The sequence below is a fragment of the Ovis canadensis genome, chromosome 5 (assembly GCF_042477335.2).
Source record: "Ovis canadensis isolate MfBH-ARS-UI-01 breed Bighorn chromosome 5, ARS-UI_OviCan_v2, whole genome shotgun sequence".
Lineage (NCBI taxonomy): Eukaryota > Metazoa > Chordata > Mammalia > Artiodactyla > Bovidae > Ovis > Ovis canadensis.
The window spans coordinates 50,743,169-50,882,923 of NC_091249.1; the positions used below are offsets into that span (position 1 = coordinate 50,743,169).

General features: G+C 51.6%; 5 protein-coding genes across 8 annotated transcripts; 3 read left to right on the plus strand and 2 right to left on the minus strand.

Annotated features, from left to right (window-relative positions):
• The first annotated feature begins 4,772 nt into the window (after positions 1-4,772).
• CDHR2 (cadherin related family member 2) lies at positions 4,773-50,656 on the plus strand. 2 transcript variants are annotated; one of them, XM_069591748.1, is made up of 33 exons: positions 4,812-4,898; positions 7,710-7,835; positions 19,885-19,951; positions 20,224-20,295; positions 24,764-24,903; positions 25,014-25,067; positions 26,318-26,407; positions 28,705-28,794; positions 29,194-29,319; positions 29,396-29,542; positions 29,625-29,700; positions 29,799-29,917; positions 30,075-30,308; positions 31,190-31,345; positions 31,428-31,589; positions 31,873-31,934; positions 32,198-32,441; positions 34,622-34,861; positions 36,631-36,700; positions 36,831-37,436; positions 38,847-38,918; positions 39,482-39,531; positions 41,081-41,232; positions 41,382-41,490; positions 41,581-41,669; positions 42,133-42,201; positions 42,303-42,380; positions 42,475-42,535; positions 42,626-42,750; positions 46,820-46,933; positions 47,014-47,094; positions 47,292-47,349; positions 50,382-50,656. In XM_069591748.1, the coding sequence occupies exons 3-33, from the start codon at positions 19,897-19,899 to the stop codon at positions 50,514-50,516; spliced, it is 3,936 nt and encodes a 1,311-aa protein (XP_069447849.1). In that variant the 5' UTR covers positions 4,812-4,898; positions 7,710-7,835; positions 19,885-19,896; the 3' UTR covers positions 50,517-50,656. The 2 variants fall into 2 exon arrangements, with proteins under 2 accessions (XP_069447847.1, XP_069447849.1); XM_069591746.1 differs by lacking the exon at positions 7,710-7,835 and having other exon boundaries at positions 4,773-4,898.
• A 30-nt stretch (positions 50,657-50,686) lies between these two features.
• On the minus strand, positions 50,687-62,084 carry GPRIN1 (G protein regulated inducer of neurite outgrowth 1). Its single transcript, XM_069591749.1, has 2 exons — positions 61,613-62,084; positions 50,687-54,517 (listed from the first exon to the last, which is right to left on the minus strand). Exon 2 carries the CDS (start codon positions 54,349-54,351, stop codon positions 51,580-51,582), a length of 2,772 nt encoding a protein of 923 aa, XP_069447850.1. The 5' UTR covers positions 54,352-54,517; positions 61,613-62,084; the 3' UTR covers positions 50,687-51,579.
• An 11,039-nt stretch (positions 62,085-73,123) lies between these two features.
• On the minus strand, positions 73,124-81,664 carry SNCB (synuclein beta). Of its 3 annotated transcripts, none has more exons than XM_069592832.1 (6): positions 81,371-81,664; positions 80,609-80,738; positions 77,815-77,856; positions 77,485-77,603; positions 73,637-73,726; positions 73,124-73,298 (listed from the first exon to the last, which is right to left on the minus strand). In XM_069592832.1, the coding sequence occupies exons 2-6, from the start codon at positions 80,727-80,729 to the stop codon at positions 73,266-73,268; spliced, it is 405 nt and encodes a 134-aa protein (XP_069448933.1). In that variant the 5' UTR covers positions 80,730-80,738; positions 81,371-81,664; the 3' UTR covers positions 73,124-73,265. The 3 variants fall into 3 exon arrangements, with proteins under 3 accessions (XP_069448933.1, XP_069448934.1, XP_069448935.1); XM_069592833.1 differs by having other exon boundaries at positions 81,329-81,648; XM_069592834.1 differs by lacking the exon at positions 81,371-81,664 and having other exon boundaries at positions 80,609-80,792.
• A 12,031-nt stretch (positions 81,665-93,695) lies between these two features.
• Positions 93,696-96,582, plus strand: EIF4E1B (eukaryotic translation initiation factor 4E family member 1B). The gene is made up of 7 exons (XM_069592694.1): positions 93,696-93,713; positions 93,790-93,938; positions 94,244-94,339; positions 94,946-95,009; positions 95,714-95,827; positions 95,973-96,112; positions 96,468-96,582. Exons 1-7 carry the CDS (start codon positions 93,696-93,698, stop codon positions 96,580-96,582), a joined length of 696 nt encoding a protein of 231 aa, XP_069448795.1.
• A 1,715-nt stretch (positions 96,583-98,297) lies between these two features.
• Positions 98,298-108,935, plus strand: TSPAN17 (tetraspanin 17). The gene is made up of 9 exons (XM_069589546.1): positions 98,298-98,662; positions 101,897-101,947; positions 102,038-102,184; positions 103,187-103,357; positions 105,469-105,594; positions 106,141-106,188; positions 106,676-106,792; positions 106,881-106,942; positions 107,391-108,935. Exons 1-9 carry the CDS (start codon positions 98,576-98,578, stop codon positions 107,425-107,427), a joined length of 846 nt encoding a protein of 281 aa, XP_069445647.1. The 5' UTR covers positions 98,298-98,575; the 3' UTR covers positions 107,428-108,935.
• The last annotated feature ends 30,820 nt before the right edge of the window (positions 108,936-139,755 follow it).

The window sequence follows — 139,755 nt, forward strand, 5'->3', positions numbered from 1 at the left end:
GCTCTCCAGGTCACCTCTGAAGCCATACACTGTTGAGGTGTGAGGGGGACACTCCATGTTTCAGATGAAGTTGTAGCTCAGGGAGGAGTGACTTGCCAGACACCACAGGACAAGTCAGGGCTTGATTTCAACTTAATTAATTTCTGAGCACAGAGTGAGTGCACAGAGTAGATCGCCAGAAAAGACAAGCAACGAGAAATTTTTCAGATCAGAACTTTTAAAGAGACTTCCCTGGTGGTCCAGTGGTTAAGAATCCACCGGGCAATGCGGGGGACACAGGTTTGATCCCCGGTCTGGGAAGATTCCGCATGCTGTAGAGCAACTAAGCCCGTGCACCACAACTACTGAGCCTCTGTGCCCTAGAGCCTGTGCACCACAGCAAACAGTAGCCTCTGCTGGCCCAAACAGAAGAGCCTGTGTGCCACAGCCAAGACCCAGGGCAGCCAAAAATAAATAATAATTTGAAAAAAAAAAAGCTTTTAAAAACCATGCACCTGAGACAGTAGCTGCGAAGAAACCCTGGTGTGGGTCCAAATTGCTACCGCCTCTCTATCACTTGCCCTGTGCTAGTGCTTCAGTGCACGTGTGTGTGCTAAGTTGCTTCAGTCGTGTCTGACTCTTTGTGACCCCGTGGACTGTAGTCTGCCAGGATCCTCAGTCCATGGGATTCTCCAGGCAAGAATACTGGAGTGGGTTGCCAGGCCCTCCTCCAGGGGATCTTCCCAACCCAGGGATCAAACCCATGCCTCTTGTGTCTCCTGCACAGCTTAGGCAGTTTCTTTACCACTAGCACCACCCTGGAAGCCCCAGTGCTTTAGCGCATTTCCTGCTTATTTTTTATAACAAACGTAAGGGTTGGCTTCTGCAGTTGTGCCCATTTTACAGATGAGGACATTGAAGTTTGGGAGATGAACTCTGTTGCCAAGGCCCCCAGCTGGTAAGCTGTGGAGAGATGATTAGGACCTAAGTCATCTGAGTTCATATTCTGACCTCTTAGGCCTATTTTGTGGCTGGCCACTTGCCACTCTCTGAAACTGACACATACCTGGATCAATTACAGCCCAGAGCCCAGTGAGCTGCTCAGATCACCTGATGGCAGGCAGACAGGTGCCCTTGAGATGGAAAAGGCACCATCTGGCCACACCTGGCTCATCCACACACTGGCCAAAGGTCTGGGAAGGACAGGACACACCCTGTAAGGGCCAGAGCAGTGACTCAGAGCTGTTGGCCCCAGGGATCACAGCGGGAGCAAGGGCAGGGGCTGGGGCTGGGGTTTGTCCTACGTGGTCCTAGGCAGAGAGACCAGGCTAGCTCCCTTGGCCTGGGGTGGGCCTGGAGCCTTGGGCAGAGGTGCCCCTCTCTCCTCCTACCAGCTAGGCCCCTAGTGATCTCACCACACCATTACGAAACTAACATTCTGTGAGCCTTCTCTCTGTGTTGGTCGTTGTGACCCTAAGTGCATGACTTCATTTTCATCCTTACCACCACCTTCTGAGGTAGATTTCATATATTACCCATAATTTACAGATGAGGAAACTGAGGATTCAGGAGGTTCTGTAATTTGCCTCATTACAACTGAACTCAGCCCCTGATCCTGAACCTGGTTTCTTAGCAACTACATTTTAATAGTCACGTCAAGTGCCATCCAACATCCTGTAGCATCCTTTTCTTGGAGACACGCAAGAGGTAAAACCTATTAGGTTAGGAATTACACCACAATTCCCAAATCCTCGTGAGGTTTCTCTCTCTCTCTCTCTCTGTATGTATGTATGTGCGTTGGATGGATGTTGGGCTTAATGGATCTCAGATCATGTTTCCCTCTTTGCCTTGCCTGCTTGGAGGCTCAGAACCCAATTCATGGCCCACCTCTGACAATTATCTGGAACGTCAAGGCAAATATTTAAGTGTTTTATGGACTCTATAGGGGCTAACTTCTCCTCATTTTTTTCATTGGTCTTTCCTTCATCCAGATTTCATCACTTTTTAAGCTTGTTGTAGCACATAGTTTTTCAATTTTAAAAAATTATGGTAAAATAAATAATATTAAATTTACTATCTTAACCATTTTCAAATATACAGTTGTATTAAGGACACTCATATTGTTGTGTGTCTCCAGAACTCATTCCACCTTACAAAACTGAAACTCTATACCCACTAAACAATTACTTCCCATTCCTCCCTCTCTGGCCCCTGGTAAGTACCATTCTCCTTTCTGTCTGTGATTTTGACTATTCTAAATAGCTCCAATAAGTAGAATCAGTTTGTGTCTTTAGGTGACTGGCTCGTTTCACTTAGCATAACAAGGTCCATTTATATCATAATGTGTTGAAATTCCCTCCCTTTTTAAGGCTAATAGTCCATTGTATGTATAGACCACATTTTGCTTATGCAACCTATACTTTGGCCACCTGAAGCAAAGAGATGACTTATTGGAAGAGACCCTGATACTGGGAAAGATTGAAGGCAGGAGGAGAAGGGGACAACAGAGGATGAGATGGTTGGATGGCATCATCGACTCAATAGACATGAGTTTGAGCGAGCTCCAGGAGATGGTGAAGGACAAGGAAGCCTGGTGTGCTGCAGTCTATGGAATCACAAAGAATCGGACACGACTGAGCAATTGAACAACAACAACAAACCCGTCTGTCAATGGACACTTGGATTGCTTCCATGTTTTAGTCATCGTGAATAGTGCTGCTTTGAACATGGGTGTGCACACAGCATATGTATTTTGATAATTTGTTTTACAATTGGGGGTTTGGGGAACAAACATTCTGTTAAAGTGTCTGTCATATCATAACTGCCTGATACATCTATCTACTGAGTCTAAGTCAAGTGTGATTCCTGCCCACGAGGAAAAGACCACCCAGGATGATGACGGGACAGTGGCGGGTGTGCTCAGCAAACTACGGATTCGGTGCCCTGGGAGTTCAGACGACTGGTGGGCGGGGTCCATGCTGTGTTCCAGGCCCCATGCCAGGAACAGTATTCCAGTGATTTGGTTTTGTCCTCACAAGAATCCTATGAAGAAAGTAATACTTTCTCTCCAAATTATGAATGCAGATGTCCAGTATCATGCTATGGGGAAAAGTGGGAACTCCAGGAGGCTTAACAGGGAGTTGGCCAAACCAAGTTCAAACTCTTCTCTTGCTTACCTTAACTCTGTCTGTGCTCCTTCCTTAGCATCTGGGTAGGGTGGTGTAGGGATGAGGAACTTCCTGCCTCAAGAGCATTATAATGAGGACAGATTAATTCAACCAGACATAACAGGAAAAGGAGTGTATTGATTCAGTACCTGAAGAGTCTTGAGGTGATGGCTTCAGGTGTGGCTATATCCAGGGGCTCGCATAAGTCATGAGGAATTCATGTGTCTCCATTTTTCAGTTCGGCTTTAACTCAGCCTTGGGTTATTTCTCAGTAGCCTTTCTCCTCATGGTAGTAAGACAGACAGCTGTTGGAAGTCACTTTCTCAGACTCGGACATCCCAGTGGGGAGGAATGAGGTTCTTATTCGTAACAGTTCCAACAAAAGTCTTTTATTTGAGTCTCATCAGTTCTATCTGACCCAATTTTGGTCACATGCCCAAACCCAAACCAGAAGCTCTGGCCAGGGTGGTGCTGTGCCTGGCCTCATCATACGCCCTCCATCGGGGTAAGGAGGGGTTAGGTGAGGAGGTTCCACAGAGGAAAACTAGGTCTTGTCACCAGCGAAGCCAGGAGAACTGCTGGGCAGCCAGAACAGGGGTTGTATAGGAAGTGTGGAGGATGCCTTGCTGGGCGAGGAGACATGGGGAGGGGTGAGGCAGGCCGGGAGAACTCTTCCCTCATCGAAGGCCTTGGTGCTGTCTTCAGAGCCAGTTCCTGGCTTCTGGTCACTTCCCCTTTCTGAGCCCCATGATCCTTTTCTGCAGCACGCCAGGCTCCCCATCCCCATCTCTCAGAGTCTGCTCAAATTCATGTCCACTGAGTTGGAGATAAAGCATACTATGGGTGCTCAATGAATTTGATTCTAGCTCCTCTCAGGAGGCACAACCTCCTCCCCCCAGGACTTTCCTGGAACTGAGAGCATATTTGCATCTCATGGTCTCTTTTGGTTGTCCCAGGCCTCACTGAATGCCCTTCCTGGCCCGAGTGTCTCCCTGGCTGCCCTCACCTGCCCCTAGGGTAGGAGGACTCAGCACCCCATGGTCCAGATGCAGGGAGTGTGGCTGTGTGGCTCAGGGAGGGGAAGTGATTTAAAATCAGCTCTGGAGCGGGGTTCATGTTTGGGAATGCATGTAAGAATTAAAGATTTTAAAATTTAAAAAATAAAAAACTTAAAAAAAAAATCAGCTCTGGTGGGGTTGGGGGGGGGATGGATGAACCCTGGGAGAGGGTGGGGGCCTCAAAGGAGGGCACCCATCATGGTTGCCTTCACTGCTCTCTGAAGACCTCATGTTGGATTATGACACTGTTTTACTACTTCCCTCCCAGAACCTATTGCCTTTCTCACCTCCCTCACAGGTCCTCTGCCACTGAGGGATCCTGTGGCAGGGAGGAGATGGAGGGCCCAGATGTCGCCTGCCTCCTCACACACGTGCCCCAGGGCTGGGGCCGGGTTCCTACCTCTTGTGGGCTCGGCTCTGCTGGGCTCTGGCTCCTGTGGCTTAGGCCTCTGGGCCTGGGAGCAGGGGGTCCCCGCCTCAGTCCTGCCCTTGTACCCCCTCTTCAGCTGTGGTCCGAGCCTCCTGAGTAGTCCTTCCCGTCCCCGGAGGTGTGGTGTCTCTCAGGGTTAATGATTTCTCAAGGGAGGCGGAGATGGTGCCAAAGTCTGCTGACTGTGCCACTGCAGGCCCCAGACGGTGCCCACCTGGCCCCAGCGCACAGCTTCTGCCTCCAGGGCCCCTCCTGGGGGCGCAGGTAAGGATGGCACAGCTTCTCTGCAGCAGGGGTGTGGGGTCTCCTGGCCAGGGGTATGGACCGAGTGGGGTCTCTGGGGCCACAGTGAGCTTTGGGGGGGGGTCTCCCCCTCAGCTGCGTGGGGGCACTGGGTGGAGGAAGCGAGCTCTGGGGCCCAGATAGGTGGACCTGGAGTGAATCCCAGCCTGGCCACAGGGCCTCGGTGTCTTCTGCACTGTAGAGCTGCTGCTGCTAAGTTGCTTCAGTCGTGTCCGACTCTGTGCAGCCCCACAGATGGAAGCCCACCAGGCTCCCCCGTCCCCCATCTCCAGGCAAGAACACTGGAGTGGGTTGCCATTTAACACCTATTCCCAAGGCCCTGATGCCCCCCTTTCCTTCCAAGGCCTTAGGTGATTTGGATCCAATAGGTTTCTTCTCAGTACAGAAGGGAGGCAGGTCCCCTAGAGAAGTGACTTCACCTGCCTCAGCCCCTTTCATGGGAAGCTTGAGGGGTTGAAGACAGGGTGGCTGAGCCAGGCAGCACCAGCACTCAAGGAAGAAGGACTGGGCTCCAACTCCAACGGCTTGGGTTCAGATTCCAGTTCCCTCCTGACTTTGAGTGGGCTCTGTGACTCTTCTGGGCCTCAGTTTCCTCATCTGTAGAATGGGGATGGTTATAGAGCAGGAAAGAACCTGGAGAGCCCCAAGGAGTTTGGCCTGTGATCAGTAACAAAGCTCGGTGCCTCCTCAGCCAGACTAGGAAATGTCCAGCTGTTACTCACTGCAGGCACCCTCCTCCCAAGCTCTGGCACATCCCGAGGCCCTGACACATCTCTTTGTCCTGGGGAACCAGGTAGAGACTCAGCTGAGAGCTGGGCTGGGCCTGTGCCTCTTCAGGAACTGCTGGGCTGGGGCACCAGACACAAAGCAGGGGCCTGGAAAACACTGAAATCCAAATGATAGAGACAGGCCGTGACTCCTGTGTGTACTCTGGTTCTTATCCAAACCCTGTTTCTCAGGAAGGAGACTGAGGCAGGAGGATGAGGGCAGGTCTGGGAACCGTGAACTGCGGCGATCAAAACTCAGGGCCATCTTATTCCATGTGTATTTGCCAGGGAAGCAGCCTGGAGCTGGGGCAGGAGGGCCCTGGTGGCATCAAGGGAACCCCAGACCAAGGCTTGCCAGGAAATCCTGGTTTGGGAACCAGTCTGGGCCTAACCTCTGGGGCATCCCTCTCTGAGCTTCTCTGGGCCATGGTTTCCTCACCTGGACCCTGGAAAGTTGATTGCTTATAGATGGGAAATACCTATGAGCAGTAAATAAGAAGGCAAGAAAGAGAAAGTGGGATTCTGTGGTCAGTTGGAGGTGGTGGTATGCCTGGTGGTGGAGCCAGCCCACAGGGACGGGCCTGTGGGCGAGGAGGGCCACCTCCCTCTCTGGCCCTCCTGGAGGCCCCAGGCAGTCCTGGGGGCCCCATTCCCAGTGCTTCCAAATTCTAAAATGTCTTGGAGCTGTGGGCTGTTGAGAGCTGTTTGCTGCCGGGGTGGGTACGCCTCTCCCAACTGGACAGGACTCCCCAAGGGCCTGCACGTCTCAAAGGGTGGAGGCCAGAGTCACTCCAATTCCACGTCCTCTGTGAACCCATCTCAAGCACCTTTTGAGGGTAGGGAAAGTGGGGGAGTAGAGGGATGTCGGGGAGAGGGGTTGGGGGAAGAGAAGCTGTAATTTCTAGAATGCACCTAGTCCCATTTTTCAGAAGGCAAACTGAGAGGCAGAGAGGAGCGAAGCAGAGCCCTGGGCTCAGCCGTAACAGGGACTGGGCCCTGAAGAAGGCTGAGCCTCCTTCACTCTCAGGCCTCCGCCTGGGGCTGCCAAGCACAGTTGAGGCCTGGGGAAGGGACTGACCTAGATTCTGTTGGGTCCCCTCCCCAGTCAGGCCCTTGGGTGACTCCATTCACATCTTCTTTTTTTTAATTGAAGTATAGTATTTGCAACGTTGTATTAGTTTCAGGTATACAGCAAAGTGATTCAGTTATATATACATATATATCTTAATATGGGGCTTCCCTGGTGGCTGAGTGGTAAAGAACCCGCCTGCCAATACAGGAGCTGCAGGAGATGCGGGTTCGATCCCTGGGTCTGGAGGACCCCCTGGAGAAGGAAATGGCAACCCATTGCAGTATTCTTGCCTGAAGAAGCCCCTGGACAGAGGAGCCTGGCAGGCTATAGTCCATGGGGTTGCAGAGTCGGACATGACTGAGCACGCACGCATACACACATATATAATCTTTTTCGTATTCTTTCCCTTAGAGCTTTTACAGAATATACAGTACACTACCCTGTGCTGTACAGCAGGTCCTCGTTGGTTACCTGTTCTGCTCCACTCACTTGTTCATCTGTGCCTGCTCTGTCTCTTACTCCTGCTGACATACCAGAAGCTTAGGGGCCAGTGCAGGGACTGACAACGGCTGTTCTGGGCACCACACCTAACTTGGCCTTGGAGGATAGACAGAGTTTGCACATATGCAGAAGACTGGGGAAGGTGTTCTGGGTGGAGGGGAGGGTATATGCAAATATCTGGAGGCAGGAAAACAGGTGTGGCCTGAGGATTGGATGCCCGAGAGCAAGGGTGAAGGAGCCAGCTGCTGTGAGGCCCTGCTTGCTCGCCTGGCGCCTGGGGGAGAGACAGGAAGTGGGTTCCGCAGCCAGTGGGAGCCATGGCGGAGGCTTGAGCGTGGGAGTGGCCGTGCCAGTGACGTGGGAAGGCTCCCTGTCGGGGCAGGTTCAGCCTCTGCCTTCCCAGCTCTCACGGGCTCTGTGCATTTTTCTCAGGTGACCAAATCCAGATTGTTAGAACTTCGGCCTCATGATGATCAGATGAGCGTGTGTCTATAATGAGCGTGTGTCTCCCATGACAAGGAGGAGGCAAGCCTCTGTGAAACCCAGGGCCCCAGCAAGGTGGGGAGAAGGAGCTGGACCGGGGAGGCAGAGGGCTGGAGTGGCGTGTTGAGCAGGAGCCGGAGCCTCCCTGGGACTCAGGCCTAAGGGGCTTGACAGCCCTCTCTTCCCTCCCCAGGAACGAGGCAGGCTCAACTCAGGGCAAAGACTGTGCCTTACCCAAAACGTAACAGATAGCATTACTCTGAGGATGGGTCACGGGCTTCTTGAGGGCCCATGAGAATGGGAGGGAGTGTCAGAAGAAACTTTGATGAAAGGTGAGTAGAGCTGGGTGTGGGAAGGGGACGTAGGGGTGGAGGTCCCAGGGACCCTGCAGAATGAAGCCCCTGATTAAGGCTGTTATACCTCTGCCTGGACCCCGGGGCTTTGCACAGGCCTGTGGGGAGGGCATGGCCGAAGGAAAAGAGAAAACCAGAAGCCTAGCAGAGGACAGCACGCGGGTCCTGTTCTGGGTTCTGATCCTGTTACTGAGTCGTGTCCCGTCCTGTCTAGGACTGCGGTGTGCCAAGAACTCAGTGGTCATGGGTGCAAAGTTCTAGCCACATTGGCCATCCCTGCCAGCTCCCTTCCCCTTGGGACCGGAGCCCAGGGCAGGAGTCTCTTATCTTCTAATTACACTTCAACTTGGGTGAGGTGCACACTTACTGGCAAACGGTCTTGTGGCTCTGGGCTCACCTCTAAAGGAGGGCAATGGAGAGAGAAGAAGAGGTGAGGGGGTTAAGCCCAAGATCACACATCCAAGGGGGTGCCGGGGCTAGCTTCGTCCAGGCAGGGTTAAGTGCCCTGAATTTTGCTCACGCAGTGGATGCCAGGAACCTGTCAGCATCACCAAAACCCTAATCTGTCTTCATCTCCTCTGTCAGCCCACCACCATCACCGCCACCAGCTCCAACTGCATCCCCCCCCACCCCCGCATCACCACAAGAGTCACTGTTGAATCCAGCCCCACCTCATCCCTGCCACCATCACCACTCTGTCCCCTCTGCCGTCCCTGTCCCCAGCCGGCCCCCAGGCCACCAGTTCCTCACCATGTGCACGCATGCACTGCTGCTGCTGCTGAGTCGCTTCAGTCGTGTCCGACTCTGTGCGACCCTGTGGACTGTAGCCCGCGAGGCTCCTCTGTCCATGGGATCCTCCAGGCAAGAATACTGGGATGGGTTGCCATGCCCTCCTCCAGGGGGTCTTCCTGACCCAGGGATGGGACGTCTCTTATGTCCACCCTCACTGGCAGGCAGCTTCTTTACCACTAGCACCACCTGGACCTCAGTCCCAACTCCATCATGCCAGCGCCTCACGTGGAATAATCTTTGTCTCACTGACTGTGGCTCAGCACACAAGATTCTGAGGACTGAGGGCTTATCAACTCCTCCCAAGAAACCAGGTCCATCTGCATTTCCCAACCTGGCTAAGTGTAACCCTGCTGTCCTACACGTGGGTTGTCCCCGCTATCATTTTTGGGGACCTTGGCAAGCCAGGGGTTTTCACAGCCGCTTCCCCAGGGGCACTGGCTAGAGTTCCATTGCAGATAATGACCCAGAAATATAGTCCTTGGCCTCATCCACAAGAACAGCCCTGCCCTGTTCTTGACGTCTACACTCAATCTCAGGGCATGGGCAGGGTGGGGGGGGACAGGGAGAGACGGGAGCAGTTTCTGTGGAGACTGCATGGGGAGTAGCAGTCAGAAGGTGAAGATGGCCCCACAAGATGCAAAAGAAAGGATTTGCATTTGCCAAACACCTACTGTATGCCAGGCACTGAGCTGGCATGTTCTACTACCATTTACCTGCCCCCACCCAAATTACCACTTATTGGAGGTATCATTCCCATTCTACAGATGAAGAAGCGAGCTTGGGGAAGCTCAGTGAACTGCTCAGCACAGCTGTGTAGCTTCTCAGTCCTGTAAGCACAACCAAGGCTCTTCACTCCTCTGAGCTTTGCTTTCCCCATCTGTAAAGTGGGTATAATGGTTTCTACCCTGAAATGTTCTTGTGAGAATTAAATAGCACCCAGCCCAGGGTCTGGCACATCGTGGGTGTTCCTTTCGTGGCAACGTTTGCTGTTCATCGCCGTGCTGTCTAAAGGCTGCCAAACATTCTGCCAAGCGCTTGGCTACATTTTTCTTAACATTTGCTTGTGTTTCATATTTAGGTTACTTCCATTTTCCAAGGTTAGAAATCATCGCTTGTGAGGAACAACTTTTCTGCAAAAAGTTTCTTTATTTTAGGTTAGTTAGATTACTGGGTGTAAGAGGGCAAATGTTTTAAAGATTTTGAGTCCATAGCTGAACAGGGGTTTTCCTCTCATGCTGGGATCTGAGGGGAAGGGGAGGGCTGCACCCTTTCCTCTGTGCACAGAAGAGACGGGAGCCTTGAGCTTGGAGAGCTCTGTTTGAATCCCACTCACTTTTAGCTGTGAGATCCTCAGTGGATCAGTCTGAGCCCCAGTTTCTCTGTCTGCCAAAGCAGATTAAATTATGTGACTTCCTAACATCCAGTCTCCAAAATATATCTCTACTTTCACCTTTCCTCTCCAGCCCTGGGACACATTTCAGTCCACTGGCACACAGAAGCTGAAAGATCTTTAAGAGAAGTAAATGAGTCCTGTCACTCTCCTTCTTCCCTGAAACAAGCTTCTGTTTATCTTAGAATAAAACAAAACATGTCTTACAGGGCCCAGCATGATCTGGTCCCTGTCTCCTTTTCCAACCCCATTTCCCACCCTCTCCATTCTGTCCCTGTGCCCCTCCCTCACAGTCCCTCTTTCAATTCCTGGGACATACCTCATTCTCACCTGATCCAGGGCCATCTCTTGTATTATTCATACAACCTGGAAGAACCCTGTAACAGTGATCTCCCTATCAAAGTAACATGAATATTTATTGTAAACATTCCAAATAATACTACAAGGTTTAGAACAAAAACCAGCCTCTGAGTTGCTTTCAGTTCAGTCATTCAGTCATGTCCGACTCTTTGCCATCCCATGGACTGCAGCATGCCAGGCTTCCCTGTCCATCACCAACTGCCAGAGCTTACTCAAACTCATGTCTGTCGAGTCAGTGATGCCATCTAACCATCTCATCCTCTGTCGTCCCCTTTTCCTCCTGCCTTCAATCTTTCCCAGCATCAGGGTCTTTTCTAATGAGTCAGTTCTTCACATCAGGTGGTCAAATTATTAGAGCTTCAACTTCAGCATCAGTCCTTCATGCCAATGAATATTCAGGAGTGATGTCCTTTAGGACTGACTGGTTTGATTTCCTTGCTGTCCAAGGGATTCTCAAGAGTCTTCTCCAACACCACAGTTCAAAAGCATCAATTCTTCGGTGCTCAGTTTTCTTTATTATCCAACTTTCACATCCATACATGACTACTGGAAAACCCATAGCTTTGACTAGATGGACTTTTGTTGGGAAAGTAAAGTCTCTGCTTTTTGATATGCTGTCTAGGTTGGTCATGGATTTTCATACAAGGAGCAAGTGTCTTTTAATTTCATGGCTGCAGTCACCATCTGCAGTGATTTAGGAGCCCGAGAAAATAAAGTCTGTCACTGTTTCCATTGTTTCCCCATCTATTTGCCATGAAGTGATGGGACTGGATGTCATGATCTTGTTTGAATGTTGAGTTTTAAGCCAACTTCTTCACTCTCCTCTTTCACTTTCATCAAGAGGCTCTTTAGTTCTTCTTTACTTTCTGCCATATGGGTGATGTCATCTGCATATCTGAGATCATTGATATTTCTCCTGGCAATCTTGATTCCAGCTTGTCCTTCATCCAGCCCAGCATTTCGCATGATGTACTCTGCATATAAGTTAAATAAGCAGGGTGACAATATACAGCCTTGACATAATCTTTTCCCAATTTGGAACCAGTCTGTTGTTCCATGTCTGGTTCTAACTGTTGCTTCTTGACCTGTATACAGATTTATCAGGAGGCAGATAAGGTGGTCTGGTATTCCCATCTCTTTAAGAATTTCCACAGTTTGTTGTGATCCCCACAGTCAAAGGCTTTGGCATAGTCAATAAAGCAGAAGTAGATGTTTTTCTGGAACTCTTGCTTTTTTGATGATCCAACGGATATTGGCAATTTGATCTCTGGTTCTTCTGCCTTTTCTGAATCCAACTTGTACATCTGAAAGTTCTTAGTTCATGTACTGTTGAAGCCTGGCTTAGAGAATTTTGAGCATTACTTTGATAGTGTGTGAGATGAGTGCAACTGTGCAGTAGCTTGAACATTCTTTGACATTGCCTTTCTTTGGGATTGGAATGAAAACTGACCTTTCCCAGGCCTGTGGCCACTACTGAGTTTTCCAGATTTGCTGGTGTTTTGAGTGCAACACTTTAACAGCATCATCTTTTAGAATTTGAAATAGCTCAACTGGAATTCCATCACCTCCACTAACTTTGTTCGTAGTAGTGCTTCCTAAGGCCCACTTGACTTCCCATTTCAGGATGCTTTATTTCCATATTTTTGTTTGATTTGGTTTGGGTTTTTCAGTGTCTGGGTTTTTCAGCAGGTTCCCATGATTTGATGTGCTTGCTTGTTTCCATGGTGTAAATACTTCCATCCCTGCTGATTTCAAGCTGCGACATAATCCCAACCAGTTTGCAAAATTCCTGAAAAGATGGCAGTTTTCAGTATAACACCCTGGCTCTAACTAAGAAGGAGACTCCAAAAAGTTGACTGGGGACCTGTGGGACTTGCTTCCTGGATGTGGAAGGATCCAACAGAGGCCCCGCATTTCAGAATCTGTGGGGGTTTTCTCTTAGGTGGGTCAGCTGTCTCTCCTTTTTTATTTCTGGTTGTTGGGGGAAAGGTCATATTGGTCAGTGCTCTTGGGACTGACTGGGGGAAAAGAGCTGAGGGAGTCACCATTTAGAGTGTGCTCTTTCACTTAACGCCCTGTCTTGCTATGGTGCCCCCATCTCCACCAGGCCAAAGGTCCCTGAATCTAGATCTGTCTGATTCAAACTCCCCAGGAAGCAGCCTCCTTGTGCTCTAGGGCGGGGATGAGGAAGTAATGTTTGGAATCTAACTGCTTCTTGTGCAGCTAGTCTCCTGCCTCCAAGCCACTCCACACCTCTGCTTCTGAGGGTCCTAAGCTTCCATCCTGCAGGCTTGCTGTGGTTTGGAGCTTGTTTCCTGGGCTTCCCTGGTGGTGCAGACAGTAAAGACTCCACCTGCAATGCAGGAGAGCTAGGTTTAGTCCCTGGGCTGGGAAGATCCCATGGAGAAGGAAATGGCAGTATTCTTGCCTGGAGAATTCCATGGACAGAGGAGCCTGGCGGGCTCCAGGCCATAGTGTTGAAAAGTATCAGACATGACTGAGCGATTTTCACTTCACTGCCTGTGCGTGCTTCTTAACCCCATCCTTACTCTGGTGTGAACCATCATTAGCTTGATAAGGTGATCATCTCTCGTCAGTTCATTCCAATTCTAAACTGTTTACCATCATTTTAGTGGGGTTTCAAGAGGAAGGACGGTGTTCAACTGTCCATGTTTAACAGGAACCTCCCTCCACCACGCCTCACACAACATTTCTTCTCACCCCTCAGATCTCTGCTGACTCTTCACCTCCTCAGAGACTCCACCCAATGTGTTCCCATTATCCACTCCTGCAAAACAAGCCACGCCAAGGCTCACTGGCAAACAGCAATAACAGTCCTTTATTATGCTGAGGAATCTGCCGTTTGGACAGGGCTCAGCAGGGATGGCTCACGGAGGAGGAAGGACCATTTCAGGGTGGCTCACCTGCATGGCTTGCTTACGTAGATGGGCTTTGCCTGTCAGCTGGAGCTTGTAGGGCCTGTGGGCCAGGCGCTTTGGTTCCTCTCCACATGAACCTTTCCACGGAGCTGCCTGGGGTCCCGTACAGCATGGCTGCTGAGTCCCAAGAGGCAGGAAGGGGAAACTCCCAGTATCTTGAGGCCTGGGTCTGGAAACTGGCACAATAGAATAAATATTTTATTGATCAGTCAGTGAACCTGCCCAGACGTCTTAAGCATAAAACATGTAGATTTTTATTTTTTTAATTGAGATATAGTTGATGTACAATATTGTATGTTTCAGGTATAAACCATAGTGATTCATAATCTTCAAAGGTTATATTCCATTTCTAGCTATTACAAAATATTGGCTATATTCCCTGTGTTGTACAATATATCCTTTTAGCTTATTTGTTTTCTACCTAGTAGTTTGTACTTAGTCCCCTACCCTTTTCTTGCCCCTCCCCTTACCTGTCCCCACTGAGAAACACTAGTTTGGTCCTGTATCCGTTTCTTTTTTGTTATGTTCACTAGTTTGTTTTATTTTTTAAATTCTATATAAATTCTATATTGTGTAGTGTTTGTCTTTCTCTGCCTGACATTTCATTTAGTACAATACCCTCCAAGTCCACCCATGTTATTGCAAATGGAAAATTTTCATTCTTTTTTATGGATGAATAATATTCCATATACATGCCACATCTTCTTTATTCATTCATCTGTTGTTTGTTGATAGACAGGTTGCTTCCATATTTTGGCAACTGTATGTGATACTGCTGTGAACACTGGGTTGCATTTATCTTTTTGAATTAGTGTTCATTTTTTCAGATATATCCTCAGGAGTAGAATTTCTGGATCATATGGTAGTATTTTTTAGTTTTGGGGTACTATTTAATGGTACTTTAATGGTTCTATTTTTAATTTTTTGAGAAACCTCCATGCTGTACTCCATAATGGCTGCACCAATTCACATTCCCACCAACAGTGCACAAGGGTTCCCTCTTCTCCACATTCTCATCAACATTTGTTGTTTGTGTTCTTTTTGGTGATAGCTGTTCTGACAGTTGTGAAGTGATATCTCACTGTGGCTTTAATTTGCATTAATCTGAAGATGCTCAGTACTGAACATCTTTCTGTGTGCCTGTTGGCCATCTGTATGTCTTCTTTGGAAAAATATCTATTCTCATCTTCTGCCCATTCTTTAATTTTTTTTATATTAAGTTGTGTGAACGGTTTATGTATTTTGGATACTAAGCCATCATCAGTCACATCATTTACAAATATTTTCTCCTATTCCATACGTTGTCTTTTCTTTTTGTCAATGGTTTCCTTTTCTGTACAAAAGCTTTTAAGTTTAATTAGGCCCTGTTTGTTTATTTTTACTTCTGTTTCCTTTACTTTAGGAGACAGATCCAAAAAATATTGCTACAATTTATGTCAAAGAGTGTTCTGCCTATGTTTTTTTTACAAGGAGATTTATGATTTCCAGTCTTGCATTTAGGTCTTTAATCCATTTTGAGTTTATTTTTTATATATGGTGTGAGAATTTTCTAATTTCATTCTTTCACATGTACCTATCCAATTTTCCCAGTGCTGGTTATTGAACAGACTGTCTTTTTTCCATTGTATATTCTTGTGGGACTTTTTTTTCTTGACTGTGCTGCATGGCTTGTGGCAATTTAGTTCGCTGGACAGGAATTGAACCCAGGGCTTTGGCAGTGAAAGCTTGGCGTCCTAACCATTGAGCTGCCAGGTAATTTCCTGAGATTTTTAATTTATGCAGATGATGGAGTGATGACCTGGAGAAGCTAAACCCATTGAAGGACGATTTTATTACTCACTGTTCCCTAGAGGAGAGGGGCTGCCACTCGATGCTGGGCCACATGGGGAAGCCCCAGGGTTAGCCAGGAGGCAGGAGGGGCCAGGGGAGAGCAGGGCTCAGAGCGCTTACTGCGCTTTCCATGGGAAGGAAGGTGGGAAGGAAGCTGTAGGTTAAGCAGCTGAATAGGCTCAAGATTGGACAGTTTGCCTAATTTTGGCAGCTCATAGGAGTCCCCCTTAGTCATCTAGTACCTGGCGCTGGGGAGATTTAAAGCACCAGGAATATTGACTTGGTGTGTGAGAGTTGATAAAGGTGGCAGTTGGGAGTACAGGCTTTGAATTGGTTGGTTTATAAGCAGGCAAATTATTTGTTATCTCTAGGAGTTAGCTAGCCCTGAGATGGGCAAGCAGCCTCTCCCAGATCAGCAAGGCCTCTGAGATGTTAAATCATAAAATACAGAAAAGAAAAACACGATGAATGCACCAGATTCAAGTGGAGCCGTTCTCACCTACTGCTAGGAGGAATGTTAGAAAGTCTACAGCCCAATTTATCTGCCAGACCGCCTAAGGTCGTGTCCCTTTACTGTACCCTCACAATGCCCAAATTCTCTTCCTTCATAGCACTTAGTGCAATAAACAATTAGACAACATTTTCCTTGCTTGTTTGAAACTGAAAGTGTTAGTCGTCTGACTCTTGGTAACCCAATAGACTGTAGCCCGCCAATCTCGTCTGTCCATGGAATTCTCCAGGCAAGAATACCAGAGTGGGTTGCCATTCCCTTCTCCAGGGGCTCTTCCCAACCCAGGGACTGAACCCAGATCTCCTGCATTGCAGGCAAGTTCCTTACCATCTGAGCCACGAGGGAAGCCTTGACCGTTACACTCACCATTGTATACCCAGTGCTGAGAACAAGGTCTGGCACATTGTGGATCTGGGACAGCCAATAAGTATTTGTTAGAGGAATGGATGGATAGGTCAGGGCACTCAGCACATAGCAGGTGCACCGGCATGTCAGCATATTTTTTTCCGCGTGGCTGTGTCAGGTCTCGGTTGTGGCACGTGGGGTCTTCGCTGAGATCCGTAAGCTCTTTCCTTGTGGTGAATGGGCTCTCTATTGCGGCATGTGGGCTCCAGACTGCATGGGCTCAGTTGCTCCATGCACGTGGTCTTAGTTCCCCAATCAGAGATTGAACCCATGTGCCCTGCTTTGGAAGGTAGATTCTCTCTCTGTTTCTTTCATTAACTAATTAATTAATTTTTGGCTGCATTGGGTCTTCGCTGCTGCGTGGGCTTTCTCCAGCTGTGGCGAGCAGGGGCTAAGCTTTGTTGCGGTGCACTGGCTTCTCATCGTGATAGCTTCTCTTGTTGCGGAACTTGGGCTCTGAAGCACAGGCTCTCGTTCTGACACATGGACTTAGTTGCTCTGCAACATGTGGGACCCTCCAAGACCAGGGATTGAACCAGTGTCCCCTGCATTGGCAGGTGGATTCTTTACCACTGGACCACTCAGGAAGTCCTGTTAGCAGATATTTAAAATTACCAACCCTGTCAATGCCTCAGCAGGTCTGGACAAAGTGGGGGCAAAGATAACTCTGAATTAAGGGGGAAGGCTCAGGCTGGAACTTGATGGCAGGTTGCGGCAAGTCAAACCCAGAAGAGAGTAGCCAGATTGGAGCCAGGGTCCCTCTGGCCGTCTCAGGGCGACTGACTGAGAGGGGCTTATGAAGTGACCAAGGCTGGCCAGGGCAGAATATGAGGTGTGCCTTTATTCCTCCATGATAATAAGAAAAAAAATTGCTGATGTTTTTGGCTCACTTACTTTGAGCCAGGCACAGTGGAAGCCTCCCACAGACCTTGTACTGTAGGTGCTATTATTATTTCCAGTTTACAGATGGGGGAGCTGAGACCCAGAAAGGTTAAGTTACTTGCCCAAGATTACACTGAATTTGCACCCAAGCTCTCTAGCCTATATGCTTACCTCTCACACCTGGCCCCCTCTCTCAGGTGTGTTCCACGTCAGGCCACTGGGGTTACAATGATTCACAGGCACACTCATTCATTCAATTCAGAAATGACCCCTGAGCTTGCTGTGGGCTCATTCCTGGGTTTGGTCCTGGGATCAGAGAGATGAATCAGACCTGGACCTTACCTTCACATCTCTCCTGGTCTGAAAGGGAGAGGCTGATCTGCAAAAAGATAATGGGCCCTGAGAGCCACAGAGTTCAGGCTGGGATCTGAGCAGCACCTCGTGAGGTCTCTGGGCTGGCACAGGAATTCAGCTCCTCCCTGGAACATTGAACGGAACATAACCCTGCAACTGCTCACCAGGGAGGACCAGGCAGCAAGGAGAGGGAGGGCATTCCAGAAAGAGGACACTTCATATACAGAGTAAGGGAAAGCAGGGTGGTCTCCTAGGGAGAGGTGTGAGGGAGGGAGGCAGGGCATGGTTAGAGAGGAAGCTGGGCAAGGGAGGGGGGCGGCAGGAGGGCAGTGGCGGCAGCTCTCAGGGTGTGGATGGTCCCTGTGAAGCCTTTTTGTGCAGTTTGGCAAAAGGAGCCATTGTAAGGTTTGCAGCAAGCGAGAGAGGTGATTAGAGGAAGTGAGGAGGGATAATTTTGGTTGAGAGGACTGGATTAAAGAGAAGGAAGGGAAGGAGCCCTTGAGGAGGGCTGAGCCGGAGAGAGAAGAAGCCTGCTGTAGGATGGAGAATAAATGTAAGATTTGCAGGAATTGGATTGAAAGCAGGGCATTCAGGAGAGGGGACATCAAGGGTGATGGGGAAGTGGGTGTCCCTGAGGTGGGAACTCAGAGGAGGGGTGGGCGGTGGGAGGGAGAGGCCTTCTGGTTTCTGGTCAAGGTTCAGCTCTGGAAGCCCTTCTGCTCTCCATGGAGGGCCCGTCATATGGAGCCCACTGTGGGTTGGGGTCCCTCCCTCTTGGTTCTCTCAGAGCTTTGGAGCCAGGCTCCTCTGGAAAATGGCAGGCCACTGGCCTCAGCCGCACTGGGGCAGGACAGGGAGCTGCCTGGGACCCAGTTAGGGTGCCTGACAATGACCGTGTGCTTTGGGGTACTTTTATTTTTATTTATTTATTAATTTTTAGGGCTTCCCAGGTGGCCCTAATGGTAAAGAACCCTCCTGACAAAGCAGGAGATGCAAGAGATGTGGGTTTGACCCCTGGGTCAGCAAGATCCCCTGGAGGAGGGCACGACAACCCACTCCAGTATTCTTGCCTGGAGAATCCCCACGGACAGAGGAGACTGGCAGGCCCCAGTCCACGGGGTCACAAAGAGTCAGACAGGACTGAAGTGATTTAGCACACACGCACGCATTTATCCTTAACTGAAGGATAATTGCTTTACAGTATTGCATTGATTTCTACCAAACATCAGCATGAATCAGCCACAGTTTTGCGCACTTTACAGCTTCAATTTATCTTTGGAAAAGTTCACGTATTCACTTAGCACACAATTCAAAAGGCACAAAAGGCTATACAGTACAACGTCCTGTTTTATGGAATAATTACACAGATGCAGGCGCACACTTTCTTGACAGAGAGCAAGGAGCGTCTGTGGAACTGTCTTGCTCTCCCTTGGCTTTGGTGCCCATCATCTTTGGGGATGAAAGAACCTTGGCACTTCAGGCATCTCTTGATGATAGTGAATCCAAGTCCCCCTCTTCCTTGATGAAGGACAGCTTGCAACGTAAGACAACCAAGAAGACTGGGCCAGGCAGGGTCTTCCAAAGGTCCCCGCCCAGCTCTCAGTCAGCAAGAGGAGCACAGAGTCCTTCCCATACTGACTTGACCAGGGACCTCTCTGCTACAGGCATCTTCCAGGCCTGGGGTTCCGTGGAGCACACTTTGAGAAAGGATGCCAAGGCTGCCATGTATTGTGTCAGCAAGTAGAGCAAAGGCCCCCGCCCACCCGTCAAGTCTCTGGATGGTCCTGGACAAGCCTCAGTCCCTCTCTAGGCCCCTGATTTTGAAGGACACTATTAGCTTGGACACTTCAAATAGGCAGGGCAGCGCAGTGGTTGAGGGAATGGATTCTGAAGTCCACCTGTGTTCAGAGCAGGGTCTTGACGCTGACTCTGTGCGGCCTCAGGCAAGCCCCCTCCTCTCTAGACTTGGTTCTTTAGCAGTCACTTTGTCGTTGCAGGAATAAGATTGTGCATCCAGTCTGCCTGGGGCCAGGCCTGCTACACAGTGGACCCTGAACTCTGGGGTCAAGTTCAGGCTCAGTCTCAGGCTGAAGCTCTAGACCAGACCCAGCTACCCTGCCCTCCCTCTCATGCCACCCCCCCTCCCCCTCCCGGGGCACATCTGGCAAACGGGCAGAATTTGATAGGGGCCTGGGGGAGAACCTTGAGTGATGGTGGTGGGTGGGCCAGGGCTGGACCCACAGACAAGGCTCCACCAGACGAGGGAGGCCTGGGTTCCCGAGCCCTTTCCTGGCGTCTCTTCCCACAGGTCCCTCCAGACATGATGGGGTGGCCGTGGCTGTCCTGCATCTTGCTTCCTGCCCTTGTGGTGTCTGGTAGGTACCTCCCCTCTCCCATCAGCACTAACCAGGGGCCCTCAGCAGAACCCTCTAGAAGGGCGGGCTGCTGCTCCATCAGCAAAAACCTAGTTCCTACGGCCCAGCTCTATGCTTGGCTGCCGTGGGGAGGCCTGGGGAGGAATCCAGCCCCAGACTGGTGAGCTGGGCTGAAGGCTGGCTGCTGGGACTGGGACAGGCTCCCACGGGGGTAGATGGGGTTCAGTCTTTCCAGAGGTGTCCCAATGTCCCCGCACCCCTTGTCCCTGCAGTGGCAGCCAATACGGCCCCAATGTTCGCAGCCAACATGTCGACAGTGAGCCTGCCCGAAGACCTGCCAGTCGGTGAGTACGAGTTCCTGTGCCCAGATCGTGCCAAACCCTTACCCATAAGAGGGCCCGGGGTCCCCTGTGGGCTTGCTCCCCATCCCTGCAGCTCCACAGCACCTCATGTGGCAAAGATGGCCTGAAGGGAGTTTGTTCCAGAAGTTTCTTCTTTTCAGCTCTTTGGTCAAAGGCCCTCACACAGCATCAAATAATTAAGACCCACCCCAGGAGAACACCCCTCCCGCTTCCCATCTCTTTCAGGCTTTCTGATTTCCCTAGGGAGAAAGTACCCATTTGGTACCATTCTTCTTCTTCTATCTCTCTCACTTGCTCATCTTCCTCCATCCCTTGCTATTTTTTTTTTTCCCTTAAACAGACAGAGAGCAGACTTGAGGCTCAGCGCCTTTCACAGACACATCTCATCAGAAGTCGACACTTTTGCTTTGCTTTTGTTGTCTTTGTAGAGTTATCTTCCATCTGTGGCGAGTGAGACAGGTTTTCCATGTACAGTAACAATCTAAAGTTCGCGTCTAAAATAAATGTATTTGCATAAAATAGTAAGTCAGTTAAAAGCAGGGTCATAAATAATGAGACACGGTTGGTAGTAAAGATCTTGGCAGTGCAGAGGAGTGAATGACGTTCACAAAGCATTGTTTTGGATGAAGCCACCAGGACTGGATGCCAAATTCCCAGCAGGCAGGATGGGGGTTGAAGAAGCTGAAAGGATAGATGGCTGCATTCAGTGGGATATAGGGTCAGCTGCGCAGAAAGTGTTAGTCACTCAGTCGTGTATGACTCTTTGTGATCCACGGACTGCAGACCCCCAGGCTCCTCTGTCCATGGAATTCATCAGGCGAGAATACTGGAGTGGGTAGCCATTCCCTTCTCCAGGGGACTCTCCCAATACAGGGATGGAACCCAGGTCTCCTGCACTGCAGGAAGATTCTTTACCGTCTGAGCCACCAGGGAAGCCCTAGCTGCTCATAACAGACCCCAAATAATAGAAGTGTAAACAAGGCCAAGGTTTACTGTTCTCTTACATAGTCTCCCAGAGCAGTGAGTTCAGGGCTGCTGGAGGGTCTGTTCAGTCAAGCTGGTTCTTGGTCTCTGCTTTGGGTGTCAGGGACCCTCCTTCCATTTCTAGGTTCTGCCTCCCCTGTGGCGTGGACTTCATCCACGGGGTCCCAGATGGCTAGTGCCACACCCTATTCCTGTGAGAAGTTGAGGGAGGAAAGGGCCAGGAAGGCTCACTTCTTTCTCCCAAGGACAGGCCTCCAGATTTCACCCATGTTGTTTCTGCCCACATCTCATTGGCCAGAACTTAGCTTCATGCCCTAGCTGAAAGGCGACTGGAGAAATGAGGGCTTTTGTTATTTCAGTTACCCATGTGCCCAGCTCAAACTCTGGGGTTCTATTTGTCTAACAGAAAAGGGGGTGTGAATACTGGGGAACAATTTAGTCTTTGTTGCAGTGTCAGATATCCAAATCTACCAGATTACACAAGAGACGGCGTCAAGAAAGCTGAAATCCAGAGTCTGCCTTGGGGTCCAGAAGCCCAGGTCTGGGTACACGAAGAAAGGGTGGGCGATGGGCTTCGCAGCCACAAGGGCTACATCCATTTGCATGTGGCTGTCAGGACAGCATAAGGGTTACATTAATAAAGATTTAGAGGCCAAGATGAGGGAGGTGATAGTCTCATTAAATCCTGAGATGGCACAATCCTCCCTGGAGGACTGGGCTGAGGTTAAACTATTCGATATCTATGAATGCAACAGAGAAGTAGTATATACGTGTTAATGATATTTTACACACGTTTTCATAGCTGTTTCAGTTCAGTTCAGCCGCTCAGTCGTGTCCGACTCTGCGACCTCATCAATCGCAGCACGCCAGGCCTCCCTGTTCATCACCAACTCCCAGAGTTCACTCAGATTCATGTCCATCGAGTCAGTGATGCCATCCAGCCATCTCATCCTCTGTCGTCCCCTTCTCCTCCTGCCCCCAATCCCTCCCAGCATCAAAGTCTTTTCCAATGAGTCAACTCTTTGCATGAGGTGGCCAAAGTACTGGAGTTTCAGCTTTAGCATCATTCCTTCCAAAGAAATCCCAGGGCTGATCTCCTTCAGAATGGACTGGTTGGATCTCCTTGCATGGATAAACACACACACACACACACCCTTCCAAACAAATGTCACAAATACATGTAATCCAAATGCCCTCATGATCTCCATTCTCTTGGGTAACCCTTTAAAATCAAGTAGGATCTCAGCCAGACCAAATGAGGGTCTTTTTAAAATATATAATTTGCTTATTTATATGTTTTGGTTGTGCTGGGTCTTTGTCGCTGCATGCAGGCTTTCTCTAGTTGTGGCAAGAGGGGGCTACTCCTCATTGTGGTGCTCGGGCTTCCCCCTGTGGGGCTTCTCTTGCTGCGGAGCGCAGGCTCCGGGCACACAGGCTGCAGTAGTTACAGCAGGCTGGCCCAATAGTTGTGGCTTACAAGCTCAGTTGCTCCGTGGAGTGTGGACTCTTCCTGGACCAAGGATCACACCAGTGTCCCCTGTTGGCAGGCAGATTCTTATCCATTGTACCACCAGGGAAGTCCAAGGGTCTTTTCTTCTGTAACCCCGGGGCCCCCTCTCTGGGCTTTCTTAAACCAAGGGGCAATTTTTTCCTTTCTGAGATGAATTCCATGGCTCTCTAGGGATGAGAAAGCATTTTCAGTCAGGTTTTAAAAAATGTTATTTAGACCTTTTATTTTGAAGTATAGTATGTGTAAATGTACAGGGAAGTACACTCCCTGGTGGCTCAGATGGTAAAGAATCTGCCTGCAATGCGGGAGACCCAGGTTCGACCCCTGTGTTGGGAAGATCCCCTGGAGGAGGGCATGGCAACCCACCCCAGTATTCTTGCCTGGAGAATCCCCATGGACAGAGGAACCTGACGGGCTACTGTCCATGGGGTCTCAAAGAGTTGGACACGACTGAGCCACTTTCACTTCAACCGCCAGGAACACCTACACCTCAACCCCTTCTCTCCCCTTCTCGTCACTCTCCATCCTGCATAAGACCTGTTTTCCTGACACTAACACTGGTTAATAGTTTAGTTCTGTCAAGCAGACTCTTTTTTTTCCAGACTTCAAAAAAATACATTGTATTTTAAATATCAAATTCGAGTTTAGTGACAGAGACCTAATATATGTCTTTTATTTCATAGCTCTTATTATTTGTTACATTTGACTTTTCTCAGGCAGACTTTTAGAAAAGCATTTTCTCCCTGATCCATCTTTCTGTGACCAGGGACACGTGTACAGAGAAAAATTTATACCCACCCACTCACCTCCCATATTTCCTTGAGTATAAGAGCCATATCAGTTTACACCTTGGCATTTCTGAGTCAGGATGTATCTTATATTTGAGACAGTCACTTAACACAGAATGACTCCCCACCCTCATCCCAGCATGCCAACTTGACAGGGTGTCTCACAGCAGAGGAAACGCAACGTAGACACCAACATTTTCCTAGCCCGATGGTCTTCCTGGAGGAGGGGGTGCTGGGTGGGGAGAGACCGAGGTTTCCAAGGAGTTTCCGGAAGAGGCAAGACTGATCAAAGAGCAGGCTCCAGGTGTGTTGCCCAGACTGTTCCTGAAGGGCCATTGTGGGCAAGAAGGAGCAAGCTGGTTCTCTGGGACACTCAGGCTTCAGGCTGACCCCACCATCACGTCACCATTCTAGCATTTTTGCCTTTGTGGGCCTCTTCCATAATTAAAAGGAACAAGATATAATTGATATACAATGTGATATTAGCTTCAGGTGTACAACATACTGGTATATTTGTATATATTTCAAAATAATTACCTCAATAAGTCTAGCTAATATCTGTTACCACACATAGTTACAGAATATTTTTCCCTTGCTGTGAGAACTTTTAAGACCTACTCTCTCGGCAACTTTCGAATACCAAATACAGTATTATTAATTATAGTCGCCATGCTGTACATCGTATCCCCAGGATTTATTTACTTTATAACTGAAAATTCGTACCTTTTGACCCTCTTCACCCATTGCTCAGTCTCCTCACCCCACGTCTGGGAACCACCAGTCTGCTCTCTGAATCAATGAACTTGGATTTCTGGTTTCAGATCCCACGTGTGTGTGAGAACATCATACAATATCTGTCTTTCTCTGACTTTTTTCCCTTAGTTGAATGCCCTCTTCAGGTCCATCCATGTTGCAAATGGCAAGACTTCATTCTTTTTTTCATGGCTGAAAATATTCCATTTTGTACAAAATGTACAGAATATTCACACACACACACGTATACCTCATCTTCTTTATCCACTCATCCGTTGGTAGACATCCGCTGATGTCTTGGCCCTCCTAATTTCAAAAGAAGTTGAATGTACCTGCGGGCCTCGTGGGCAGCTTGGACAGGCCAGCATCAAGCTAGGTGGCCGTGGACCCTGGGCATTCCCTGTCCCATCTGCAGGTGCCGAGGCCTTCTGGTTGGTAGCTCGGGACCAAGAAAATGACGAGCTGGAATATGGGATTAGTGGCTCCAATGCCTACTTCTTCAGTGTCACTTCAAATACTGGGGAAGTGAAGCTGGCCAGCCTTCTGGACTATGAGGTAAAGGAAAACAGCTTGGGAAGGCCTTCTGGGGGGCAGGGTGGTGAGCAGGGCCCTGGTGGATACCCAACCAGGGCTCACCTTCGTGCCTGTCTCTCTGCCCACTGCAGACACTCTACTGGTTCGCCATCACCATCTCCGTGAGCGACAGTTACAACAACCGAGTGAGTCACCGGGGGAGGGAAGGGTGATGGTCCCAGGATCAGAGGACAGGGGCCTGAGGGTCCGCGGCTAGTGGTGTCCCGACCTCAGACAAGCAGAGCGAGCCTCGGTTAACAAAAAACAGATTGAATGCTTATTTTTATCAAAATTATACTTGTCCCTTTTTCATCATATAGTATTACCAAGATTTTAGTATTTACTACTAATTTGTTTTAATTATATGCATATGTGTATGTATATTTATGGTGTATCTATTTTGCATATCTACTGCTTATAGATATACTGTTTGTATATTTGCATATCTACTGTTATCATGAATTGCATTATTAATTCATATTAATGCATGTATTAATAAGAAAACAGACGCCAAATAACTCCCTACCTTCTCTCCACTGAGATCATCATCTTCAACTCCTTTGACTAACGGGCTGGTCTCAGTGTTCATGTTTCTCAATAACACACTTATACAGCTACGTCTGTGTCTGTGAAAGTTGGGCGTTTTCTCTTTACGACCTATTCCTTAAAACCTATGCATTAAAAGATGACTTGGATATTCATAATTACTTTCTCTCTGTAAGACAGACACTTTCTCTCTGTAATACTTCCCAACCCACTCCCATCTAAAGTATCCACCATCACTGTGTTTTTCATCCCTTGCTAAGCACTGGCATACATATACGCATCCATAGCAGAAAGATTGTAGTTTTCAGTGTATTTTCTTAAACCCGAATGGAATCCTGCTGCCTTTATGGTCTTGCACTGACTTGTCCACTCAACAATCAGCTTTGGAGCCTTTCTGAATCTGCACACAAGTCTTCCATTTCCTGTGTGTCTATGGCCCAGTGTGGGTACCTACCATGGTGCTTAGTTGGTCTCCTCAACACTTACGTTGTTCACAGCTTTATTTTGTGGCTAACAAAGCTAAAAGGAAGATTCTTGTGATAAGACTGCTATGTCTTAGATTTCTTAAATGACCTAATGTACTCTCCAGTGGTTCAGCAAACATGTGGGAAGAGAGAGAGAGAAACTAAATAAGGGGTAAATCTGCATGAAGAGTATCAGGAGTTCTTTGTTCTGTACTTGCAACTTTTCTGGCATTTGAAATGGTATCAAATAAAGAATCAACCCAGACACTGCCTGATTGTTCTCCTGAGACGCTATGCCAACTTGCATTCCTGTCCAGGCACTCCTGAATTTGTTTTCTCAAACTCCCACGCTTTCTGGCTCACCTGGGCTTGCTTCTCACTTGCAGGTGCAGAGGGAAATGCAGGTGATCGTAGAGGACAGAAACGACAATGCACCTGTTTTCCAGAGCATAAGCTTCTCCACCAACGTCAGCGAGGTAACATCTGCCCTACCAGGGTGGGTGTATAAAAAGCAGACATCCCACAAATCTGCTCAGAGTGGAAAGGACCGGAGACAGTCAGCAGGTCATCCAGGACTGGGAAGAGTGCCTCCTAGAAAGGGCAGCTGCAGGAACCAAATTAAGGGGGTTGCATGTGACCCCATGTACAATAGTTACAAGCAACATTTTTCAATCCATCACACTGGATTGGAGTTCATTAAGTTATGATCATCCCAGGTGGAGAGGAAGAAATTGATTTTCTCATGTGTCTGGACATGTGAATGGTCTATCTGGCTTCAAACATGGCTGGATCTAGGCACTCAAGCCAGTCATCAAGAAGAGACTTCTTTCCACCTTGCACCTCTGTGACTCTTGTTGCCTTCATCCTGGGCCTGGGGGAGAAGTTCTCTCTTGTGATGATGAAAGTGCCCCCAGCAGCTCCAGGCTCACATCCCACTGGCTTTGAATTGCAACACAGACTGTCTCTTTCTCAGTGGTCCCAACCCACACCCCAGGGCTGACTCTCACTGACCCATTGTGGGTCGCGTGCACATGCCAGCATTGTTTGCTGGGCTTCCCAGGTGGCTCTAGTGGTAAAGAATCCACCTGCAATGCAGGAGATATAAGAGACCAGGGTTGATCCCTGGGTCGGGAAGATCCCCTGGAGAAGGAAATGGTAACCCACTCTAGTATTCTGGCTTGGAAAATCCTGTGGACAGAGGAGCCTGTTGGGCTACAGTCCATGGGGTCACAGAGTCGGACATGACTGAAGCGACCTAGCATGCATGCATGTCCATCAGCTGAGGGGTGCGGCATGCTCCAGTTGTCAAAGCTGGCATCGTGGGCCTTCCCCTTCAGCAAGGGTGACAGCTTGACTTGAACTGCTTGGGCAGGGAGGAGGTTCTCCAGTGGTCCACAAGCAGGAAACACACCACTCCTGAGTCTTCATTACTACACGGATTCAAAGACCTGAGGGGTGTGCCCTACCCCCCAGGCCAGACAAGAGGCTGGTGAGGCCCAGACAGACCTTCAACACGCTCTGATCGAATGCCTACTATGTGTCTGGCACTGTCGTTGGTGCTGAAGATACCTGGAGATGATAGCCTTGGTTGCCACCCTCAGTAGCTCACATTGTAGTGAAGATCACAGATACTAATGAACAAAACATTAAACAGATAGGATTATTTCAGAGGGTATTGTGCTCAGTGAAGAGCATAATGGGCTGCTTACAGGTTGAGCCAGTCAGGAAAGTCTTCTCTGGGTGGGTGACATCTGAGCAGAACTAAATGTCAAGGAGCCTGCCTGGGCTGCTTCAGGAAAAGGATTTTCCAGGCAGGGAATAGCAACTGCTCTGAGGTGTGAATCAGCCTGGAGAGTTGTAGGCATAGCAAGAAAGCAGCTGTGCAAGGAGGGTGGAGTGTGAGGAACAGGTGAGGTCAGAGAGGTGGGCCTGACCCCAGAGGTCCATGGAGGCAGTCTGGACTATATTCTGAGTGGAATGGGGGAACCACTGGTGGATTTTGAGCATGAGAGTGATGTGGTCTGGTTCAGGATTTTCAGAGATCTCTCTGGCCCCCTTGTGGAATTAGTGAGTGTGTGGACAGGTCCTGGGGCAAAGGCATCCAAAAGAAACTTTCAGCTCTGAAGAGTACTGTCTGCAACCTGGGCTGGAGGCTACAGAGAACCCACAGGGAAGTTTAAGCAGGGGAGTGGCAAAACCTGAGTTCTGGAATGATCATTTATACTGGCCCTGAGGGGCTCAGCAAATCAGAAGCTAGTTCATGTGGTGAGGGGGCTGCATCGGAGAGAGGAGACGGGGAAACTGCTTCCTGCCGATGTCCAGATGCCCCCAGAGGCCCAGCCCAGGGGAAGAAAAGGGGGCACCTGTGGAACAAACACAGGGATTCAGGTTCTGGAAGGTCTGTCACTCTCCCCGTGGTAGGGCTGTGGGCCCTGGAACTCCAGGTTGGAGCATGTGCTTGGGCATGAAGAAAATGGATTGGAAAAAAAAAAAAAGAAAGAAAGAAAATGGATTGGAACTCAGAGTTGATGAAACCTTTTGTTATAGAGGGGCTTCCCTGGTGGCTCAGAGGTTAAAGCATCTGCCTACAATGTGGGAGACCTAAGTTCAATCCCTGCGTCGGGAAGCTCCCTTGGAGAAGGAAATGTCAACCCACTCCAGTATTCTTGCCTGGAGAATCCCATGGACAGAGGAGCCTGGTGGCCTCAGTCCACAGGGTCTCAAAGAGTCGGACACGACTGAGAGACTTCACTTTCACTTTCTTTTGTTACAGACCCTGCCGGTGGGCTCCGTGGTGTTATCTGTGCTGGCCACTGACAAAGACACAGGCTCCTCCGGAGCGGTGGTATACTCCATAGAAAATGTGAGTGTGTATGGTCCACGTGGGAGTGTGGGCGCTGCCGCTCCTTGTGGCCACCAGGGGGCAGCATCTCCCACACAACCTGCAGGCACCTTGCAGACCAGGAGCTCTGCCATGGCCCAGCCCTGGTCCCCACACCGTCCTCTGGCCCCCTCTGGCCCCATTTGGTCAGTCGCCTAAGAAGGGTACCTGCTGAAGACCGAACCCTTCTCCCCACCCTCTCACCCAGAGTGCTGAGGCAGTATCTCGCCCACTTCTCAGAGGCAGACACTGAGTATCAGAGAGGTTATGTGACCTGGTGAGGTCAAGAGCAGAGCCAGGATTATACCCCAGGCCTCTGAGAGCAGGTCCTGGGGGCAGAGCCGTCCTGGGGCAGCCTGGCCTGACTGTGCTGTGCCTCAGGTCATTCCTGCCACGGAGGGCAGTGAGTACCTCTTCAGGATCCTTCCCAATGGTTCCATCATCCTCAATGGCAGCCTCAACTACAACAGCAAGAGCTCCTTCTACCAGCTGGAGCTGAAGGCCTGTGTGAGTGGGGGCACTGCAGGGGGGTGGGGGCATGGGGACCCGAGGCCCAGAGTCACGGAGACCCGTCTCCCTGCAGGACTCGGGCGGCCTGTACGACAATCGCACCGTCTTCCAGTGCTCCTCATCTGTCTTCGTGTCCATCTCTGTAATCGACAAGCCAGACCTGGACCCCCAGTTTGTTCGGGAGTTTTACTCAGCCTCCGTGGCTGAGGATGCACCCCAGGTATGCTGGGCACCTGGGGGAGGGCCTGGGGGGAGCTGAGAGGTAGGGACAGGGCCTGGCTCCCGACTGTGCCTCCCTGCAGGGAACCTCGGTGCTGAAGGTGGAGGCCATGGATGGTGACAGAGGCATCAATGACCCTGTGATCTACAGCATCTCCAGTGAGAACGGGGTGTCCCCAGGCTGGCGCTGGGCAAGGGGAGGGGTGGGGGCTCCGTCAGAGCCACTGGAAGGAGCTGCTCTTGCTGCCTCTTCCCAGATTCCACAAGGCCTGGATGGTTTGATATTGGCAAGCAAGATGGGGTGATCACAGTCAACAGTCCCCTCGACAGAGAGCAACTGCTGGAGGAGGATGAGGAAGTGCAAGTGCAGGTCACGGTGAGTGAGGGGGCCACTGCCCCCTTTGCACCCCCACTCTCTGCACCCCCACTCTCTGCACCCCCACTCTCTGCACCCCCACTTTGATCTTTGATCTCAGCTCTTTTGGGATGCTGGTTCTCTGACCTCTGCCTTCTGGCTTCAACTCTGCTCTCAGGCCACCGAGATGCACCCCAACATCCACGGGCAGGAGGCCAAGGCGAGCATATGGGTCACGCTGAGAGTGACAGACGTCAATGACCACGTACCTGAGTTTTACAACTGCAGCCTCCAAGACTGCGCCTTTACTCCCGATGAGACTCAAGCCAACTTCACTGGCTACGTGGATGAGCACGCCTCCACGCGCATTCCCATTGAGGACCTCGCCATGGTGGTCTATGATCCAGACAAGGCAGGTGCATCCAGACCATAGGCAGGGTGGGCGGAAGTGGTGATGGGGGGTCGCTGGGGAGGGGAGGTGGAGAGTAGCCAGCAGAGCGCCGACCGTGGTGCATACACAGTGCCGCAGGGAGCGACAGCGGTGCCGACCACGGGCGGTGGTGATGAGCAGAGTCTGAGCGACACTGGAACTGCTGAGTGATGCTGAGCTGGTGGGAGGTCTTGTGTTCAGGGTGGAGCTCAGTGGTGGGGAGTAGAAAGGCAGGACGCTGGGTAAGGTTGGGTGGAATGTCACTTTGTAGAGGTGTTGTGTAGAGGGTAGTGACGGGTAGATGGTGAAGTTGAGGGGAGCTGGTATTGGATATTGGGGGATGTGGGAGGTGTTGAACACAGATGCTTCTAAATGGGTGTCAAATTGGAAGGTATTCTTGAGAGAGGTTGGTACTAAGCGGTGGATGATTTGGGTAGTACTGAACGCTAAATAACAACAGTGGTAGTGACAATGAGTTGATACAAAATGTTGAGTGGAGGATGATTTTGGGTGGTGGTGGTGGTTGGGTGGTGTGTGGGGTTTATGGTCGGCATTAAGTGGAGAGGCTATAGAGTAGAAGGGGCGTGTGTGTAATGGGCCGATGTTGGGCACCGATGGTGTTTGGGGTTGGAGTGCATGGTGGAGGGTGGCTGGTATGGAAGACTCAAAGGGAGTGAGCGGTATTTGTCCAGGCTCTGCAGCCCAGGCTGGGGCCCACAGTGCCTCAGGGAAGTCTTCTGATGAGCCCACGTCTACAGGAATGACCAGTCCACCCTCCTGGGGCCTGTGGCCAGGGACTGGGAGAAAGACGCAGGTGGGTACACTGCAGGACTGGGGTCCCTACTTACAGCCCACCTCTACAGGGCAACAACGGCACCTTCCTGCTGACCTTGGGGGGCCCAGATGCTGAAGCCTTCAGCGTCTCCCCGCAGCGGGCAGTGGGCTCAGTGGATGTGCAGGTGCTGGTGAGGGAACCGTCGCTGGTGGACTACGAGAGGCAGTCAGTGATGCTGGTGCAGGTGAGCGGTGCTTGGCGGCCCAGGGGGGGCCAGCCATGGGGCGCTCCCATCCCCATGCCTCTGCCTCTGCCTCTGTGCTTAGGTCACAGCCACTGACTCTGTCAGCGGGAACGCCTCTGTCGCCTCAGTGACCATCCACCTTCGAGACACCAATGACCACAGGCCCACGTTCCCCCTCAGCATGTACAACCTCAGCGTCTTCGAGCACAGTGCTGTCGGCTCTGTGGTCACCGACAGCATCCACGTGAGTGACAGGGGACAGGGCTGGACTGGGGTGGGAGAGACGTGGAGATGGGCAGGCTTGGGGCTGTCCCTGCCAGAGTCTCTGCGTCATCTGGGGTCATCGGATCCCAGCAAGTGTGCATGTACATGTGAGTGTGCAAGGGTGAGCGTGTCAGTCTGAGTGCATCAGGGGCTTCTCCCTTCGGCTCAGGAAGCAAGCCTGCCCTGTCCTCATCAACTGCATGGTCGGCAGCGAGGGCATGGCTTCCACTCAGTGTCCCATTACCTGTCTCTCTGCCTCACAGGCCTCCGATCCCGACACAGGAGAGGGGGGCCGTGTCACCTACAGCCTGCTTCCAGGGAACGGGTAACGTCTCTGATGGGAGCGGGGCAGGTGGTAAGGGGGACCCAGGTTCGCCTCTCTGCCTCACAGTGGGGCTAGAGGAGCCAGATAAAATATAGGGTACCCAGTTACATTTCAATTTCAGATAAATAAATTATTCATTTTTTTTGGTTGTATAAGTAGGTTGCAAATATTCCACGGGACGTCCTAAAATACTTTTCATTGTTTATCTGAAATTCAAATTGAAGTGGGCATCCTGTATTTTTTTTCGCTCCATCTGGCCGCAGGGCGGACATCTTTGCAGTGGATCCAGACTCGGGGCAGGTGACAGTGAGAGACCGCGAGCTGCTGGACCGGGAGAAACAGGCCGTGTACTACCTCACGCTGCAGGCCACGGACGGCGGGAACCTGTCGTCCTCGACCACGCTACAGATCCACGTGCTAGACGTCAATGACAACAGTCCTGTGGTCAGTGGCTCCTACAACATCTTCGTCCAGGAGGAGGAGGGAAATGTCTCCGTGGCCATCCAGGTGCGAGCTGGCCTGAAACTAGTGGGGGGTGGAGGGAACAGGCCCAGGGCACCAAGCCTGGCTCTGTTGCCATGCTGGCCCTGTGCTGGAATCTGGGCTCTGCTGTGTGGCCCTGAGAAAGTCACTCCAGTCTCTCTGGGCCTCCATTTCTTCTTTGGAAAATAAGGTCAATCATAGAACTTATTCCCAGGGTCATAAAGGATATAAAGTGCCGGCTAGCACAGAGAGAGCCCTCAAAAACCACACTGCTCTTTAAAATGCAGGTCCCGGCCTCACTCCAAAAAGGATTTGGGAGGCTTAGATTTAAAAGTATCATAAAAGAAATGAAGAAAAAGAGAAAATAAACACAAATCCTGTCCAACTCTATGTGACCTCATAGACTGTAGCCTGTCAGGCTCCTCTATCCCTGGAATTCTCCAGGAAAGAATACTGGAATGGGTTGCCATTCCCTTCTCCATGGGATCTTCCTGACCCAGGGATTGAACCCAGGTCTCCTGCATCACAGGGAGATTCTTTACCATCTGAGCTACCAGGCGGTATAAGCACAAAGGTAGGGTTAAACCCAAAGCCATGCAATTGCTAGGAGAGGGCTGAAAACTCAGTTCTCAGCTTCATAGTGGCCAGAGCAAAAATGGAAATGAGACCAGTGGCCAGATTCTCAGAGACGAGGAGATAAGAACCAACTGTTGGCTCCAGAGGAAGGCTGGGGAGAAGCTCCTGCCCTGAATCATCTATAAGGAGGTCTTGTGAGAAGCAGGAAACAAAATCTTCAGAATGACAGTCACGTGGCCACGGGGCCCTCCCGTCTTGGGCTTGTGGTTTCCTGATCTCTTGACAACCTTGTGAAGTAGCTGTTCTGATGGTCCCCATTTCACAGAAGGAGGAAACAGGCTTAAAGAGGTTAAGTGACTTTTTTGTGGTTGTACAGCCAGCCAGTGGCAGTGCTGAAACCTGGGTCTTTCTCCATGCACCTCAATGCTTCTCACGCTGGTCTGAGAACTCTTTGGGGCCAGAGCATCTCAGGTATGCTGCTGGAACCACAGTGCCTGGTTTCAGCCCTGAGAAGTGCTTGGTGAATCAGCCGGCCTGAGTTCAGAGTGCTGAGGGATGAACAACCAGAGTTTTTCATTTCATAAACGAGATCCCAACAGATCTGAAACAAAAAGAGCTGAAGGTGGCGGTGTGCAGGGAGGAGATGAAAGAATTGGGTCCGAGTCAGACTAGCCCAGCTCTGGATTCAAAGCCACATTTGCTCAGCACCTACATGCAACAGGCCCTTTGCTGAGCCCTGGGTCCTCCGAGATGAATTCACCGTAAGTCTTGCTTCCAGGGAGGGTGGCAGCCCATCCTGCAAGGGTGTCTCTTGTGCTGTGTGCAAGGTGGCACAGGGCTGGGGGAAGCCCAGCGGAGGGACCAGCCTGGCCTGGAGCCAAGCAGACACGGCGTAGAAGGCATCCGTGTGTGTGCGCAAAGCCCTGATGGCAGGGGAGAGCCTCCTGGGCTCTCTGTGCCCAGTCACCCTAAAGGCACACCAAGCGTGTGCTCAGGAGCCTGGCAGGACAGGAATACACACACACACAGATTGGGTGAAGAATTTCAGCTACTTAAAAAAAATAAGAAAGCACCGAAGTAGTCATGATGAATCAGAATCTTGCTGGACTTCACACTTACTTTTTTTGGCTGCACCACGTGGCCTGTGGGATCTCAGTCCCTCCCCTCCCTACCCCCCCCCCCGCCCCCCCCCCCCCCCCCCCCCCCGGCCAGGGACTGAATCTGGGCTCCAGGAGGCAAAGTCCAGAATCGTAACCACCAGGCCACCACAGAATTCCCTTACACTTATTTCTGTTGGTTTATTTTTACTTTTGACTGTCTGTAGTATATTGCCCCATACCTCTCACCTCACTAGAATATCAGCTCCATACGGGAACTGTCTTGATCACAGCTCTAGTCCCAGTTCCTAGAACAGGGCTGGGCATGTGGTAGGTAAACATGTGTGGGATGAAGGAATGACCTCAGTGTTTAAGACCTCAGAAGCTCTTGCAAGCTCTTGTTGGTCCTGTCCTCTTGGCTGGGAGACAGGGGCTGGGAATTGGGGAGCATCCCTCTGATTTTAAGAGGTGGAGGCCCATGGGTGGGCAAGCACCTCATGGCGGGCATCCCAACCCTGCGTACCTGCCCAGGCTCACGACAATGACCAGCCAGACACCAAGAACAGCCTGCTGCACTTCAGCCTCCTGCCCAGCCTCTACAGCCACAACTTCTCAGCAGACCCTGACAAAGGCATCCTCAGAAACCTGGGGCCCTTGGACCGAGAGGCCATCGACCCCGCTCTGGGGGGCCGCATCGTGCTGAGCGTGAACGTGTCTGACTCTGGCGAACCTGCCCTCTGGACCACTGTCAGCGTCACCATCACCGTGGAGGTAAGGCCCGGCTCAGCCAGGGACGGGGTTTGGGATGAACCCCGTATTGGGAGGCTCCTGAGAAGGTGGCCTGTTCTCCCTCCTGCCCACCCAAATCACATTTCTGCCCTTGCAATATGGCGTGCTGTGATTCATGGGGTCGCAAAGAGTCGGACACAACTGAGCGACTGAACTGAACTGAACTGAACTGAATATGGTGGGTAAAAGAGTTCTGGAGCCAAGCTGATGGGTTAGAGTCCTGGCTCATTGGTTGTGTAACCTTAGGCAATCAGTGAGCCTCCCTGTGTCCTCAAGTTCCTCATCTGTAAAATGGGAATGAAAATAATATGAGTTAATAAATGGAAAGTGTTGCAAAGAATGCCCGGCCTGGAGAAAACACTCAGTGCACACCTGGCCTTGCGAGGCAGAGGGGGTTAGCTCCGTCATGTTGATCAAAAAACTAAGGCGCACAGAGGTTCAGTAGCTTGCCTGGGTCACAGAATGGGGCTTTGAATCCAGTCTGTCTGGCTCTAAGGCTGCTGTCCCCTCACAAGCACCTCATGTCCATGACGTAGTTGGCGCCCCCGTGGGTTTTGCAGCGCACAGCCCGTGCCCCTGCACACAGCAGCCCTGTCTCCCACTGGGTTGGGATGTGACACTTTCCTACAAGGATCAGAATGAGACATCAAGGAAAACAGGAACAGAAGCCAGGTGAGGACTCACCAGCTGTCTTTGGGGGTCGGGGAGAATAGGCCACAAAGAAGGAAAAAAAGCAAAACTGCCTTTCTTGAGCCATCAAGCTTCTGTCACACCCATGAGCCCTGTGAGTAGGGATGACGACCCCAATCTGCAGATGAAGACACTGAGGCCCAGGGAGGTCAGAGTCACACCACGAGGAAGAGGTGGAGCCGGGTTGAACTTGGAGCTGTGCTTGTAGCTCCTCCTGTGAGGATGACCTTGAGAAGGCAGCTGGCCATGGACATGGGGCAGTGATGCCATCTCTGGGAAATCTCCATCAGAAATTCCGTCTGGTTAAGAAGGAGAGGGCTCTGGTTTTCAAAGATGTTCCTACCGTTTAGTAAAAGCTGAAAGCAGACGTCCATGGGCTGCCCTGGGGAAGGACCCGGAGAGCCAAGAGCACTCAGCATACCAGCGTCAGGGGAGGAGGTGCAGGTGGAGTTGGCCTGACGCTGTCACATGGAGGCAGCACTCTGCATGGGAGAGGCCACTGGGAAGGGAAGGCGAGAACAGAACGCAGTGGGCATCCGAGGGCAGGACCAGGTCCAGCCCTGGCATATGCCCCCAGCGCCTCCCCACCTGAGCTCAGAGCAAGTGTGGTGGGGCCAACCAAGGGTAGGAGGGACAGGAAGAAGGAGGGGACCAGGAAAAACATGGGCATTTGTGGGATCACGGTGGTATTGGGACCAACACAGTAAATCCGAGAGATGGGGAGTGAAGCTGGGCCAGGCAGGGACACAGGTGGGGATGCAGAACCATCCTTCTGGAGAGCAGGGTCTGAGACAGCTGTGAGTGGTGGACAGGGAAACAAAGTGTGTACCTACTTCAGAGGGCCTGCCACGGACCTCGGAGCCCCGCGGGGGCGGGGTCTGGGCTAGCTCTGTTCTCCTGAAGTCTGTTTCATCATCTCTGAAGTGGGCAGCACTGTCTGAGGAGATGGACAGAGAGAATGGGCTGCAGGTCAGGGGAAATATTGGCTTCTCAGGCTGTGTCTGGGGATGCCCAACCTGGGGGCCTGAGTTCCCTGGGCTCAGAACTGCCTCTGTCTGCAGGACATCAATGATAATCTGCCCATCTTCAACCAGTCCAGATATTCCTTCTGGGTGAGGGAGAGAGACCCAGGTAAGTCCTCCCTGGGGCTCCCTGGGTAAGTCAAGGGCAGGCCTGAGGCCCCCAAGGCGGGTGAGGATGGAGGATGCCCCCGGTGGCTGCCGGGCTGTGCGTCTCTCTGCACTCTGCCCCTCATCCACAGAAGTGCAGGTGGGCGTGGTGGAGGCCTGGGATGCAGACCAGACGGAAGCCAACAACCGCATCAGCTTCAGCCTGTCAGGGAGCGGCGCCAACAACTTCATGGTCCGAGGCTCGGTGCTGGGGTCTGGGCAGGCAGCAGGCCGCCTCTCGTTGCCCTCGGATGTGAGCCTGGACTACGAGACACAGGCCTCCTTCAGTCTGATCGTGAGCGCGGAGAACGTGGACGCCCAGGGGCATGAGACTACAGCAGAAGTGCTTGTGGCTGTGGAGGACGTGAATGACGTGCCCCCCACCCTGGACTCAGCCTCGCTCCAGGGCATCCGGGTGGCTGAGAATGGCTCACAGCACGGCATCCTGGGCAACGTGGTGGCCCAGGACAGGGATACCATGTCCCAGGTGGAGGTACAGCTTGTGAATGTCATCTGCACCAAGGCTGGAGTTGACGTGGGCAGCCTGTGCCACGGCTGGTTCTCTGTGCTGGCCAACGGCTCGGTGTTCATCAACCAGAGCGAGGCCATCGACTATGAGGCCTGTGACTTGGTCACGCTGGTCGTGCGGGCCTATGACGTCACAACAGACCCCCGCTTCCAGGCCTACAGTGACAATGGTGAGGCAGCCTGGCCTGCAGGGCTCAGCAGGCTGCAACACAGGGGCTGTGGGGAAGAACTGGAATTTGTAAGGTCTGGGTTCAATCCTGGCTCCAGCCCCAACGAGCTGTGCCCCTGGGAAAGTCACGACACTGCCCTGAGCTTGAGTTGCCGCATCGGTCAAGTGGAGCTGGGTAGTAGGTTGCCTGTGAAGAGTACCTGAGAATATGTATGGAAGGCATTGAGTGCAGTGCTTGGCATGCTGTTGTTCAGTTGCCCAGTCGTGTCTGACTTTTTGCGACCCCATGGACTGCAGCATGCCAGGCCTCCCTCTCTCTAACCATCTCCCCAAATTTGCCCAAGTTCATGTCCATTGCGTTGGTGATGCCATCCAGCCATCTCATCCTCTGACTCCCTCTTCTCCTCCTGCCTTCAATCTTTCCCAGCATCAGGGTCTTTTCTAATGAGTTGGCTGTTCGCATCAGATGAACAAAATACTGGAGCTTCAGCTTCAGCATTAGTCCTTCCAACGAGTATTCAGGGTTGATTTCCTTTAAGATCAATTGGTTTGATCTCCTTGTTGTCCAAGGGACTTTAGCACTTGATGCTGTGATGCTGAGAGGCAGTGTAAAGAGACGCTTCAGAGCCAGGTGTGTGCTCAGATCCCACCTCTGACACAGAAGGCGATGGCGACCCACTCCAGTACTCTTGCGTGGAGAATCCCATGGATGGAGGAGCCTGGTGGGCTGCAGTCCATGGGGTTGCGGAGTGTTGATTGCAACTGAGCGACTTCACTTTCACTTTTATGCATTGGAGAAGGAAATGGCAACCCACTCCAGTGTTCTTGCCTGGGGAATCCCAGGGACGGGGGAGCCTGGTGGGCTGCCGTCTATGGGGTCGCACAGAGTCGGACACGACTGAAGCGACTTAGCAGCTGCAGCAGCAGCAGCAGCAGCAGCAATAACAGTCACATCAACAGCCAGCATATACTGAATCCTTACTACAGCCCAGCCTATGCTAGGCACCTTGCAAGCATTTCACCATTTTACTGCCACACAATCCATGTGGTAATTGAGCCCTAGACAATTTTATAGATGAGGAAACTGAGGTACAGAGTGTGCAGTTCAATAATCTAGCTTACGCAGCTAAGCAGGGTCAGAATAATGTTGCTTCCGGGTGGCACATACCTGGGCTGGGCTCAGTCCTGGCCCAGTGGCCTCACTGTGTGACTTTGGACAAGTTGCTTATCCTCTCTGAGGTCTGGGGAGGATGCTCCCTCCTACACAGGCCAGAGGAGGCTGAGTTAGTAGGGGAGCGGCCTGAGCATGGGAGATGCATGGTAGGGAGGCTGCTGGGAACAAGCCTGAGGACCAGGCTTTGTGGGTCAAGCCTTACTTAGAGACCAAAGCCAGCCAATCTTTTCCCTCTAGGAAGCCTCCCCATCACCATCGAGGATGTGAATGACAATGCACCTTACTTTCTCCCTGAGGATAAGACTTTTGGTAAGCTGCAAGACCCTTCCTCCCCTGTACTCTGCCAGAACTACCTTTGGGCAGCTCCCACAGATGCTGCTCAGACCCCCAGGTGTGCCCCTGAAAAGGGAAGAAGACCTCCAGCCCTGTCTCTCTCTCAGGGATTCAACAGGAGGAGAGACCTGAGTTTTCACTCTATCTCTGTCCCAACTCACATCTGACCCTGGGCCCGGCCCTCCTTCTCTGGGCCTCAGTTTCCCCATCTGCACAATGGGAGGTGGCTGCTGCTGCTGCTGCTGCGTCGCTTCAGTCATGTCCGACTCTGTGCGACCCCATAGATGGCAGCCCACCAGGCTCCCCCATCCCTGTTCTTCTCCAGGCAAGAACACTGGAGTGGGTTGCCATTTCCTTCTCCAATGAAGGAGAGGAAGGACCTGCTAACTAGTGGCTCAGGGGTAGCTGTAGTGGGGGTCTGGCAGAGCTTAAGGGCAGGTTTGGAGGGATGAGCCCCGAGCTGGGCTTATTATGGTCAGCAGTTGGCCAAGGGGGCACTGGCCCTGCCGCCACTGACCTCTTCCCGTCTACGCTTGCAGTGATTATCCCAGAACTCGTATTGCCCAACCAGCAGGTGGCGTCTGTCCGGGTAAGTCCTTGGCTTCAGCCTTTGTCAGTCACATTAGCGCCAGGAGACAGGGCCCAGGCCTTTAGGTCTTTCAGCCATTCTCCAAATGTTTTAACACTAGAAAGAAAATGTATTAACTCTCTGGAATGGAAACGAAGCACCTGCTTAATTGATATCATTAAACTCCATTAATTGTTAAATGTGGTATTTATAAAAAATTCATGACCTTAAAAACCACTTGCAGTGTTTTTCTTCAGAATTCTGGACTATTACAGAGAAATCACAATAACTGAAAATTAAACAAGTTCCTCATATTAAATAATTTCCAGAGCAAGCTGCAAAAATGCTTTCAATTTTTATGGCAGTGGCTATGTTTATATTAGAGGGTGGTGGCTGTGCCCGCAGTGGGTAAGGGCTGAGGTCTCCCCCACAGCCCTGGGGCCTGGGCCTGGCCAGGCCTTTTGACTGAGCTGGGGAGCTGCTGTGCCTTTTTGGAACTCACTTTCCCTTCCAGACAAGAAGCTGTCAGCCCTTGGCGGTAACTCCTTAGGGTTCAGGCGTTTTATATGTGGGTGGCCCTCCTTGAGTTATGGAAAGGGCATGGGTGTGGAGATGGATGGCTCTGGCCCTCCCCACTTACAGCCGAATGTGCCCTGGGGAGGATAGGTCTCTGTCAGAACCCCAGTGTCCTCCCATAAAAGGGGAATAGTAATTCTCCCTTTCTGGGGCTTCCCGGGTGGCGCCAGTGGTAAAGAACCCGCCTGCCAATGCAGGAGACATAAAGATGTGGGTTTGATCCCTGGGTTGGGAAGATCCCCTGGAGGAGGGCATGGCAACCCATTCCAGTATTCTTGCCTGGAGAATCCCATGGACAGAGGAGCCTGGCAGGCTACCATGGGGTCGCAGAGAGTTGGACACGACTGAAGCCACTTAGCACGCATGCAATTCTTCCTCTCTAGGTTCTTTCTAGGCTCAAATGGTCAGTTTTCCAATCTTCAGCCCTGGCTGAAGACGTTCATTCCAACGTCAGGAGTGTGGCCCTGGCTTTGAGCAATTTTCTTTAAACCAACTCCCTTTTGAAACATCAACACCAGCTTTAGCCTCATCCTGAACAGTGACATCAGTGGCCTCACAGCTCTATGTGTTGGTTGTATTCTTCTCCAAAAGGCACTAGAGTGAATAAAAATGCCTCATTTCATGGTCTGCTGGGGGAATTCATACTCCTGTTAGCAAGCACTGAAAGGAGGGGTCTGGGGGAAGGTGCTTGGTACACAGTAGGTGCTCAGGACAAGTGAGTGTCCCTAGGCTTGTGCGTGTATGGAAGTGAGAGGAGGGACCTTCCCAGGGTGACCTTCTACCCGGGAGAGACTTGGGCAGTGACCTGTTGAGTTGAAGCAGGGACATGTTCAAACACTGTTTAAAGCATTTGGTCAGTGGCCTGGGGAAGGCCAATAGAGGTCATGGAGGGGCCAGGCTCCCAGGCTACCCTAGCTTCAGATTCCTGCTGGGGATGGAGGGGTGCCTGGCCTGGCCCAGCTGCCAGAGTTTGTTCACTCCGTCTTGCTCCCAGGCCAGAGATGACGACTCAGGGAACAACGCGGCCATCCTGTTCTCCATCCTTCAAGTGGATTTCATCGCTAAGGACGGGGCCGTGACCGCTTTCCAGGGCTTCTTCCGGGTCTCCACTTCCTCGGAGGCCAGTGTGTTCACTGGCAACATTGAGTAACTGCGGGCAGCCCCTGGACAGGGGTGGGGGAGCCAAGCGGGGCCTCAGGGCAGTGAGTTCCCCATCCTAGGAGGGGTCCAGGGAGGTTCTGAGAGGACTCCAGCTTGGGTTTCAGAACTGAGTGGTGCCCTCCTACCTTCCGTAGCCTGTTGACCAGCCTTGATTCCACTCTCCAAGGCACCTACCAAGTGACGGTCAAGGCCCAAGACAATCCTTCTGAGGGTCTTGCCCAGGAAGCCAGCATCACCCTAAACGTGAGTGTTAGGTTCTGGCTCAGTTCCCAGCGCCCTCTGCCGGCCCCAGGGTCCCTTGCGTCTCATCTTCCCCACGTCCCCCTCCCATAGCTCTTCACCGTGGACCAGAGTTACCGTGTGAGGCTGCAGTTCTCACTGAGCAAGGAGGAGGTGGGCGCCAACTCGGAAGAGATTAAGGCGTAGGTCTCGGGAGCCAGGGGGGTGGGTAGCCTGTGGGGAAGAACAGGGCTTGGGAGCCTAGTCCCTGACAGAAATCTGAATGGAATATCTTTCAACCCTGTCTGTGACCCACGTTTGATCTGGTCCTTGTCTTTGACCCTATACCTGTACCTGCACTTCCATTCTGCATGCCCCCAGAAGCCTGTGGTTGGCTGGGCAGAGATAGGCCTAAATAGGGCTGCCACATACAGTTGCAAAGGCAGTACACTGCACAAGGGCACTCTGCTTGCTAAACTATAAACCCAGTCCTAAAGGAAGGGGCTTCCTTGTCTAATTTGTGCAAGAGTGCTACTTGCTTAGCCAGTGGAGCTGTCCAGAGGAGGTGACCCTCACACAATCCCTAATTTCACTGCCAGAGCCCTGGCCACAGGCCTGGGCTAAGGCCCCTACCCCAGCCCTCCGTGACATCTGCCCCCTTTGCAGGGCTCTTGCTCAGGCAACCAGGACTACTGTCTACATTGTGGACATTCAGGACATAGCCTCCCCGGTTCGGTGAGTGCCCACTCGGTGGATGGGGCAAGGAAGAGAGGAACAGCAGCAGGGCTGTGGCTGGGTGGTCCTGGGCTGTGGGCTTCACCTCTGCCCCATTCCAGGGCCCGAGGACGTTCCTACCTTGATGCCTATTTTGTCTTCTCAAATGGGTCGGCCTTGACCCTTGACCAGCTGAATATGTGAGTGGGGCTGCCCTTGGGGTGGGCAGGAGGGTAAGCAAGAAGCCTGGGGGATGCCAATGTCCCTCGGGCCTGAGTGGGGCTTTGTGGCCAGGATGATCCGGAATGACCAGGACTCCCTGACGCAGCTGCTGCAGCTGGGGCTGGTGGTACTGGTGAGTGTTGGCAGGACAGAGGTAATGGGGGAGCAGGAAGGCGGGAGACTGACCCCACAGCCTCCTCCCATCACATTCCTTCTTCTCCAGGGCTCCCAGGAGAGCCAAGAGTCGGAGTCACCGGACACACTCCGCAACGTCACCATAGGACTGGGAGTGGCTTTGCTGCTGGTCATTGTGATCTTTAGCACGATCATCATGTGTACCCAGAAGAGGTGCTGCTCCCATCACCCTCTGTGTCTCCAACCTCCCCTCTCTCACCACCCAAGATATCTAGGGGTAGAGAGACCTGGGGCTTAGGTGTCAGGTACATCTGTATTCAATCCCCAGTGACTCCTTATGACCCCTTGGGTAGGTCATCTCCCCTTCCCAAGCCTCAGTTTCCTCATTTGCAGAATAGGCTTGATGCTACATTCCCCAAATCATTTCAGGGATCCATGTGCGTCTCATACCAGCAGACATCTGGCATATGTTGCTGTTGTTCAGTCACTCAGTCTTGTCTGACTGTCTGCAACCCCATGAACTGCGGCACCCCAGGCTTCCTTGTCCTTCACTATCTCCCAGAGTTTGTTCAAACTCATGTCCGTTGAGTCGGTGATGCCATCCAACCATCTCATCCTCTGTTGCCTCCTCCTCCTGCCTTCAATTTTTCCCAGCATCAGGGTCTTTTCCAATGAGTCAGCTCTTTGCATCAGGTGGCCAAGGTATTGGAGCTCCAACATCAGTCCTTCCAATGAGTATTCAGGGTTGATTTTCTTTAGCATTGACTGATTTGATCTTCTTGCATTCTAAGACTCTCAAGAGTCTTCCCCAGAATCACAGTTCAAAAGCATCAATTCTTCAGTGCTCAGCCTTCTTTATGGTCCAACTCTCACATCCATACATGACTACAGGAAAAACCATAGCTTTGACTACACAGACTTTTGTCGGCAAAGTGATGTCTCTGCTTTTTAATATGCTGTCTAGATTGGTCATAGCTTTTCTTCCAAGGAGCAAGTGTCTTTTAATTTCGTGGCTGCAGTCACTGTCCACAGTGATTTGGGAACCCAAGAAAATAGTCTGTCACTGTTTCCACTTTTTCCCCATCTATTTGCCATGAAGTGATGAGATTGGATGCCATGATCTTCATTCTTTGAACATTGAGTTTTAAGCCAGCTTTCTTTCACTCTCCTCTTTTTACCTTCATCAAGAGGCTCTTTAATTCCTCTTTGCTTTCTGCCATTAGAGTGGTATCATCTGCATATCTGAAGTTGTTTAAATTTCTCCCAGCAATCTTGATTCCAGCTTGTGAGTCATCCAGCCTGGCATTTCATGTGATGTACTCTGCATATAAGTTAAATAAGCAGGGTGACAATATACAGCCTTTATGTACTCCTTTCCCAATTTTGAACCAGTCCGTTGTTCTAACTGTTGTTTCTTGACCTGCATATAGGTTTCTCAGGAGGCAGGTAAGGTGATCTGGTATTCCCATCTCTTTAAGAATTTTCTACAGTTTGTTGTGATCCATAGTCAAAGGCTTTAGCCTAGTTAATGGGGCAGAAGTAGGTGTTTTTCTGGAATTTCCTTGCTTTCTCTATGATCCAGTGGATGTTGGCAATTTCATATCTGGTTCCTCTGCCTTTTCTAAAACCAGCTTGTACATTTGGAAGTTCTTGGTTTATATGCTTTTGAAGCATAGTTTGAAGGATTTTGAGCATTACCTTGCTAGCGCATGAAATGAGCACAACTGTATGGTAGTCTGAACATTCTTTGCCATTGCCTTGCTTTGGGATTGGAATGAAAACTGGCCTTTTCCAGTACTGTGGCCACTTGTGGCTGAGTTTTCCAAATTTTCTAACATATTGAGTACGGTACTTGAACAGCATCATCTTTTAGGATTTGAAGTACCTCAGCTGGAATTCCATCACCTCCACTAGCTTTGTTCATAGTAATGCTTCCTAAGGCCCACTTGGCATCACACTCCAGGATGTCTGGCTCTAGATGAGTGATCTCATCATCAAGCTTATCCAGGTCACTGAGACCATTTTGTAGAGGTCTGTGTATTCTTGCCACCTCTTCTTAAACTCTTCTGTTTCTTTTAGGCCCTTGACATTTCTGTCCTTTATTTTGCCCATCTTTGCATGAGATGTTCCCTTGGTATCTCTAATTTTCTTAAAGAGATCTCTAATCTTTCCCATACTACTGTTTTCCTCTATTTCTTTGTGTTGTTCACTTAGGAAGACTTTCTCATCTCTCCTTGCTATTCTCTGGAACTCTGCATTCAGATGGGTATATCCTTCCTTTTCTCCTTTGCCTTTAGTTTCTCTTCTTTTCTCAGCTATTTGTTAGGCCTCCTCAGTCAACAACTTTGCCTTCTTGCATTTCTTTTCCTTGGGGACGGTTTTGGTCACTGCCTCCTGTACGGTGTTACAAACCTCCATCCATAGTTCTTCAGGCACTCTGTCTACCAGATCTAATCGCTTGAATCTACTCATCACCTCCACTGTATCATCGTAAGTGATTTGGCTTAGGTCATACCTGAATGGTCTAATGGTTTTCCCTACTTTCTTCAATTTAAGTCTGAATTTTGCAATAAGGAGCCTATGGTCTGAGCCACAGCTCCAGGTCTTGTTTCTGCTGACTGTAGAGAGCGTCTCCATCTTTGGCTGCAAAGAACATAATCAGTCTGATTTTGGTGTTAACCATCTGGTGATGTCCACGTGTAGAGTCATCTCTTGGATGACTCTTGGGTTTTTGGAAAAGGGTGTTTGCTATGACCAGCATGTTCTCTTGGCAAAACTCTGTTAGCCTTTGCCCTGCTTCATTTTGTATTCCTAGGCCGAACTTGCTTGTTTCTCCAGGTATCTCTTGACTTTATACCTTTGCATTCCAGTCCCCTATGATGAAAGGGACACCCTTTTTTGTTAGTTCTAGAAGGTCTTGTAGGTCTTTATAGAACTGATCAACTTCAGCTTCTGTGGCATTAGTGGTTGTGGTATAGACTTGGATTACTGTGATGTTGAATAGTTTGCTTTGGAAGCAAACTGAGATCATTCTGTTTTTTTTTTTTTTTTAGATTTCATGCAAGTACTGCATTTTGAACTCTTTTGTTGACTATGAGGGCTATTACATTTCTTCTAAGGGATTCTTACCCTTAAATATGCCCGTTCCTATCCATTTTAGTTCACTGATTCCTAAAATGTCGATGTTCACTCTTGCCATCTCCTGCTTGACCACATCCATGGTCATGGACCTAACATTCCAGGGTCCTATGCAATATTGTTCTTTACAGCATCGGAGTTTACTTTCACCACCAGACACATCCACAGCTGAGGGCCAGTTGTGCTTTGGCCCAGCCTCTTCATTCTTTCTGGAGCTATTTCTCCACTCTTCCCCAGTAGCTTTCTGGACACCTACCAATCTGGTGGGGCTCATCTTCCAGTGTTATTCACATCTTTTTGTCTTTTCATACTGTTCATGGAGTTCTCAAGGCAAGCATACTAGAGCGGTTTGCCATTCCCTTCTCCAGTGAGCCATGTTTTGTCAGAACTTTCCACCGTGACCCGTCCGTCTAGGGTGGCTCTGCACAGCATGGCTCGTAGTTTTACTGAGTTACACAGGCTGTGATCTGTGTGATCACTTTGGTTAGCTTTCTGTGATTATAGTTTTCATTCTGGAGTCTGTGGGACTGTAGTTCTTGCTTCTTCTGTCTGTACTCTGATGGAAGAAGGTAAGAGGCTTGTGCAAACTTCCTGATGGGAGGGACTGGCTGTGGGAAAATTTGGGCACCAATCATCCTCTGTTGGGCAGGGCCATGCTCAGTAAATCCTTAATCCAATTTTCTGCTGATGAGTGGGGTGCTCCCTTCCTGTCAGTTGTTTGGCCTGAGGCAGCCCAGTCCTGGAGTCTACAGGCTGTAAGGCGGGCTCTAAGGCAGCAAGCTGCAAAAGGGCTTATGCCAACATACCCCTCCTAGGATTGCTGCCGCCAGTGCCTGAGGGTGACAGTGGGCTGGCAGTGGCCTGACTCGGGGGCACATGCTATGCCTTTAATAAATGCTGCTTTTTCCCCCCTTTCTAATGCATATGGAGGCAGTAGACATACCTGGGTGTGATGCTAGGCTTTGCCACTGATCAGCTGTGTGGTCTTCAGCAATGATTTCCCTTCCGTGATTCTTACCCTCTGTAAGATGGAGCTAACACTCCACCAGCAAAGTGGTTGTGAAATCACATTCTCAGGGCCTGTACTGGGCACACAGTAGGGGAATAGGGAAAGTAGTGACCTTCCGTTCTGGGTTCCTCATAGCTACCAGCGGAAGCTTCGGGCTGTGAAAGCTGCCAAGGAGGCCCGGAAGACAGCAGTGGGGGTGATGCCCCCAGGCTCTGCCATTCCTGGGACTAATGTGTACAACACTGAGAGGTAAGTGGGGATCAAAGGGTGGGTAAGAGACCCCATGGGGTGGTTAAGCCCATGGTTACTGGACTGGGCCTTCTCTCCAGGGCCAATCCCATGCTGAACCTCCCCGCCAAGGACCTGGGCTTTGAGTCCCAATCTTCCTCCAGCGACTTGGACCACATCAGGTGAGCAGTGCCCCTGGCAGCCAGGCTGGTTGGTGGTAATAGTCATGGTGTGGGGAAGGGTGATGATGATGATGGTGATGGTGGTGGTGATGGTGATGGTGGTGGTGGTGATGGTGATGGTGGTAGTGGAAGTTGTTGGCCACAGACAGGTTGGACTGGGCCTGCCAACCATCTGAGCTCCATTGTCTCCCCTACAGCATCAACTCCCTGGATGACAATTCTGTGGATCTGGAAAACCGCACGCAGGAAATCAAGGCAAGATGGGGGATGAGTTGGTACCAGGGGTTTCTGACTTAGGGTGCTTCTCTTAAGAGGTGGGGTTCAGGACAGAGCTCGAGGGACCTGCTGCTGACATGGGTGTCTCTGCACTCAGCCCTGGGAAATCCCACAGCTTTGGAATGGGACCCAATCCTTATTCCTCTACTCATTCACTGTGACCCTGGGTGGGTGACTTCTTCCCTCTGGTTCTCAGTTTTCTAATCTATAAATGGGGATCAGAACACCAACTATTCAAAACTGTTCTGAGGATGAAATAAGAGTGGGTATAAAAACCATCTGGCACAAAGCAAGTGCTCAGAAATCTGGTTCCTTCCCTTTATATCCTTTATATAAAAGCTGGTGGGGTGGGAAGAGGCGATCCAGAGATGAACATAATCCAACTGAAGAGCAAAGGTAGGCTCGAGTGAACAACAGCGCCATTGTTTGTTCAGTACGCTAGTTGGTTCAGTTAGATCAAGCATTTGCATAGCCTGGGCTGCTGACATGGGGAGCTCTTTAGATGTGAGTGTATCAGGTCACAGCCCAGAGATTCTGATCAGCTGGGGTGGGCCTGGGAAGGAAGGTGCTGCTAAAGCTCCTAGGATTCTAATGTGCAGGTGAGTGAGAACCTCGCAACTGGGAAAGTAGATCAGAGGGCTGGGTGGGGGATGGGGTGCCAGAACCAGGAGCAACTATCCTTTTCTTCCCACTTTGAAAGCCACCACTGGAGTAGAAGCTCTAAGGCCCACTGACCTTTGGTAGTCTCTGGTTTTGTGTGTGTGTGTGTGTGTGTGTGTGTGTGCGTGTGTGTGTGTGTGTAGGGATGGGTATCCTCCCGCCATTCACCTTATCCACTCTACTTTGGGTCCTACCCTCAGCCTAGCCCTGCCCTCTTGGGGATCCACAGCCACCCTTCATGCTTCAAGACTTTTACTTTAAAAAAAAATTTTATTTATTTGTTATTGGCTGTGCTGCGGCTTCCCTGATAGCTCAGTTGGTAAGGAATCTGGGCTGTGCTGGGTCTTTATTGCTGTGTGAGGGCTTTCTCTAGTTGTGGTGCATGGGCATCTCATCGTTGTAGTTTCTCTTGTTGCACAGCACAGGCTCTAGGGCAAGCGGCCTTCAGTAGTTGCAGCACACAGACGCCATAGTTGAAGTTTGCAGGTTCCAGAGCGCCAGCTCAGTAGTTGTGGCACAGGGCCTTAGTTGCCTCGAGACATATGGGATTTTCCTGGAGCAGAGATCAAACCTAATTTCCCTGCATTGGCAGGCGGATTCTTAATCACTGGACCATCAGGGGAGCCTCATGCTTCACAACTTATTTTCCCTTGAGGATCCCTTACTTGAAAAGACTTGGTGAGCCAAAGCCTCTCACAGGTGTTAAAATACCAGAATGCTGCCAAGGACCTGGCTGTCACCTGAAGGCCTCCAAACGGGCCCCCAAGGATGAAGGTGATGGATGGGGGTTCAGGCCGCCAGGCAGTGCTGGAGGCCTCTGGTTGGATGGCTCATCTCTGGGTTCAAGATGGTTTGGAGCAAAAGCTTCCGCTTAGGTGGAGGGAAACAGTCTTGCGGGCTGGAGCAGGTGACTGGGCAGGTGGCCCCTAATGGAGGCTAAGGTTGACCCTAGTGGAGGAGAGTGGAGTGGGGAGGGGAGTGGAGTCAGAGACCCTAGCAGTGGGGCTGGACCTGGGGGTTGGGGAGGGCCAGGGAACCCCCCAGGGAGTCTGGAGAGGGAGGAGGATCAGAGGACTGAGCGTCTTCAGTCTTCAGGCCGGGAAAAAGCCAATCCTGCGAAGGCAGGGAGCAGGGTTCAGTCTCCGAGAATCCTGCGGCAGAAAGCGGGCCTTGAGGTCTCCAAGTGTGGAAAGCAGGTGGGGCCTTTTTCCACAGACCCCTTGGTGCCGACTCACCTAAGCCTTCCATAAATGTTTGTGTGGAAGGTCTGAAAGACCTGAGGGCTCATCCAGTCTGAGTTTTTCAAGCAACCGAGGCCAGGGAGGGGTGTTGAACTGCCCAAGATCAGAAAGTTCGCAAGGTCAGGGCAGCCCGGAACCCAGGTCTCCTATCTCCCAGGCCAGGCCATGTTTCCTGGGCTGCAATGTGCCAACTGTTCCCAATGGGGGTCTGTGTGGAGGGCTCTGGGGAGCATGGCAGACTGTTTAGCTCCTCCTGGGACCCCCTCAGATGTTCCACTGTTTACCAGGGACCAGAACAACCCCAGTCTGGAAAAAGCCCTTAGTGAGCCCTAGGGAGGGTGGAGGTGGTGGTGGTGGTTGGGGCTTTGCTCCCATGGGTGTTCTCATGGTGGAGTAACTGAGCCTGGGGGCCTGGCTGGTCCACAGGAGGGAGTCTTGTGAAGGTGTGAGTGTGACATGTCACATGGTGAGAGGGAAGAGGGAGGGCAGGAGACAAGTTAGTGTATGCTGTGATGGCCAGCAGGCAGGACCTGGGTGTGATGTATCCCTCTGGGATGGCAGAAGGACCTGCCAAATTCAACCAGGGGCAGCGTGAAGTTGTGGACAGGCTTTAGAGTCAGCAGGACAAGCGGTCCAAACCTTGCTGTGCCCCTTCTGGGCCAGAGAGCCTTCCAAGCCTCGGTTTCCTCATCTGTAAACTGGGGGACATTATCCCTCCCTCAAGGGGTCCTATGAGTACCTCAGGTCATGGATGGCTGTGCCCAGCACCCACCGTGCGTGCCATGAGGTACAGGTGGCAAGGACTGTGGCTTGACTGGCTCTGACACAGGACACAGGGCCTGACTTATTCAGGACCTGGCAGAAGACCAAAATGCCGCCATGTTCGTGGGCAAGACAAAGGCTAGAGTAGACCCCTGAGGCCCACCCCATCACCTGAACCCATCTGCACCACCAGTAGTCATGGCCGCCTCTGGGACAGAGTCAGGAAACTGAGACCCCAGCCAAGGAGCCATCTGGTCGTGAGTTTGAAGGCCCATTCATTCTCCTAAGGACTGGAGAGATCACTCCATCTTTGCCCTGGTCTGACCCCTCCCCTCCCTCTTTCCACAGAAGGAGCCCCTGAATGGTCCCATGGGGCCAGATCCAGAGCCCTGGAACAGTGAGCTGTCCGGGAGGAAGGCGGGCTCAGAGCAGAAGGAGGAGCTGGCCTTCACCAACCTTGGCCTGGACACCACAGATCTGTGATGGAGGCGCAGCCACCAGACCCTGGCCACAGAGCTCCACATGGGCCCCCACTCTGCTGATCCACCTCCAAAGAGGCCTTATTACCCCCAAATTATACCTACCCTTCCCTGATCATAATAAGATAAGCTGCTCCATCCCCATCTGCTTGTAGCCAATCACAACTGACAAGGGTTGGGGGAGTATTTTATTACCAATGTATTGTGACAGTTTGTAGCCAAAAACCGTGGCTGGAGGGTTGGGGGACAGGGGTACTGAGTGGTCACAAGGGACTTGTGGGGCTCACGGCACTGGGGGATGAGGGACCAGAGAGGGTGGTCTTTTAGGGACTACGGTGGTTGTAGAGTGAGCTTTCTGTCGTGTCCCCAGCACCCAAGGCCAGCTGTCACCAGGCTGTGGGCCTCTGACCGTGACCCTCCGGCATTTCTGTGACTCTTGCAGCTGCGCCCACAGGGCACTCCTGCAGCTGCCTTTGGCCTGTCTGGGAATTGTGGAGTGGTGTCCAGTGAGGGTGGGAATAGGGCCAGGTGAGGGGGAGACAGGAACAGGGGACAACTACCAGCATGCAAGAGATGCCCAGGCCATGGGGCCAGCCCGCCGCGTGGACACGCACTCGCATACACCCAGGGCTTGCACATCGGGGGTCTCACATGCCAATCCTCACATACTTGGGGCTTTTGTACACAGTTTCTCCCATTCTGGGGACCTGGCTGCCTCTGGAGACCACAGCGCACCTGTCTGGACATCTCAGGAGCCTGCCCTAGCTCTCAAGGCTAGGTTCCCAGAGGTCGCCTAGTGTGGCAGGGAGGGGGTGGCGCTGAGGGCTATGAGGGGACGGGGGGTGTCGGGGCTGGGTTCGTGGGCTCCTGACCACGAGGGAGCTGGGTAGAGGGCATTCATTGGTGTGTTTAGGAAGGGAAAGGGGGGCTTGAAAGGATGAGAAGGCCCTAGATGCTGCCCGCCCCTTGGAGGCCTGTCGCGCGTTGAGGGGATCCCTTCTAGGGGCCTGGGATCGAGAAGGGAGCCTGAGAAGGTTGGAAACCCGGGCGTACAAAAGCGGAGCCGATCACTCGGCCGTGGGCCCGGCCCGCGAGCAGCATCGCGGGCGCCGCACACTCTGCAGCAGCGCGCGGAAGAGGCCCGGCGGGCGCTTGGCGGCTCCCTCAGGGGGCGCGGTGCGGACAGAGCCGGAGCGGCCGGGGCCCGGGCGCGCAGCGGGAGGTGGCGGCGCGGGCGCCCCCTGGCGACCGTGCTCCTCGATCTGTCGCTCCAGATGCTTCTGGATGGCCATGCCCAGCACCTCCACCTCCATGGCGGCGCCGTACACCTCCCACGTCATGCCCTTTTCGTCCCAGCTGACGTCGCGCACCGGCTCGACCGCCTCGGGGGGCGCCGTGGCGGCCGCCAGCGCGGAGCCCGGCTGCACCCGCACTTCGGGGAAGGCGGGCGGCGCGGCGGCCTGCGGCGTCATGGGCCCAGTGGCCACGGAGCGCGTCTCGGCGGCGCCCAGGGACACTTGCAGGCCCGCGTCCCGGCGAGAGGGCGGCCCGGGCGCGGGGCTGGGCGCGCGCGGCGCCCCCTGGAAGCTGAAGGCCGGGCCGCCCGCGCCGTCCTGCGGAGACATGGGGCTCACGGCCACCGATACGCAGGCCTGCGAGCCCGCCTGCGTGCCCGCGTCCTCGCGTGGCGGCGGGGCGCTCGCCTCCCACGACGGCACCTTGGTGAAGTTGTCGCGAGTCCGCGGCCCGGGCGGCGGCGGCGCGACCGCCTCCAGGCCGGGGCTTCTCTCGGCCCTGGCAGCCGCCGGGTCCTTCCGGACGAGGCTGGAGGCCTCGGAGCTGGGCAGTGACGCTGGCTCCACGCGGCCCCCGCCGTCTGCGGGAGAAGGAGCGGAGTCACAGGGTTTGTCATCTACCTGCCTGGAGGAGGCCTTCTCCAGAGTCAGGCTGTCCCCCTTCCCCGAGGATGGGGGCTCCCCCTTTCTTGGAGGCACAGAGTCAGTCTTGTCCAGGGCTACAGGCGCCACCTTTCCAGAGGCAATAGAGCCTGCTGATTCTGAGGATCCAGGGTCCGGCTTCTCTGGGGCCAGTGGCTTCTCGTTTGGCGAAGACGTAGCCTCTACTTTCCCGGCTGAGACGGTGCCCTCCTGCCCAGAGGGTGTGGTTTCCGCTTTGCCCTCGGACTTGGATTCTGCTTTCCCGGAGGCCCTGGGATCCACCTTCGTGGAGTTCATAGGATTGCCCTTCTCGAGGGGCAGAGCATCCACCTTTCCCTCTGGGACAGCTTCTGCCTTTCCTGAGGATGCCAGGACTGTTTTCCCTAGGCTCGCGGGGGTCACCTTTCCTGCGGACTCGGAGTCTATGTCTCCGGGGAGAACAGCTTCTGGCTTTCCCTTGATCACAGGGTCCACTTTCCCTGAGGTGGGGGGTTCAGCCTTCCCCAAGGCTGGGGGACCCACCTTTCCAGGGCCCAGGGGACCTGTCTTTTCCGAGGACAATGTGTCTGCTTTCCCCCTAGTCACTGCCTCAGCTCTTTCAGAGGAAGGAGGACCCATGGGACCAGAGGACGCAGAGTCTATCTTTCCTGATGATTCAGGATTTACTTTTCCAGGAGGTGATGTTTTTGTGTTTCCCACAGAAGTGGCATCCCCCTTTCTGGAGGACACTAGGTCCTCCTTTCTTGAGGACGCGGTTTCTGTCTTTCCCACTGACATCAGTTCTGCCTGCACGGGAGACAAGGGCTCTGGCTTTCCTGAGGACACAGGATCCACTTTTGCCAAAGAAATCGAACCCACTTTGCCTGAAGACACGGGGTCCATATTTTTCAAAGACATGGGCTCCACCTGTCCAGTAGACATGGTTTTTGTCATTCCCACAGACGTGGAGCCTTGCTTTCCTGAGGAGGCAGGGTCCATCTTTCCTAGGAACTGAGGGTCCTCTTTTGTGGAGGACATAATTTCTGCATTTACCATAGATGCAGGATCTGTCATCCCCAAGTGAGTAGGATCTACCCTTCCTGATGGCCCCAGAGCCACTGTTCCAGGCATGATTTTGCCTGGTGACCCTGGAATTAGCATTTCCAAGGACACAGGATCCGCGTTTGCTGAGAGCTCAGGATCTCTCTTTCCCAAAGCTACAAGATCTGTCTTTTCTGCAAATGCAGGCCCCACCTCTTCTGAGGATACTCGAAGTTCTTTTCCTGAATACCTGGGCTCCTCCTTTCTTGGGAATACAGGATCCACTTTGCCCAAGGATCCAGGCTCCTCCTTCCTTAGGGACACTGTGTCCATCTTTCTGGAGCACTGAGGATCCACCTTTCCCAAGGATCCAGGCTCCTCTTTTCCTGGGGTCACAGGATCCTTCCTTCCAGAAGCCACAGAATCCCCTTTCCCTACGATTGCAGGCTCTGTTTTTCCTGTCAACATAGGATCTGTCTTCCTCAAGGACTCAGCATCTTCCTTTCCTATGGAAATGGAATCTACCTGTTTTGAAGACTTGGAATCCATATTCTCTAAGAACATCAGATTTCTGTTCTCTGAGGGTGAAGGATCAGTTTTCTCTGAGGACACAGGCTCTAGCCTCCCAGAGAAGGTGGTTTCTGGTGTTCCTGAGATCAAGGCTCCTTGTGTCCCTAATGTCTCCTTGGTGGCTGCCTCTTGGGAAGGGATGTGGGTCATGGAGGGGTAGGCCACACTCCTGCCAAGGTCCTCAGAGCAGGACGCCCCTTCCCCAGCCCCACTGGGGCTGCTGTGTCTAGAGTCCATGCTTGGGCCTTGGGCGGGGGTGTGCCTTGGGTGTGTAGGGATGGCCTTTTGCTGGGAGGGGCAGCAGTCCCTCATGGCCTGGCTCCCAGCCCCCAGGCTCCCATCCTGTGGGCAGCAGAAGGCTGTGGGCTGGGGTCCTGGGGGGCTGGAGTCCTTGCGAAGCAGCTGGAGCCAGGCTGGGTCTTCAGCACTGCCCAGTTGCCCTCATGACCATGCTTGTGCCCCAGGCTTCTGTCTGGTTCTGAAACATAGAAAGAGCAGACTCAGACTCAGAGGAGACCCAATGGGAGGAGCCTCTATCCAGGCCTCTTCCTTCTCACTGTTTCTAACAGTCAGGCCTTCTTACCACATTCTCTACCTTTGTCTGATCCCCTCCTGTCCATAGGGTCTGGGCTAATAAATGAACCCAACCATACCATTTCTCTGCTTCACTGCTCCCATTGGCCCTCTGGATAAAGGCCAGGCTTCCTAAAAGGGCAATCAAGGCCCTTCACAACTTGGCCACAATCTAACTTTTCACCCTCCCTTTTTAGCCCACCCCATGCAACATGCTACCTAGAAGTTATGCTGTTCTCCTTTAGGCCATGGGTCACAAATTCTGATGCTATAGGGGCCAGGTAGGTAATCTAATTGAGGGAAGCAGACTGGGTCCTCAAACTAGAGAGCACGTGCCTTGTCTAAAGGGGGGGACCATATTCCATTAGCCAAGTACTGTCCTGGAGAAATGCATCCTGGTAGTATCAGTCAGAAGTGGGAAATACAGAAGTTTAATGTAAAATATCCCAATTAATTAAAGATTTAAAAACTCTGGTATGTGGGCCAAAGTATGTCTGTGGATCACCAGTTTATGTCTGTGTAGGCCCTGGGGAGATGGGAATGGTTTACGATTGAGGAAAGGGCACAGTCTGAAATGTGTGTTTTCAAAGGTTGCTTAGGAGGCTGGAGAGGAGGGGTTGGCCAATCATTTATTCAACCTCTCATGCATCCTGCTCTTCATTCATTTACCCAGCCCTTTCCCTGTGATGGTCTAGATGAGAGACGGTACGGCAAAGGTGGTGGGGATGAAGAGTTGGCAGTTTTGAGAGGTCCGAGGGAAACTGACAGGAACCAAACTGGATGTAAGAGGTGATCGTGGGGGTGGTCTGCAGGATTCTGGCTAGGTTGGGGGGCTGCTGGGCAAGACATCTGGGGAAAGGGAGAGTTGCATTTTGGACAAACTAAGTGTGTGGTACCTGGGATACACCCAGGGAGAGGATCTCGCAGGCCGCTGGATCAGCATGCAATTCAGTTTTTTCATACACTCAGCAGCCAATGCACGCAGAGCTCTGACTCCCCCAGATCTCTTCCTCCTGACATCTCCAAAGCCACACTGTAGTGCTCAGGCCAAGATCCCTTGACTTCTCAAACCCTCCAGCCCAACATTTGAGCAAAACATAATGGATCTACCTTCAAAAAAATCCAGAATTTGGCAACTATCCTGAGCCAAACCCACACCATCTCTGCCCGGAATTATTCCTGCTTTACTCTTCACTCTATTTGTTTATTCTCAACACAGCAGCCAGAGGGATCTTAGTGAAATTCAAGGCAGACCTCCTTTGCCCGGAACCACGTAATGTCCCCATTTCATGCAATGTAAAAATGTTAGTCACTCAGCTGCGTCCAGCTCTTTGCAACCCCATGGACTGTAGCCTGCCAGGCTCTTCTGTCCATGGAATTCTCCATGCAAGAATACTGGAGTGGGTAGCCATTCTCTTCTCCAGGGGATCTTCCCAACCCAGGGATTGAATGTGGATCTCCCGAATTACAGGCAGATTCTTTACCATCTGTGCCACCAGGGAAACTCCTCACCATAGCCCACAAGTTCCTGCATTTTCTGGCCCTGTCACAGCTCTTGGTCTTGTCTCCTACTGCTCTCCCCTGATTACCCTGCTTCAGCGACCCGTCTGCCCTGTTGGCCCCTGAACCCAATACCTTGGGGCCTTTGCACTGGCTGTCTCCTCTCTGCCTGAAATGCTTTCGCTCCCAACATCTGCATCTCCCTGAAGCTTTCCCTGACATATCCAGTATAAAGTAGCCTCCTTCCCAACATGGGCTGGTGCTCTCCTCCCCCCTTGCCTTGCTCCATTTTTCTTTCTGGTACCTGTCTTCATCCTCAAATTGCATATGCTTGTTTATTGCTCATGATGTGTCTCTACCATGAGAATGTCTGCTCCAGGAGTGTGGGGACTTTGCCATGTTAACTGAGGTAGTCTCAGGGTTAAGAACAATGACTGGCACATAGTAAGCAAGTGGTTTCCAATACATGTTTGTTAAATAAATGACTGAATGCCCTTTCTGTGACGTTGGTCCCAACATGCCACTCTTGGCTCAAAGCCCTCCTTGCTCTTTTAGGGGAAATAAATTGGTTGCAATCTTTTTGGAAGGACATTTATCAATATCAGACTAATGGTGCATGAGAACATGGCTGGTAATGAGAAGAAAACCAGGAAGTGTGTTTGTAAAATGTGGGACAAACATATGGGAAACCCTCCACCCCCCACAGCTGTTAGAATGGGTGGAGTGATGAGGAAAGATGCTCAAGGTAAGTTAAGGAAAAAAACCAGGGGACAGCATGGCTAGTGGGTTTCTGTGAGTGTAGGCAAGGAAAAGGATAGATACACATCTGTAGGTTTATTTATAAAGAGAAAATTTCTGGAAGGAAACCCATGAAACTTTCAGCAGTGATTGCCTTTGGGAAGTGAGACCAGAGAATCTGCAGGTAGAAGAAACCGTTTTATTAATGCTGCTTTGCAATGCTTGAATTTTGATTATGTGTGCACGTATTATTTTTTAAAGAAAACAGGGAAAAAGAAACTTTTAATGACTTCTTGTTATCTTTAGGGTCAAGTCCAACTCTTTAATGTGCTTCTAAGCCCCTGTGTATTGACTCACTTGGTGGGCTTTATCTTTCATTATGCACTCCATCCCCCACAGCATGTGTACACACACACACACTCAAAAATGCTTTGGGTTCAACCAGGGGTTCACATTCTCTCCCATCTTGGCCCTACAACTTTCCTGCTTGGGTTTTATTAAACCTTCAGTTCTCAGTTTAAATGCCGCCTCCTCCAATGACCTTCTTTGCCTACCACCTTCCTTGAGGTTCCTGTGGCCTCTTGTTCTACTCCTAACCAGACTCTTGTCATTCTGCCTATAGCCCTTTACACCTCTGGATCCCCACCTGGCCCTCAGGTGCCTGGATGGGGATTCAGCTGCTATTTTTCACCACTGGGTCCCCCAAGCTTTGGGCTTATGGGACTTGGGGGGTGAGGATTTCACCAAAATAGGGGGATGGGAGGAGAAGCAGTCTTGCAGAGGATGGTGGGGGACTGGGTTTTGGGAAGTTTAAGTGGGGTGTCTGCGGGTCTTATAGGGGAGATATCCAGGAGGCTTCTGGGATATAGTTTTGAAACACAGGAGAGGTCTGCTGGAATTCTTTGGATCTGGTTTTCATCAGCATAAAAACAGCAGGTGTATGGGGAGCTTGGGGCTTCCCAGGTGGCTCAGTGGTAAAGAATCCGCCTGCCAATGCAGGAGAAGTGGTTCGATCCCTGGGTTGGATCCCAGGGAAGATCCCCTGGAGAAGGAAATGGCAAGCCACTCCAGAATTCTTACCTGGGAAATCCCATTGTCAGAGGAGCCTGTGGGCTATAGTCTATGGGGTTCCAAAAGAGTCGAAAATGACTTAGCGACTAAACAACAACAACAAAATAGGGAGCTTGGGCTGGAACTGGAAGGAGTTGCCAAGGGCTATAGGAGGTATGCTCTGAGTCCTCATCAACCTTCTTTTCACCCCTGGTAACCCAGCCCCGGGGTCCTCTCACACCGGCCCCTCTAACAGGCTCCCTCCCCCAGGTGAGGCATGGGCCAGAAGTCAGGACAGCTCCCCAACTTACCAGCTTCCTGATTTTATACCAGCTCTGTGACCTTAGGCAAGTGCCTTCTCCCCGCTGGGGACCCTGACAAACCTACCCCCTGCTCCCCCAGGGCTGCAGGGAGAATTAAAGAAGATGAAGGGTGTGCACGCTCCTGCTACTTCAGGGCTGGCTGTGTACATGCAAGGCCTGTTTTTATCTACTCAGTCTGTCAGAGCCCAGCTGTGCTCCCAGGAGGGGGCAGGGGAGGGAGGGCCAGCAACACAGGTACAAACTGGCAAAACCTCGCCCTTGGACATGCCTGATCAACTTGGAGTGCTGAAAAAAAATTTTTTTTAAGTTATTGATCAACATCTAAAAATTAGAAGAGTTCATGTGAAAATCAGATTTCTAGCTCCTCTTGGAAAACTAAGATTTGGCAGTCTGCGTGTGCTTCCTTCATAGCAGCAGTGAGCAGTGGCTGCCTCCTTAGATGGATCCAATCAGCCACCATTTCTACCCCTCCCAGTGGTGTCCTGGGCACTGAGGTTGACTGCCTGCTGCCATTGATCACTGATTTGCACCATCATTTTTCTTATAGCAGCCCCTCATGGGTGTTATTCACCTGGTCTGTAGCCACCTGAGTTCTGGCTCTTGACCTAGATGCCAAGAAGGCGGGAGGTGGCCCTGCACACATGAAGTTCTTACAAGGCTTATTACGTGCAAATCCTGCACACTTTCTGGGCAGATGCTCTGGTCTTGTTTTCCAGAGAAGGACACTGAGGTTCGAAGAGGCGGGCATGGCCAAGCTGGCAACATGCCCCTCCTGAAAGTTCCACAAGAGGCTACCTTCTTAGTTGTCAGTCCACAATTCTCTGATGTGGAATAAGGTCCAAGTTGGGACAAAGAGCCTGGCCACATAGTTAGAAAGATGTGGGGGTCAAGTCCCAGCCTAGTCGTTGACTTGTTACATGACTTTGGGTGAGTTTTTCCATACTGAACCTCAGTTTCCCAATCTTTCAAATGGGGGAGATGCATGCATGCTAAGTTGCTTCAGTCGTGTTTGACTCTTTGCAATCCTATGGACTGTAGACTGCCAGGCTCCTCTATCAGAGGAATTCTCCAGGCAAGAATGCTGGAGTGGGTTGCCATGCCCTTTTCCAGAGGATCTTCCTGACCCAGTAATTGAATCCACGTCTCTTACATCTCCTGCATTAGCAAGTGGGTTCTTTACCACTAGCATCACCTGGGAAGCCACAAAGGGGAGAGGATGTAGTTATACTAGTAGAACTGGCTGAGGCCTGGGTTTACGATCTGCCAGGATACTATTCCTAGAGGCTCTACCGCTTGCAGTTCTGCTAGGCTTTACCCAGCTCTCAAGAAAGCCTTGGTATTCTCAAGTCATTTCTCCAAAAGGCAACCCACGCCTGGGGTCTCATATTCTCGCCTCCCATCTCCCACTGGACTCAGCTCCATCACTCTCCCACTGTGTGCTCAGCCCTGGGCCCAGCATTCTCAGGCTTGTTTTTGCATCTGGACTCCACAACAGTCTCAGGAGGGGGGCATTATCATCCCATTTCACAGATGAGGATGCTGAAGTTAGAGGCAGAAAAGACTTGACCAAGGGCACACAGCTGGGAGAGGATGGGGCTGTGATTCAAAGCCTGTTTTGTCTGAATCCAAACCCTGGTTCTTCCTACTCACATCAGCCAAGATCTTGGACATTGATGCGTGGCTCTTAAAACCCCTTTATGCTCTTCAGGGTCATGCCAAGGGTCCTCCCAGTCCCCTGGATCTAACAGGCAACAGCACAAGGAGGTGTCTAGGAGAGGAAGCAAGAGTGTCTTCTGTGTGAGAACCCACTTGTGGGCACACCCTTTGGGCAGATGATCCTGCACACTTCTGCCTCCTGATGGAGGTAAAAGGTTGAAATGACCCCCAGTTGTGTGGGCTGGCTCACCCAGCGTGCAGCGGAGCACGTAGATGGCTTGTCGACATCTGCGCCAGCTTAGGCCAGCCTGGGGAGCCAGAGTCTGGCTCCTGCGTTTTGCTCAAGAACTTGGTGTGCACATGTGCAGTCTGTATGTGCAGAATGCCCTACGTGTCTGTGTCTCCTGGTGGCCATTTGGACCCTGTGGGTATGCACATTCATGGCCACCTGGCCTCAGAGCCTCATTCATGGGAGAGCTGGCCAGTATGTGCACAAGCGTTGTTGTGCCCTGCTCCCAGGCAGAGAAGTCCCTGTGAATGCTCACTCAAGCCCAGAGACCTGGCCAGCCTGTTACTTCCCCTTTAGGATTTCTTCCCGAATTGGAGCCAGGACTGCCAGGCACCTGCAATCACCTCTCCCCATGGTGATAAGATTGACAAAGGCTTGTGGTACTTCAGCAGGTGTGTGTGTGTGACAGTCTAGGTGTGCTGTACCTCACCCTCTCATCCCCTTGTCCTCTACAACCGTCAGAGCAGTAAAGCATCCTGTCTGGGGCTGGATGGGAGAAGGAGTCTAGCAAAGGGTGATATCCAGTCTTCCTTCCAGAAATAGCCTTCAGGGCAGCTGTCCATACACTCACAGGAGGGCAAGAGTGGACATGCAGGAGTTGAGGGGTGGAGAGCAAGCTGAAAGTGTGTGATGGAGTGCATGACACACCTACTCCAGGGTCTGGGGGTACATGAGGGACACCATGATGTGCAGGTGTGAACAGGCGCAAGCAGGCCAGAGCAGGGTGGCTGCGAGTGCATTGTGATGGGGACTATTGCTGAGTTGAGTGTGTGCTATGATAGGCGATGGCTGATGTGAGTGCGTAGCAATGCCTGGATGTGTACGCAAAGATGTACTGGGTGGGTGCACAGGTGGCCATGTGTATGAGTCTGATGGAATGATCAAGGACCATAGTGTGTGTAAACCTGTGGCCTCGAGTGGTGAGCGTGTGACAGTATATGTGGTGGACCCCCAGAGTGTGTGCCACACCGAGCGTGCGACAGCGAGTGTGCTTGATGGTGCCAATAGAGCTACTCGATCGCCGAGCTCGCTCCATGGGGAAAATGAATCAACGCGGGCGGACCCTTTCCCCGCGGTGGCGGGAAGCGCCCCCTCCCGCACCACGGTGCCAAACAAAGCGGCAGCAGAGGCGAGGCCAGGCTCGGGGCCGGGGTCTTACACACAGGGCGGGATGGCCCGCAGGGCCCCTCGGGTGCTCGGCCAGGACTGCGGACCCGCCCCCGCCCCGCCCCAGAGAGGAACCTGGAAATGGACACCCGCCGCCCCAGTAGCGCGCGTACCTTCACCCAGGCGCACGCCAGACACAAGCTGCGCGCTGTGCCCAAACCCCGCCACCCAGGCGGTTCGAGGACCCTGGACAGCGGCTCTGGGGCTGCTGCGAGCGGCAGAAGGGGGTCGACACCGCCCGTTTGTAGCGAGCAGCAGATGCAGGAGCAGCGCTTACCGGGCTCTGTCGCCGTTCCGTCTCCTCGGCGCGCTGCGCTCTGGCTCCCGCCACCGCCACCGCCGCTGCCCGAGCTGCCTCGGCTGCCTCCGGCCGGGCTGGCGGGCGGACCCGCGGACTCGGCGCAGCCGTCCCCCGCGCCAGCTCCGCGCTCCCACCCCGCGCCCCGCCCCGGGCATGCGCGCTAGCTGACTGGCGGCCTCAGAACCCGAGAGGGGGCGGTGCCGCCAGGGAAGCAGGGGCCCAAAGGAGGGAGAGGCGCCCCTCGCCCGCAGCCCCTCACTGCGACCGCTAGGCTCCTGGGTTCCCCGCCCTCCTCGACCCGGTTAGCGTTTCACAGACTGGATACCGAGGGGCGGAGAGGCTGCCTATTTGCTGCGCGCCTGTTGAGGGCGGGGCACGCTGTCACTCAGATCTCACTCAATCCAGCCCCGCGAACGCCCTCTGCTTGTTTCACCGAGGAGAAAACTGGGGCCCAGAGAGGGGAGGCCACTTGTCCAAGGATACTCGGCCTCTGAATAGAGACCCAGGTCTGCGCCATGTCCGAGCTCCCCCTGCACGGAATTTCCCGCCTCCTCCTTGGCCGCACTTCCGGCCTTCTCCCACACCCCCACTTCGCCCCGCCCCCGTCCCCTTTGTCTCGCCGCCACCCACGCTCTCGGGAGTGGAGGGACCTGCGTGGTTGTGGGAGGAGGGAGAGAGCCTTTGATTTCCCCGCTATCGTCCTCCCTAGCCAGGGTGCCCGCTCACCTAGTCTGTGCAAGCCGGGTTCTCCTCCACCCTCCAGCAAATCATTTCACCTTTCAGAGTCTCAATTTCTCCATCTGTAAGATGGGACTAACATGAATCACCTTACAGTGAGTAGTCTTGGAAGGATGAAGGAGCCTGAAGTAGGTGTTCAGAGGCTTTTAGCTGAATTTGAATGGCCAAGGACAGGAGGACTTGTTGCCCACCCCACCTTGACGTTTCTCAGCCGAGAAATAGCCCCCTCCCCTTTGATTTCCCAGAAGGGGAAAAATAAGTCTGTAATTGCCAAAAGGTGATAAAGCCCTCTCACGTGTACTGTAAAATCACCTACTAAGAGTGGTAGCAACTAACGTTAATATGCTTATTTAGGGGCAATGTTTTTATGGTAAAGCCCGCAAGTTAAAGTAACCAGTAAGGTTACCTTGTTTTCAGGTTTCATCTAATTTCCATTTCCAATCACTTATAAGCAAGTTCGTGTGAATGTATTATATCCCGTTTATCAGATAAGAAAACAGATACTGGTGATAGGTCACTTGTTTGCTAGTAATGAACCTAACTCCTGAAACTTCAGGCTTCACCTTTACTTTCTATTCCTCTGACTTACCTGGTGAGCCACAAGTCACTGTGATCGTTAAAAGAAAAAAAAAAATAAAATCTAGATGGCACACATACAAAAAAACCCCAAAAACCTATCGGACTGACGCCTTCAGTTAGCATCCCAGGGAAGCAGAAAATGGGGAGTGACCAACCAACTTTCAGCACCACGGACAGCACCGAGGAACCGGTGTCTTTAGCCCTGAAAATTGCTCATTTACCACAAAAGCATTTCGCTTCACAGTTTACAAACTCTATTCTACACTCAACGTTTCATTTTATCTTCCCTGCAGCCCTTCAAGGTATACATCGTTGGCCCCATGATACACATGAAGACATCAAGCTTTGGGTAGGTTCACAAGACACAAGCAGTAGCAGGAACGTGGCTATAATCTAAAAAGCACTCCCACCCCCAGGGGGGAGGGGGCAGGGCGAGTGTGGATGAGAGCAGGATCAGGGCATGAGTGAGGAGGCCGTAGCAGATGAAAGGTAATGATGCCTGAACCATTGGAATGGAGACCAGGGGCCAGATTTGATAACTATTTAGGGGTAAAGTCAACAGGTCTTGGTCATGTGGTGAATGTGAGTGTGAGAGGATTCTACTGCCTCTCTGAGGGCTTGCCTTGGGGAGCCAAATGGATGCAGAATCTGATGAACCCTGAGGAAAGAAGGGACTTGTGAAACAGCTACACTGAGACATCTGAGTCCAAAACTGAGCTCTGAAGTAGCCAAGGCTGGAGACAGGGCAGGGAGCTGGTGATGGAAGTCATGAGAGGTGTGCTGGGACACGAGGGGAGAGTATAGACCAAATAGGGTGAGACAAGGTACCCTAGGCCCACCCCGAGGAACACCAGCATTAAGGGGAAAGGAGGCTGCAAAGGATGAGAGAGAGTAGTATGAGAAAACCCAGAAGAAACCCAGGAGAGTGTGATGTCTCAGAAGCCAAGGGGAGAGAACATTCTAGAAGAAGGTCAGGGTCAACTGCATCAGGAAGACAAAATACAGCCTGAGAGATATCCTCTGGACTTGAAAAAAAGACAATGGAAATTTGACGAAAGCACAGTCAGTGGAGTGGTGGGGGTGGAAGCCAGACTGGGGAGGCAGGGCAGGAACTGATGAATTAATGGAACCAAGGAAGTGGAGAAGACAAGTAGATGACTCTCTAAAGTTTGGGTTTAGAGCAAGAAAGGCGATTTGATAGTCTCTCCAGGGCATTGGAGGTATTTAAATCCTGATTCGATGGGGGAGAGGGCAGTAAAGAGGGAAAGTGAAATGCCAAGAAAGGAGATCATAATGGCTGGGTCCAGATGCTCAGTGTGGAAGGATAGGATGGGATCCAGCACCCTGGGGCAGCTCACAGACCCTGAAATGAAGCTTGAGGAAATGTGGTTTATTTGGGAAGTGCAGGGACACCAGCAGGCAAGTGGGAAGGTGACCCAGGCAGAGAAGGCATCCAATGAGAAGTGGTTATCAAGCCAGCTACCACAGTGGATGACTGAGGCTTAATCCTGCAGGAAGTCTTGAGACGTGGGATAAATGCGCATCTAGAATCCCCCTGGCCAAGAGCAAGGGAGCTGTGTATTTAGATCCCAGTATCTGGCAGACTGAGGGGAAGAGCCAGCCCACGGGCTGTGTGTTAATTCCCAGGCACTTCTAGCCCACGGTGCAGGTAGACAAAGTGGTTTCCACAGCCTGATACAGTTCTTTGACAAAGATGCAGAAAAACATCTACTTCTGCTTTGTTGATTATGCTAGAGCCTTTGACTGTGTGGATCACAATAAACTGTGGAAGATTCTGAAAGAGATGGGAATACCAGACCACCTTACCTGCCTCCTGAGAAACCTGTATGCAAGTCAAGAAGCAACTGTTAGAACCAGACATGGCACAATGGACTGGTTCCAAATTGGGAAAGGAGTACATCAAGGCTGTATATTGTCACCCTGCTTATTTAACTTATATGCAGAGTAAATCACGTGAACTGCTGGGCTGGATGAATCACTGGAATCAAGATTGCCAGGAGAAATATCAATAATCTCAGATGCCATTCTAATGGCAGAAAGTGAAAAGGAACTAAAGAGCCTCTTGTGGAGGGTGAAAGAGGAGAGTGAAAAAGCTGGTTTAAAACTTAACATTCAGAAAACTATGATCATGGTATCTGGTCCCATCACTTCATGGCAAATAGATGGGGAAACAATGGAAACAGTGGCAGACTTTATTTTCTTGGGTTCCAAAATCACTGCGGAAAGTGACTGCAGCCACAAAATTAAAAGACGCTTGCTTCTTGGAAGGAAAGCTATGACAAACCTAGATAGTGTTTTAAAAAACAGAGACATAATTTGCTGACAAAGGTCCATATAGTCAAAGCTATGATTTTTCCAGTAGTCATGTATGGATGTGAGAGTTGGACCATAAAGAGGGCTGAATGCCAAAGAATTGATGCCTTTGAATTGTGGTGCTGGGGAAGACTCTTGAGAGTCCCTTGCACTGCAAGGAGATCAAACCAGTCAATCCTAAAGGAAATCAACCCTGAATATTCATTGGAAGGACTGATACAGAAGCTGAAGCTCCAATACTTTGGCCACCTGATGCAAAGAACCAACTCACTGGAAAAGATTCTGATGCTGGGAAAGCATCAGAAGCAAAAGAAGGGGGCAGCAGAGGATGAGATGGTTAGATAGCATCAGCAATTCAGTGCACATAAATGTGAGCAAACTCTGGGAGAGAGTGAGGGTCAGGGAAGCCTAGCAAGCTGAAGTCCATGGGGTTGCAAAGAGTCAGACACAATTTAGTGACTGAACAATAGCCTGGGTGTTGGGAGTCTGACTGGTGGGCACAGAGATAGTAAAATCACCAGAGGAGATGTGGACAGAACTCCGGCCTTGTCTGCTACATGAGCACAGTCAGGGCCTCTTTCCATCTGTGCCCTTTGCCACTCTTCAACAACTCTTGTTCCATGAGGACTTGTTGATAAATACATGTTTAAAAATGAAAATTTCCAGACAACAGAATAAAACACTTGCTAAGGTAGAGTGGAAGGTCAAAAAGGACATGGACGTAAGCAGTGCAGATTCAGATCCCGACTTTGCCAGTTACTAGTGTGTATGGCCTTGACTGAGATCTCTCTAGGCCTCAGCTTCATCATTTGTAATTCTTACTTCTCAGAGCTTTGAGGAGGATGAAGGGAGGAAATAGTCCTCAAGCACCAAGCATAGTGTAACACTCCTGGTGGCTGCCAGGGTATGGCAAGCCCAGTGCTCTGTACCCTTATCTGGCCACAGCACCTCTGTTTTCCTTGGGGATCCACCTCCTCACTCCAGTCCATGTGGTGGAGTGGGATGGGCCCCACTGCCATCTTTAGGGGTGGGCAGTGACCCTGTCCTGGCCAATCAGTGTGTGGTGATTAGTTTCATGGATGGAGGCAGAGCACAGGATCATAGCCAGGGCAACCAGTCTCCCACTTCCCTGGAGCTTTAGGGGTTGCTAAATTGATGATGTGTCTGCCTGGAGCTACTGAGGGTCATCTTTGTCCCCATGTGGAGAGTCTGCCTGGGCCCGGATTGTGGCTTGTCTTGGGGTTCAGGTTCATCCTATGACAACCAACATGGTCACCCACACCCATGTGAGTGTGTGTGTATGTGAATCTTGGGTTGGTCTGCCTCTGGGAAGCCACACACACTCGTGCACACCAGAAGATAAACAAGTGCCTGCAGTTCTTTGGCTGGCACCCAGGCCGGGGGTGGAATAAACAATCCCAGTGACTTTCTGAAAAGCAAGCGTGTGTGGCAACAGGCACCATGGAGACAAGCAGACTGTACCAGAGCACGGGCAGCAGCCACCCCCCTGATACCTCTCCTGTGCACAAACACACACACATACACAGCACTTCTCATGTTCAGATCATATTTGTATCCACTCCATCACGCACAGTCCTGCTTGCACACCCAGGCACACCACCCTTGGGATCTGCCCCCATTTTAGTTTTGCTAGAGGCTAAAGGCTTTTGAGAAGGTCTGAGATTTCTAATATAATAGCATCCATGGCTCCTCATCCCTTTCTGGACACTGGTCCTGATGTAGGCCAAATTTTAGCAAATCATAGCCTCTAGGAAAGTGTGTGTGTGGTGGGGGTGGAGGGGAGATGGAAACAGAGAGATGGAAGAGGAGAGAGGTGGGGGAGGGGGACAGGATCACATGGCAGGCAATATTATATAAATCCAACTTCCTAGAAAGTTCTTCTCTTTGCTTCAGAGATGCACACTCAACAGACAGGCACCTGCTCCTTCAAGAAACACTCACCTAGCCACCCTCCTCCAGGCTTGTATGCACACGACACTGGGTACAAACATTCACATATGTATCGGTCCTCATACATGCAGGGGGGTTAACCCGGAATCCTACAGGTGATGATGGTGGTGGTGTACAATTTACTGACTGCCTAAGTGTTTTACAGTCATCATCTCATTATATTTAAGCCTTAAGAAAAATCATCTGAAATTGATATTGCTATTCCCATCTCATAGCTGAGGGAACAGAAGTTCAGAGAGGTTAGGTAACTTGCCAGGGTCACAAAGTTAGAAAGTGACAAAGTCAGGAGAAGAATCCTGCCCACACTATGAGACTTTCTTCATTTAGTCAGATAGATATGCAACATGCATGTGTGCACAGGTGTGTGTGCACACACACACACACACATATGCAAACACTGCCTCCTTAGTTAGTGCAGGGAATTGATGCCCATGAGGTCATCTTCCTCCTCCTCTCTCTGACCTCCTCATGTGCATCACTCCCAACCCCTCACAGCACTGCCCTGATTTTCAGGAGCGCCCCTGGCTCAGACACCTATGAGCACAGCTTGCTGCCCACAAAGGTCTCCTCCCCCCAGCAGCTGTAGGCCCCGGCCCAGCTGGGGGCGGCCCTGGGATTTGGCTGGGTGACTCAGGCTGAATCATGGCCCAGCTGCTCCTTGGCAGCCCTCTCCCCTACTCTGCCCAGAGAGCCTATTTTGAAGGCAGAGATGGGCCTTGGGTGGAGGACAGGAAGCATGGGCACTTGAGAAGGAGGAATCAGGCACAAGAAGGCCTCTGTGCCCACTTCTACTCCTCAGTGGTCTGCAGGCGCTCAGGCAGCCCCTGCCCATGCCCCTTGTTCTCCCGGAAAGAGGACCCTTTTGCCTGGACATGAGCATGGGTCTCCCTCTCTGATTCCAGGACCCACATTGGCTCCCTTGTCCCACTTTTTGGCTTTAATAACAATGATAACAATATTTACTATTCTAATGGATTACTCACATGTTACAATATTCTACAGTTTTCAAAGCACTTTCTCATCAGTATTGCATTTAATTCTCTTATTAGTTCTAGAGTGGACTAACAGCATCCTTAGGAGTGGAAATTAGTATCCTTAGGTTTGAGCTTATGTGAACTCTCTAAGGTCACACAGTGGGTGAAACGACAGAGCTAGGAACCAAACTTTAGGCTTCTTGGTCCAACCTGTGGAAGGTAAGCATTAAGGCTGGAGTTGAGCTGCAGCTGGGCGTGGGGAGGGCATGAGTATATGGGGCATGGCAGGGCCAGGGTGGGGCCATGGCTGGGGCATCAGAAGTAGCACAGGGGCGTGGCAAAATAGGGGGTATGCGGAGCGTATGGAGGAGGCATGCCTGGTGGCTTGGTGTATGAGGATCATGACAAAATTATTCTCTTTGCCCTTCTGCAGTTAATAGATTATGGAATCATTTATGCTTTAAAATCTTCTTTTCCATGTTTCAGGCCAATATCCTAAGCTTAACAAGTCCATCACCAACTCAATGGACACGAGTTTGAGCAAACTCCGGAAGATAGTGAAGGACAGGGAAGCCTGGCGTGCTGTAGTTCATGGGGTTGCAAAGAGTCAGACACGACTGAGCAACTGAACAATGACAAGCGCAGAGCCATAGAGTTTCTACTGAGAAGACTTGACCTATAGGACCTTTGCTTTCCAAAGCCTTGGTTTGCTCATCTGAAATGATGGGTCCGGGCCTCCGGTGTGGTAGGGTGTTGAGAGGCATGCATGCAGTTGTGTGCATCATGCCCTTTAGAAGCCACGAAGGACTTCACAAAGGCTGATGTTTTTCACATTTTGTTTTATCTTTTTAAAAACGTCTGTGAGTGCTGGGCAGAGGGGTGGGTGGGCTTCTGGGAAGCTGTGGGCGGTGCTGAGAGGGGGAGTGGGTGACAGCTCTTCCTTCCCCCAGCCTGGTCTCAGCCTGGCCTTCCCCCACCCTCAGCCCAGAGCCGGTTTCTAGGCAACAGGATGGATGCAGGGATGGTTCGGAGGGGAGAGAGCTATAAATAGGGAAGGGAGAAAACAAAAATAAAGTTCCAGAGAAAGCAGTGGAGCTGTATTACTAGAGGTGGGGGCGGGGAGATGGGGAGGGAAATGAGTGAAGGGTGGGGCACAGGGAAACAGCCGCTGAGCCTTCATCAGAGAAGACGGTAGTCTCAGGTTAGCCAGCTAGCAGTGGTCCGCAGAGTGCTGACACAGGTGAGGAGGGGGTCTTCGCATGCATAGCTGAGCCAGATGGGGGTGACAAGGAGAAGTCTATTATGGCTGGAGAAATAGGGGAAGCTCAGCGGCAGGGAAGATTTCAACAGGCAGAGTGGCAGGCAGATGTCCAGGTGAAGGAAAGAAGCCGCAAAGGACTGGAAGGTGTAGATCAGCCAGGGTGGGGCCAGACTCCCAGATCTCCAAGGCCTGGCTGAGCTCAGTCTCACCGACCTCATACCCCATGTCCATGCAAACACAGGTGGGCTCTTCCTGCACTGCAATGCTCGCCCTCCCCAGGTTTTCCGGGCACCTCCTTTTCATTCAGGTTTCAGCCTCTCAGACACCTGAGCTGCTCCACCCAATTGAATGTTGGTCACTACCCTTACTGTGCCACATTCTATCACATGGCTCTATTTTATGTTCTCCATAAAACCCCAAATTGTCTCGATCCATGTATTCACTGATCCATGGACATGAGTTCTTCTGGGGCAGTGACCCCAGGGCTGTTCCCTGTAGCCCCTTACTTCTAGGACCAGAGCAGGTGAGCATCACACACTGTTGAATGACTAAAGGCACCCAACACGTGGACAACCTCCTTTTTCACGTGTGAACAGAAATATACCTGTATCTATATGTAAGTGTGATACACAGCTCAACCCCACCACACACACATTCACTTGCCTCCCTGAAACTGCTCGAGCATCTGTTATCTCCACTCTGCTGCTTCACATTTTCCTGTTGTCGGTGGGTTTTGTCTCCCCTCAGAGCAAGTCCCTTTTGTGAAAATTCCAAAGAAACAGGGCTTCGGAGTCAGGCTTGGGGCTGAGTGTGGCCTTTGCCACTTCCCAGTGATGTGACCTAGGGCGAGTAAGTTTGCCTCTCTGGCCTCCATTTTCTCAGCTGTAAATTAGGGCAAATAACAAGGAATCTTTGAGGATGGTTTCAAGTGAAATGAATGGAGGCAAGTGCTGGATGCCTGGGAAATGCTGCGCACTGGGGAAATGGCTCAGTCCCTGTCATGAGGGAGGCACCAAGGAGCTAGCTGTGTGTTCCCACACAAGCACTCACAGTCAGGACTTGGGTCTGACACAGGGCTGGCATCTTCCGCTGACGCTTCTGGGCTTGTGCCTGGAATGCATTTAAAGTGACCCCTGCAGATGAGAACATTGGTCTCTGAGCAGAAAATCGAGCTCAGAAAACCAGGTGCGTGGCTTGGCACCCAGGAAGGAGGAATAAAGCTCTTCACAAGCAGATGGTGAACCTGGTTTTGGCATCTAAAAATGGGGACCAGGTGCTGGTAGCTGGCGAGGACGTGACAAACTCAAATTCCTCAGAGGCGAAGCAGTTCATGAAAATGAGTGAAGTGGATGGGAGGAACGCAACAGGGAGGGAAAGGGACTGTGGCCAACCGGAATCAAATGAAAAATATTTAAACCTTGTGCTAGCAAATTAAACATCTCTAAAGGCCAAATTCAACCTAAGGACCACAAGTCTGCAGTCCCTGTGGACTGTGGGTTGCAAATAATGTCTTAATTCAGACAAAGATGATCTGGACATCCTAGTACTCGCATGTTGAGCCAGAGAATTAGAGACCCCCCACGGCCCCACCCCACCCCCATTTGTTCTCCCTACACACACACACACACACACACACACACACACACACACACACGTCTGCCAGCGGCCTCGTACTTCCGGAAGTAAAGGCTCCTTCACTGCAGGCCAAAGTGACTCAAGTGACCCTGGTGGACCCAGAGTTCAAGGCCTTCTGCACCCTACCTCCCCCAACAACTCAGGGAAAGAGGGGGTGCTAAACACTTGGGGGTTGAATAAATGGAGCAAGCTTTTTCTAGCCCTTAGGTTTGCAAGGGCGAAGCAAGGTTTGAGTCGGAAAGGAGGTCGGACTTGGCAGAGAAAGGATGGCGTCTTGATCAGGCGAGGTTTAGGGGCTACCGTGGCAAGGAGGTGCTGGGCTTCCGCATGGGCAGGGGTGGTGGCCTGAGTCTGAGCCAGGTTAAGCTACTGCTGCGGCGAAAGAGAGCAAGAGCGCCGCATCGGCGGGGGCGGGGCCTAGCCCTGGCTGGGGCGGGGCCTCGACGCGGGCGCGGTGTGTTCTATGCCAATCAGAGCGGTGCTTTCGCCCTGGTTGGGGCGGGGCCTCTGTGCAGCACCGCGGCTTCTCCGCCCCTACTTCCCAGTGCTGAGGCGGTGTTGGGGGCCCTCTAGTGCAGATACCTGGAGAAGGAAATGGCAACCCACTCCAGTATTCTTGCCTGGAGAATCCCAGGGACAGAGGAGCCTGGTGGGCGGCCGTCTATGGGGTCGCACAGTCGGACACGACTGAAGCAACTTAGCAGCAGCAGTGCAGATACCGTTCTGCGCAAGGTTCCGGGCGGGCTTCCCAGATTTCTGCAGACCCTAGCTCACCTCAGCCGAGGTCGCAAACTTTCTGAGGCTTTTCTGGGAAGAGTGGAGCACTCGTTGCCCAAACTCTGCCTTTTTGGGGGGGACAACTGTCCATTTCCTCTCCTCCGGGATGAGTTTTTCTGCAGCGGGCCGGTGTGCGCAGGGGTATGTGCATGTCAGTGTTCTTGGCGAGGGGTGGGGGGAGTTTAGGGTCAGCAGCTTCTTCCAGTGATCACGCTGCTGTTTTCCCAGAGCTTCGCGGTGTGCGTGCAACTCAGTGCGCGCCCGGTTCTGCACTTGTCGGCCAGCGAGCTGCGCGCGTGAGCGCAGGTGCGCGCCTGTCCCGTGCGTACACTCTGGTTGGCGCGCAAGGACCAGCATAAGTGCACACAAGTCCGCGCGCGCGTAGCCGTCGATGCTCCTTCGCCGCCTGTGCCTTGAGGTGTGAGCCTGTGGGCCCTGCACCTCGGCTGCACTGGGCTTCCTTCCGCCCAGCACGCCCAGTAGGTGCTTTATGGTCCAGTAGGTGGCGCCCGAGGCCGCCTCCCTGCCAGCAGCATGTCCCAGCCTGGGAGCGAGGCGTGGGGTGTGCCGCGTCCGTCCAGATGGTCCATGGGGGAGGGTAGGAGCTGAGGCCCGAGGTGGTCAGTCTTACACCTGGGCTGGGTGTGCCGGGCCCCAAAGAGTGGAGTGAGGCAGGCTGTAACCTGGAAGTCTGTCGGCCGCCCCCATCCAGCGCCCAGCCCAGACCTGCCCTGCCCCGCCCGTGCGGCGCCTGCTACAGACAGATTGGCTTTATTCATGGACACGCGGGGAGGGGGGCGGCCGGACCCGCCCTCCCGGAACACGCTCACACGAGGGTGGGGGACTCTCCATGCTACAATCACGACACATGACGCCCGCGCTCGGACCGGGTCGGCTGGGGGAGGGGTCATGGCACAGCCTGGCTCCTGGTTTTGGTTTAAAAGAAAAAAAAAGGTTCTTGGGGTCGATGTGGGAGTGCGCTGGAGGGCTTTGGCGGGGGTGCCCGGAGGCCCTTCAGAGAGCCTCTATCGGGGGGTGGAGGGGAGCCGTCGTTTTCCTGTTCGTTTAAAAACACATAGAACATGCTACAACCGCGCATACACCGGACGGGATGGGGCGCGGAAGGGGCAACATACGTGCTGCGAGACTCCCAGCCTTGGCCGCAGCCCCAGCCCTGTCCACGCCCCAGGACGGGAAGGACAGACAGACAGACTCAAACACGGGCTCCGAGGGGGCACCTCGGAGCGAAGGAAGATCTCGTGTTTTGAGGAGAAGGGGTAGAAGGACAGCCCTGGCTCTGGGGGGCGGGGCAGGGGGCCGGGAAGGGATTGTGCTGCTGGTGGGGGGCCGTCCTGGGCCCTTACGCCTCTGGCTCATACTCCTGATACTCCTCCTGCATCAGAGGGATGGGGGTAGAGTGGAGAAGAGCAAAAGAGGAAGGGGTTGGAGACCAAGTGGCCCGGCCGCGCCCCGAGTCCCTTCGCCCACCAGGAAGAATAGTGAACGCCCCTCCCTCTGGGCAGGGGAGAGACCTAGAATTTGGGGACGGCTGGGACGTTCCTGGGCAGGGGTGCCTGAGACCCAGCGACAGGCTCCATCTGTCCTCCCTCCCTGCTGCCATCTCTGGGGTCTGGGGTCTGGGGTCTGGGAGCTTGGAAACTCACTGGCCCAAACTTATCCTGCCAGGAACCTCCCACCCTAGCTGGGGATGCCCAAAGCCCCACCCCTCACCTGCGGCTGTTCCTCATAACTCTCTCCTTCAGGCTCCATCAGGGGCTCGATCAGCGGCTCCTCAGCAGCTTCCTGGGCCACTTCCTCTGGCTGCAGGAAGAGAAGAGACAAGGCCTTTGAGGCCAGCTGGGCATGCCCCCCAGATTCCTACCCTGGGAAGATTTTGGCTGATTGGGGGAAGGCTGGGCTTTGTTGGCAGTGCAACCAGAATTTTTAATTGTGTATTTAGAGTGCCTTGGAAATGGGATGGAGCAGTGAAATCCCTCCAATCACGGCTTGAAGCTGGGGGTGTCCAGGGGTTGTGGGTACCCATACCCCTCTCCCTGCAGCTGACAGCCTCCTGTACTTCCCTTGATGGGACTGGATGGAATGGGGAGATAGCACACATAATCATCCATTTGTCCCTCTTGGTGTCAGCTCTGTAGGTGGGGGGTGCTTATGAGGACCCCAAGATAACCCTGGAGGCTCCTCAGGGCTGGAGGGAGATGGAGGCTCAGGGACAGAGCTGAGCAGGGGCTTTGAGCCATTCCCCTGCCACTTTCCACCCATCCCTCCCCCAGGGCCCTGTGTGGCCTGGTTTCTTCAGCTGTTGCTATTTTAAGATAAGCTGGAAGCAACAGCTCATGGTGTTGCTTGGATGTGCGAGCTAAGACTCTCCCCTCCCCACAGCATCTGCTGCCCAGACCTGTGCAGGCCAGCATATATGCAAATAGGGGGCTGCCAGACACATGGCCAGTCCCCTGTGAGCCAGCACATATGTGTGCACAAACACGAGACTGAGCTGATTGCCCACGTGGGCACACACAGTAACCTGAGGTTCATGCTCTGTAGGCAAGGGGCCCCACCCCGTCCCCCAGTTGCACATGTAACCACTGTCCCTCCCTACTGGGCAGAGGTAAGAATCTTGGGACCCATGAGGGCTGGCACCTCGGCACTCTAGTTGCTCCAGCTCCATCCAGGCAGCTTCAGCTCCTTCACATTACCTGTCTAGGTGGGCCCTGTGACAACATGAGTTTACACTCCTGGCGTAGCTCACTTCCCCTAGTTACAGGGAGTCCACCACAGCCCAGGAGGTGGGGAAATGTTAGTTTGCCCCAAGTCACCCAGCTATGACCAGAACCCAGGAAAGAAACAGAATGTGAAGAATCCCAGCTCTGCACATTGTTTGGAAACAAATGTCCAACAGCAGGAGAATGGATATGTGCATTATGGTCTTATCACACAGAGGGTACTGCACGTCTAGCATGGGGACACCCAGTGCACACCAAGGCGTGGTTGACTCCCCTTCTTAGTGATGAGTGAAAGAACCCGGGTACAAAAGAACGTGTGCTTTAGGATAACGTTTACGTGAAGTTGACAGACACTCAGATAATCTGTGGTGATAGAAGCAATTATCTGTGGAGGGGGACAGGATAAAGGTGAGGAGAATCAGGTGCCTGGGATAAACGAGACCCTGGAATAAGCACCCCCTTAAATTTTGTGCCCCAGGCACTTCACTTCCCTCACCCTATTCTTAGCCCTGGGAGTAGGGGTGGCAGGGAGTGTAAGGGGGGCTTCTAATGAGCTATGTCTTGTGTTTTATGTCTTGATTTGGGTGCTTGATTACCTGGGGAGAGCTGAGTTTGTGAAAATTCCATGGATCTGTGTGTTTTCTGCATAATATACTTCAGTAAGAAGTTCGCTTAAAAACTACCCCAGCCTTGCTATTCACTACCTCTTTGGCATCAGGTCAGTTGCTTCACCTCTAATCTCAGCTGCCTCAGATGGGAAGAGGGATGGTGTCTTTGCTTTGTATGCGTGTGGGGAGGCTTCCACGATACTATGTGTGGGCAGACTGAGAGGTAGAGACAGAAACACACACTCTTAGCTTCCATGAGTTCTCCATGGGGCCAGTGGCCCCAAACACCTGGCTTTGGATTGTAAGTCTATGATCTTGAGTTCTTTTGAGACAGGAAGTTTGAAATGTCAACAAGTGCAGGTAAGAGGAAGGCAGCCTGAGAAAAATGGTCGTGTGCAAAGGCCCCCTCACCAAGCCTCAAGCTGATGGCTCTGCTTTCTCTGCACCCTAGTACTGGGCCTGGTCCCATGTTGGCATCAAGGGACTACAGTGACATGAATCTGAGCTTAGCATCTCCCAACTACTTTCTCAGGGGGGCAGGCAGGATTTGGGATCTTGAGTAAGTCACTTCACCTCTCTGAGCCTCAGTTCTTTTACCTATAAGATGTGCTAATTGTGATGCCTTTTTTTATAGGGACATTGTGAAGATTCATTGAATGACTCCATGTACAATATTTAGAACAGCACCTGCCCACACAAGAGATCAGTGAATGGGAGTGATCACTGGAAACAAGGATAAGAAATGGGAATTCACACAGCTGGTAAAATGCAGAGACAGGACTTGAACCAGAACCTCTGAGCGGAGAGAAGGAACCAACTGAGCAGAGTGTCTAGAGCAGAGGGTGCTATGTGGTCTCCTCCCCCAGACAATGGATGGATCCGCTCATGCCGAGATAACATGGAAGGAGGCCCCACCCCCATGGAGGCAGATTCGGCATTTGCACGTGGAAAACATGGAGCACTGCACAGGAGGGGTCTGTGCAGATGATGTATAGATCCACAGAGTTCAACGTCCTAGCACACCTGTGACACAAGCCCCTAGGGGCACACACAGGCTGATCCTGTGATTGTGGGGCCATCATCTCTTACTGAGCATTCACTGTATGCCATCCAGGCTCTTTACATCAGTGGTTCTCAAGATGTGATCCCTGGACCTGCAGCATCAACATCACCCAGATACCTTTTAGAAGTGTACATTCTAGCCCTACCTCAGACCTACTGAATCAGAAATTCTAGGAATAGGACCAACAGTCTGTATGTTACCCTGGCCTCCTGGTGATCTGATGCACATTTAGGTTTTTGAACACCTCTAAGCTACATTATTTCTAATCTACACAAAATCCTCTTGTATTCATCTCCTGTCTTAGAGGCAAAGAATCAGGCTCAGAGACATGACGGGATGTGCCCAGGGCCAGGCAGTCAAGAAGTAATGGAGCTGAGATTCAGATCCAGCTCTGTGGGGCTCCAGAGCTCACAGCCCTTACCCTGCAGCATGTCCTAAGGAAGGTACCTGACTTTGTGCACACATGGGTTGCTGCCACCATTTGCCTGGGGTAACATTGCACAAATCTGTGAGACACAGTTCACCCCTCCCCATGGCCCACTTCTGCTCACGCCTGCCTCAGGGCCTTTGCACGTGCTGTTCCTCCTGCCTGAAATAGACTTCCCACATGGTGTGCCTCATCACTTGGGTGTCAGTTCTAATGTCACCTTCTCAGAGAAGCCCTCCCAACTAAAGTTGCCCCTCACCCCTTGACTCTCCATCCCATCGCTCTTGTTTTCTTCATAGCACATATCCCTGTCTGAAATCATCTTGTGTACAGGCTAGCTGTTTATTGTATCTTCTCCCACTACAGAGTCAGCTCCGTGAATGTAGGAACCCATTCACCGTGGTAACCCCTAGAACAATCCCTCCCTGGCATGAATACTTGTTGACTGAAAAGATATGAGGGAACAATCAGTGACTTATGCAGATGAGGCCAAAAGCAGGCCAGACCACACTCATGAGCAGGATACATGCATCCAATCCAGATCTGGGTCACAGTCACGGGGAGCGCCATGCCCGCACATAGCCACATGCAGACTCCTGCCGAGCTGTGTCTATCTGGGCCCTGCAGAATGTTAGGCAAGGTGGCTTGTGCCCCAGGCCGGCTGGGGGAGCAGGGAGCCTGGCGGCAGATTTGTGGGTGTACCTGGTGTGTGTGTGTGTGTGTGTTGAAGGATAGCTCACCTTCAGATCAGTGGGGAACTCCTCCTTCTTCACCAGACCTGTGGCTGCTGCAATGTTCCCAGCCCCAGAGAACACGGCTCCTCCCAGGTGTGATGCCTGCTCCTTGGTTTTCTCAGCCACTGCGTCAGGGAGAGGGTTGGGGGCAAAGGTCAAGCAGACATAGATGCCCTCCTCCTCCGTAGTGTTCCAGGGCCTGACTTCCCACAGAGCACTACAACCCGCCGAAAGCTCTGGGGGTGCCCTCTCCCGCCACCCTCTGCCCCCACTCTCTGGATGTCAGCAGACCCTGGGCCAGGGTGAGGGAAAAAGTGGGCAGGGCTGGGCTAGTACCTGAGGCCACTCCTTGCACCACCCCTTCTCGAGTTTTGCTTCCTGTAGGGACAAGACGGAGCACATTTAAGGGCCGAGGGAACAGATGCCAGCAAGCACAGTGGTTACAGAGTGGGCAGAGGGACCCAGGCAGCAATGGGCATCCTAGTCCTTCCCTGCCTTCTTGGGCCTCCAAATCCCACAAGTGCCCCCTTCCATGCCTGTGTCATCTGGATGTCCAGTTCTCCCCACTGTCTGTCCCTGCCCCACAGCCCCCCACCCCGGCCTCCCGTGCCCTGACCCACCCACCCTCCCCTGGATGTTGCCCATGATCCAGCACTGGGAAAGCACTCTGCCTGCCGATTCATTTAATCCTCTGCCCTGGATGGGAGCAGGTGGGGGTGGGGATGGACCTGGGGGTGGGGCGAAAAGATTCTGTCTTTGGAAAGGTGCCCCTGGTGCACAACTGCCCACATCCTGCCCCGGTACACTCACATCCCCACACCCCCTGCTCCATTTCTTAAGACTCTCTTTTAAATAGGGTGCAAATCTCTCCTTCTGGCCAAAGTAGCAGGTGTCTTAGATGAAGGATGGGTCTAAGGGTGACGTGAAGATGGTGACTGACAGCTACGGCATTGGGCTGGGTCTTCCCAGAAGAGTAGCAAGTGGGAAAGGCGAGAGAGCCTGTCCTGAGGTGGGGGTGGGAACCCTCGGGAGAGTGGGATGTCTCCCATCCTGAGGATCTGGCAACCCAGACAACAGCTGATAGAGCCAGAAATGGGAGTGTGGGCCAGCTGAGGCTGGCAGGAGGAGGATGCAAGCAGACAGGCTTCTCAGGGCTAAGGCTAGCCACATCCAGAGACCGGTGGCTGGGGGCGGAGCGGGGGGGGGGTAGTTGTGCAAGCACTTCCATTTATTCCTCGCATGAACACTTGTTGGCACAGTCTCTGACTCAAGTCCCAGGCTGATGGCTCACTGTCAGATAAGGGACAGAGAAGAGGAAAGTTGGTGCCTTCGACCTCAAAGTAGTGGGGAGAGGAAGTTTGGGCCTCTGAGGGGTGCAGGATGTGGGGGGTGTTTCCCAGGTCTTGACAAATGGGGAGCAGTGGATACGCAGAAAGGGGACTGAGGAGGGACAGGGAACCTAGAGAGGTGTGATTTCAGGGTCTGCATGGAGCACGTTGATGTGGTCTGTGTGCTCAGAGTGATGGAGACTGAGATGGAACCACGAGGCAGGTTGAATGCTAGGCTACGAGGAGCTGAGTCTTTGATGAGTAGGAGCTGGGGACCATCAGGAGTTCCTGCTCAGGGAGAGGAGCAGGAGGTGACAACCTGGGGGAAAAGGAGGTGGTTGTTGAGTCTGTTAGCAGGGAGACAGCATCAGGGATGTCAGGGGTCCACCGGAGTGAAAGGGCTGAGGGAAGAGGGAGGCCAGAGCTAGGATCCAGAAGGTGTGGGCTGAAGCCTTCTCCCAGTCTCCATCACCTCTGCCCTAGCTCTAACCACCCTCATCTAGTGGCTATGTTACCTCCCAGCGGGCCTCCCTGTAATTTGTCCTGTCCCCAGAGTCCTAGGGGACTTTCTATGCTGAAGCCAGATCATGTCGGTCCCTGGCTCACAGTCTGCCATGGCAGTCAGACTAATGCTTTGCCTGCAAGGGCCCCTCATGAACTGGCTGTTGCTGATCTCATTTCTTACCCTTGCTTTCTGCCCTCTGCTCTCAAACCCAGTATCTTTCGCCCCATCCCAGGGCCCTTGGCACCTGCCTTTTCTGCACCTCCCTCCCCAACCACCCTTATTTTCTCGGCTCAGCTCAAATGCTACCCTCTTTGATTACCAAAGTGGCTCCCCACCCCAGCCACTGGATGTCAAAGCCCGAGACTGGAATACTTGACCTCACCACCAGCAGAGCCGGCACCTACCAGCACAGAGTAGGTGATCAATAAGTATTTTTCAAATTACCACCATTCCAAATCTGCCACAGCCCTGGGCAGGTTAACCAACCCTCTGCAGCCTGCATAGAAGATAATTCTATCACACAAAATAAGCCCTGAATCAGCAGACTGCATGCAGAGTTTCTTGCCTCCCTTTATGCAAATGACCCTGAAGGCTCCCTCCCCCCCCTCTTAGGGTGAGATATTTTAACCACTTGGCCTTTCTCCTGATGACAGCTGGCAGTTGCAAGGACAGTGGACCCCTAGGAGAGATGCCAATGGTGGAACCACTGGGAGGAGAGATTCAGAGGTGGCGAGCAGTGCTGGGAGGGAGCCCCAACAATACAGGAAGGAGAGTGGTAAGGGGAGGGGGGCACTTTGGAATCCATAAAGCTTGGCTCAAACTTCAGCTTCAGGTCTTGTCAGCTGTGACCTTGAGCAAGACAATTAAAGCTCTGGGAAGCAGGGGTTTCCCTGGTCTGTGGATGGGCAGGGAGCATTAAATGAGGTAATACATATTGCAGATACATTTCACACTTTACTTGGCAGATAGTAAGAGTTCAACACCAGATAACTATTAATAATGGGAAGAAGAAGCAGAAGAAGGCTGTCTCCTTTGATCCCTGCCTTGCTTCTCTGGACTTTCAGCTGAACTCCACCCTCATCAGCCCTTCCTCCATTCCCCACGACAGTTCGTGTCATCACTGACCCAGGTTTCCATCGGCTGGCTATGTCCTCAGTGACCCCTGCTAACCCGGCCCCATCTGCTGACTCATATTCTCCGGCCCAGACCCCCCACTTCCTCGCTCTAAGGACCTCGGCTCTGTCCCCTCTGAGGACCCCCAAACCTCGCAGCCCCGGAAGCCCCGCCCCTCGCCCACCGACGTAGAGGACACCCTCCTTGGTCTTCTCCGCGGCCTCGGTGACCCCCTGCTTGGTTTTCTCCGCGGCAGCCACGACGCCTTCCTTGGCCATGGACAGGCCCTTCATGAACACGTCCATCCTGGCGGCCTGGGGAGGACGAACACACGGGCACCGGTGCGCTCGCCCGAATCCTCACCCCAGCCCTTGTGAAGAGACCGCAGGTGTCCCATCCCTCCCCCTGAGACCGAAGGCGCCCTTCTGGCCCGGAACCTCCTCCCATCTTACTCCCTTCCCCAGTGCCAGGCCACAGGGCCGCGGCGAGTCCTAGCGTCCTTGAAGCCCGTGGACGCAGGAGGGGCCCCCCGCCTCGGTTATCCGGGGCCCTGCAACCTGCAGCCCCGCGGAATCAGAGCTGGGCACGGCGCGAAGCCCGGGGGCCTGCCTGTACACACGCGACAGACACACGGCCACGCAAACAAACATACTCCTTGGACACGCTCACGTGCACACACAGGACCCTCAGACATTCGAACGCGCACGGACACGCGGACACACCACGGGGCACACGGGCGCGGGTGCACGGCCACACGGCCATCCAGGCAGCTGCAGACACCAAGCAAGAGAGATACCTACCCCGGAGCGCATACGGACACGCACCCCGCGGCGTACTGTTTACGTTCTCCGGCCCCTTCCCCATCCCATCCCGTTCCCCCTCCACTCCATTCCCAGACCTTTACCCTTCTCCTCAGCCTGGGGCTCCCGGAGCGCCGCCGCCTCACCTAGATGCGGGGCCCGGGTTAGGGATGGAGTGGCGGCTGCGGCAGAGGCTGCAGCAGGCGGACGCACGGGCTCGGCTGGGCTGGGCCGAGGTGGGCTCCGGCCGATGAGGGATCGGGCCGTGGCCAGGCGTTCAGGCTGGTCTGCAGCAGACGAAGCACGAGCCCTGAGCCGAGGTGCAGTAGTGTCCGGGCCTGGAGTGCTTCGCCAGCCGCCGCTCGCTCCTAGCGCCCTGCTGTCTCGCGCGCTCCTGCTCCGGCTGGGGCGCTGCGGCAGCTCTGAGCTCAGCAACCCCCCCTGGCAGCCGCGCCACCCCCTCGGCCTGACTGACAGGAGGCGGGGAGGGTGACATCTCCGCGGAGCCCGCTAGCCTCACGGGGCGGGCCCGGGACACGCCGCTGGGGACCCCGGAGCGTCATCGGACTCAAGTCCTGTCCCCCAGGAACCTAGTCTGGTGGGAGACACAATGCGGCGTGCTGAGTACGGGGGAGAAATGCTGCAGTTGGTTTTAGTGTGTAGATGGGTTTGGAGGTCTTTATTAACTGTGGGACCTTGGCTACTCAGACCTCCTTTCTGAATGTCAGTTTCCTCTTCTGTAAAATATGGATGGTTCATTCAGCGAACGTTTACTGAGCTCTTAGGTACCAGGCAGATTTGAGGCTGGAGACAGCACAAAAGGAAAACTAGACCCCTCCTTTTTGGGGAGTTTGCAGTAGTGAATTAGTGTGTGTGCAGAGATGAGATACGGGAGAGAAAATAAACATCAATGCTTAAACCAAAGGTTATTTCAGCTTGTGATAAGAGTCACGGAGATGATAAAATGGAGATGGACAAGACTTACTAGAATAGGGGCGCTTGAGATCTGGCGGTCAGGGAAGGCCTCTGTGAGGAGGTGAATGGGAGCAGAGATCCCAGAGAAGCACCAAGGCCAGGATGCTCGAGGGCAAGATCCGTAGAGAGGGAACTATATGTGCCAAGGCCCTGAGGCAGGACTGTGCTTGATAACAGATAAAACACAGTGTAGCTGAAGAAACAACAAGGAAGGAGAAGGAGGTGGACATGATCCTTTCTCCTGCGGTTACGGTCTGGATTGGCAAAATGACCCTGGAGTGCCAGTCACACATAGGTCCTTAGTTGGTGTATGTCAGAATTATGCCCAGGAAGCTGTGGGATACCAGAGGAACGGGTCTCTGACAGCTACAGAGGAGGTGACATCTGAGCTGGGCCTTGTGGAATTTCATCTGGCAGACAAGGGAGGAAGGACATTTTGGGTTGTGGACACAGCATCCGCAAAGGCACTGTGGTTGGAAAGGTAGGGTCTGTAAGTGTCAGATGATGAGGTGAGAGGGCAGCCAGGAGCCAGACTATGCAGGGCCTGGAAAAAATTGTTCACAGATTGCTGGTAGAGCTGCAAACTGGCACATGCTTTTTGGAAGACAATTTGGCAATGTTTACCAAAGACATAAATGCATGCTCCTTTAGAGCCAACAGTCAGTTCCCCTTCCAGGAATTCATCCTTTGGATCTCTACTCTCACAAGCACACAAAGACATGTGTACAAGGCTGTTCACTGCAGCATAGTTTATTGTAACAAAAAAAACTGAAAATAATCTAAATGTCTATCTGTAGAGGACTGGCTAGTTAATTATGGTTCATCCACTCAGTGCAATGCTGTCATTAGAAAGGATGGGTTAGACCCATGTGCACTGATATAGGAGTACAAGACATGGTGTGAGGTGAGAGAAGCCAGGGTACCAAACTGTAATGTGAGCAGCTAACTGATTTTTTAAAAATTATTTTATTGAAATATAGTTGCTTTACAATGTGTTAATTTCTACTGTAGAGCAAAGTGATCAGTTATACACTATATATTCTTCTTCATATTCTTTTCCATTATGGTTTATCACAGGACATTGAATATAGTTCCCTGTTCTATACAGCAGGACATTATTGTTTATCCATTATATATATATATTATATATATATTATATATATAATAGCTTGCATCTGCTAATCCCAAACTTCCAATCCATCCCCTCCTCACTCCCTGCCCCCTTGGAAACCACAAGTCTGTTCTCTATGACTGTGACTTTATTTATTGGCTTCTCTAATAGCTCAGTTGGTAAAGAATCCACCTGCAATGCAGGAGACCCTGGTTCAAGTCCTGGGTTGGGAAGATCCACTGGAGAAGGGATAGGCTACCCACTCCAGTATTCCTGGGCTTCCCATGTGGCTCAGCTGGTAAAGAATCTGCCTGCCAATGCAGGAGATGTAAGAGACGTGGGTTTGATCCCTGGAGAAGGGAAAGGCTACCCACTCCAGTATTCTGGCCTGGAGAATTCCATGGACTGTAAAGTCCGTGAGGTCGCAGAGTCGGACATGACGAGTGACTTTGACTTTCAGAGATAAGTTCATGTGTGTTATATTTCAAGTGATGTCATATAATATTTGTCTTTCTCTTTCTGACTTACTTCACTTAGTATGATAATCTCCTGGTCCATCTATATCTCTGCAAACAACATTATATCATTTTTTATGGCCAAGTAATATTCCACTGTATATATGTATCACAACTTCTTTTTCCACTCATCTTTCACTGGACATTTAGATGTTTCTATGCCTTGGCTATTGTAAATAATGCTGCTATGAACATTAGGGTGGATGTATCATTTTGAATTATAGTTTTCTCCCAATATATGCCTAGGAGTGGGTTCGTAGGATCATATCGCAGCTCGATTTTTACTTTTTTGTGAATCTTCCATACTGTTTTTCTACACTGGCTTAATCAATTTACAGTCTCATTAACAGTATAGGAGGGTTCCCTTTTCTTATGGAGCTAGTCAATTTTGACCCAAAGAAAGCATTTGCAGTCACACAGTTATATACAGACACCTTAAATATAAATACAGACATCTGGATATACAAAGAACACACCTGTAAGAACTTCCAAAACACTGTTAACAGTAGTTGCCCCTGGCAAATGGGACTGAGAGAACTCGAGGAAAGAAGCTTGTACATTTCATCATCTTTATTCTTGTGCTGTTTGACTATTTTACCTTGAAGAGTGTTTTACTTGTGTAATTTTAAAAGCTAGCATGGGGGACAGTTGTTGTTATTACTGGCCTCTCATCATTGAAACTGCCTCCCTCCTATGTCTGGGGGATTCCCCACCTTGTGAGGTAGAGCCCTCCTCCCCCTCTAGGAGCTGACAATGCTTTCCCAGCTTTCCTTGCTTCCAGGACATGTGACCTCAGCCCCAACATCCCAGCCCCAGACCAGGAACCTGAACCTAATGCCAGGAAGAAGCAGCAAAGGAGGAGAGTCTATTTAGTTAAAGGCAAGCGGTGGTGGCAGTTCCTGCCAGGGATCAGGGGCACACTGCTTCTGGGAGCACCTACCACCAACAGGGCAAGCTGTACCGTCTGTGCTCGGCTGTAGCATCTGGGGAGTCTTCCTGGGACTGCTTGATGATGTGATTTAGGCATCATTCCAGGCTGCCTAGTCTCCAAGGGGACTCTGGCCTTCCAGGAAAGTTTCTGAGCTGCCCACTGTTGGCTAGTAAACTCCATATCTGGTTAATAAGCCAAGAAGTGATGTTTGTGACTCTTGACTAAGATTCCCTGAATGTCAAATGAGGAAGGCCCAAGCAGTAGGAAGGAGAGAGGAAGAAGAGAGAAAGAAGACCATACAAAGGGTGTCATTTTCCTATTGTAGGAATTGGACAGTCACTGAAGGATTTTAAGCCCAAGAGAAACCTAAATGAGATCTGCATTTTATGGGGTCCAAATGGAGGTGGGTTGGAGGGAGGTACCGCTAGACGTAGCAAGAGCAATGAGGGACCTGAGGCAGAATCCACAGGAAGAATGATAAAGCCTGGACCAGGGAAGTCTCAGTGAGACTGGAACAGGACTGGAGGGGAGACCTGAGCATCATTTCAGATGTAACTTATTGGATGTTGGGGAAGAGAAAGCGGAATAAATCCAGGAAGATGCCCCGGTTTCTGGCTTGGACAATGGGGTGAGTGATGCTGCTGCTGCAAAAAAGGAAATAGGCATTGAGGGGGTGGGGCAGCTTTGGAGGGTGAGCTTGTTTAGGGCACGCTGAATAGACTAGCTATCAGGCTATCACTGCCTGATAGACAAGGTGTGCTGCCAAGAGTTATCTGAGCCTGGAACTCAGGAAGCTACTCCATGCTGGCTTCAGGTGTTTATTTGGGCCATGGTATACTGGGAAGTCTTTAATACGTGGCTTTCCAAGCAGAGAAGCACCTTGTTGAGTTTGCCCATATCCGTGGTGTAAATTCTACCCCTGTGGTTTGTTTCAAGCTGTCACTGTGATGTCTCTGAGCAGAGAGTTGGGAAGAGACATGTGGTAGCACTCCTTTATACAGCATTTCCACCATTCAGGTAAAATAGATATAGAATAATCTGAAAAGCATAGATAATAGTAAAATAATTAGGCAGTTGTGTTTTAAGTGCTTGTTATCTTTGTTTTAAACATTTATATAACCATAAGTTTATTTAATTTTTAATAATGGCTTTAATGTCTGTCTCACAAAATTCCTAAAACTTCGTTCTCACAAGCTGATCCAAGCCAGCCCAGGACACCATTGGATTTGGAGTTATTTGCATGGAGGTGGTGGCTGGAGTCATGGGGAGGATGCAACTGCCCAGAGGAACAGGAAGAGTGAAAAGAATGGAGGGTCTGAACAGAATGCTGAGTCAGTGCAAACTTCCTGAGTGGCCAGGGGCAGAGGAGCCCAGGGAAAGGCTGAGAAGAAGCAGCACAGAGAAGCTGGAGAGTGAGGTGGCCGGGAAACCAAGGGGATTAGAGGACAAGTGGACAAATGTTAAAGAGAAGCCAAAACAACAAGTAATAAAGAATCCTCAGATGGGCAGCAAGTGGGCTGATGAGGAGTTTAACAGCAGCACCAGGAAAAGACTCCTTGGAAAAGTCCCTGATGCTGGGAAAGACTGAGGGCAGGAGGAGAAGGGGATGACCGAGGATGAGATGGTGGGGTGGCACCACCGACTCAGTGGACATGTGCTTGAGCAAGCTCCAGGAGACAGTAAAGGACATGCTGCAGTCCATGGGGTCACAAAGAGTCAGGCACGACTAAGTGACTGAACAACAGCAGGAGGCATCGTGAGTCCAGGAGAGAGGAAGCATCCAGGGAAAACCTCCAGGAGAAAGTGACACTCAAGCCGGGTTTTGACAAATGAGAAGGACCTTACAATGTGGTGGTAAACTTTCCCAGCAGGGGATCCAGCAGGTGGAAAAATCCAGAGTGTAGAGGGAATAGAAAATGGATTAAATTCTGAATCAGGTAGGAAGTTCATTTGGCTGCTCATCAGAAGCTTAGCAAAGCAGGTATTTATTCTTCCACTTAAAGAGGTCATGCAGTAGGCAGCCCATAGTTGGTGTGATGACTTCACAATCATCAGAGACCCAGAATCCTATCTTCCTATTCAATTATTCTTAGTACCTGGATTCCACTTTCAAGGCCACTTCATGGCCTAGGATGGCTGCTGCAGATCCATCCATCATATCCATGCAGAAAGCAGGAGGAAGGGAAGAAGGGTAAAAAGAAGACCTGCCCGTTTTTTGTCTTTTTCTTAAGGAATTTTCCTGGAAGCCAACAATTCCTGCCTATTTGTCATTGGCTACACCTAACTGCAGGGACATTAGAAAAGTTTGGTGATCTCTCTGGGCTTATGACTTCCTCGAATCAAAGTATGAAAAGGAAAGAATAGTTACTGAGTGAGCCACTAGCCCCTCTGCCCTGCGAAAGGTTTTTGCCTCCAATTTTTTTATTTTTAAAAACCTCAAGCCTAGAAAAAAGTTCCAAACATAATGTGAAGTTGCTCAGTCGTGTCCAACTCTTTGTGACCCCATGGACTGTAGACTGCCAGGCTCCTCTGTCCATGGGGTTTCCCAGGCAAGAACACTGAAGTAGGTTGCCATTTGCTTCTCCGGGGGATCTTCCCGAACCAGGGATCGAACCCAGGTCTCCTGCACTGCAGGCAGACACTTTACTGTCTGAGCCAACAGGGAACCCAAACATAATACAATGAACAAAACCTTTAGAAAAGTCATAATATTAGCACAGTGAATACCCAGATATCCTCACCTAGGTTCGCCAGATGTTAACATTTGCTACATCTTTCCTTCTCTATCTGCATATGGGCTGTCTCCAGAAGAAGGTGGCATGGTTACTGGGTCACCACTTCCCAGCATGCTGGTCTCTTTACCCCATGTCACATGGTTGGCCCTCTTTTAGGGTATAGAATGGCAGAGTCCGGACCCCTGGGTCTCTTTCTGGCCAGATCCTAAACCTGTGAGTTCTCAGGGCCCTCTGTTTGTTTCTGTTCTCTCTCTGACCTGGAAAATAGGCCCCTCTATTCCTCTTTTCTCTCCCCTTCTTAAGAATGTACTAAGAAGCTTCTGGAGAGGGAAGCCTGGGAGAGCGTGGGTAAGGGGATGGGAGAAAAATCTCAGCTGGAGCAGCAGGGGTTCTCGTAAGAGAGTCCCAGGATCCTAGTTTCTGCTTGGGTTTCCATAAAAATCCAGATGTGCCTTTATAACTCTGCATGTGGGGCCTAACCACATGACTGGACATTTACCAACATTGCTGCTGTCCAGGCCTCAGGATGGGGAGGAAGGCAGGCAGGCAGGATGGGGGGCCTAAGATCAGGCGGGGGTGGGGGGTAATACTGATTGAACACCTGTCTGCCAGGCACTATATCCATTATATCACTAAGTCCTAAAGTCAATCCTTTAAAGCAGGCATTTACATTCCCACTTTACAGATGAAAGAACCAATACTCAGAGAGGGAAAGTAACTGGTCCTCGGCATCTAGTCTTTTCAGTCGGTCTTTCCTGAGTGTCTACTGTGTGCGAGGTACTGTTCTAGGTACTGGAGACTCAGCAGAAAAGACGCATGAAGTTCTTGCTCTTCTAGAGCTTACTGTTCAAGAAGGCGGCAGATAATTAACAAATGACTAGGGAGAAGGCAATGGCACCCCACTCTAGTACTCTTGCCTGGAAAATCCCATGGATGGAGGAGCCTGGTAGGCTGCAGTCCATGGGGTCGCTAAGAGTCGGACACGACTGAGCAACTTCACTTTCACTTTTCACTTTCATGCATTGGAGAAGGAAATGGCAACCCACTCCAGTGTTCTTGCCTGGAGAATCCCAAGGACGGCAGAGCCTGGTGGGCTGCCCTCTCTTTGGTCGCACAGAGTCGGACACGACTGAAGCAACTTGGCCGCAGCAGCAGTAGTGACCAAATAAGATCCCTTAGACTGTGTTACTTTTGTCAAAATCAGTAACACTTACCTTGCTAAGTCTAAAGTCAGTTCTTCCTTGTGGCCCTGACTTCTGAGTACTTGCCATGAGCCAGGCCCTGCCCTAGGAACTGCAGAACAGAGTCGTGAGTAAAAGAGGCCCCAGGGACCTTATGTTCTAGCACCAGAAGGCAGATGATGAGCAAAATAAATACGTAAAATACAGGGTGTGTCAGGAGGTGGAAGTGCTTGGAGAGAAAGCAAGAGAAAGGGCATGGGAGTGCTGCGGCGGGGGCTGAGTGCTTGACCATTTAAATGCAGTGGGCAGGGAAGGACTGGCTTGAGGTAGAAACTGAGGAAGCAGCCAGTGTAAAGTCCTAGGGCAGGTGCGGGTCTGGCATGTTTGAAGCCCTGCAAGGCAGCCAGTGTGGCTGTAGGGGTGGAGAGTCATGGAGAGGGGCTGCTGAGAGCTGGTGGGGCCTTACAGACCCTTGGGCTGTGAGCACAGGAGTGATGTAATCTCACTTTCCTTTTTAAGGTTCGCTGTGTAGAAGTCGCTTAGTCATGTCCAACTCTTTGCAACCCCATGGACATCTCCAGGCCAGAATACTGGAGTGGGTAGTCTTTTCCTTCTCCAGGGGATCTTCCCAACCCAGGGATAGAACTCAGGTCTCCTGCATTGCAGGCGGATTCTTTACCAGCTGAACCACAAGGGAAGCCCGGGAATACTGGAGTGGGTAGCCTATCCCTTCTCCAGCGGATCTTCCCAACCCAGGACTTGAACCAGGGTCTCCTGCATTGCAGGTGGATTCTTTACCAACTGAACTATCAGGGAAGCTGGGAGAAATATCAATAACCCCAGATATGCAGATGACACCACCCTTATGGCAGAAAGCGAAGAGGAACTAAAGAGCCTCTTGATGAAAATAAAAGAGGAGAGTGAAAAAGCTGGCTTAAAATTCAACATTCAGAAAACTAAGATCATGGCATCTGGTCCCATCACTTCATGGCAAATAGATGGGGAAACAATGAAACAGTGAGAGACTTTATTTTTCTGGGCTCAAAAATCACTGCAGATGGTGACTGCAGCCATGAAATTAAAAGACGCTTGCTCCTTGGAAGAAAAGCTATAACCAACCTAGACAGCATATTAAAAAGCAGAGACATTGCCGACAAAGGTCTGTCTAGTCAAAGCTATGGTTTTTCCAGTAGTCATGTATGGATGTGAGAGTTGGACTATAAAGAAAGCTGAGCACAGAAGAATTGATGCTTTTGAACTGTGATGTTGGAGAAGACTCTTGAGAGTCCCTTGGACAGCAAAGACATCCAACCAGTCAATCCTAAAGGAAATCAGTCCTGAATATTCATTGGAAGGACTGATGCTGAAACTGAAACTCTAATACTTTGGCCACCTGATGCGAAGAACTGACTCATCGGAAAAGAACCTGATGCTGAGAAAGATTGAAGGCAGGAGGAGAAGGAGATGACAGAGGATGAGATGGTTGGATGGCATCACTGACTCAATGGACATGAGTTTGAGTAAACTTTGGTGATGGACAGGGAGGCCTGGCGTGCTGTAGTCCATGGTGTTACAGAGTCAGACACAACTGAGTGACTGAACTGTACTGAACTGAACTGTGTAGACAGTAGATTGTTCTTGGGCCACGGAGGAAGCTGGGGCCAGCATACCATTGCCATAGTACAGGGAAGATGACAGTCCATTTGGACTAGGGTGCGGCAATGGAGATGGAGAGAAGCGGCTGGATCCTGGATATTTTGTAGGTAGAGCTGAATAGGGAATGTGCTGATGGGTTAGAAAGAGATGAGTTAGGACCAGTCCAGGATTTTTGGCTGAGTAGGTGGAAGGATGGAGAAGATTATGGGAGGAGAAAGTTGGGGGATAGGGGAAAGCCAGGAATTCAGCTTTGAATGCAATAGATGTGAGACAGGTGCATGTAAGATGCCCAGGTGGAGCTGTGAGCAGGCAGTTGGATGCGCTCTTCAGGATTTCATGCCAGGCCACAGGTGTTCTGTGCATGTGACATCCAATGCCCACGCCTGAATGGGATCATGAAATGGCAAGTGCCGACAGAGCAGAGCTGAGGTCCAAGGGCTCAGTCCTGGGAACTTCCAAGGCAAAGAGAAATTTTGTTCACATCTGTGTTCCTCAGTGCCTAAAACAGTGCCTTGGACATGGACCCTGGGACTCTAATAGAATACAGTGGTGGTGAAGCTGTGCCAGGTTTCAGGCTGGTGCCTTAAGAAACAGGCAGCTTCTGCCTCTCATCTCTTGGGATACTCATCCTGGGAACCCAGCCATTGTGCCATGAGGAAGCCAAGTGGTCATGTGCAGAGGCCACAAAGATCTATCCCAGTTGACACCCCAGCTGAGGTTCCATCTGAGAGCCAGCGAAGACTGTCCTGCTAGAATGCACAGATGGCCCCTGTCCTGGCCTGTGAGCCATTCCAATCGACAGGGCTTTGGAGTAGAGAGGGACCATCTCTATCAAGTGCTACCCAAATTGCAGATCTGTGAGCAAAATAAGTGATTATTGTAGTTTTAAGTCACTGGATTTTGGGTGGTTTATTATACAGCAACAGGAAGCCGGGACTCCACGCCCACCTCTCCAGAGCCTGTGTGTTTGTGTGTATTAGTTGTTCAGTCGTGTCTGACTCTTTGTGACACATGGACTGTAGCCTGCCAGGCTCCTCTATGCATGGAGTTCTCCAGACAAGAAAACTGGAGTGGGTTGCCATGCCCTCCTTCAGGGGATCTTCCCTACCCAGGGATCAAACCTGTATCTCCTGCCCTGCAGGCATATTCTTTACCATCTGAGCCACCAGGGAAGGCCCTCCAGAGCCTAAACCAAACACCACTGAGTCTTCCTTTTAAATACCGCTGAAATCAATCATATTCTCTCATCTTTCCAGCTGCCCCATTCGTCACCTGGACAACCATGTTTGCATCCAGATAGCTCTCCTTCCATTCACTCTTAATTGAGCAGGGTCTGTTTCCTACACAGCAGCCAGAGAACTTGCTAGAAAGTCCATCTGATTACCTCCCCAGCCCTTGAAGCACCCAGTGGCTCTCCACTCTCCTAACATCAAGACTCACCATCCTTTCCCCTTTAGGCGTCAGCTGCACTGGTCTTCATTCTCTTCCTCCAGTACCTAATGTTCCCTTTGCCCCAGGGCCTCTGCACATGCCGCTTCCTCTCCCAGAGATACCCCCTCCACTGGGCTCATTAACTCTCGCTCAAACATCACCTCTTCTGTGAACTGCCTCTGAGTTGGTAGTTCTCAAAATGAGGTTCCTGACCAGCTCATCCAGGAACTTGTTAGAAATGCCAGTTCTCAAGCCCAAGCCAGGTATTCATTTGTTTGTGCTAAGTCACTTCAGTCCTGTCTGACTCTTTGCGACCCCATGGACTGTAGCCCATCAGGCTCTTCTGTCCATGGGATTCTCCACGCAAGAATGCTGGAGTGAGTTGCCATGCCCTCCTCCAGGAGATCTTCCTCACCCAGGGATTGAACTCACATCTGTTACATATCCTGCATTGGCAGGCGGGTTCTTGACCACTGGCGCCACCTCAGAGGCAGAGTGTAGGGGTCAGTATTTAGCAAGCCCTTCAGGTGATTCTGATCCATGCTCTTGAGAAGTGCTGCTCTAGAGCCCCCAGTTCAGGTCATGGGCTTGGTCTGCTCCCATCTGAGAATCCGTTTTGCTCAGAGGCTTGCGTTTGCTGTGACACAGGTCTTTGTGAGATGATCTGATGTCTGCTCCCCTGACAGACCAGAGCACAAGGGGCACTCATCTGCTCCTCATTGCCTCCCAGCACCCAGCCCCCTACAGGCCTGGCAGCACCACCTGGAGCTTAGAGATGTGGGTTGAACGGATATTAACTGTCACCCATGGCTCTCCTGTGCGTGGCAGAGGGGAAGACACTGGTCTCTTACAGAGCTGGGCCAAGGGAGTGTAAGAAACCTTAAGAAACTTGGGGAGGTTTCAGCCCCTGCAGAAAAGGCTGCTGTTCAGAAGGCGGGGAAAGGATATCCAGCTTTCCCTCCCTCTCTTGCCCAGTCCCTCCTCCACCCTGGGCAGGCCCTCAGCTGATTGCTATTGACTACTGAGCAGGCCTTGTTCTGTGGACTGGTTTTATATCACTTAATACAGTAAGCTTCTGAGTTGTGTTTCATTAATGTTCCAATTTTACAGAGAGGAAGACTGAGACTCAATGAGGTTCATGTACTTGGCTGAGGTGGGGGCAAGGAGGACTTGATCCGGCTGTGGACAGGTGCACTGGCCCTTGTCAACCGTGGCCAGGTGGAGAATGCTCAGGTGGACGGGAGGGAAGGAACATGAGTGCAGTGGACACAGGGGCCATGCAGATCCGCATTTGCTTTTCCAAAAGGCAGTGTTGGCTGCAGCAGATTGGGAGAAGGAGGCCCCGGTGTTGCCAAACCTAAAATTTCAAAATGTGGATTTCTAATATACAAGCTTCTTGTTTCTAAATAATCACATAAAAAAGAAAACCCACAGATGTTTCCAGAGACTAGTGTCAAATGACATTGGTGGCAAAAATTGAGGGGTGAATGACAGAAGAGCCCAAAGGGAGACACCACAATGTCTGCATTGTCTCTGACCTGGCCCCGCCCTGCTCCCCTCCACCTTCTGCCATGTCTGGGTCAATCCACTTTAATTTCAGGGGATGTGGTTTCACTAAGGGCAGACCCCTAATACTGACCCTTGCCATCCTGTCTCAGCCCCCAAATGACCAGTGCCATGTGGGCCGAGGCTAGGTCTGCCTGGTCACAAGCTGTGTCCCCAGACCCCAGCCTGCATGCAGAAGGCGCTCACTAAATGCTTGCTGATGGAACTAATAGTGTAAGCCCTTCCTCCTCGGAACACCACACCCCCTACCCCCACACTGGCTCCTCCCAGTCGCCTGCCCGGGGTGAGCTGGGCGGGGCGATGGTGGGTTTAAGGCCGGCTGCTGGAGGCCCCCTCGGATGGCTGGTGACTGTGGAGCCCAGGCTACAGCATGGCTGCCGCCCACCCTGTAAGTCCACCTATCTGCCCCCTTGGGCAGCGAGGGCCTGGGCTCACCGCCCAGCTTGACTCCTCTCCTTGGTCAGGCTGAAGAGGCTGAGGATGGGATCCAAAAGTGGAAGAAAGAGGAGGAGAAGGAGGAGGAGGAGGCAGCCGCGGGGCCGTGCATGGGAGAGGAGGCTCTGAGGAAGGCCCCGGAGGAGGGCAAGCTGGACTTACACCCACTGCTCAACAGGTAGGGCAGGCCCTACCCTTGGCTTTGACCTCACTTCCTCATCTGGGAAAGGCCAGAGCTGCCCTAAGACTTGGGCCCAGCTGGCCCTTTCAGCCTTAATCCAGCTGAGATTTAGAGTTAAAGCCTCCCCCAGCCTCTCAGGATCACTGTCCCCATCACCTTATGGGGCCGGTGCTACAAACCCTACCTCCCTGTTGGCTCGGGAAGGAGCCGGACTTCCGGGCCAACCTACTGCTGTGGAGGTGGGGTGGGGCGGGCAGGTGGATGCACTCTTGCTTCCTCCTGCGCCCTCCCCCACCCCCCAGGTGGGCTCTGTGGTTCTTCAAAAATGACCGCAGCCGAGCCTGGCAGAACAACCTGCATCGGGTCACCAAGTTCAACACCGTCGAGGACTTCTGGGCGTGAGTGTCTGTCCCTCATGGAGGAGGCTGAGGTCAGGAGGCCTTAGCTGTGGATCCTTCCCAGACCCGACCCCTCCAGGGAGCTGTTGCCTACACTGCTTTCCCAGCCCTTTCTGGGGTCTTACAGCATCTCCTGAGGGCTGGGGCTTGGTGGGCTCTGCAGGGAAGTGGCGGGGAGTTTGGGCTGGGTCACAGCCCCTGCCCCCAAGACTTCCTGGGACTCAGGGAGACAGCCTGGGAAGTGAGAGAACAAGGAGTTGACCACGACTCTGCTGCCTTATGCCTTGTGACCCTAGGCGAGTTCCTTCCCCTCTCTGAGCTTGTCTCAGCTACTGAATGAGTTTTAGACTGTTTCATCTGTGGTGATCCAGTGAGGGGGTCTGCCAGGTGCTTCACAAACCCTGGGGGTGGGTGACAAGGTGGGATTTGAGGGTCTGGGTAAATGGGGATGGAAGTTTTTGGCAGGGGGCACCAGCATGAACTAAGGCTTGGAAGCTGGAAGGTGGGTGGAAAGAAGTGGGGTAAGAAGTTGAGGGATCTGAGGCAAGTTGAAACCAGGCCCTAAAAAGCTTAGCCTTTCAGCCTGGGGTGGGGGTCTCTCTCCAGGATATATAATAATATCCAGCTGGCCAGTAAGCTCTCTTCCGGCTGTGACTACGCCCTGTTCAAGGTAAGCTCGGCTTCCCCCACTCCCCAGGACACAGTGGGGCTGGTTTCTTCCAAGCTTCCTCCCTCACAGGGGCTTTGACAGTGCGGTATTGAGGACAGCCTTTCTTGGGGCCAAACATAACTTGCAGTTGGAGGACTGCTGTCCAGAAGCTGGGGCAGAGTGTCAGACCTGAGCCCCATCTTGAAGAACAGGGGAGAGGGGGAACAAGGGGGAGCAATGAAGGGGGTCTAGGTATCTCGCCTGGCTCTTTAACTTGGGGACTGCATCAGGATTGCCTGAGGACACTTGTCAATGTCCAGGCCTGTCCTTGGAGGGGCTGGGCAGTGGCGCCCTGATGTCCACGTTTGCAGATTTTCCTAGGTGACTCATGCCCAGCTAGCCTGGGATGTCTGTCCCTGGCCACATTGGGGTTGCCCCAGACACTTCCTTTAATCACCCACATCTGAACTCTCATCTCAAGGATCTTGGTTCAGCAAAGGAGACAAAAACACATCTATGCAAGTCTACGTGAGGTGACCTATATTGAGGCTTAGGGGCCCACGGGAGCTCACAGGAGGGTCTGCAGGGCTGACCCTGCTTATACTGAAGGGTGAAGACAGAAGACCTAGTCTGTGGAGGGGCTGGAGCAGGGCCTGGGGAGGTGGCCAGGCACTCACTTCCCTTCGAACAAAGGGAGGTGGTTGATTCACCAACCTGCCTCCCAGGATGGCATTAAGCCCATGTGGGAAGACAGCAGGAATAAGCGGGGTGGCCGCTGGCTGGTCAGCCTCACCAAGCAGCAGCGCCACATTGAGCTGGACCACCTGTGGCTGGAGACAGTGAGTGGGGGGTTGGGCGGGAGGCTGGGTGGGGAGGGTTCCCAAGGGAAGGGGCTGGGCTGGTGTGGTAGCAGTGGTCTCAAGGATGGGGGGGGCAGTCTCTGTGCAAACCAGAAGGCCTCATCCTCCTCCTTTTCGGGTCCAGCTGCTGTGTCTCATCGGGGAGAGCTTTGGGGAGCACAGCCAGGAAGTGTGTGGGGCCGTCATCAACATCCGAGCCAAGGGGGACAAGATTGCTGTGTGGACACGAGAGGCAGAGAACCAGGAGGGTGTGCTACACATTGGGTGAGGGGTATCTCTGGCATAGGGTGGGGGCTGAGCCTCTTCTAGGGGAGAAGGTGGAAGGGGAATGGCTTGGCCTGCAAGAGAGACCTCTAGAATCCTCCATGCTGTCTCTCCCTTCTTTCTTCCACAACTTGTGCAAAGGGTGTGGAGTGTAGATTTCCATCTATTTCTTGCAGACCTCTTTTCTTTTGCATGAGTCACATTTCGTGTTTCCACACGGGTAAGACACACACAACAAGAGTTACTGTGGCTGGAACCAGGGTAGGGGCTCTGGGCATAGGACCCATGGTCCCAGGTTAACTGCAGGACCTGCTGCTGACTGCCTGTCTCCTTTCCTCTCCCACTTACCTCCCAGGCGTGTCTACAAAGAGCGCCTGGGCCTCTCCACAAAGACCATCATTGGGTACCAGGCCCACGCAGACACAGCCACCAAGAGCAACTCCTTAGCCAAGAACAAATTTGTGGTGTGAGAGGACCCTGAGCCTCCCATTGCTGTGTGTATTTATTTCTCAAGGGGGCTGGGCTGGGCTGAGGGAAGATGGCATGTTTCTCCCCTATCCTGGGGCTCAGGCCTAGGGGTGAGTAACCAACTTGAGAGCCCAGGGCAGTGGAAAGATGGAGAAAACCCTGGGCTTTTTAACCCTGGGGGGCTGGGTTGGATACAGTGTGGTGTGGTGAGTCACTGGTGGAGGAGGTGGGACAGCAAGTGGAAAGAGAACAGGAGAGAATCCTAGGATTCAGGACTAACTCCATGCCCCCCACCTTGGAAAGAAGTTAGGTGTTCTGAAGGCCAGTCTCTTCCATTTGGGGGAGGGGGTTCAAGGCCACTGACAGAGCTGGAGCTCAGGGACAAGAGTGGGGGCTCTGAGTGATCACTCTGCTTTAAAAACTTTTATGGGTTGCTTCTCATTAGATTTGTAGCCGTGGAGCCTATGCTTTATCCCACGCCTTCACTCAGTCAGCTGTGTGTGGGTCCCTAGAGCAGAGGGGTGGGGTTGATGAGGGCCTGGCCCAGGAGAGGTGATCAGGCCTTACTGTGGCTCTGCCAGAGGTGGATTAACCAGAAGGTGAAGCTTAAGCCCCTTTTTCTTCCTGTTCTAAATAAATACTTTAAACAAGATTTTTTTTTTTTAATTCAGTTTTTGTTTAAAGCAATTTATTTATTTTGGCTGTGCTGGATCTTTGTTGCTGCGTGGGTTTTCCTCTGAGTGTAGCGGGGGCTACTCTCTGGTTGCAGGGCAGAGGCTTCTCACTGCGGTGGCTTCCTTGTGGAGTATGGGCCCCAGGGCTCGCCCGCCTCAGTAGCTGCAGCTCTGGGGCTCAAGAGCACAGGCTCTAGTTGTGGTACACGAACTTAGTTGCTCCGTGGCATGTAGGATCTTCCCAGATCAGGGATTGAACCTGGGTCTCCTGAATTGGCAGGAGGACATCACTGAGCCAGCAGGGAAGCCCAAAGTTGGAATTATTTTTAAAGAGGACTCTAAAATTCGCCCCCCTAAACCTTGGTCTGCTCCAGTCTTGCCTTGAGAGGGCTCATGTGAGACTCCCTTCAGTAACAAGGAGCCTGATCAAGGTAGACGCTGGTATGGGGAAGAGGGGTTAGACGGTGCGGGGCGGTGCTTCAACCACCAAAGGGGTTTGAACTGGGGACTGAGGTATATGCCCCCCAGCGAAACTGAAGGGGCAGGGAGGAGCAGGCGCAGCTCTCACAAGACCCAGGTGTCATCCCGTCTGAGTTTGAACCAGTACAGACTGAACTGAATTTCCGAGTGAAAAGCACTTCTGATTCGACTCCCCTGTAATAAAACGTCCTCCACGTGTGCTAAAAAACACCATCCATATAACTATTCTCTGTTCGCTCACCAACGTGGTCGTTACTTCTTTTCAGGGATGGGCACCGACCGCAAGGCCGGGGGTTGGGGTGGCGCTGGTACTGATCCTTGCGGTGTGGGGGGAACTGGGGGTCTTTAGTGCCTGTGACTTGCGGAGCTTTCAGCAAGCATCTGAGGTGGGTCCGAAGGACGCAGCAGCAGCCAGCGTAAGGGGCAGAGTCAGGCCTAGAGGCGGGGCTCCCAGGGGGCTGAGTCGGGCAGTGGGGAGGGGCCCGGACTTGGGGTGGTGTGCCTGTATGGGGGCGGGGCCCGGAGGGGAACAGTCGGGAGGGGGCGGAGACAGACCCAGAGGCGGGGCTCCAAAGGGCACTGAGTGGGGCTTGGGGCGGAGCCTAGGGCGGGGCGGAATCAGGCATAGAGGAGGGGCTCTGAGTGGACCGAGCGGGGATTGTTCGAGCGCTGGGGGCGGTCCCTACGGGGCGGGCGGGGCCCGACGGGCTCTCTGTGTGGCCGCGGCCGTGAAGCCGCAGCCGCCGGGCTAGGCCCCGGGCGGCTCTAGCCCAGGGCGGCCCGCGGAGGGCCGGGCCCAGCCTCCGGGCCCGGTTGCCGGGCCGGCGTGCGGCCACTCACGATGCCCGGCAAGCACCAGCACTTCCAGGAACCCGAGGTCGGCTGCTGCGGGAAATACTTCCTGTTTGGCTTCAACATCGTCTTCTGGGTGAGCGCGGGGTGGGTTCTGGGCCCTGTGCTGGGGGTGGCGGAAGGAGGAGGCTCAGTCCCCTACTAGGGGGAGACACTCTTTGCCACAAGGCCTTGGGACCGTCCCCTAACTTCTTCCTCCCCTTCCCACCTCCACGCCCACCCTCTGGAGCACCTGAGGGAATTAGAGAGGCCCGGATTGCAGGGAGCGGGTCCCAGCCACTGCGGTAGTAGGATGCGGAGGGGTAGTCTTCCGGGGTCTTTTCAGGGCTCAGCGGAGAAATGGGAGGTGTTTCGGTGAAGACCCCGCGGCCCTGCTTGGTGCGGGTGCTCTCCCTCTCTTACCCTGAGGTGTAAGGGGTCCAGGGAGCCCCACCTCTGGTTTTGCCGATAGGGAGGAAAGCCTCCGCGAAGGGCTGGATTCCCTCTCCAGCCCTCTTACCGCTCCAGTACCTGGGCCTACCGCTTCGCCTTAAGCCCTTATAAAGAGGTGGGGGGGCGAGGGGCGCGGGAATAGGTAAAACTCCCACCCACAAACTAAGAGGCTTGCAGGCAAGGAGGACAGTCGCCCTAGTTCTCAGCTGAGGACAAGGGGATATTCCCTAATGAAAGGCCAGGAGAGCTGGCCTTGGGGAACAGAATTCAGCATTCCACAGCTGAGCAAAGGGAGGTGTCAGGGCCAGGCTGTCCCTGTCTGGAGAAGGGAACTGCTGGTGCCCCTCCCAGGGTGGAGGGTTGCCAAGTCATCTTTCCCTTCTCCCTCCCCCATCCCATCTCTCCAAGGCTACTTGCTGACTCTTCAGCCTCTACTCCTGACGCCTTGGTCAGAATGTCAGGCCCACTCAGTTTTGTTTAGCAGGAATCAGTGGCACTGCCCTCTGCCCACAAGCTGCTCCGGCAGTGTGGGTGTCCTTTGGCCCCTGCAGTGCCACAGCCTCAAGAGTGTGGGCCATGTGCAGAGAGCTGGTCTGGTGGGAAAGTCTGGGGCTCTAGTTGTCTCGGGCCTAGCTGTGAGACAGTGGGCAAGTCACTTCTCTCTGGGCTTCAGCTTCCCTAACAGGGAGTGGGGGATGATGAAGCCTGCTCCTCAGGGCTGTTAGGCAGATGACATGAGTTATAACTTACTGTATTCTCCCAGTCACTTTAATTATATCTACATTTTATAGGTGAAGGAAGAGGCACAGAGAGGTTAAGTCATGTAACCCAGAGTCACACAGCCAGGAAGTGCAGAGCCACGGTGGCAGCTCAGTGGGCAGTAGGTGGAGGTGAGGCTGAGCACTGAGCAGAGGGAGCCGCCAGATGTCAGCGGCGGTGGGGGTGGGGGGAGCGAGACATGAGAGACCCAGGCTTGTTCCAGGGTTCCCCAGGATGGGACAGAAAGTGTGAAAGGCCCCAGGGCTGGGGCAGAGTTTGAGTTTCATGCTGAGGGCAGTGGGGATGGATTTGTTTTAGTTTCTGTATTAGAGGCAGATCTGCCTGACTGCCATGGGCAAGGAGACCAGGGAGGCAGGCTAGGGCAAAGGAGGGGTGATGGCGGGTGGACGAGGTGAGGAAGGTTTCAGGGGAGGTTATCAGGCTGAGTTGACAGGACTGGCCCAGAGCACCCTGCGGTGTCTGGCTTGATGTCTTCAGTTTGTCCCGTGCACCACCAACCATGATCTTACCTCTGGGCCTTTGCCAGTACTTCCGCCCGAAATTCAGTACTTCCGCCTGAAATTCAGTACTTCTACCTAGAATTCAGTACTGCCTGAAATTGTTTTCTTTTCAATGCCCTGTTTCATCATTCAGGCCTCAGCTAAAATGTCACCATGCTCCCTAACTGAAACATGCTCCGCCACCACCACCACCACCCTATCACTTCCCATCACATCACCCTGTTTGATTTTCTTTAAAGGCTCTGTTGGTATCTGAAACTACCTTGTTTGCTCACTGTGGGTTTCCCCCACTGGAGTGTAAACTCCATGAAGGCTGAGAGCTCATGTGCCCTTTTCACTGATGTATTTCGGTGCATGACATGGAGCCTGGCACTCAGAGGCTTTTGCAGCAGGCAGGTGGACTAAGGGCTCTAGAGCCAGAGAGAGGTTTGCGTGGAGATTGGGAGATTGCCAGTGTCATGATGAGGTGAAAGATGAGTTTGAGAAGAAGAAGGGTAGGTTGGAGGTTGAGGTTGGAACCTGGTGGAGGAGGGGTTGGCCTTGTGCCTGGCACCACTGAAGCAGAGCCTTGTAGGAGGGAGGCTGAGAAAGGGCTGGAGGAGGAATGGCATTGCGTTAGCCGTGGGGAGGTTCGAAAAAGAGAAAGTAGTAATCATTCACCTGTCTAAAGGCCATGGGCGGGTCAGATGGGATGAGGCAGGAGAAGTGAGGTTTGGTTTCACATCCCAGATCCAGTGTGGGGGAGGGAAGGAAAAGTATTTCTGGAAAACCAGTACAGCAGTGAGAGGAGCCTGGGGTCAGAAAGGGGTGGGTGCAAAAGGTGGCTGGCCGGGGGGGATTTGGCTGAGGCTCTGTGCTGAGGCGGGGAGGGAGCCTGTAGAGAAAGCAAGTGGGAGACAGAGGTCTGAAGAGGTAGGGTCGTGGCCTCACTTGGGCAGGAGGGGCACTCTCCCTCTGAGACTAGATGTCCTGCTCGGGTTCAGGCAGCTGCTCTGAATATCCCGGGTTGTCCTAGCACGGAGATGAGGTCGGGTGGTGGGTGGTGTTTAGGAGGTCTAGCCCAGGGCCCCCCTGCGGATCCAGCTCTTCACTGGGATTCCTGGTCATTCAGAGGTCTTTGGCTGTGAGCTGCCAAGATGTACTCTGGCAGATGGAGGCTGGAAAGGTGGGACGGGAGTAGAGTGGCAGTCACAGAATTGCAGGGAAGCAGGAGGACCAGACTTGGGAGGATACTGGAGAGGATGCCAGGAGCCTGGAACCCTACCATAGGCCTGAGGTGAGGGAAGAGGCTCAGGAACCAGTCACTGTTGCTTGGTGGGACTGTTTTGGCCTTCCTCTGCTCCAATTCTGAAGTTCCAAGAGGGATCCCTTCTTAGGGCTGGGGAGGGTTCAGTGTTCCAAGCTGTGCCCTGTGGGAAGAAACACTGAGATGCAGTCTTCGACAGATGGAAAAGACCCTGGATCCCATTTACAGTGCTTTCCTCTCTTTCTGTCTCTCCCTGTGGCTTCCTGAAGAGCATGAGCACCAGCAGGGAGGGGCCTCTGCTGGGATGGGAAAGCATACTGGTGCCTTCAGCTCTTTGCTGCTGTTCTTGCAGGTGCTGGGGGCCCTGTTCCTGGCCATCGGTCTCTGGGCCTGGAGTGAGAAGGTAAGGCAGCGGGATGTGGTGCAGGGCTACTATGGGCTGAGATGGTGGGATGGCCAGTCCCCACCACCTGCCTCTGTTCCCCCTGCACAGGGCGTTCTCTCCAACATCTCGGCACTGACAGATCTGGGAGGCCTTGACCCTGTGTGGCTGTTTGTGGTGGCTGGAGGCATCATGTCTGTGCTGGGCTTTGCCGGCTGCATTGGGGCCCTCCGGGAGAACACCTTCCTGCTCAAATTTGTGAGTGCCCTCCCACCTGGATTCACTGGGGACCCCAACCTCCTCCCACCCACTTCTTATATATAGTTCATGCTTAGTAATGGTAGTTTTATTATTGTGTAATTTTAACAGTGGTCACCAGATTTGTATGGTTAATACATTTATAGGATCCTCTGTTGTAAGTGGGGCTTCCCTGGTGGCTCAGCGGTAAAGAAGCCCCGAGTTCAATCCCTGGCTAGGGAAGATCCCCTGGAGGAGGGCATGGCAACCCCCTCCAGTATTCTTGTCTGGAGAATCCCATGGACAGAGGAGCCTGGAAGGCTGCAGTCCCTGAGGGTCGCAGAGTCGAACACGACTGAAGTGACTAAGCAGCAGCAGCAGCTGTTTTAGGTGACCGACACCTAGTGGCCTGGGCCCTAAGCGAAAATGGCCATTAGGAAAACGCAGGGGTGTGTTAGCTGCCAGCGCCTTTGGATCCAGGGGCCAGCACAGTGTCACTTGGCCTAGCCTCTCTGTTTCCTCAGCTCTGTGCCTTTGGGTTGGCTCCAGACCCCTTGGGGTGGAAAGACGTCCAGGAATCGGGCGGGCGGGAGGGGAGTGGTGCGGGGTACTGGCTTCAAGCCTATGCTGGAGGCTGAGTCTCTCCTTTCCCAGCCATTCTGCGAAAGTTCTTTAATTGCATCTCCTTAATCCTGATTGGCCACCTCTGGACCAATCCCTGTGGCCCCAGGGGAGTTAGTGCTCTGATTGGTGGGCTCTTGATGCGTGCCTAGTCCTCTATATGGAAGTGGCTCCTCCGGAACCAAAGGAACTGGAGTTGTGTGTGGAGGGTGGCTTCTCAAAGACAATAGAGTAGGTCAGAACAGCGGTAACTTTTTTCATTGTAAATCAATACTAATATGGTAAAAGGTGGAGACTCTGGGCTGCCTTGAGTCAGGATGAGGGAGGTTGAAACTGCACTCAGTGGCAACCCCTATCCCTGTATCTCTTACCCCCACGGTCTGTCTGTCTGCCCGCCACCAGTTCTCCGTGTTTCTTGGCCTCATCTTCTTCCTGGAGCTGGCAACAGGGATCCTGGCCTTCGTCTTCAAGGACTGGATTCGAGACCAGCTCAACCTCTTCATCAACAACAATGTCAAGGCCTATCGGGACGACATTGACCTCCAGAACCTCATTGACTTTGCTCAGGAATACGTAAGTCCGACATCCAGCTCCAGCTACATACAGGAGGCACCTGCCAGGCAGATGAACGGAGGAGCAAGTTCCCTGTGTGCTGGGACCATTCCCTTGCCTACCAGGCCAGGCAAGACCCAAGGAAGAGAGCCAGGTGTCCCCCTCTCTGAAAGGAAGTCAGCCCTTGGTGATCTCCAGGTGCCTAACCCTGCATGGACACAGGGTTGGGGAGCAAAGGCCAGAGGCTTCAAACTGGTAGCTCCTAGGCCGGGCTTAGGACACACTTGAAGGAAGAAATGTGGCATGAAAATATAGATTTCTTCTTCTACTAAGCTGGGCGCACAGTATCAACCGGGGCTGCATTGCCATTGCCCCTTTGCCGGTAAAGAGGTTCTCTGCTACCATCCCCGTCACTCTCTTTTATTATACCTGTTGGCCCTCCTCTCTCATTTATATTATTTGTTTGGCCTCTGAACTTATTCAGGTTTGAGACCCACCCCACTGCCCAGAAGCTCTGCCCTTAAGCTTGCAAACCTAACCCCCATGAAGAAGCAGTCAGTGAAGAGTTCAAGAAATCCTAGACACCTTCCGCCTGCACATTCTCACCCACTCACACACTTAGTCACACACACTCATAGTCGTACCCACTTCAACAGTCATGCTCTTTTGATGCCATCCACCCCAAGAACTCTGGGATCCAGAGGTGAACCAGAGCTGGTGCCTGTTTTGAGGAGCTCTCAACCCAGGGCAGAAGTAAACGAAGAGCCAGGTGGTTAGGATGTGATTTATTTGTTCATTTAACGCAGAATCGTGATGGACCAACTGTGTGCTGGGTCCTGAGCTAGGTGCTGGGGATTCAGGGGTGAAAAAGAGCTGCTGCTGCTGCTGGTGCTAAGTCGCTTCAGTTATGTCCAACTCTGTGTGACCCCATAGATGGCAGCCCACCAGGCTCTGCCATCCCTGAGATTCTCCAGGCAAGAACACTGAAGTGGGTTGCCATTTCCTTCTCCAGTGCATGAAAGTGAAAAGTGAAAGTGAAGTCACTCAGTTGTGTCTGACTCTTCACGACCCCATGGACTGCAGCCTACCAGGCTCCTCCGTCCATGGGGTTTTCCAGGCAAGAGTACTGGAGTGGGGTGCCATTGCCTTCTCTGGAGAAAGAGCTAGGGACCTGTCTTTGTGCAGATGGTGATTTGGGGGAACAGACAGATGATAAACAAGCAAAAGAAACAAACGTGTGTGTGTGTGTGTGTGTGTGTGTGTGTGTAGCGTTATAAATTGTGGTAAAGGCTGAAATGGGGAAGCACGGAGAAGGAGAAGGCCTCTAGGGGCTGGCCCTGGGGGAGGAGAAGGAGCAGGGATGTGATGAGAGGAGCCAGTGTTCTCCAGCAGGAGCAGAGGTGCTGAGCAGAGAGGAGGGAGGCAGAGCTGCATGGCTGTGCCTCACTCCCCCTCTTCAGTCCACAGGGCCTACCGGTGTCTGCCACCGAGCTGGTCCCTTGAGGGCCAGCTATTTGCCAGCCTGGGCTGTGTCAGTGAGTTAAGGCTGCCTGTCTCCCCACTAGATTGTGAGCTGCTTGCTTCATTGCAGCCCCGCCTAAGGAAGCAGTCCATTGTCTTGGGTAGGGGTCATGGGGATATAGGTGCCCACGATAGCACCCATGAAGTGGGATAGGGCATGGTCATGAGGGTGGCAGGATTGCTCTCCTGTCCCTGGAGAGAGGCAAAGAGAAGGTCTTTCGTAAAAATCGTGGGACAAGTGTGGGGAGACCAGGCACAGATAGGGGCCTTCAGCCTCTCTGCAGGGTTTATTGAAACTCCCAACCCTCAAGGTGGACTAGAGGAAGCCACAGTCCTTGGGCCACCGTCCTCGCCCACTCCCTTTGCTCGGCCTCCCTCGGGCTGGGGTACAGGCTCAGGAGACCCTTCCCACTACCCCCAGCCCCCATCAACCCGGTCAGGAGCCTCGAGCTGCTCTGATGGCCCTGGGCCCAGGCTTGACCTGTCTGTGGGGAAGTTCCCACCTGACTGGCTGTCTCCAGGCCACTGGCAGCCAGCCTGGGCCTGTCCCTAGGCAGGATGGGGCTCCTGGGGTGGGCCTGGCTCATCCGGGCTCTCCTCCCACCCACTAGTGGTCTTGCTGCGGAGCCCGCGGGCCCAACGACTGGAACCTCAATATCTACTTCAACTGCACTGACTTGAACCCCAGCCGGGAGCGCTGCGGGGTGCCCTTCTCCTGCTGCGTCAGGGACCCGGCGGTGAGTGCGCCTTGGCGAGGGGCGGGGCCTCAGCGCGCAGGCACAGTCTGGAACCAGCCCACCCCTGACCTCGCCTCAGCCCTGCTCTGGGGGCCACCGATGTCGGGCAAGCCCTCTTACGTGTAGTAGTAGCCCTGCTGGGCTGGGGAGTTTGTGTTGGTGGGTGGCGTTGAGGCCTGCTGGATGGGGACTGCTTCTCTTGGCCCACCATGCTGGGGTGGCAGGGGTAGGGGTTCTGAAACGTTCATGGTTTTCTTTAAGAGCAGAAGTTTCTTGCGGTGACATCCCTCCAGTCACAGGGCACAGGGACACTGAGGGCCAGGTGTCTTCCCATTCTTATAACACATGGGCAGGCAGGGCTCCTAAAAAGGAAGCCGTTCAAGCTGGCGTTGTGGCCACGCGCCTTGGCGACAGGGAGAGGTGCTGGGGTCCTAGCCAGCTTCCCTTGAGGAGCAGCGGCTGTGGCGGAATCCATGGTTCCATCCGCTTCCCCTGAGGCCTCATGGGTGCCCCTACCGAGTTGCTCCCTGGCATGTTTCTCCTCAGGAGGATGTCCTCAACACTCAGTGTGGCTACGACGTCCGGCTCAAACTGGTGAGAGGGGTGGGGACAGGGCTGAGGGCAACTGGGGGGATTCGGATAAGAAGGGGGCCCCTCATACATGCCAAAAGGCCTCAAGGATTCCGGGGGCGGGGGTTGGGGAGGAGGGAGTGCAGAGTCCCAGGAGGCACAGAGGTCTTGATAATGCCGAACCCAAGGCAGTGAACTCCTGTAGAGGAGGAAAACAGGAAGACAGGGATAACGAAATATGAATAGCAGTGTGACAGATTCACCTAAGTACTAGGAAGAAGCTAAAAGCAGGGAGGTAATGGGGTTGGGGCAGGGCAGTCAGGGAAGGCCTCAGAGGAGAAGCTGTCTGTGCTGAGACCCCAGGGAGGAGAAGGCCCTTTGGTGGGGCTCCAGGTGGCAGGCACTAAGGTATAAGGCCCTGGGCCAGGCTGAGCTTGGTACGCCGGACTGACGTGGGGCCCCTGGTGGCTGTGGGTGGGCCGAGCCGAGCCTGGTGCCCGTTTGTCCCCAGGAGCTGGAGCAGCAGGGCTTCATCCACACCAAAGGCTGCGTGGGCCAGTTTGAAAAGTGGCTGCAGGACAACCTGATTGTTGTGGCAGGGGTCTTTGTGGGCATCGCCCTTCTCCAGGTACCACTACGGCCCTGCACAACCTCACTCTGTCCCGGGCAGTCTGCCCTCCCGGTGGCCCTTCCCTCACCTGCCCTCTGTCTTCCAGATCTTTGGCATCTGCCTGGCCCAGAACCTCGTCAGCGACATCAAGGCAGTGAAGGCCAACTGGTGAGGCTGCCACGCTGGCCAAGGCCACTCGCCTGGCCGACCCAGGGACCCTCCACTCTGCCCATAATGGGCAAGGTTGCAGGAGGTGTTTCTGCTTGGACCTGAACCCCACATGGGGCTTGCGGGCCACTGCACTGTGCGCCCGTGGAGAGTCACATGGCTCTACCCGGCTGCCTGTCCTGGAGCTGTGTGTACGGAGGGTGGGTGTCACAGGGAGCTGCCGTCTGGGCTGCTGTTGGGTGGTTGGCTCTCCAGGGGACTAGGAAGGGCCCAGCTAGGAGGGGGCAGGCCAGGTGGGATGGGCTTGGGGACTGCTGTTGCCTGGAACTCAGTCTCGCGTATCTCAGAGTTCTCTTCACTAGTGACCCCTCCAGGAACCCACTTCAGCCTCAATGTCTCAGACTCTAAAATGGGTCCAAGAATCTTCTCTCCCTTGCTTGCCTCTCAGGATCAAATATGATGACGGCTACAAACTACTCAAATAAACAAATCCTTGAAAACCAGTGGCTTCAGCCCAGCATCCTGAAGGTTCTGTCAGCTGCAGGGCCTCGGCAGAGCTCTCCACCCTGGGCCCTGGCCCAGACCCACTCCGCCAGTGCATTTTCTTGGTCTGGGTAGTATATACATTTGAGCCAACCTTTAAAACATGGTGTATTTCATGTGAAAGTCCAGATCCGTGAAGATTGGCCATCCGGCCCCAGCGGCTCTTGGGACGTCATCATCCCCCGCGTGCTTCCTATTCTCTGAGAGACCCGCCTGGCCGGTGCTGCTCACCCTGTAGGCTGGGGTTGACCTCCCCTCTGCTGTAGGGTTTTCCCCTGGAAACACCTCGAGGCTGCCATTGGCCAAGCCTGGAGTGAGGCACAGGGATGTGAAAAATGGAGAGGCCACACAACTTGGGTGGGGTCCAACCCCACTGGAGACTGAGATGAGTGCCCAGTAGAGTGGCTGAGGTGTGGAATGGAGATCAGGAAGGTTTGGGGAAGGAAATAATTGGAAGTCAAAAACTTGGCACACATAGGGTTGGCAGGGAGCCTGCTTTGGGACCCATGGTGGTTGATGCTGGGTCTCACTTGGAATCAAATGGTGGCCTGCAGAGCTGCCTCATGACCACCAGAGGGCACTCCAGCACAGCTTTGCTTGGGTCTGGCGACTTAACACTGCAAACTCTCGTACAGCCAAGTGGCTGGTGTGTCTACCTTGCTTACCAGTGCTTCCAATTCAGGGAACTTGAGATCTTTGAAAAGAGTTCAGACTTGGGAAGTCTAACTGTTGCTCTCAGCTCTGCCTCTTAGCTGCATGAAGGGGTGTGTGGCATATAAATGCTGCACCCATCCATCCAGGGGGTGCTCTTTGTGGATCAAAGGGATCTGTGGGTAGTTCATAGATCTAAAACTCAGATGCTCTTAAAGTCACGTAGGTCATATAAATGAATGAAGTAGGCCTTTGACTTGTGAGGCCTTTGCAGTGCAACTGACTTTCCTACTGTCCCTGAAGACAACACAGAGAGACGTTGCTTTGTGACCAGAGAAATATTTGGGCCACTGAGTTGATGATGTACCTTGAGATACAACGGAATATGGTGGGGACTCACAGAGCATAGATCCCCGTCTGAGCTTGGTGACTGTCATTTAGTTGTGGCTAATTGTTATAAAGTGGGAATGCAGGTCTAATGTCAGATATCCAGAGAAGCCAGGAATTCAGGATTTTATGTGAAATAGACCTATTTTTAAGTTGTTAACTAATGAAAAAAATTGAAATGCTGCAAGCCCAACGAAATGTACAGCTGTGGCGCCTGTGACACTGCAGATCCCTCTGGGACAGTCATCCGCTGGAGTCCTGGCTGCTCTGCCATCCAGGGATGCTGAGAGCTGCCTCTGGGTGGGCAGGGTATCGGGTATGCAGCCAGCATTGTGGCTCCCAGACACCAGCTGGACAGTGTCCGGGGTCCCTGGCAGATGCCAGTGTACCACAATAAATGCAACTCACAGTATTGTGCGTGTCTTGCTTTTTTAATTTCAAAAGCTTTCACTTTTCATTTTCCCCTTAAACCTCAACAGCGCCCCCTGTGAGGTAGAGATTCTTTTCCTGATGAAGAAACTAGGGCTGGCGGGGCAGGTGCGGGGAGTCACGCAGCACACAGCTGGAGGAGGCACCCAGCTCTGAGCCCTCTCATGGGACGTCTGCACCAGACTGTCCTGCTTTTCTGATGCACACGAGTGACACCTGCAGTCATAGTAGGGGCAGCAAGGCATCATTCCCCAAGCTTGAGTTAAGCTTCCGTGCAGGTGCTGGGGATGCAGAGGAGAAAGAAGGGCGAAGTCCTAGCCCTTGGGCTCCATTCTTGTGGGGAAGGCACGAATAAACAAGCATTTTCTTCATACAAGCTATGAAGAAAATAAGAGTGATGGTCAGACAGGAGTAGCTAGAGGGCCTGGGAGAAGGGACCTTCTGATTTGGTGGAAGGGGTCCCATCTCTGGGAAGCTCCAGAGGAACAGTTGCCCTAGGGACCCTGAAGCTGGTGGGTTTGGCATAAGGGAGCTTGGTGTGCTGGAGAGGGAAGTGTGGGTGAAGGTCAGAGGGCACAGATAGAGGGAAGTGGTGGGACGAGGATGTATTTGGAAATAGGACCAATGAGATGCATAGGAATGACTGGAAGGGGTGGGTGTGACCTTGGCTGGGGACCCAGAGTTCCCCAAAGCTCAGTTCTGCTACAGGACATCCATCCATCAACTCAGGCTGGAGGCCGGGGTCACTGGAGCATCTTGCCCTTGCCCTCGTGGAGCCCACAGTCTCTTGGCAGGGACAGGTGGAACAGTTGCTAGTGATGTAACATGTATGTGGTGATGAGCACATGAGGATCACTCCACGTGGCATTTCAGGCTCACGAGAGATGAATTTCCTGTCCCCAAAATAGAACTTGGAACAGTTCATTTCCTTGTACTAAGGAGCCCTTACCCAGATGGGGCCTCTTGGTGTGTAGAAAACACAAGGAAGCTTTATAAGCACCCCAGTTCCCATCACTCTAGGTGGGTCCCTGAGACATGACCAAAGTCACCCTCTCACTGTCTATCGGGGGCACTCGTGGTGACTGTTGGGCGTTGACTGGCAACCTGGGAGTCCCTCAGGAGCCCTTGGCCTGCCTGGTCTAACCGAAGGAGAAGCTGCCAGCAGCTCACCCAGCTACTCAGCAGGAGGACGTCCTGTGATATCAGCCTACCTCGTCTGTGGAGGAAGGGGGAGTACTGGAGGGACAGATTGAGCCTGGACCAATGAGACCTTGAATCTGGACAAGGAGGTCAGATGGGCTAGGGACTCAGTGAACAGGGTTCCTTCCCTTCCAGAGGGCGGCCGGCGCTTGCTTTGGAAGGATACACTCCAGGCAGCCACCAGAGGGCGCCAAAGTGCAGCCCACCCAGGCAGCCGAGTCTGCTGCGGGTCCCTGGAGGGAGGTCCGTGTGGCTAAGCAAAGCCAAGCCCCGTTCCAGACACCCGGCAGCCCACCCTGTAGGTGCCAAGTCCGGACCTTGTCACCCTCTGTCCTTTCTTCTCCGAGGACTTAGAGCCAGCGACACCTCCTTCTCCGCAGATGCCTCTCGCAGTGCAGTGGTCGCTCAGGGAGACCTTAGCCCACCTTCCCGTCTCCACAGGCAGTGATGTCTGCTAGGCAGGGCTGGGAAGAGGGTCACTTTCTCCAGGACGTCCAACTGACATACTCCAATACATATACCTCCATTACTCATTCAGCCAGATTTACTGAGCACCTACTGTGTGCCAGACACTGTGGTGGGTGCACCTTGGGATCAACAGCATTTGTCTGCAAAGGGCCAAATGGTAAATGTTTTAGGCTTCCAGGTCATACGATCACTCAACTCTGCCTTTATAGCAGAAAGCAGCTTTTGCCAAGACAGACAAATGAGCGTGGCTATGTTCAAATAACATTTTCTGGACACTGAAATTTGAATTTCATATAATTTTAATGTGTCACAAAATACTATCCCTCTTTTGATTTTCAACAATTAAAAAACATAAAACCATTCTTTTATATATATATAGCTCTGGAGCTATGTAAAAACAGGCAGTGGACTGGAATGGCTGCATGCACAGGCTGGTGTGTCCCCCCTCCCAGCCCCAAGGGAGATCCCGCCCAGGAAGGGAGACCCCCCCCCAGGAGGAGAGAAGACCATGGAGCATTGGCCTGGTGGTGAGTCCCTCACGCAGGAGAGGATGTGAGTGTTGTTGGAAATATGAGGGGCCCTGAGAGTGTGGGGGTGGGTCAGGACTCAGCAATAAATGGGATGGCCAGAGGGAGCCTCAATGAGACAGGAAGTTGGAGCAATGACTTTTTATATTACTTTTAAATCAGTTTGATAGGACAGGTAAATTAGGAACCCATTCTACTTAAAACTCATTAGAAAAGACCCTGATGCTGGGAAAGATTGAAGGCAGGAGGAGAAGGGGACAACAGAGAATGAGATGGTTGGATGACATCACTGACTCAATGGACATGAGTTTGAGCAAGCTCCGGGAGATGGTGATGCACAGGGAAGCCTGGCGTGCTGTAGTCCATGGGGTTGCAAAGAGTCGGACACGACTGAGCGACTGAACAACTACTTAAAATGTGGATAACACGAAGGTCTTCTTAGTGCCCCATCCTGTTCCCCCCTCCTCTTCCAGTGACATTGAAGCTGTGAGCTATAGATCTCTCTGGATCACTTGCATTTAAAAAATTTTGTCCTCATATCATGCATTCGTAGAAAATGTTCAGCATGGTTATGAGTGTAAGTGGCAGGATCCTGTCCCCATCCTACTGGGCTACCCCCACCCCTGCCCCACCCCCACCGTGCTGCGTTTTGAACAGAGTCACGTCTTGTGCATGTAAAGCTGCTACCTTTCTCACCTTCGGGGATGCCCCCTGCAGGGATAAGTCATGTTCTGCCTCTCCCTCCCTTTCCTTGACTGTCCGTGGATAGTGGGCAGTCAAGCTGTTGCTGCTCTGGGGCGCTTTGCACCTCGAGGCTCTGGCAGCCAGGCCCTCTCTCCTGAGTTTCCAGCTGGAGCAGCCGCCATTCGCTAAACAGGAGGATGAGGGCAGCAGCAGAGGGTGGCCCTAAGTCAGGTCTGATTGCAGAGGTGGCCCCAGCAGGTCCCTTCCTGTGCCCAGGGGCCTCATTTCTGCCCCTTGCCCCAGGCACTGGCTGGGCAGGCTGCATTACCACAGATCTGGGGCCTGGAACTCGGCCCATCAGAGGTGTGAAAGCCCCACAGCTAGCCCCTTGGTGCTGTGAAGGCTGTTGCCACGGTAATGCCTTCCTGATCCCCTGTGCAGCCACACAGACAGATGGGAATATCAGCCTCCTGCAAACAAAGGGGCCTGCTCTGTGGCCCAAGAGAGAGCCCAGTCCTTGAGGAAGGCTGCTGCTTTAGGCTCCTGGAGGCCTGGCCACGCACCTGGCCACTTGGATCCTGCTTCCAGAAATGATCTTCAGGGAATTAGCTCTTCAGCCCTGCCTCCTGCTGAGGCCAGACCCTCCCCAGGCTGCTCCAGCATGCCCCATCCCCAATCTGTTGGTGTCTCCTGGGAATCATGCCTTGTGGTAGTGGGGGGCAGTGGTTCCCAGCAGATGGGCTATGTGGAATTGCAGCCAGCTCACCCACCAGCCAACACTGGCCAGGCTCACCCATCAGCCAGTGTTGGCCAGACCAGGAATTCTGCAGCAGCTCCAACACAGTTTCTGCCCTCAGGCGGCTCATGGTCTGGTGGGAGACACAGACAGGTGAATCACCAGTCTTTACAGGTGGTTTATTTGTTTGAATAGGTGGTGCAGGCATGTGGTTATTAACTGCAGACTGCCTGGAAGGCTCTGTGCAAATCTCCCTCTCGTCCCTGTCCCCTGCTCTCCTGCCCCTACCCGGAGAGCAGCACTGTCAGCCTGGACCACTCCTCCGGAGATGGTCTATGCATTCAAAAGCAGATCTCCTCTAGAAACAAAGCAGAACTTAAGCTGCGTCCTGCACCGCCAGCAGCCTCTGTCTGCATTTTTCACTGACCAGCATTTCTGGGAGATAATTACATAGCAGTGTGTACGGATCCACCCAATGCTTTTCAACAACAGCAAACCCATAATAATAGCAAGAACTTATACTTACTCTGTGCTGGACGCTCCTCTAAGCACTTTATTTATATTAACTGATTGACTCTCTGAATATTGGAGATGGACGCTCTGCTTATCTCCCTCCGCAGGCAGGAGACCAGGGATGCCTATTGCGTGGTATGGCCTGAGTGACTCTCACGACCCCTCCTGATGGACACGGAGGACATTTCAGGGCAGTGAGCACTTTTATCTTTGGGCACTTGTATGTCAGAGGATGAATGCTTGGAAGTGAAAGGCTAGGTCAAAGGGCAGGTACATTTGGAATTTACATAGCTATTGTCCAATTACCCTCTGAAGAGGTCACACTCCGCCGGTTACTAAGGTGGGACCTGCCCCTCCCGCCGCAGTAGTCAGAGCCTGTGCCCCTTTATCCGCCTTTTCTACCTTCGCAATCTGATAGAGGAGAACCATCTCCTCTCATGGTTTTCCTTCGAGTTACCCTAATGACAGAGGCTGAATGTCTTTTCACACAAATCAGTACAATCTGGTGTACAATAGTTTCAGTTGTGTCCGACTCTTCGAGACCCATGGGCTGCAGCCTTCCAGGCTCCTCTGTCTGTGGGATTCTCCAGGCAAGGCCAGTGGAGGGGGCGTTGCCATGCCCTTCTCCAGGGGATCTTCCCCGGCCAGGGATCAAACCTGCGTCTGCTATGTCTCCTGCATTGGCGGGTTCTTTACCACTGATGCCATCGGGGAGCCCAGATTCTGGTAGAGTCAGAATTACACAGAGTGAGGTCCAGAGGGGCCAGGAGCCAAGAGGCTGGAGTGGTTTCTTAGTCAGCGGTGAGGGTAGAGGTGGTCCAGGAGCATTGCCAGGGTCGTGTGAGCTGGCCCCTGGGCTATGGGGCAGACATAGGGAGGGCATTCTTGGTAGAGGGGAGGGTCCGAGCACAGGCTCTAAAGAATGGGAGGCCAAGCCCGAGGAGCCCCTCTCCTCATCAGTGTCACCTCTACCCACCGAGGCCCGAATCTCCAGCCAGGCTGTTTCCTCTGCTCCCACACACAGCTTGAGCTAAGCCTTGGTTCCCAGGGTCTCTGCCCAAGCATCTCCCAGGGTCCTTAGAGGGGAACCCCTGCCCAAGACCTTAGTAGGTAGCCTCCCTTGCCGCTCTCTGCCCCTGCCTTCTCTGCCCCTCCCACCCATCCCCGCCACCAGCCAAGTGAGCGTACATCCTCATTAACACGGTTCAGTGGCTAGCACTGGTAATTGATCTCCCACCAGCCCAGTATGGACAGCGGCTAATGGGGATGAATGGCGCCGGAGGTGCCTCTGAGGGATGCTCACCAGGAGGCCCTGGCAGGGCGGAGAGGTGGGCAGGAGATGGAGATGCACTGAGGAGGCCTTCGAGTCAGCTGGGCAGTCTACAGCTGCCTCTGCCCACTCCTCTGGGCGGCCATCCCGCCCTCAACCTGACCCTGGGTCTGGAGGAGCACACTGGTGAGCAGAGGGGCTCTGGATTCAGCTGCCTGCTGGTGTGGAGGCAGAGGCCAGTCTCCGAGGAGGGACTGGAGTTCTGGGATGGCATCCCAGGAAGGATATGAATGCTGGGGCCCAAGTAAGGCAGGTCCCCAATTAGTCTTGTGTGGAGGAAGGACCAAGACACCCCAAAGCCAAATCGGCCAGCCACGGATTCCATTGCCCAGTCAGTCAACAAGTATTTATTAAGTGGTTATCATGTGCCAGGCACTGAGTAGTTGCTAGGTGACCCAAATAGTCAAGATCTTCTTTATGGTCAGGGGGATGAACAGTGACTAGGAAAATACATACTTAATATGGTAATAAATGGTGATAAATGCTCAGATGAAAAGAAACGGGGTTACGTGATCGGAATGCCTGAATGGAGTGCTGCTTTAGGAAGAGACTGGGGGAGGTAACATGTGAGTTGAAACCTGAGTGGTGACAAGGAAAGAGCACTCTGGGAGAGGAAATGTGCAGAGCAAAGGTCCTGAGGCCGACAGGAGCTTTGGGTGTTGGAGAAAGAAGAAGGGACCAGTGTGGCTAGAGCATGGCCCATGAGGAGGAGATGAGCTGAGAAGTTGGTGGCAATAAGGTAAGGATGATCATGGTCAAGGCCAAAAGCCCAGTTGCCAGGCTTGTGGGGTCGTGGTGGATGGGTCCCTGTTCCAGGTGGTGTTAGCCACATGCAAAGTCGGAGAGAAAGGTCTGACCTGGGTCAGCTGGGCCAGTCAGGCTTGGAAAGATCCCTGTCACTCTCTGGTCATATGCCTACCGATTAGGGAGGGGCAGACTTTCAGGGGTGTCAGGCCGACCTCAACCTGACTGAGAGGAGACACAGAGGCCTTGCTGGTCATTCTGGGGGAAGGTATCCAGTCTCTGCTCTGTGTACTGCGCAATGACATCGTGTGTCACCTAGCTTCTGGTTGACCTGAGATGCATTTCAAGTGCCCTCCCAGCAACTGACAAATATATCGGGGCTTCCCCAGTGGTCCAGTGGCTAAGACTCTTTGCTCCCAGTGTGGGGGAACTAGGTTTGATCCCTGGGCAGGGAATCCCACATGCCGCAGCTGAGAGTTTGCACGCCACAGCTAAAGGATCCCTCACGTTGCAACAAAGATCAAAGATCTTGAATGCCACAACTAAGACTCAGCACAGCCAAATAAATAAATATTTTAAAAAGAACCAAATATATTAACGAACATAAACATTGAAGGGCAAAGCTTAATACAACTCCCAGAAGGAGGTTGGAGTGAGCCTGGCAGGCAAGCAGGAGCACTCTAGAATTCTTACACAGTTTTAGACATAAAACCCATGTATGTTTTTTATGGGCAGTTTAAGTAATTTTCTTGGATAATCTCAACCGTTCTTTTGATTTTTGCCATATGGGCAGACTTCACTGTAGAATGCCCAAGTTACTGTTGCTGTGAGGCTGAGGCATGTCCTGATCCCACAGGGGCAGATATTTGCAAACCAGGGGAGAGACTCTCATTTGAAAGAACCACTCAGCCTAGAAGCCATTCTCTGAAGGTGTGTTCACACTTGCATAACCTTGCCGAGATTGTCCCCCCAGTGCACAGTGTCATTCCCCTCATTGAGGCTGGTGAGTTTGTCACAGCCTTGAAGGACCTACTCAAATGTTTCTTTATCCCCTGCCTCCCCTCTACTAGAGCTCAGTGCAGTATGCCTTTTGAATTACAGATTCTAGAAACTATGATATAGAAAAAGCATCTGATAAATTTAAACACTGATTTATCAGTTTTAAAAATCACAACTTCTTAGCAACTAGAAATAAGAGGGAATTTCTTTAACTTGTTAAAGAGCATCTACCAGTTATACTTAATGTTGAAACAATAGTAGCAGGAATCTGACAAGGATACCAAGTATTGACATTGTAGTGGAGAACTATCCAATGCAATAACACAAGAAAATCAATAAGTGTAAAGATTAGAAAAAGACGGAACAAGGGCAGAGACCATCTCATTCATCTTGCTTCCAATTAAACAGATACTTAATACATGTTTGTCAAACTAAAGAAAACTCCGTATGTCCTCAAATAAATTTCTTGAAGGAGGTGGAGGCAAAACTGATCTGCTAATAGCAAGAGTCTGAGAAAATTCACTGATGCTCAAGAAGTTCCATCACTATGTGTGTGTCAGTCACTCAGCCATATCCGACTCTTTGTGACCCCATGGACTGTAGCCTATCAGGCTCCTCTGTCCTTGGGATTCTCCAGGCAAGAATACTGGAGTGGGTTGCCATTTTCTTCTCCAGGGTCCATCATCATGGTCCTGCCAAAAAGAAAGTAGTATGGTATTTCCCTGAGATCAAAACCGAGTGAGCGAGCTCTTAGTGTGCCAGGAAGAGATTTCAAAAATGATTCATGTTGACCTCAAAACAGGGGCAAGATACTTGAGTCAGTGGAATCTCAGTAGCAAGAGGAGTAAATGGCACCTGGATTCTGCATTTAAGGCGAACAGCTGGGAAGTAAAGTCAGACTGTATCTTCTAGCCTGTGAAAACTGGGGATTAGAGGCATAGGCCCCAGGAAATCTTTCTGCTGTTTCTTGAGACACATAGTCAGAATACTCCACTGTTTTCTGTGGGGCTCTAGAATGCTGATTTTAATTCCCATGTCCCATTCATTCCCTGCCAGGCTCAGTTCTTGATGTATCTATATGTTCAGGAAAGGTAGCTCTGGCTCAAGGCAAATTGGTTGTTGGGTACCTACTGTCTCTGCCTGCTCACCATCTCTTCCCCCATATTCTAGGAACAGCATCTGAGTTATCTTTTAGAGAGAAATCTCCCCCACCTTTAGTCAACGTTCTTTAAGGGGAATAGGAACAGGACCCAGGCCCCTTGGCTGTGGAGGGTTGGGCAAAGGACACCTGCTCCTGGGTGTTTTATAACAGAGAAGCTCCCTCTCTTCAGCATTCTGGGGCTTCTGGTGACCACCTTCCTGCCAATGGTCCCAGAGTGAAGCTCACACAGAGGAGTAAAGTCAGGAGAGCCTGGTGACCATACTTGAACCCTAGATCTGGTCGTGTCTAATGGCAGAGCTTTCCTGCTCTTCCCAATGACATGAGCAAATAACATCTCTTTTTCCCCCAGTCTTTAAAACAGTTTTATTGTGGTAATATTGACATACAATTAAGTACATATTTAAAGTGTGCAATGTGACCAATTTTAACAGGTATACACTCATGAAATCACCATCATGACCAATAAATGAACACCCCAAATCATCATCCCTAAAGCTTTCTCGTGATTATTTGGGATTCTTTTCTTCTGTCCCTCTTCTCTTTACCCCTATTGATCTATTTTCCTCATAGATTTTACATATTCTAAAACTTCATATAAATAAAATCACTATGTACTTTTTTGGTATGGCTTCTTTCATCTAGAATTAATTGTTTTGAAATTTATCCATGTTGTTGCATGTATCAAAAATTTATTCACTTTATTGCTAAATAATATTTCATAGTATGGATGTACTATAATTCGCTGTTCATTCACCAGTTTCCAGTTTGTTATTTGAGGGCTACCTCAAATAAAGCTGCTATGAAAATTTGTATATAAGTCTTTTTATTGAAGTATAGTTGATTTATAATGTTTTAGGTGTACAGCAAAGTGATTCAGTTATATATATGTAGGTATATATGTATATTAATATCTTCTTTTTTAGATTCTTTGCCATATAGGTTGTTACAAAATATTGGGTATAGCTCCCTGTGCGGTCCTTGTTGCTTATTTACTTTATATATTATATGTATATCTGTTAAACCCAAATTCATCATCCACCCCCTCCTCCTTCTCCTCTTTGGTAACTGAAGCTTGTTTTCTACGTCCCACTCACCACGCCCCGCCCCCGCCTGCCTTTTTTTTTTTTCTAAGCTGATTTGAGTTGAGTTTCTGTCTACCTGCAACCAAAAAGGTTCTGATAGACCCAGTGGAAATGACAGTGTCTGAGCTGGAGAAGCTGAAGTTCTGAGTCATACATGCTCTCTCTCATACAGGGGCAAGGCTGGGAGGGCAGTGCAGACAGCTTCCAAATGGAGCCTGAGTCAGCACTCCCTGCCTCTTTCTTTATTCTGTGCTGACTCTTTCAAGGGGGCTGGCCCCTGAGATCCCAAGAGGAATGGAAAAACAATCCGATATCCCTTTTCTAAGTCATTTTTGTAAACTCAACTTCCTGAAGGTATAATTTACAAACAATAGAATGTACCCATTTTTAGTGTATATTTCAATGAGTTTTACAAATGTATTTCCCTGTGTAACCTCCACCACGATCAAGATAAAGAACATTGCCATCACCCACAAGGTGCCCCATGGTCCTTCCTGGCTAGTCTCTGCTCACACCCTCCCCCACCTCCACCCCAATCACTGCCTTGCAGCTTAGATTTTTTCTTATACAGTCAGTCCTCAGTATTTGCAGATCCCATGTTTAAGAACTCACCTATTTGCTAAAATTTATTTGTAACCTTGAAATCAACTCTCACAGTGCTTGTGTGGTCATTTGTGGACACATTAAGAGCAGTAAAAAATTTAATTCATCTGATTTACGTCCCTAGCTGAGACTGAACAAGGCAAGGCTCTTCTTTTTGCTTCAGTTCCTATTGTAAACAAGTTTTCTCTTTGCAGTCTTTTTAGTGCTGCATTTTTTGCATTTAATTTTTTTTTTTTTGGTTGTTGGTGGTTTTGCTGTATAAAATGAACCTGAAGTGTAGGGCTTCCCTGGTGGTTCAGGTGGTAAAGAAGCTACCTGCAATGTAGGAGACCTGGGTTCGACCCCTGGGTCAGGAAGATTCCCCTGGAGAAGAACTGGCAACCCACTCCAATATTCTTGCCTGGAGAATCCCACGGACAGAGGAGACTGGCAGGCTACAGTCCATGGGGTCACAAAGAGTCAGACACGACTAGGCTATTAACACACACAAAATGTGGTGCCGAAGTGCTGTCTAACATTCCTCAGTACGAGAAGGCTGTGAAGTGCCCAGCACAGAGAATACGCGAGTTAGAAAAGCTTTGCTCAGACAGGAGTTAGCGCCGCTGGCTGTGAGTTCAATGTTAATGACTCAACTATATATATATTAAAGTGTCTTTCTCTAAACAGAAACACACACACAACAAAGTTCTGTATTGATTGGCTGACACAGATGTGACCAAAGGCTTGCTAGAACCTAACCCTGTGTATATTCCCTCAGGAGCGATGGTTCAGAGTCACAAATTCAGTGTCTACAGTGACTTTATAGAAGTATGATCCTCTGTGTATGAGATCACAGGGTAGCCGCCTGCCTTCAGAGTCTGGCTCTGCCTCTTAACATAATACTCCTGAGATGCATCAGTGTTGCCATGCCCATATGACGCTGGTCCCTTTTACTGCTGAGTAGTATTCCATCCTGCAGACACTTTCACTAGTCAGTTGATGGAGCATCTGAATTATGTCCAGTTTTTGGCAACTATGAATAAATCTGCTATGAACTTTCATGTACAAGTGTTTGTGTGGACTTGTGTTTTTACTTGCATTCCAAGTATTTTCATAGCAGCACATAAACTTCATATTTGTCTAATCCTGACAATAATCCTGAGAAGCAGCCTCCTTTTATACATGAGGAGATGGAAGCTCAGATCTCAGTGGCCTGCCATGGGTCACACAGCTCACCTCTCCTGCCCTCATCCACGCTGCCTCATCCCTGGTGGAGCCTGGAGGGTCCTTAGTCAGGGTTGGCCCTGTGCTGGGGTGGGAAGGATCTGGGCTCCGTCACTGTCTTTCCACAGGTCTTGGGTTCCTTGGTACAGAACGTACAGTGTCAGTCCCCTCCAAGGAGCCCTCGATCTCCAAGTCTGTGCCCTTAACCCTGTGGGGATTCTGGACAACTGGGTGGGTCCCAAAATAGCCCTTGGGAGGCTAAGCCAGGCAGAAACCAGAAATTGAGTCTGGGTAGCCTGGCTTATGGGCTGTGGGACTTAGGTTGCCTGAGTTCACTCCTCTTGTTGGGGAGTAACAGCTCTCTTTTCCTCTTCGGGCTTCTCCTTCAACACAAGCAGCCCAGTGGGGCCTGTCCATCAGAGCCTTACCTTGGCCATAGGAGGGTCATCTTCCTGTCTCTGCCAGGGCTTTGAAACCCGAGCAAAGGGAGGCCTGACTCAGGGACTGAGAGGTGGCCTGAGCGGGCTCCGCACTGCTGTGGCTTCAGGAAGCTTTCTGGCAACCTCCCAGGGCAACCCTGGAGCTTCCTGATGCTTGCAATCAGTTAGCCCTGCATACCACGCTTGTTCTCCCCACCCTCCTCTGCTTTGTGGGCCCATGGCCTCATTGCGGGCTTGAATTCCCCTTGGCTTGAGGAAACCCAGGAGAGGGAGTATCTGGTATTTGGGAGCAACCAGAAGAGGGAGGGGTCCCAGGCTTGGGGAGAAAAGACACAAACTTGGGTCTTAACTTGTCACTCTCCCTCTGGGCCCACATTGTGCTTATCTCTGCAAAGGGCATCCCTACAATCAGTTCATTCTTGGTCATTGATATGGGCAGGTGCTGTCCATGGTGCTGGGGAGACAAGGTGAGGAGACAACTCAGAACCCTGCCCTAAGAGGGGACAGACAATGAGATGTCACATTTGGGAGAGGTGATGGACTAAGTCCCAGTGCCCTGGAGGTCACCTTGGGGCATTGTCCAGACCTCTGTGAATCTGTGGACCAGAAACTGACCTTGGCAAGGGGATTTGGAAGGAAAGGACAGGAGTCAGAGCAGCACCCGGGGTCTCAGGACTCAAGTACAGGCTCAGGGGGAGGCTATCAGAATGAAAAGTTCTGCTGAAGAGTCAGCATCACAGCGAGGGGCCTGCCGAGCCTCTTGGGCTTGTACCCACCAGGGTCCAAGTTCTCATGATTGACAGCCACCAGGACTGCCTGTGGTGGAGAAGGATCCTCATGTGCTGCTCCCAAGAAGTGCAGGAAACACAGGGAAGGCAAAAGCCCCCAGTGTCCCTGGTTGTCAGGCAAGGACTCACAGGAGGCCCCACAAGTATCCAGGGAAACTGAGCCATCAGCACATAAGGCTTTGGTGTGTCTGGGCTCAGAAGGGAAGGCAGACTCTGGGGCAGGGCTTCCCATTTGAACCCGGCAGGGCTCCATGCATGTTGGGTAAATGCAGGTGGAATGAATGAAACTCTGTGCACGTGTCTAGGTCAAGAGGGCACTGCAAAGCCAGTCCCATGTGGCCCTGCCATCAGGATTGAGCCCAGCAGTGGTGACAGATGTCCCCCAGACTAGAGACAGAACAAGACATCGTCACTGAGGCATGTGGCAAGCGCCGCAGGACTGCTCGGGACCAGTGCTCAGACTAGACAGGAGGTCAGGACCTCTCCCAGGAGGTCTGGGTGGGAAGGCTGAGAGGGCGGTGAAAGGCTGTGGCAGCGAGGTAGCCCGTGCCCTGGGGGACCCTACTGTTTTATTCTGGGGCTAGTTCTGCCCTCTGGCCTTCGAAGGGAGCTGGGGGCTGGGGGAGTAAGCTGCTGGGGGAGGTGGGGGCAGGGCGGGGGAAGCAGGAGGGGCTGGGAGTAGGGGAAACCCCGGGTCAGGGGCGAGGGGAGGGGATGGGGGCTGCAGTCCCCCGCTGGTTGCAGAGGACACCCCAAGGTTACCTTGGCCTGTGGCTCCGTGGCTCGAGCTGCTGCCAGCGATGACAACAGCGAACCAGCAGCCTCTCCGAGTTTTATTATCATTCAAATGAGGACGTGGAGAGGTATTTCATTTGATTGGTAGAATAATAGGAGCCATTTATCTACCTTCTCTCAACCTTTCATATCTGTTTCACTATTTTATGGGATCGCATACATCATGGTAAAGGCAAAAATGTATTTTTTTCCCTTTGACTTGGGGCTGAGTGAGGGGGGGCGGCCGCAGTGGGGATGGGAAGGCGGCTCTCGAGTGGCTGGCAGGAGCTGAAGGAAATGAAATCGAAAAAGACTATTATTGGTGACAGACAGTTACATCTGAAAGGGAATAAGGAACTCCCCAGTGCAGGCGGTGTGGATGAGGAGTTTTAAATGGAAGATCTAACAGCCTTCAGCCCTGGGTCCAGTGAGAAGGGTGAGGATACAGGAAAGCCCAAGGGGCGCGGGTGGGTGGGGAGCCAGGAGCGAGTCTGGCCCAGGGGGGCATGTGGCCCAGCTGTTGGAATTCTTTGTCTCTCTTCAGATATGATAAATTACATGTGTCATACAAGGATCTATTCTCCTTTTGAAAAAAATTAGAACATCCCTGGTAAAATCCCCTGTGGCCACCAGTCCCAGTCCCGCCCCTTTCTCCCCTTCCCCAGAGGCAACTACGAAGGATTTTTCTCCTCTTGATTTTACAAATATACCAAGATGCCTTAAAAGAGGTAGCAGTCCTCTGTGGATTTTTTTTCCCCTTTCTTAAGTGGTATCATACTGCATAAGCAGCTTCTTGTGTTTTGCACTCAATATGTTTTCAAGCTCCGTGTGAGTAGACCCACGTGGGTCTGGATCCTTCCTGGACTGGCAGGTGGTTCTCCTTTCCATGACTAGCCTGCCTTTGAGCCCTGCAGCGTCCCCTTGACGAACACTTGGGCGGTTTCCAGAGTTTCACAATTATGAAACCACGCTGCCAGGCTCTTGGCACCTGGGCCAGCTTGCTGAGGCAGGTGAGCAGAGAACTCACTGGTGGGGGAGGCCCATGCAGATGGAGGAGACGCCGATGGATCGCTGCCCAAAGGGTCCCCACTGCGGGCCCCAGCCAACTGCCCCCAGCAGCCCCCACTACTGGCAGTCACCTCCCCTGTGAGTGAAAGTGCACAAAGGGTCACGTCCTGGGCTGGAGGTGGGTGGCAGAGAGGGGAGGAGCAAAGAGCTGGGTGGACAGGGCATCAGGGTGGAAGTGGGGAGGCTGACCCCAGAGCTCCAGGCGTGACCCCACAAGATGGGAGGGGGAGTCCAAGAAGGCAAGCAAAGGGCCATCAGGCATGATCCTGGACAAGATGGTAGGGCCACAGGCAAGGGCTGGAGGGTGCGTAAGGGTGGGAATCAGAGAGTGCTGTTTGGCCACCAGGGCCAAACAAGACAGCTAAAGCAAAGCTGGAGTCTGTAGATGGTACCAACACAGGGTTGGGGGGTGCAGCACAGACATAGAGGGGGTCCTCCAGAGGCCCTGGCTCCCCTGCATGGACATGAGGGTCCAAGGGAGTGTAGGAGACTTAACTCAGGTCCCATGCATGGGACAGCATTTGGGGTCCCACACTCAGGGATGTGGGAGGGGCAGTTAGAGTAATGGGGGAGATGGTCCCATGAAGACTAGGCTCTTTATCCTGGGAGAAAGACACAGATTCCAGATTGCAAAGATCACAAGAAAGAGTTTCTTAAAAAAACAACAACCACAAAAAACACCTTCATTGACATTTAATTCACATATCATATACTTTACCCATTGAAAAGTAAACCATTCCATGGCTTTTAGTATATTCACAGATACATGCAACTATCATCACAGTCAATTTTCATCATCTCCAAAAGCTGTTAGCTGTTGTTCAGTCACTCAGTCGTGTCTGACTCTGCAACCCCATGGACTGCAGCCTGCCAGGCTTCCCTGTCCTTCACCATCTCCAGAGCTTGCTCAAACTCATGTCCATTGGGTCAGTGATGTCATCCAACCATCTTGTCCTCTGTCATCCCCTTCTCCTCCTGCCTTCAATCTTTCCCAGCATCAGGGTCTTTTCCAATGAGTCGGCTCTTCTCATCAGGTGACCAAAGTATTGGAGCTTCAGCTTCAGCATCCGTCCTTCCAATGAATATTCAGGACTGATTTCCTTTAGGATGGACTTGTTTGATCGCCTTGCAGTCCAAGGGACTCTCAAGAGTCTTCTCCAACACCACAGTTTAAAACCATCTTTTCTTTGGTGCTCAGCCTTCTTTATGGTCCAACTCTCACATCCATACATGCAAAAGCCATAGCTTTGATTGTCAGCAAAATAATGACTCTGCTTTTTAATATGCTGTCTAGGCATTAGCTATTAGCTTTTAGCTATTATCCCCCTGTCCCCCCAACCCTAGGCAACATCTAATCTACTATCCATCTCTATAGATCTTCCTATTCTGGACATTTCACATGAATGGAATCATACACTATGTGGCCTTTTGTGTCTGACTTAATTCACTTAGCATAATGGCTCATCTATGGGATAACATGTGTCAGAACTTCATTCTTTTTATGGCTGATTAATATTTAATCACATAGATAGAGCATATTTGGTTTATCCATTTATCAGTTGATGGACACTGGACATTCAGAGTAATGTTTGATTGCCCAGTCAAGTCGGTGTAAAATTAACTTTCACAGAGGCTTCCAGTGGCCAGCTCGCCATCTCTTAACTTTTAATTATGAGTCAGTGTGTTTCCTCTTGCAACTGACAATGACAGTAGGGCTTTAGCCCCTTGGAACTGAAACATCCCTGACTGAGGTCATCAGAACTTTCAAAAGGTTCAGAGTCTAGGAATCCGCCAGGGCCAGGGGATGTTCCCAGATGTGACCAAACCAACGGGCCCAGCATCTGGAGCCTGCAGTCCTTCCACTGAAGTTGGAGGTCCTACCAAAAGCTCCTGCTCCCGTGACTTAAACCCACACCACTGCTTCTTCAATTCCCCTCTCTCCCCGGGGTCTCTCCCTCTGGTTCCTGCCACTCACGCCTCAGGGGCCCATGGAAAGCGCTGCCCCCTTTATGTCCTGGCTCCTGTGTGAATAACCTTTTTCTTTGCATCCCCGTGCACAACTTTGTACAGCGGGATTTGACAAAGGTATACATGCAGAGAAATCAGGAGCCGTGGGCTGGGCCCAGCCCGATGGGTTCCTCCAGCTCCCATAGCAGCCCCTGGGCCTTGATCACCAGCTGTGGCTGGTACTCTCGCGTTCCTGGTCCACTTGCCTCTAGGCGGCAGGCGGGGCAGCTTTCCCAGCCCCTGCCAGGCACTCCTCACCAAGTGTCTGGCTGCCTTGATGGGCCTGCCCCACAACGAAGGCCCCACCTCTGCATTGCCCTCACCTTTGCAGAGTGGCACACCAGAGACGGCTTTGTCTCCCCCAGGGTTGTGGCTTTACCCCTGCCAGCTTGGGTGGATGACACTGGGATGTTTTCCCCCGTGTGGGCCGGTGATGCCAGCGATTCACTTGTCACCATGTCACACTCCCCACCACCCAGAGCAGCCAGACCCCGCCTGCAGGCTACAGGCTCTGCAGAGAGGGAGAGAGAAACAGGAGTTAAATCTTAGCTCTTGAGCTCCCAAAGGCCCAGGTACCATCATAAACAGTAAATTCAGAATACTGTCTCTGCCCAGTGCGTTTTTGGCCTTTGCCACAGATAGATGAGGTTAAAAATTCTGTCTGGCTGGGAAAGAAAGAGGGTGTATGGAATGAAATGGGTGAGCTGGGCTCTGCTGAGTGGGGAGAGGAGGGAATCCCTGAGTGGGGGCAGCTGCGGAGGATCAGCCTCTTAGCGGAGTTGACTGCAGGGGTACCTGAGCCTTGTTTCCTGGCTAAGTGAGACCCCCAGGTCCCCTGTGCCCTGACAAGGTGTGCTGACTGTACACAGGAGGTGAGCGGTGGCCCACAGCGAGGGCCCTGAGACAGACCAGTGAGCTTCCCAGCCTGGGAGAAACCTGGGCAGCAGCCAAGTCCCCCAGGAGGGCTTGGAGGGGCTTCCTAGTCATGACAAGGAAAGGCCACTGCCAAAACCATCTTGGCCTTTACAAGCAGGGACCAGATGGGGACACAGACACCTCATTGGCAGCCAACACTGAAGGGAGATGACAGCCAAGAGCCAGATGTCCCCGCATATGTCTTGGGGGTGTCAGCAGGGCAGACACTAACCTATGACCCATCTGCCACCTCCCACCTAGGTTGAGAAACCACCCACATTTGCTGGAATCTAGGGACTGGGAGATGGGGGAGGGAGAACCCTGGAACAACTGAGTATAAACCCTAATTGCTTAACTGACCCAGACTTTTTTCTGCTGCTGGGCAAGAAATGGGGGTTTGAAACAAAGAAGAATATAGATAATAGGAACATGAGGTTTTGGCTTTGGCAGCCTTGGGTTAGTGGCCTGAATAGTCATACCAACAACAAACGGCTTAACTCGGGACTGGGGTCACGACAGGAGCCCATGATGAGTGAGGAGGAAGGAAGGAGGCAGGCAGGGAAGCTGGGTGAGCTGCTGGTCTGAGAGGAGAGGCCTGGAGTCGGCTGCTGGACAGAGGGAGGCACCCTTGTGTAGGCACCGGGAGGGGTGAGGGGGAAAGGGGCAGGGGGAGGTGGTGGATCAACTCCAGGGTCCTCGGCAAGTCTCTAAGCTCTCTGAGCCCCCAGGGTGTCTGTGTTTTAGTCACTCAGTCATGTCTCACTCTTTGTGACCCCATGGACTGTAGCCCACCAGGCTCATCTGTCCTTGGGATTCTCTAGGCAAGAATGCTGCAGTGGGTAGCCTTTCCCTTCTCCAGGGGATCTTCCCAACCCAGGGATCGAACCCATGTCTCTTACATCTCCTGCACTGGCAGGCAGATTCTCTACCACCAGCATCACCTGGGAAGCCCCTGAGGACCCAAAACAGGGTGAGCTCTGTGGATCCTGCCTGACACACACCTTTCCCCGCATGACTGTCATCTCCCTGGTATGGTAAGGAATCTGCCTGCAATGCAGGAGACGTAAGAAACATGGGTTCGATCCCTGGGTTGGGAAGATCCCCTGGAGAAGGAAATGGCAGTCCACTCCAGTATTCTTGCCTGGGAAATCCCATGGACAGAGGACCCTGGCAGGCTACAGTCCATGGGGTCTCAAAGAGTCAGACATGACTGAGCGACTAAAACACACAGACACACAGACACACAGACAGACACACACACACACACACACAGACAGACGCACACACACACCTCTCCCAGTAGTTCAGGCAGAGCTGACCCTGGCCTCTAACTTTAGGCATGGGTATGTATGTGATATGCCCCTGGTTGACAACACTATATTCTTATCAGCCATATTCTGGCTATATTCTGTTGGAGCTATTTGCTTTGTTAGAACTTTATTGGCAAAGAGAAACTGGCTCTCCCAAGGTGGTGAGCAGTGAGTTTGCAGCCTGCAGCTGCTGGGGCACCTCCATGAAGAGGTAGGTTTGTCTGAGAATGATTCCAACTCAGAGGAAAGCAGAGCTGAAAGATGAGAGAAATGGAGTCTGTCTCAGTCAGCTCAGCTGCTATAACAAAACACTATAGACTGTGGCTTGAACAACAGACATTTATTTCTCACAGCACTGGAGGCTGAGAATCCACCATCAAGGTGTTGACAAAGTAGAGACAGAGAGAGAGAGGGACAGCCAGCATTCTTGTGCTTCTTCTTAGAAGGATTCTAAGCCTATGGTATCATCTTTATGGCCTCACTTAACCTTGATTACTTCCATTAAGGCCCTATCTTTAAATACAGTGACATTAGGGTTTGGGGTTTCAAGATGTAAATTATGGAGGACACAAACATCCAGTCCCTAACAAAGTTCTAAAAACATGGTTTGTACTACCCCTGGATCCAGCTATGCCTTCCCACTGACTTTTCAGCTACATAAGTCATTCCATTCTAGACCGGTGTAGCTTGGGTTTCTGTAAGTTGCAAAAGAGAGTTCTGCGACAACTGTCATACTTATTAGACATGTCTGTGCTCAGCACATGACATATGTGGAAGAAGCATTCGTTTGGTCCTAGGGAAAAGGTGAAAATATTTAACGTGGGGAGGGGAAGCAGTCAGGAGAGAGTCGACGAGGAAAGGCATGGCATGGGAGGGAAGGAAGGATTCAGAATGGCAAAGGGACAAAAGAAGTGTTATTTGGGGGGAAATCAAGAAGAGGGAAAACAAACCAAGACTTATTGTTGGAAATGTTTGGTTCCCAGCAAACTGAGTTCTTGTTTGCTGTGTGGTATTAAAGGATAGAGACTTTGTGGATGTGAGCCCCTAGAGTGGGCTAGGGGCTGCGGGCAGGCTGGTGAGGCCACAAGGCTGGCAGGCATGCTGAGCTCGAGTGAGAGCTTCCCATGGGCTGCTTCTCCCTCCCGATGTAAACATTCTCACCTTTTCTCCGGGGACCAAATTAACACTTCTTCCACATATGTCATGCGCTAAGCACAGACATGTCTAATAAGTATGACGGTTGTCACAGAACTCTGAAATCCAAACTATGTTGGTCTAGAATGGAATGGCTTACGTAGCTAGAAAGTCCATGGACTTTCCATCCAAGAGGGTCAGGGTGGGATGGCAGGGTGGCGGGTGCTGCAAACTGCCCTGTGCTTCACTGCAGATTGCCCTTGTTTCTGATACATCCTTAATATATATTTTTAATAATTTTATTTACTTATTTGAGACTGTGCTGAGTCTTCATTGAGGTGTGTGGGCTAATTATGACACATGGGTTTAGCTGTCCTACTTAGCATGTGGGTCTTCCTGGACTAGGGACTGAACCTGGTGCAGGCAGATTCTTAACCACCGGACCACCAGCGAAGTCCCAAGACATCGTTTGAAAGAAGCAGATCAGATTGGTTCTCTTCCCTGCTTCTCCTCCTCTCACCCCTCACTTCCCATCACACAGAATGAAGGGCAGACATGCCCGTTCTCCATGCCTTCCCGAGCCCACTGCCCCTGCACACACCACACTGCGGCCCACTGGGCCCCTTCACTGTGTTCTCACGAGTCATCCCACCGCCAGCCCCTTCACCTGGAAAGCCTTCTCCACTGACTTTTGCCTTCAACTCCTTCTCCTCATCTGAGACTCAGTCCCGTGTCTCCTCCTCAGAGAAGTCTTCCTGGATTGCCTCCCCAGCAGCCCTGAGGCTCCACACAGGGTTCTGTGCTATAGTTCTTACCAGCACTCACTGCCATCGCGTTACTGCCCTGTGTGTGGTGTCCGTGCCCGTGGGCTGGGGCCTCGCCTCAGCTGAGCTCACTGCTGCACCCTGTTCCAGGACAGAGCCCAGCACAGACAGACTCTCAGTAGAGGCCGTGCCCGGACAGCACCACCTTAGAGAGCTCTGTGCCAAGCACCAGGTAGAGTCTCCAGGTTACAAACCCGGATGTGTAAGGATGGTCTCAGGTTTTCAAAAACTGAACTTAATCTTTAAAAAAAATTTTTTTCTTTTGTATTGCAGCATAGATGGTGACCGATGTTGTGTTAGTGTCCGCTGTGCAGTTATACATTGTATCACTGAATCGAGTGACTCAGCTATACATTTACATGTATATATTCCTTTTCAAATTCACTTCCCATTTAAGCTATTACAGAATATTGAAGAGAGTTCCCTGTGCTATACAGTAGGTCCTTGTTGGTTATCTATTATTTTTTAATTAATTAATTTATTTATTTTTGGTTGTGCTGGGTCTTTGTTGCTGCGTGTGGGCTGCTGCTAGCTGCAGGGCATGGGGTTTTCATTGGGGTGACTTCTCTTATTGGAGAGCATGGGCTCTGGGGCATGTGGGCTCAGAAGTCGCGGGGCATGGGCTTAGCTGCCCCTTAACACGTAACATCTTAGCTCCTGGATCAGGAATGGAACCTGTGTCCCCTGCACTGGCAGGCAGATTCTTAACCCCTGGACCACTAGGGAAGTTCCTCTATTTTAAATATAGTAGTGTATACATGTAAAACTGAACTTAATCTTGTCTTAGTCTCCGCTATAGTAAACTCAGGATAAGCGTAGTCATTTCGGGGTGTTCTTGGTCAATTCTGGGTCTCTTATGTCACTTGTCGGTCCCTCCTTTTCACTAGTGTGTTCAGTCAGTCCTGTCTGACTCTTTGTGACCCCATGGACTGTAGCCCACCAGGCTCCTCTGCCCTTGGGCTTTTCCCGGCAAGAATATTGGAGCAGGTGGCCATTTCCTGCTCCAGAAGGTTTTCCTGACCCAGGGATCAAACCTGCATGCATTTTCTTCATTGCAGACAGATTCTTTATTGATGAGCCACGGGGAAGCCCCTTTGCAAACCTATGGTGGGTTTGAGTCAAACCTGTGGTGGAGGAGGGACCCACACCTCCTCCTTGACTGGGGCTGAGCTCACCCCATCCAGGCTGTGTCCGCCTTTCCGAGTTCTCCACCTCCGCACTGGCTCTCACTGAGGTCCACAGTCCTGCCTGGCCCTGGGTCCACCCCCTGCCACAGGCCCCTTCCTGGCTACTGAGGTCCCCCCATCATGATCGGGGCCACTCTGGTGACTGTCTCACACCAAGACAAGCATTCTGCCTGCAGGGGCACATGGGCACCCTCTGCCCTGCTCTAAGCCTGACTGTACCGACTTCTGCAAAAGGAGTTTCTGATGTCTTGCTGGCTGGGGGCCAAGTAGGTGGGAAGGGGTCTCTGTGGGCCTTGATGCCCCCCAGGTCTCATCTCAGAAGTGAGGTTCAGTCCCACTGCCCTGGGATCCCCAAACGCCACACCAGGCCAGCTCTGCCTTCCCTGTTCCTCCGTCTCACTCTGGGGCTCTCCCCAGCCTGGTCTTTCTCTGTCTTGTTGCTTGTGGCATACATGTTAGTCTTGGGCCCTCCAGGACTCCCTGAGGTCCTCGGAGTATGGAAATGTGGAGAGGAAGGGAGGGCAGGAGGAACGCCACCCTCTCTCCCCCACCCCCGTGGAGAACCATCACTCCTACTGGTCAGGATGGACACCTGGGGGAGCAATCTGAGGGGTCTTGGGTGCCAGCCCTGAGGGAGCCAGGCTCCTACTGTCAGGGATGTGTTGAGGGGTGAGAGGCCCAACAGTGGGCTTCATCTCACTTTAAGCAGCTGCAGGACCAAACCGGGTTCCGGGTTTCAACAAGATGGAGGCTGCAATGCAGCTCTGCTCCAGGTCTAAGCTCCTGGGGTGAGGTGGCAAACAGCATAACCCCGAGCACCCGCGCAGCTGCAGGCGGAGTCTCAGTGCCCACCCAGCCATCCCATTTCACTTCATTGACTCCTCATCAGATTTTCCATCTCAGCCTCCAGCCTCCACAGTGCGTTGCTCAATTCCCCTCTCTCTTCTGCAATTTATTATTTAAGTCTGCAGAATGACTGGGGTGAGGCGGCACTTCCTGGGAGACGCTGCAGTGGAGAAAAGAGACCTGCCTTGCTGGGAGGGGACTGGCACCTGGCCTGGAACCAGGGTGTCTCAGGGAGACAGCTGAGGCCAGATGCGGGCCCAGGGACATGAACTCAGTCCCAGGGCAGGCTCTCTGGTCAGACAGCACCCATCCAGGGTGGCCTTTGCAGGGGGAACATTCTACCTTTGCCCCATTCAGTCCACCCTCTGGGGCCTGCCAGTCAGACTCCAAGAGTGATAGGGACAAAGTAATGATTTGATTAAAGGTGATTAAATAGTTAATCCCACTAGGGGACTGTAAGTAGAAAAAAATATGGGAGACCCCTGTAAATTACTCAAGAAAGCAGGTTTGCTTAACCCCCAAACCAAGCAGGCTTGCTTAGCAACAGAACCATGCACCAGAAGCAGGAGACGTGCCCTCAGACAATAAAACAACGGTGGCAGGAGCCCCACATCCTGTCCAGTGAGCTCAGCAAGTTAATGGCATGCTCTCTGCACACATCAAAAACAATAATTTGTGGACCTAGCTTGACTGTGTAGGGACTGCCATACCTGGAGGAGGAGCTCGTGATGGAAGCATGACATCCACTTGAGAAAGATAGAGAAGGTCTTCTCCCCCTCCCCACTTTTCATCTGATTATGAAACTGTGGCCCAGTAAGTTCTTGGGCCATGGTATTTCTCGCCTGCCCACTTGTAAACCTCACAAGCATCCTATTTTAATAAATCACATCTTATCTATCCCTTTGCCTCTCGCTGAATTCTTTTCTGTGTTGAGACACAAAGAACTGTGGTACTGGAGCTCTTCGGAGCTTCCCTGAAATGACACCAAATGGTTTCAAGATGATTTGAGATGCAGAGGCCCAGCCGCCAGGCAGCCACCAGGCAGGCAGGCCTGTGTTGTGTGGTTCCCAGGGATTTAGAGAAAATCAACTGGGCTTCCCTGGTGGCTCAGCTGGTAAAGAATCCGCCTGCAATGTGGGAGAACTGGGTTTGATCCCTGGGTTGGGAAGATCCCCTGGAGAAGGGAAAGGCTACCCACTCCAGTTTTCTGGCCTGGAGAATTCCATGGACTGTACAGTCGATGGGGTTGCAAAGAGTCGGACACGGCTGAGCGACTTTCACTTTCCTCAAACTGCTTTTAGAAACCAGGAGATTTAATATACACACCTGGATTTAGCTTCTCCTGCAAAACTGGTCAGCTCTGAGCTGCTCTCCATAGTGTGGTTGCAGCAAGGTTTGGAAAGTGCCTGCGTGGGCCTTAGCCATAGTCCTGCCTCTGCTCTCCTGGGGTCTGTGCCACCCCTGGGGAGTCTGGCTTTGAGACCCCTGCTCAGTGTCAGCTCCCTCCCTCCCTCTCATCTGTATTGTGTGTTTCTAGAGGACAAGAACTCTCTCTCCTCCCATATTCCCTGGACATTACTTATTGCAATGCCCGGCCCAATACCTGGCATATAGAGGGACTGAATAAATACATTTTCAATGAGCAGTTGAATAAATGAGTGAACAAATGGGGGTGACCCCTGCCCATTGTTAGGAGGTTGAATGCCATTTGAAAAGGTGAGTCTGAACTGCAGGTTAAGGAAGCAGAGGGACAGAGGTGGGGGCACCCAGAGGACTCTGGGGCACCTGGGGTGAGGTGGGGATGAGGCAAGGCAGTCTCTCAGGAGTGGCTGGAAGGCCATGCTGAAGAGCTGAGATTTATTGTCCAATCACCTGAGCTTAAAAAACTACCATCCAGGGACCACTGCAGACCCAGTCAATCAGACTTTTGAAGGCGGGAAGCAACCTCTGTTTTAAAAAATGTTTTCCTCCACTAAGGGGTCATGGAGCCTCAACAGGCCTGGAACCTGGGCCATGTGACCGGGGGGTGGTGATCTGCGCCACAGTCTGCTGCTATGTCCAACTCCACCTGCCCCCCTCCCCCAGGGCTGGGGAGTCTCTAAAGCTACCTGTCACCCTTCCAAGTGGTGATCTGGCCCTGTGTCCATCATAGCCACTCACCACAGTTTTGGTAAGTTTTAGAAGGAGGTATGAAATGACTGCGTTTGTTTTGCCCAAGAAAAATCCATTTATAAAGTGCAGCACTTGTTTAAGAAAAAAAACAACAGCTATTGACAAAATATAAAAAAAATAAAGCAGCAGCTCCTTAAAAGGACCCTGTCCGATAATTTGATTTTTTTCCCCCTTCTTCCTTCAAAGGCCAGAATGACACAATCAATCTTGCCATTCCATAGGCTGCCTCGTTACAGCTCTTGCTTAAATGGAAGAAAATAACATGGAAAGAAAAAGAGGTACCATCTGCACCCCCATCACCTCCTGCCCCACGGTGGGTCCTGCTGGTTTTCCACCCTGGCCTTCTTGTCTAGCTGGCAGTCCAGTGCTGGCCTGCCCACCCACTCCAGCTGTGCTCTCCAGATGAGATCCGCGTGCCTGGTCAACTTAGGGCGTCTCCTGCCAATCCCCACACCCCTCAGGCCCTGTGGGGACCCTGTTGTGTCCCCTAGCCCATGAGGAGGTTCTCAGATTTCTCATCATGATGCCTCATCCAAGTCACTGATGTTTTTCGTGAGAAAAGCACAGAGCAGGACACGTGTGTGCTGAGAGGAGACACACTTTGCACACACAAGGGAACCCACACAGCAGGTAGGTACACAGATGAAGGGGGCTCCTCTACCCCCAGTTCAAGACCCCCTTCCCTGAATGGTGCTCCCTTTTGGGCTGCCACCCATTCCCTGGGGGCCTGTCCCACCTTTGGTGGCATCACCCCCGCCTTCACAACAGGTACGATTCAAACCAGTTTAGAAGGCCACCTGCATCCTCGGCCAAACCACGGCACCTCTCTCAGTTTCTCCACCTGGAGAGTCAGGCCAGTAACACACAGAGGTTGTTGTGAGGATTGAAGGAGCAGCCACCTGTAGCAGTAATAATAATATTTAATAACTGAGCACTAGCACACTGCCTAATCCTGACTTAATATTTTCTGACATTATTGAATGAAATCTTCAGTTTATATGATTTCTAGCCTCATTTCACAGCTAAGAAAATAGGTATAGAGAAGTTAGGTTGATTGCCTGTGGTCTCATTTCTAGTAAAAGGGAAGAGGTTGTAGGAGCAGGGGAGGTTAAGGAGAGCTTTCCAGAGTCTATACTTCTTGCTCGTGAGTTCCTGTTTCCATCTGGAAGGGTCCTCAGTGAGCACCGTCTTCATGGGGAGGGCAGTGATGGCACCTGCCTCCCATAATGGAAGCCCGAGGGCTGTGTGTCCCATGCTGTGGGGCCAGGAGTGAACTCAACTGTGAACCTCAACCCAGCCCGCAGTCGCTGGTGCTCCTAGACCTGATGCCCATCACCTCCTGTGGATTCTGGGAGCCCCAAATATACCCTCCCTTTTGCTTAATATAGGCAGTCCCTCTCTGTAACTTGCAATCCCAGGTGGTAATAACACCAAGAGTTGCCATTAGTGTCTTGGGCACTTACTATATCCTGAATCCTGAAATAAAGAGCTTTATAGACATAATTGCATCATTCTCACACACCCCATGACTCTATATTTTACAGGTGAGGAACCCGAGGATCATATACACTTAGATTCTTGCCCAGCATTACACAGCTAGAAAGGGCAGCTTTCAACTTGGTTCAAACCCCAAGTTGCACAAACATGAAGCGCTGTTATGTGCTTACTAAACGTTGGCTTTAGCACCACACCACCTCTGTATACTTGCATGCTTTATGTCCTTTAAAAAATTGACTGGGAGTTTCCAGTTCCGTGTAAGATGAGGCAAACACACGCATCCTGTCTCCCCCACTGAATACAGCATAAAACCTTGACAGAGCATGGATTTGAAGTCTCTTCTGCCTGCAACCAAGTATGTGGTAATAATAAAATCAACAATAGCTGCCATTTTTGAGCACTTACTAAGTGCTGGGTCCCACAATAAAGGGCTTACAGGCATTATGGTGCCTCAGAGAAGACCAGATATCAAAGTAACACAAATCAGTAGTAAATTTATTATTTTTACCCCCTCCAATATCTCCTGGGCTGAATCCAATGCAGTGCAAAATCTTGAAGTGGGTATTGGCATCTACAAAGAGAGTTCCAGGAAAAGCCCTCTGATTCTGTCTTGAGGACCAAGAAAAGGGTGAGATACAGAAGAGAAGGCATCTGTTTTTTTTTTTTCTCCTCTGCCTTTTTTTTTCATTCTCTTGCACCCCAGCCTCCAATAAATCATTTGATGGTAGCAGCAGCAATAGCAGTGTGGGCTGGGGGCAAACCAGAGCTCCAGTGGGAGGAGCCATGGCCCACCAGGGTGGGCAAGCCCCTTGGATTCCACACTAGCAGCCACAGGAAAGACATGGTATGCCTCTGGCCTGGGGACTGGCCAAGAGAAACCTCAGTAAACTGGAAAGCCCAAGGGAGATCACAGGAAGGGAAGAGCTGGGAAAAACAGTCCCTTAAAGCTGTTTATGAAATTGAACTGCACGGCCTGACCTTAAACAGCAAGAAGCAACTAGAGAACAGAACACCTGAGGACGGGCCACTGTCTCAATCCCAGATTGGCTGTGGGGAGGTGCAGACAGGGGACAGACCCAAACAGCACTGCAGAAGCTTTGAAAATTGCACTGCCATTGGAACCACAGCCCACAGGAAGCTGGAGGGAACTTGTGATCTGAATCCAACTGGGTCAACTGTCTGCTAAAGGAAAAACAGAAAACTGCTCTGCGCGGGAAGAACCAGGGAAATCTCAACTTACTTGGGAAAAGACAATCAACAGTAGCCAATGCTGAGATGACTTTACCAAGATAGTAGAAGCTATTATAAAAATAGTCCAATATATAAGGGCAAACATTCTTGAAATTAACGGAAAGACAAAAAAGCATCAGCCTAAAAACAAAAGATATCTAGAAGAATCAAATGGAAGTTTAGACATGGAAAATACAATAACCAAAAATTTAAAGGCTCACTGCATGGGCTCAATAGCAAAATGGAAATGATGGAGAAAACAGTAAACTTGAAGATAGACTAATAGAAGTTATCTAATATGAATAACATAGAGAAAGAAGATTGGGGAAAAATGAAGAGAGCCTCAGAGATCTGTGGGACAATACCAAAAGGTCTAACGTTCATGTCACTGGAGTCTTGGAAGGAGAAGACAAAGGGAGATCCGGGGAAAAATTTGAAGAAATAGTGATGCAAATCTTCCAAATCTGATGAAACATATAAACACACAAATTTAAGCTCAGCGAATCCAAAATAGAATAAACACATAGAAATCTATGCCCGGACACATCATAATTAAACTTTTGAAAACTTAAGACAAAGAAAAAACATCTTGAAAACAACCAGAGAAAACCTAGAGGGGAACAATGATTCACACGACTGGAGTTCTCAGTGGAAACCACAAAGGCCGGAAGAAAGTGAACAACATTTTAAAATTCTTCAAGAAAAGAACTCTCAGCTCAGAATTCCTCACAGGAAATGTGCTTTGGGAATGTAGGTAAAACAAAGACGTTTTCAGATGAAGGAAAGCTAGGAGAATTGGTTGCCAGGAGACCCGGACTAAAAGATTGCTAAAGAACTCTTCAACAGAAGGGGAATAACAGCAGAAACTTGGAACAGGAGTAAGGAAGATCAGCAGAAATGGCAAGAATTTGGATATGTATTATAGACTATTTTTCTTCTGTTGACTTTCCTGTTGAGCTTTTTAAAATGTGTCTGGTGGTTAAAAACAAAATATGACATTGCCTAATGGGATTTCAATGAATGTACACGTCATTCAGAAGACAAATACAGCAGAAAAGGAAGAGGGCAAAATGACATACACAGTGGTGAGGGTTCTTCATTCCACATGAAGTGGTAAAATATTAATTCTAAGTGGACTGGAAAAGTTAGATATGTCTATCTAAAGATACTATTTTTAAAAATCTTAAGTCTTAATACTTTATCCAAAATTTAATTCTAAATAGATTATAGATAAAACTTCTGGAAGATAACATAAGAGATAGTCTTCATGACTTGGGAGTAGGCAGAGTTATCACATTAAAAGCACAATCCATAAAAGAATAAATTGAGTATCATCAAAATCAACCTTTCTGCTCTTGTGAAGGACACTGTTAAGAGAATGAAAAAGCAAGCTACAAACCTGGAGAGAATGTTTGCAAACCACATGTCTGGCAAAAGATTTCTATTCAAAGTACATGAAGAACCCTCAAAATTCAACAAAAAGACAACAAGCAACCCAATTAAAAGATGGACAAAAGATTTCAACAGAAACTTTATTCAGGAGGACATAAAGATGGCCAATTAGCATACATGAAGATGTTCATCATTATCAGCCATTCCGGCAATGTTATAACTACACTTTTACAAAGGACAAAAGAAACTGACAAAACCAAGTGCTGGTGAGGATGCCGAGCAATTGGAACTCTCAAGGACTGCTCGTGGGAATGCAAAACGGTATAGCTTGGCAGTTTCTTATCAAGGTAAACATATAATTACCATATGACCCAGCAATCCCACTCCAGAGTGTTTACCCTAGAGAAATGAAACCTTATGTTCATGTGAAAACTGGAACATAAATGATCATAGCAGGTGGCAACTGCCCAAACTGGAAGCAATTCAAATGTCCCTCAAGAGGTGAATGGAGAAACTTCAGTATATCCATTCAATGGAATAATAGTCTGCAATAAAAAGGAATTAATTATTGATTCACGCAATGACTTACAGGAATCTCAGAGGCATTATGCTGAGTGAAAGAAGCCAGTCTCAAAGGTTACATACTGCGTCATTCCTTGTATGCGAACTGCTCAGAAAAACAAAGTGATAGTGTGGGAGAACAGGCCAGTGCTTGTTATGGGGTAGGGGTGTGGAACGTGCGTGATGATAAAGGGAGCGTGCACAGGAGTTTCATGGGGTTGATGGGCCTCGATCCTATTGAGGTAGTTGCATGAATCTATAAATATGTTAAAATCCATAGATCATACACACACACACACGCACAAAGACGACTTTACTGAGTTGTTAAACAGAACAAAATGAAAATGCTGTGAAAGAAAAAGTTCCTGAGGAATTTGGCCCTCAGGGTCCAATTTGGGTCTCCAGCAAGTGGTGGGTATACAAAGCAGAATCAGGTAAAGTTCACATTTTTGAGATTCTTAGAAACAAAGCCAGTAACAATGTGACAAAAGATTTCAACTTAATTGTTTCCTTCTCAGAGAGGCCTTCCCTGACTACCCTCAAGCCTCAATACATACAAAGTAATCTGAGATCGCACAGAGTCAGACACAACTGCAGCGACGCAGCAGCAGCAGCAGCACCAATACCCTTGTATTAATTCACCACTGCTGCTGAAACAAATGACCACAAACTGAGAGACTTAAAACAACATTGCTTTGTTATTCTACTGTCCCAGAGGTCAGAAGTCCAAACTAGGTCTGACTGAGCTAAAACCAAGGTGTCAGCAGGACTGCATACCTTCTGCAGGCTGTAGCAGGTAATCTGTTTTCTTGCCTTTTCCACCTTCTAGAGGCTGCCCTCTTTCCTCCACCCTCTCAGCCCCTTCCTCCATCCACAAAGCCAGCAATGTTGCACTGAGTCACTCTCATGATGCTATCTCTAGTTTTCTCTCTTCTGCCTCCCTCTTCCCTTCTAAGGGCCCTTGTTATCAGGCCCTCTGGATAATTCAGGATATGAGGATACCAAGTTTTATTTGGCTTCTCAAATATTGTATGTCTTACAAATCAAAGATTTGTTGCAACACTTGATCAAGCAAATATATAGGCACCATTGTTTCAACAGCATTTGCTCACTTCATGTCTTTGCATCATGTTTTGGTAATTCTCAAAATACTTCAAACTCTTTCATTATTGTATTTATTATGGTGATCTGTGATTAGTGATCTTTGATGTTACTATTGTAATAGCTTTGGAGCATCATGAATCATGCCATATAAGATGGCAAACTTAATTGTTGAAATGGCAAAAGAGTATTGAGAATATTACATAAATTTAACTGATAAAGCAGTGGCAGGACTTAGGAGGTTTGAGAAGATTGACTCCAATTTTGAAGCAAGTTCCACCATGGGTAAAAGGACGTCAGAAAGCA

What these genes read in the sequence shown, in the direction of transcription:
- GPRIN1 (XM_069591749.1), bottom strand. Translation starts at nt 54,351, where the DNA reads ATGAGGGACTGCTGCCCCTCCCAGCAAAAGGCCATCCCTACACACCCA.
- EIF4E1B (XM_069592694.1), top strand. An exon ending in ACCACCTGTGGCTGGAGACA is followed by an intron (nt 95,828 to 95,972) that starts GTGAGTGGGGGG and finishes TTTCGGGTCCAG; the next exon opens with CTGCTGTGTCTCATCGGGGA. An exon ending in GAGGGTGTGCTACACATTGG is followed by an intron (nt 96,113 to 96,467) that starts GTGAGGGGTATC and finishes CTTACCTCCCAG; the next exon opens with GCGTGTCTACAAAGAGCGCC.
- CDHR2 (XM_069591746.1), top strand. Translation starts at nt 4,797, where the DNA reads ATGGTGCCAAAGTCTGCTGACTGTGCCACTGCAGGCCCCAGACGGTGC. An exon ending in TCCTGCCCTTGTGGTGTCTG is followed by an intron (nt 19,952 to 20,223) that starts GTAGGTACCTCC and finishes TTGTCCCTGCAG; the next exon opens with TGGCAGCCAATACGGCCCCA. An exon ending in CCAGGCCTACAGTGACAATG is followed by an intron (nt 37,437 to 38,846) that starts GTGAGGCAGCCT and finishes TTTTCCCTCTAG; the next exon opens with GAAGCCTCCCCATCACCATC.
- SNCB (XM_069592832.1), bottom strand. Translation starts at nt 80,729, where the DNA reads ATGGACGTGTTCATGAAGGGCCTGTCCATGGCCAAGGAAGGCGTCGTG. An exon ending in GGTGCAAGGAGTGGCCTCAG is followed by an intron (nt 77,604 to 77,814) that starts GTACTAGCCCAG and finishes TCCCTGACGCAG; the next exon opens with TGGCTGAGAAAACCAAGGAG. An exon ending in GTTATGAGGAACAGCCGCAG is followed by an intron (nt 73,299 to 73,636) that starts GTGAGGGGTGGG and finishes CCTCTGATGCAG; the next exon opens with GAGGAGTATCAGGAGTATGA.
- TSPAN17 (XM_069589546.1), top strand. Translation starts at nt 98,576, where the DNA reads ATGCCCGGCAAGCACCAGCACTTCCAGGAACCCGAGGTCGGCTGCTGC. An exon ending in ACACCTTCCTGCTCAAATTT is followed by an intron (nt 102,185 to 103,186) that starts GTGAGTGCCCTC and finishes GCCCGCCACCAG; the next exon opens with TTCTCCGTGTTTCTTGGCCT. An exon ending in GCTGCGTCAGGGACCCGGCG is followed by an intron (nt 105,595 to 106,140) that starts GTGAGTGCGCCT and finishes GTTTCTCCTCAG; the next exon opens with GAGGATGTCCTCAACACTCA.